The sequence below is a fragment of the Hyperoodon ampullatus genome (genome assembly GCF_949752795.1).
Source record: "Hyperoodon ampullatus genome assembly, chromosome: 18".
NCBI classification, from domain to species: domain Eukaryota; kingdom Metazoa; phylum Chordata; class Mammalia; order Artiodactyla; family Ziphiidae; genus Hyperoodon; species Hyperoodon ampullatus.
In genome coordinates, this window is record NC_136931.1 from 55,325,374 (window position 1) to 55,464,739 (window position 139,366).

The window sequence follows — 139,366 nt, forward strand, 5'->3', positions numbered from 1 at the left end:
GTAATCGGGAGTCAGAACCAATTCATTTCCTGCTTTTCTTTACTTATGCTCAGCAACCTCATCCTTTCGGGGCCTTTGATTTGTTCTAAACAATCTCAGCCAATAGCTTAATTAACTGCTTCACTCTACAAACCACTGGGTCAAGATTTATGACCCCAGATGGGGAATCCTCAATGTCCTGGACCTCCTATAATGATGTCGCAGGAGAATGTGGTGTGAGAGGATTGTCATGTCCCAGGTCTCGGGTGAGTCTCTGGGACGGGCCACCAAATGAGGGTCCTTGGCTTTGCACAGGAAAGAAATTAAGAGCAGCCCATAGTAAAGTGAAAGCAAGTTTATTTAGAGAGATACACAGTCCATAGGCAGAATGCAGACCATCTCAGAAGGTGAGAGTGGCCCCAAGATATGGGGTGGTTAGTTTTTATGGGCTGGGAAGTTTCACAGGCTAAGAAGTGGGAGGATTATTCCACCTATTTTGGAGAAGGGACAGAGATTTCCAGGAACTGGACCATCGCCCACTTTTGGGGCTTTTATGGTCAGCCTCGGAAGTCGTGGCCCCTGTGGGTGTGTCATTTAGCATATGCTAATGTATTACAATGAGCATAGAATGAGGCTCAGGGTCTACTGGAAGTCGAATCTTCCGCCATCTTGGACCTAACTGGTTCTAACCAGTTTTTTGTTTTTGGGTTTGTTTTTTTTTTTGCGGTACGCGGGCCTCTCACTGCTGGGGCCCCTCCCATGGCGGAGCACAGGCTCCGGATGCGGGCTCAGCGGCCACGGCCCACGGGCGCAGCCGCTCCGCGGCATGTGGGATCCTCCCGGACCGGGGCACGAACCCATGTCCCCTGCATCGGCAGGCGGACTCTCAAGCACTGCGCCACCAGGGAAGCCCCTAACGAGTTTTTGTCACACCCTGTTCTTCTCAATGGCTGTGTCATTCTTTAAGGGTGTGCCCTGCCCCCTTCCCTCCTGTCTCAATACCATAGTGAGTCCCATGTGTTTTCAGGAGTCCTGTTCTATGCAACCACCCTAACTCCTGGAACTAGCTTCTGTTGTAACCAGAGTTGAAAGGAACAGGTTGTACTTGTTTAAATAGAAGCAGATTTTCTGGGATTTCTTGATCAGTAGTTGAAGTTCCTTGGAGGTGTCTGCACATCTCTTCAGGTATCTCCTGGTTACTGGTTTCCTCTGCTTCAGCCTTCAACGTCCCAGCCACACCTACCCCTGCTCTCCCTTTCAAGATTACCTGCTGTGGTTCCATGGAATGATCTTTGGTCTTTGTCCCCAGTTCCTGGCACAGCACCTAATATCCTTGGCATTTTCTCATTGATAAGTGATAGGACTTGCTGAGGCAACTCTTGCCAGCCCTCTAGATGGCTTCAGGATGGAAGCTGGTCAGCAGAAAGACCAAGCCTTCATTAGAAGATTGGCACTTTTCAGCTCTGAGGAGGGGAGACGGACCAGAGATTGAGCAAATCACCAGTGGCCAAATGATTTAATCAATCGCACCTACATAATGATACCTCCATAAAACCCCTAAACAATGGGTTTCAGGAAGCCTCTGAGTTAGCAAACATGAGCTAGGAGGGTGGTCTACCCCAGCTCCAAGGGGACAGAAGCCCTGTGCTCAGACCCTTCTGGACCTCCTCCTGTGGACCTCTTCTTCTGACTACTCATTTGTCTCCCTTATAATTAACTAGTAAACATAAGTAAAGTGTCTTCCTGAGTTCTGTGAGCCATTCTAGCAAATTATCAAGCCTGGTAGTTTCCTGGTCATGGGAATCCCCGATCTATGACTGGTCAGTCAGAGTGTGAATGGTCCTGGACTTGAGATTGGTGTCTGAAGTTGGCGGCAGTCTTCTGGAGCTGAACCGTTTCACTTGTGGGATCCGATACTAAGTCCAGGAAGACAGTATCAGATTTGACTTGGATTGTTGGACACCCGAATGGCATCAGGAGGAAAAAACTCTCACCTACCAACTGCCTTCTGAGCCTTTTAATAAAAATACTCATAAGAGTGAATTGGCCAACTTGTCTTTTAGAGTCAGCCTACACTTGTCAAGACCTTAACCAAGGAAAGGAGAAGCCACTGTGGAGCCAGGCATCTATCTCAAGGTCAGTCATCTCTGGCCAGGAGGGTGGACAGGTCAAGCTCTTGATGGGCAGGGCAATTTCCCATCAAAGGGGATATAGATAGGCAGGGCATGCAGGCATGGACATCTCTAGAAACTGGATCCCGGGCTTCCCTGGTGGCGTGGTGGTGGAGAATCTGCCTGCCGATGCAGGGGACACGGGTTCGATTCCTGGTCTGGGAAGAGCCCACATGCCACAGAGCAACTAAGCCGGAGCGCCACGACTACTGAACCTGCGAGCCACAACTACTGAAGCCCGTGTGCCTAGAACCCGTGCTCCGCAACAAGAGAAGCCACTGCAGTGAGAAGCCTGCGCACCGCAATGAAGAGTAGCCCCCGCTCGCTGCAACTAGGGAAAGCCTGTGCACAGCAACGAAGACCCAACACAGCCAAAAAAATAAAAACAAATAATTAAATTTATTAAAAAAAAGAAACTGGATTCCCAGTAAATAGTAGGTTCGTACACTTGAACTCATTATATATAGACGGCCACACGTGTATACTTACAGTCTATAAACACCCACATTTCAACATACAATGTGTATACACGTAATGTATGCATAGCATCACATATACACACATGCTATTTGTTCACAGTCACCTGCACACCATATATGTAGTACACACCCCTATATGTACACAATACAAATATCACTCAGAGATATTTTGAGTTTGGTTTCAGACCACCACAATACAGCGAATATTACAACAAAGTCACACAATATTTTTTGGTTTCCCAGTGCATATAAAAGTTGTGTTTACCCTGTACTGTAGTCTATTAAATGTGCAATAGCTTTATATCTAAAAAATCCCAATGTACAGCGAATATTACAACAAAGTCACACAATATTTTTTGGTTTCCCAGTGCATATAAAAGTTGTGTTTACCCTGTACTGTAGTCTATTAAATGTGCAATAGCTTTATATCTAAAAAATCCCAATGTACATACCTTAATTAAAAACACCTGATTTTAAAAAAAAAGACCTGGTGAATGAAAAATGAATACTGTATTAGAGTTAAAAAAACAACAACAACAACAACAACAAAAAACCTGATTGCAGGACTTCCCTGGTGGTCCAGTGGTTAAGACTGTGCTGCCACTGCAGGGGGCACAGGTTCCATCCCTGGTGGGGGAAGTAAGATCCTACATGCCACGTGCTGTGGCTAAAAGATAAAAAAAAAAAAAAAAAAAAACTTCATCAGTCTAGACACTTAAGATCTGCATACTTTATGTGTGAAATAAAAATTTAAAAAAACGCCTGATTGCTAAAAAATGCTAACCATCATCTGAAAATGCAGGCTTGCCACAAACCTTCAATTTGTAAAAAATGCAATATCTGCGAAATGCAATAGAATCAGGTGTGCCTGTATATACACAACCGTACAATACAATGTACACATGTCCATTCACCTGCACACAATTCCACACTCACATATGTACACAACATATAAATACCATATATACTCATACAACGCACATACCATGGGTGTCTATATACATACAGTGCATATACACATGTAAAAAACATGCACATATGAGTCCAGTGGAGACACAGCCACATAACACACACTCCAGAGCTGTACCTGCATACATGTAACCCGAGTATTCACACTCATTTCCATGCACACGCAAAGTAGATCCACACGTACATACGTCCATGCAATGTCTGCCGGGACAACTGCGCCGCCAGCTTCATGCACTAGCCCAGGGCCTCCGTCCCCTGAGCTAACCGTGTCCTGCTCTTCCTCTCCTAACAGCCATGCTCAGCACACAGGCACCTTTCTTCTTCCCCACGGCCCCCTTCATCCTCTTTGTCTTCACGGCTTCCACCGTATTTCACCTTCAGCAGAGGCTAGCGAAGATTCAGCCCACGTGGGAGTTACAGGCGCTGGAGCCAGCAACCAAGGACTCTCCCTCGAGCCCCCAGCCGAGCCCCCAGCCGAAGGGCATCTGGACGATCAATGCCATAGGCCGCCTGGGGAACCAGATGGGGGAGTACGCCACCCTGTACGCCCTGGCCAAGATGAACGGGCGGCCGGCCTTCATCCCGCCCCAGATGCACAGCACGCTGGCCCCCATCTTCAGAATCACCCTCCCCGTCCTGCACGACAGCACGGCCAGCAGGATCCCCTGGCGGAACTACCCCCTGAACGACTGGATGGAGGAGCGGTACCGACACATCCCGGGCGAGTACGTGCGCCTCACCGGCTACCCCTGCTCTTGGACCTTCTACCACCACCTCCGCGCCGAGATCCTCCAGGAGTTCACCCTGCACGACCACGTGCGTGAGGAGGCCCAGAATTTTCTGCGGGGTCTGCAGGTGAATGGGAGCCGGCCGAGCACCTACGTAGGGGTCCACGTGCGCCGGGGGGACTACATCCACGTTATGCCCAACGTGTGGAAGGGCGTGGTGGCCGACCGGGGCTACCTGCAGCAGGCCCTGGACTGGTTCCGGGCTCGCTACCCCTCCCCCATCTTCGTGGTCACCAGCAACGGCATGGCCTGGTGCCGGGAAAACATTGAGTCCTCCCGCGGGGATGTGGTCTTTGCCGGCAACGGCATTGAGGGCTCACCCGCCAAGGATTTTGCATTGCTCACGCAATGTAATCACACCATTATGACCATTGGAACGTTTGGGATCTGGGCCTCCTACCTCGCAGGTGGAGAGACCATCTACCTGGCCAATTATACCCTCCCAGACTCTCCCTTCCTCAAACTCTTTAAGCCAGAGGCAGCCTTCCTGCCAGAGTGGACTGGGATCGCGGCAGACCTGTCCCCACTCCTCAAGCACTGATGTTAGCTGGTCCTCAGCACTCCATTCTCCTTTTCTGGCTCCCCCAAGATCTGTTCTAAGGTATGAGGCACACATTATTACATGTTCCAGAACACTACCCTCTTGTACCATAATGCTTCAGGCTGCAAGTAACAGAAGTCCCCACTAACTTGTTTAAATAACATGTTCATGTGTCTCACACAACAGGACCAGAGGTGGCACATCTCCAGGGTTAACTTAGCAGCTCAACAAGACCCCAGTTCTGGGACTTCCCTGGTGGCGCAGTGGTTAGGAGTCTGCCTACCAAGGCAGGGGACATGGGTTCGAGCCCTGGTCCAGGAAAATCCCACATGCTGCTGAAGCAGCTAAGCCAGTGCACTACAACTACTGAGCCTGCGCTCTAGAGCCTGCGAGCCACAACTACTGAGCCTATGTGCCACAACTACTGAAGCTTGTGCACCTAGGGCCCGTGCTCCGCAACAAGAGAAGCCACCACAATGAGAAGCCCACGCGTGACAGCAAAGAGTAACCTCTGCTCACTGCAACCAGAGAAAGCCTGTGCACAGCAACGAAGATGCAGACAAAAATAAATAAATAAAATAAATAATTTTTTTAAATAAAAATAAGTAAAAAAAAAAAAAAAGACCCCAGTTCTATGCATCATGTTGAGCTGCCATAATCTCTTAAATCAGCTCCCACATGCTCCCTGTGGTCCCAAGAAAGCTGCCACATACTCAGGTGTCAAACAGATATCCTTTTCCCAAGGCAGCAAAAAGAGGTTTGTTCTTATCTTAGGTCCCTTCTGAAGAGTGTGGGAAACCTTCCAAATCCTCCAGCAACTGGCCCCATGTCTCATTGACCAGAAGTGTGTCCCATGCCCCTGACCCCTTATAAGGCATGGTGAATGAGACCCTGGGATTGACTTAGCTTCAGATCAATAAATCTTTGCCCCCTGCAGCTGGAGAGTTGATCAGCTTCCTCTGAAGGACATGGTGGCTTGCAGTAAGAAAATTGGGGTGCTCTTACCAAGGAAGAAGGGAAGAATGTCTGTAGGGTGCAAAACAGGGAAGCCCTGGATTATTGTGCAAGTTAGTCACTACACAAAGGTCCCTGGACAAGGAGGCAAGTGGGGCTTAAATAGAACCTACAGTCTGCTCTCCAAGCCATGTGTCCCTGGGACTGTGTCCACCCAGAGGGCTCACTTTTTTCTAATGAGTCCACCCAGAGTGGGGACCTTTTGCCCAGTTTTCACAAGAGAACCATATTGGCTGGTAGTTGGTGTGAATCCAAGACCTTGTGCCCCACCTCTGCAACCCTGGCTTCTGGGGACTACGATGATTTTGGTTGAGAACTCAGAGACCAGCAGGGCTCAATGAACTCGACGAGAGTCTATTCATTCTTTTAGTAAATACCTGTAGTGATGAACCTAACAGGATCCCTGCTCTCAAGGACTGTGTTAACAAAACATAGTGGCTTCAAGTGACAGCAATTAATTATTTCCCACCAGTCTGTGGGTCAGCTGGGTGATTCTCTGCTCCAGTGCAACGTTGGCTGAGTGCTTTTATGCAGCTGCATTTAGTGGCGCTCATTTGGAATATCCTGCAAGACAGGGTAGCTTGGACTCCCTCACAACATGGCTTTCAAGTTGTTTGCTGAAACGCTTACTCTTGGAGTCCTCAGTCGTCATCATGTAAGAAGTCCAGCTATCTGAAGCAACCATGCTGTGAGGAGGCCCAAACTCAATGAGAGGCCACAGATTAACAGTCTTAGCTGAGGCCAGCCTCAAGTCATCCCAGCCCACACATCAGACATGTGAGTGTGGAAGCCTCCAGATGATTCCACAGTTGTTCCAGTCAACCTAGCGTTTAGAGTGATCCAGCTGAGGTTCCTGACAACATGTTGCAGAGACAAGCCATATCTGAGTTCCTGATTCACAGATTCTGTGAGCACAGCACTCTGATTGTTTTATGCCACTAAGTTTTGGGATAATCTGTTAGGCAGCCATAAATAACTGGATAACAAACTAAATAGATTAGTCTCTGCATTTGCAAAATCTTTCATGACTTTGGCATGAAGTAGGCCAACATGCATATCCTCACCTGACTTGAGATCCCACGTGCAAAGGTCCTGTGGCGGGGCGGGGGGTAGTCTAGTCATACATGAGAGTGAAATGAGACCAGTGTGACTGGAGCACATGGAGACAGATATAGGTGGAGAAGTTAGCAGAGTGGGACCATGAAATGCCTTGTCGACCATGATGAGGACTTTGGGTTTTATTCTAAGACCGATGGGAAGCCATCAGAGGGCTTTAATTTAATCAGGGGAGTGATATGATCTGATTTGCTGTGTGGACATATCTGGCTGCTATGTGGAGACAGGGCTGTAAGGGCAAGGATGGAGACAAAGAGACCAGTGAGAAGGCTACTGTAACATTTCCAGCATGCAGAGATGGTGGACCACGGAGGTGATGGTGAAATAGAAGTCTCATTTCAAGGGCCCAACAAACACTCCTAGTGTCTCTCTGCCACAGTTTGACATTCCTGAAAAAGATAATCTGATTGGCTCAATCGGATTGATATTTGAGTCAGGCATCCACCATGAGTCAATTACCTGAGGTCATGGGGAGCGGGGGGGTGTCACCTAATACAAACACGGCCACCATATTTGTAAGGGAGCTGATTCAAGAAAAGGTAATGAAAGAATACCCTAAGAATTGGGAAGATGCTGGGACTTCCCTGGTGGTCCAGTGGTTAAGACTCCACGCTTCCACTGCAGGGGGCATGGGTTCCATCCCTGGTGGGGGAACTAAGATCCCACATGACAAACGGTGTGGCAAAAAAAAAAATGGGAGGAAGCTCCAAAAATGGGTACAAAGGAAGAAAAGGTTTGCCACTCACATTTCAGTGACTGAAGAAAGTCATGTGGTCGTACCCAATTTCAAAGAGGTGTCGACGAAAAATTAATCAGTGGACCTAAGAAAGAAATGGAAAATTTTATTTGGGCCAAATTTGAGGATTATAACCAGGGAAGAGCATCTCAGAAAGCTCTGAGAACTGTTCCACTGGTTAGAAATCAAGGCACAGTTTTGTAAGTTCTTTTGAGACAGAGGGCTGTACATCAAATGATGTGTTATTAACAGTTTACATAATCCAGATCTAAGCATCATCCTGGTGGGTCATGTGACGCCTTACGAGATCAAGAAGGAATGTTATCTTTTAAGGAGTTGTCTTGTTAGTGCTCGGAGAATGTTGCTGTTTATGACTGAGCAGGGATTCCTGCCCATGGGGGACGGGGAGTGTGTCAATGGGTAATGCAGACACGCAATGCACAGTGCGGGGAGAGGAGAGGCCAAAGGGCAGAGAAGAATCTTCATGTTTAAATTTTTCTCATCTTGCCATAATACATGAATTTTATTTCACAGAGGGCAAGCAAGAGCAACCTGCCCACATGCCCCAGATTTATGCATGGCTCTAACGACTACCACACATCCCCCTTGCAGGCCTCTTCAGTCTCTCTGGGTGGTTCTCTTAGGGCCTCTTTCTTGTGGCTTGGTACCCATGGAATGGGATGCCACAGTACTTACTAGGCTAATAGGTTTCTCGGTAACTCTATTTAAGGATTCCCCTTTCAAATTTCCAGCCTTTTGTTTGTTTGTTTGTTTGTTTGTTTTTGTTTTTTTGTGGTACGCGGGCCTCTCACTGCTGTGGCCTCTCCCGTTGCGGAGCACAGGCTCCAGACGCGCAGGCTCAGCGGCCAAGGCTCACAGGCCCAGCCGCTCCGCGGCATGTGGGATCCTCCCGGACCGGGGCACGAACCCGCGTCCCCTGCATTGGCAGGCGGACTCTCAACCACTGAGCCACCAGGGAAGCCCGACTCTCACATTTTTATTTTGGGGCCAGAAACATCACTTTAGACCCCCCCCCAAAAAAGTTTAATAATAGAATAACTTTAAAACTTCCAAAAGTAGAGAGTGCTGAGCAGGGCAGGCTCTACCAGATGTTGAAAACTAATGTCACACCTCAACAAATAAAACAGTGTGATCCCAGTGCGTGGAAAACAGACGAAAGGAACTGCCTAGAAAGGTCAGAAATGGACAGCAATTAATTTGGGAATTTAATGTATGTTGAGGGTAACATTACAAATTAATGATTAAAAGATAAATTCTTACCATCTGGGGGATAAACTCTTGAGCCATCCAAAGGGAAAAAACCAAGCTTTTAAAAAGAAAACTAAAAGAAATTTAAAACTTAAAAACTTAAAAATTAAATTATAAAATGTAAAAAGATCATGTGTCATTTTTTGTTTACATATACAACCGTACAAATTTTGGAACTTGCTGTTCTTTTTATTTTTACTTATTTATCTATGTATGTATTTTTTGCGGTACGCGGGCCTCTCACTGTTGTGGCCTCTCCCGTTGCGGAGCACAGGCTCTGGACGCGCAGGCTCAGCGGCCATGGCTCACGGGCCCAGCCACTCCGCGGCATGTGGAATCTTCCCAGACCCGGGCACGAACCCGTGTCCCCTGCATCGGCAGGCGGACTCTCAACCACTGTGCTACCAGGGAAGCCCTTGCTGTTCTTTTTAATCTGCTTTGTGTAGTAAGCATCTTTCCAATCTCTTTTGGTAGTTGCAAAAGATTCTATTGTATTCATCAACTATGGCACATCCATACTCCACCTGAAGGTTTTTAGGGTGTTTGTTATTTTTTGCTATTACAAATAATGCTGGGGAGAATATCCTTGTCATTTGCCATTTTTGGCTATAGTGTGGGAAATCTTTATGCATGCATACTAATATTTCTTTTAAAGGATATATTATTAGAATTGAAATTTCTGGGTCATGAAGTGTGCATTTAAAATCAACTATGCTGTATAACTTGTGAAAAAATTTATATTCTGTCGTCTAAGCCCATTCTCCCACAGTCTTGCCAAAGTTGGATATTCCCATCTTTTAAAATTATCTCCGATTTCTTTGGGGGAAAATGGCACCATTTTCAATTACATTTCTCTTTGAATGAGGTCTCTTTTAGTATTTTTATCACTTCTCCTGAGCTTTGAAGTCAGTCTGCTAAGCGAGATTCTCGGATTCTAAAACTCAGTAGGCCAAAGTGAATTGAGTGATTCTTCACTTTGCTCTTCTTGAAGCTATTTCTCTTTTGCATGTTTTCTTAAAAGCCACAGCAAGCCTTCTGCAACAACCCAACCCTGAAACTTATTTTTAATTCTTCCCTTTTCTTTATTTGCCTCTGTTCATTAAGAAGTCCTGATTATTTTTTTAAATTCTAATATCATACATGTGAAACATTCATAAAATGCACAGTTTAAAGAATAACAGGGCTTCCCTGGTGGTGCAGTGGTTAAGAATCTGCCTGCCAATGCAGGGGACATGGGTTCAAGCCCTAGTCCAGGAAGATCCCACATGCCGCGGAGCAACTAAGCCCATGCACCACAACTACTGAGCCCGTGCTCTAGAGCCCACGAGCCACAAGTACTGAAGCCGGCACACCTGGAGCCCGTGCTCCGCAACAAGAGAAGCCACCGCAATGAGAAGCCCGCGCACCACAACAGAGAGTAGCCCCTGCTTGCCGCAACTAGAGAAAGGCCGTGCAACGAAGACCTAATGCAGCCAAAAATAAATAAATCAATAAATTTATTTTTTTTAAAAAAAGAATAACAGGGCAGGGACTTCCCTGGTAGTCCAGGACGTAACACTCCGTGCTGCCAATGCAGGGCACCTGGGTTCGATCCCTGGTTGGGGAACTAGATCCCACATGCATGCCGCAACTAAGAGTTCACATGCTGCAACGAATATCCTGCGTGCCACAACTAAGACCCGGTGCAGCCTAAATAAATAAATAAATAAATAAATAAATAAATAAATAAATAAATAAAAAGAATAACAGCAGGGCTTCCCTGGTGGCGCAGTGGTTGAGAGTCCGTCTGCCAATGCACGGGACACGGGTTCGTGCCCCGGTCCGGGAAAACCCCACATGCTGCGGAGCGGCTGGGCCCGTGAGCCATGGCCGCTGAGCCTGCGCGTCCGGAGCCTGTGCCCCGCAATGGGAGAGGCCACAACAGTGAGAGGCCCGCGTACCGGAAGAAAAAAAAAAAAAAAAAAAAAAAAGAATAACAGCAGAAACTCCTATCCAGATTAAGACCTGGTGTGTCGGTGGACCCCAAGACCGCTCTCGGATTCAATGATCTGCTGGAAGGACTCACAGGAAAGCCGTTATACTCATGTTTGTGTTTTAATAAAGTGAAAAGATACAGATTAAAATCAGCAAAGGCAAAATGTGCACAGGGTAGAGTTCAGGAGAGACCAGGTGGAAGCTTCCAGTTGTCTCGTATACCAGTGGAGTCATATGAACAGCACTTAAGTCTCCCGGCAACGATGTGTGACAACACATACCAAGTATTGCCAACCAGAGAAGCTCCCAAGAGCCTTGGTGCCCAGGATTTTTACTGTGGGTTGGTCATGTAGGAATGGCTGGATGCCCATGTGACTGACCTCAGCTACTCAGTCTCCAGTACCTCCAGAAGTTAAGCTGATACCATGTGGTCCAAGGCTCCAAGTAAACAAAGACACTCTTAGCAGGTAGGACAAGCCAAGAGCTTAGAGGTTATGTCCCAGGAGCTGATCATTGGTCAGTCCTCTCTTTGGAATGTGCAGGGTTTAAGCACCCCCAAGACTGTTGAGTTAACCCTTTACTGCACACCTGGGATGCTGTCAGGATACGGAAACACCCAGAAAGCCTCTCTCCCTCCACTGCAGTTAATGGTGATTCTCACTTTTGTTGGGATATTTCTATCTTTCTTTATCCTTTTACCAACTCTGGATGTGTCTGTAAACACAATCATTTTGTTCTGCTTGGTCTTTATTTCCCAGCTTTAGTGAATACAATTTATATACAATAATATCTACCCATTTGATAGCAGCATTAGTCATAATAGCCAAAAAGGGGAAACAACCCAAATGTCCATCACCTGCTGAAGGGATGAACAAAATATGGTGGATCCATAAAATGGCATATCATTCAGCCATAAAAATGAGTGAAATACGGTAACCGAAAGTGGGGGTCTGGCTGCTCACCGCTCAAAAGCTAATAAAGAGGCAAAGTTGGTGGAAAAGAAAGTTTGCCCTATTTTGGATGCTGGCAACTGGGGTGGGGGTGAGGGTGGAATTCTGTCCAAAGGCCAACTCGCCCCCCTTGACAATCAGTGGGAAAGAGCTTTTATAGACAGAGGGAGGGGGCTCCATGCAGAAATAGCAGTCAGCTCTGACAGTCGTCTTGAACTTGGTCATTGGTGGTCTGATTAGCATCATCTTGACTATTTTAAGTACAGTTAATCTTCAGTTCCAGGGTCAGTTTGTTCTCATTTCCTTGAGGCCAATTCTCAGAATTATGGCAGCTTATGTCATGGCTACACTCTGGTCATCATGTAGTTAACTTCTTCCACCTGGTGGGGATTTCAGTATCTACAAGATGGATCACAGGACATGACTCAGAATATTATCTAGAGCCCTTGAAGAGGAATTAAAGGTCCTTGACTTTGCTTAGTGACTAACCTATTATTGTTTTGTCCTGTTTGACTGCTTTTTTTGCTTCTGCAACTTCTCACTTCTCTGATTAAATTTATTCTTTGGCTAAAGGTTTTCCACAGACAAAAGGCAGGCAGAGGACATGGCAGGGAAGGACCATAGGGTCCTGTTCCATTTTAATACTGTACATGCTAAAACACGGGTGAAGCTTGGAAACATTATGCTGAGTGAAAGAAGCTGAACACAATGGACCACATATGATTCCATTCGTATGACATATCCAGAACAGGCAAATCCAGAGACAAAAAGTAGATTAGTGTTTGCCTAGTGGGAGGAGCAGAGGTTTGGGAGGAAATGGGCAGTGACTGCTAATGGGTATAGATGGGGTTTCTTTTTGTGGTGATGAAAATGCTCTGATATTGATTGTACTGCTGGATGGGCCATTCTGTGAATATACTGAAAGGAACCACTGAGCTGCTTCTGTTACTGAACCTAGCTTGGGTCTGCCTGCCCACATGGAGTAAAGACAATCTACTGACACCGGCTTGTGGTGAAGGAAAGTGCAGTGTTTATTGCAGGGCACCAAGCAAGGAGTCCAGGCAGCTAGTGCTTAAAAGACTCAATGGATTTCAGGGAAAGTTTGTTTTTTTGTTTTTTGTTTTTTGTTTTGTGGTACGCGGGCCTCTCACTGCTGTGTCCTCTCCCGTTGCGGAGCACAGGCTCTGGTCGCGTAGGCTCAGCAGCCATGGCTCACGGGCCCAGCCGCTCCGCAGCATGTGGGATCTTCCCAGACCAGGGCACGAACCCATGTCCCCTGCATCGGCAGGTGGACTCTCAACCACTGCGCCACCAGGGAAGCCCAGGGAAAGGCTTTTAAAGACAGGGTAAGGGAGAGGGGTTGTAGGGTGCGTGATCAGCTCTTGGACATTCTCCTGATTGGTTGGTAGTGAGGTAATTAGGAGTCAACATCATCAACCTTCTGGTTCCAATCAGTCTGGGGTCTACATTCTTGTGGGTAGCATATAATTAACTTCTTCCACCTGGTGGAGGTTTCAGTATCTGCAAAACAGCTCAAAGGATATGACTCAGAATATTATCTATAGCCCTTGAGGAGGAACTAAAGGTCCTTGACTTTGTTTAATGGCTAAACTATTATTATTTTGTCTTGCTAGACTGTTTTTCCTTTGCTTCTGCATATCTCACCTCTCTGATAAAATTTATCCTTTGTAACTCGGGGAAGGCCTAGGAGGCTAAAGTTTTTCTACAGACAAGAGGTATGTGGAGGACATGGGGGGACCTGTCCCGGGAAGGCCCCATAGGGTCCTGCTTGGTTACACCTCCTGGTCACTTTAGTTTTGCCTTTTCTAGAATCATAAAGAATCATTCCATGTTTAGTGTTTTGTGTTTGACTTCTTTCACTTAGCCTCATGTTTCTGAGATTCATTCATATCCTTGCAGGTATCAACCATTCGCCACCTTTTCACTGCTGAGTAGTATTGCACTGTGTGGGTGTCCCGAGGGGTGCTTATCTGTTCACCATCTGATGGACATTTGGGCTCTCCCCAGTTTAGAGCTATAATGAATGATGCTGTTATCAACATTTGTGTACAAGTCTTTATGCAAACATGTTTTCACTTCTCTTGGGAAAATACCTAGGAACCAGGTCATCTATGAGGTCAGAGAGGGGAAGTGACTTGTCTAGGATCCCCAGAGAGGGAGGGGCTGGGTTCAAAGTTTGAATGAAGGTTTGGCACTGAAGCAGTTTGCCCAAGGGAAGGAGAGAGGCTGTCTTCTAGAGAATAAATGTTCACAATTCCCATTTCCCTCTTTTCCTCCCAGTTCAGCCATCTAATCCCACCCCCACCTGCCCTGGCGCTGAGGTCTTCATCACCAGGCTGTCTGAGGTATGGGAGTCCCCATCATCCACCATCAGGGATAAACAAGATTTGAGAGAAACAAGAGGTAACAGTGGACAGACTGAAAATGAGAAAGCTGGACAACACCAAGGGCAGGGCAACCCTCGTGCACATGCGGTGGTCACGTGGGGGGACACAGCCATTTGGCAGAGGAGTGGGAATCAAATCAATCCTGTGGGGCGGTGACAGTCACTGACCCTTAATGAGCACTTACTATACGCCAGGCATTGTTCTAAGCACCTTACCCAGGTTAACTCATTTATTCCTCACACCACCCCCACAAAGTACTATTGCCCTTGTTCCCATTATAGGAATGAAGAAACTGAGGCACAGAGAGGTTAAATGGCTTGCCCTAGGCCAGGCAGCTAGTGGTAGAGAGATAAGTCCACACAGGTGAATCTGGCCCCAGAGATGACCCTCAACCACCATGGCGCCTGCTTCTGTGTCAAGCTCTCCTGGGTGTGTTTCCCAGAGAAATCCTCCCACAGGTCCCTAAGAGGCTGTGCTTGATGACGACGAGGATCTCAGGTGGTTGGTGGAGTTGGGAGCTGGGGGGTGGTCATCTCTGGTGAAGCAGGAAGAAAAAATAAGGTGGACGATGGGAATTCCCTGGCGGTCCAGTGGTTAGGACCCCATGCTTTCATTGCTGAGGGCCCAGGTTCGATCCCTGGTTGGGGAACTAAGATCCCACAAACTGCGAGGCCAAATAATAATGATAATAATAATAATAATAATACAATAGAGGTAAAAGGCAGAATAGAAATCAGTGATTGGAAGCAGCCAGTTAGCTATGTGGTAACAGAGAAAGGAGGGAGAAAGAGAGATACGAAGGGAGGGAGGGAGAAATGGGGATGGGGGCGAGAGAAGAAGAAGAAGAAGAGAAGGAGGGGGAGGGAGAAGGGGGAGAAAAGCAAAATATACTCTTCTCCCGTCTCCCCAGTGAATATGAATGCATCTTTCTGGGGAACGTCTCTATAAAATAAATGGGTAATTTGTCAAATATATTCTTGGTGTTTTTCATGCTTCCACTGAGATCGTGGGATGGCAGCATGGTAGGGGGAGGGGTCCCCATCTGACCTCATCCTCCCCCCAGCTCCCCCATAGGTCCAGCCCCATTTTTCCCCACCCCCTTGGGGGAGGCCCAGTCCTTGCCTCAGGGGCAGGAGGAAGTAGCTGACATGTCTGGAAAAGGGCTGAGGGACAGGCCATGGAGAATGCAGGACCCAAGCCCGTCCCTCAGACTCTGGACTCAAACCTGCACACTCCTCGCAATCCTGGGTCTGTCTTTCAAATCTCCACCTTCCAGAGAATTCCTTAGCCGCCCCTAGCCCTGACTCTCTTTGAGACTGCACACAGGGCCCACAGGCTCTCAGCTCAAGGCCGCCCTCCTCTGGACACAGGAGAGATGGGGAAAGAGTGAAGACACAGAGGCAGGCAGAGATGGGAACAGACTGATATAGGGGTATAGGCACAGGAGCGTCAGAAGGGAAATAGAGACAGAGGAAGACCTGCCAGACCCCTTCGGATCTTTCCAGGGCTGACTGTACCCTTTTCCCACCAATTTTCATCCTGATGTGAAGGGTCCTGCAGGACTCGGCCGCCACCCACCTCTTCAGCCCTGAATTCTGCCACAGCACCAACACCCACCTTTTATTCCAGGAACCCTGACCTCACAAGTTTCCCCAGGTGGCAGCGCCCTTCACACCTTCAAGCCTTTGCATGTTCTTCTCCCTCTACAAGGACGATGTCTTCCAAGAGGTTCCTCTGACCAGCTCCTGTTCACCCTTTGAGTCTTGGCAAAAATATTTTCTCTGACCTCCCTGTCCCATTCCCCTGCAGCTTCTGGTCACTTTCTAGGAGTCCTGCCCCTCCTATTCCTTGTACCATTGCCATGAAAATACCTATCACCCTGCCTTGGGACTCTCTTTGCAAATGTCTGAGCTTCACCAGAGCAGAGATTGAGGTTCTTTGATTTTTCAACCCTGAGGGCACAGGCTATAGACATATTAATCTGATTTAAAACCCTACTCCAGGGGCTTCCCTGGTGGCGCAGTGGTTGAGAGTCCGCCTGCCGATACAGGGGACACGGGTTCGTGCCCCGGTGCAGGAAGATCCCACATGCCGCGGAGTGGCTGGGCCCGTGAGCCATGGCCGCTGAGCCTGCGCGTCCGGAGCCTGTGCTCCGCAACGGGAGAGGCCACAACAGTGAGAGGCCCACGTGCCGCCAAAAAAAAAAAAAAAAACCCTACTCCAACACCTCCTGTCTGTGTGACACTGATCAGGTCGCTCCCCTTCTCTGATCTTTAATTAATTCTTCTGGAAAGTAAGGAGGACAAATTCTACCTGATTGGCTTGGAAGACATCAAAGATTCCCTCTGCCTCATGGTAACGAGCATTTGTTCCCTTCCATTTTTATCTTGGATCTTCAATGTTCACCAGAGTTTACACACTTCGAGGCACTAGAATTGTCGATCAGCAGCTAATAATGGTGATTAATGTTTATCATCACATGTCATATGCCAGGTCCAGTTCATGGACATTCTCAGTGAACTCTCTCAGCCACACTGGGCTGTAGGTACAAATAAGGAAACTGACATGACAGCAAGCCAGGGGAAGTCACTAGTTCTAGGTCCTGTAACACATAACTAATCCACTGTACATTCCCACCTGTAGTGGGCACTGTTGGCAGCCTGCCCAGGTCGCCTCAGATTCCTCTTACCAGTTCTGTGCACCCAACACCCGGCTTCTGTGTGCTTTATGCATTAACCATGGCTTTTTATTTCTGTATTTCTGGTGCTTTGACATCTGGGGCCTTGCTGACATTGGAGGGACTGCCCCTCCCAGGGCTAGCCAATTTCTAGAGGTAATAAAGGACTGACATGTAAGTATGCCTTTCATATGCAAAGCAACCAACCCAGAGCCCATACCCCCAACCACTTCCTTTATGGCATTCTATACTTCAGGCCACTATTCATCAGTAATCACCCCAGGGCCAAGTTCCAGGCAACTGGGGACAACCCTTATACCCCAGAGCCTGCTGAAATTATTCAAACTAGACAATCCTAAGCTTACTCTGCCTCATCGGTTCCTTCCCAAGGAAACCACAGTAAAGACTCTTGTCCAAGTTTCTCCTCTTCCCCTCTAACTCCTGACTGACCCTGGTGCCCTGCATAGCTTGGCATGCCCCCTTCCTTTGGGATCTGTGAAAATAACAAACTATCTTTTCAGTGGCAATTGTCTACAGATCTATTGGCCTTACCATACCTGAATGATAATAAACCTATATTTTAAAACAGTTTGCTGCTAAGGGCTTACCCTGCAACCTTGTTCCCAGGACTGCCCTTGAGCTTGAGGTGCCTGGAGTTTATATCCTGCCCCCTTCTTGTGACCTGTGGCCCATGACTGCCTAGAGGGATGTAGTGGCAGGGCTCCAAAGACAGTGCCCAATGACCATGCCCCCTGATATTCATACATTTGTGTAGTCTTCTCCCATATTCAGCCTGGGCTACTTTGACTTGCACTAACCAATAAAATGTGGTGGAAGTGACGTTGTGCCAGTTCCAAGCTTAGTCTTTAAGAGACTGGAAGTTTTTGCTTCCTCCCCTAGGAATGCTCACTTTGGGGGTCCCTGAGCTACCATGTGAGGGGTCCAGCTACCTGTTGGAGAAAGGAACCACATGGAGAGGGAGAGCACTGAGACCACACCCAGAATGAGAGAAGTCCAGATATCCCACAGCCCAGTAGGGTCAAGCCTACTAGCCATCCCTGCCAAGGTGCCAGATGCACCTGAGTGTGCCATCTTGGATGTTCCAGTCCAGTTGGGCCCTAAGATGACTGCAGCTTTAGTTGACATTATATGGTGCCTCACTGAGCCCAGTCAATCCATGGAATTGTGAACAATCACAGACAGTAATTAAGACTCTAAATTTTGGGGTGGTTTGTTATTCAGCAGTAATAAACCCAAACAGGGATCTCCCTTTGCCTCAAAGGCCCAGGTCCCTTTGCCTCAAGGTGGGAAAGACTCTACCACTTAATTTATCCTGCAGAGCTCCCCATGGGATCAGGCTGATGTTGGGACTTCACCTGAAATCACATTCCAGCTAGTCTTCTTCCCCATCGCTGTCCTGTTTCATCTATTCCTTCATTGGTTTCTCCTAGGAGCATTTCTTTCCTAAGTCATGGATACACAAATCTTGTCTCAGACTCTGCTTCCGAGAGAATCTGACCTCAGATGTGACACATCTGATTTTTCTCATCTCCAATCAGAAGCCAAGGGTCTGGCAGACTATTCTCTCTCCCTACTCTTCCCTGTCCCTCTCCTGCATCCAAAAAACACAGACCACCTTCCAGACGCCCCAGCAACAGGCATCCATCTAGTCAGTGGGATGGGGGGATGAAAGTGGGAACAAAAACATCCATGAGGTCTCTGAGGGAAGCAGCAAGCAGCTTGTTTTGCCCTGGTCAGCAGCAAATGAAACCCTTTGCCCCCAACCACACAACCATGGAGGGGATCATATGGAGGTCAGGCAGAAGCCAGGAGGTTGGCATGTCAGCAGCAGTGCAGGGGCCAGCTGGGCATGAGCGTTGTCTCTGATTTTGTGTCTGTGGTGGGAGGGATTCTGCTGGTTGCTCCAACCCCTCCCTCAGGGAGTCTATCTCTGTGGCCTCTCCATCCCCACCAGTTCACAGTCCCTGGAAACCCCACAGTCCATCACCATGGATCCTCCAGCAGGTCCCACAGCCTGGTGCCACTGGAATCAGATAAGTCAGCAGAGAAAATGCTGGGGGCTGGGGGGCCACAGCCCAGTGGGGGACCCCCACTCAGAGCCTCCAGCCAATCCAAGGAGTCGGTGGGGCCCCTGGGAGAGGGGGATGGGGAGTTCGTAGGGGATGGGAGCGAGGAAGAGAAGACAGATGAGAGGCCTTCAGAGTCCGGGGAGGGGGACAGCAAGTCGAAGGAGCCGGGGAAGTCCAGGGGGATGGGGGGCAGCATGTCTGTAGGGGGAGGAATGAAGTGTGAGCTTAGGAAGGCAGGGATCCGGACCCCAGCACCCTATTCGTCCTTTCCAGGAGTCTAGGTCCCCAGCGCACTCCTCCGTAGGACTCAGGAGTCCAGACACCAACCTATTCCTCCCGCGAACCCAGAAGCCCAGAACCTCGGCCCCCTTTCCCCGCAAATCTAGGACTTCGGCTCTTACCCTCAGGCTCCACCTGATCCTCCAGGATGTCATTGATGCCCCGGTTCGGAAGCAACTGTGGACGGGCAGAACTGGCGTGAACCTGGGACTCCAGCCTGATCCTGACTGAGACCCTAGGCCCGCTCCCTCTCACCTGCGCTCTGCGGATCGCTTCCTGCAGCTCCTCCTCCAGTGTCAGGGCTGTCGAGGCTGCTGCTGAAGAAGGGATCGGCACTGGAGCTGGAGCTGGAGCTGGAGCTGGAGCCTGAGCCGTCGATGCAGCCGGAGCCGGAGCAGGAGCCGGAGCCGGAGCAGGAGCCGGAGCCGTCACAAGGGTTTCCGCGGCACGTGGAGGGGGCAGCGAGTGAGATGTTGGACTCGGCTTCAACTAGAACGGCGAAGAGGGCGAGTTCCTATAAGCCGTGCCCGCTGGGAGCAACACCAACCACTCGCTACCTGTGGCTCCACCTCCTGGTCCCGGCCCGGGCCTTCACTCATCCATGCCTCCCTTCGGCCTCGCCCCCTATTCTTTCATTGGCTTCCCTTCCCTTAAGATCCTCCTCCTTTGCTCTTAACCGCGCCCCACACACTTTATTGGCTAATCTTTTCTCGACTTCCCGCCCCGTCCCGCTTTGTCTTCTCCTCATTGGTCCACGCGCGTAGTCCCGCTCTCACCGAGCTCGGCCTCCCAGCGGCTCCCAAAGCCTTGCGCCTGAAGCGAGGCCAGGGAGCACCCGCCGGACCGTCCTCGCGCCGCGGCTTCGGCCGCTCGCGGGGCGGGGCGCCGCCGCGCATGCGCTCCAGGAGCATCGACTTGGTCCCAGACACTGGCAGGCCCCGCAGGCGCAGCTGCTGCCGGAGCTCTGAGACCTAGGGAGGGAGGCGGAGAGAAGCCGTGCTAGGCGGGCTCCGGGGCGCAGGTTGGGGGGGGGGGGGGGTCGGAGCTGGACATTTGGAAACCGAGAGAGGAGGGACTGGGGACCGTAGGTCCTGGATCTCCAATGGAGCAGAGGCTGCAAGGTTAGACTTCTCGGTCCCCGCTGAGCGAGAGGGCCAGCCTGGGAAGCTACTCCCCAAACTCACCGTCAGCTCCTCCAGTTTGAGAGTCTGAAGTTCCAACTTGTGTGGAGAGGGCGAGGGGCTGGGGACTCCTGGCGGGGAGGGAGTGAGGGGACTGAGCTTCATCCTGGCGAGAGTTGTGAGGGGAAAACAGGTTAGAAGGAGCAGAGAGAAAAGGCATTCTGGAGTCCTCAAAGACAGGGGCTCCTGAAGATGCAGGGAAGCAAGGGACCTGAGTTCTGAAGCTCCGAGAGAACAGAGGAGGCTAATTCGGGTGCCTGAGAGAAGAGGGACCGCGGCAGGGGGCCGGGGTGGGGAGGAGGTGGCTCAGGCTCTCGGGGATGAGGTCAGGATTTCTGGGAACTGAAGGGAGAGGGGCCGGGGATTTGGACTCTTGTCCTGGGGGAGAAGGGAGCTGGGGGCCTGAACTTCCCAGAGAACAAAAACAGGGTCATGCCTAGGAGGTGGCTGCTGTGAGTTTGTCCATTCCCATGGAGGTGGTCCAGGGGGACCCAAGGCCGACCCTTCAGCCTGGGGGTCTGCCCTGGACCCTTGTCTCGGCTCTGGGGGCATGTACTGGTGGTATGTCAAGTTCTTCTTGGGCTTGGGCTCCCTCCAATGTTGGGAGATCTTGGGAGACTCCTGAAAAAGCAGGTGTGATGTCAAACGCTTCTGCTCCATTCCCACTTTCCTGCCCCAGAGCCCCGTGAAAAGTATGGGGTCGGCTTGTCCCCATCAGAGAGGTGCAAAATGGGCAGCAGTAAGGAGGACCAAGGCTAGACTCTCAGGGGGACTTTCCCTTCACTCTGGTCGAGACTCACCTTCTTCAGGGACCGCCAAGGGTAGTGTTTTGGCTCAGGGAGAAGGACCCCAGGGCTGAAGAGGAAAGGCGCTGGGCTCGAGGGTGAGGCTGGGGCCGGAGCCAGAGCCGGGTCTGCGGCTGAGATCCATGGATCTGGATCCGAGAATGGAGAGGCAGCAAAGGACCCTGAGAGGGCTGCAGGCAGCAAGCCAGGCAGGGAGAAACAAGGCCGCATGGGAAGGAGGACCCTGGAGGCCCCAGCCCCCGGGTGCAAGAGGACAGAGCCAGGGAGTGAAACCCAAGTGGCAGGAGCTGGTTGTCTGGACTCCTGGATCGAAGGGCAGAAGTGCTAGGGACCCAGACTTCTACATTCTCAAGAAAGGCAGGAGTCTCATCCTCAGTCACCAAGGGGTGTGGTAGCTGAGGATCACAGATTCCTGGGGTTTTGCTGGGACAGGGGTGGGACCAGCACTCCTGGTTCTTGGGGAGAGAGAGAAGCTGAAATCCACATCCTGAGATTTGTATGTGTGCCAAGTGTGGGGTGTGGGATGCCTGTCTTCTCCAAACAAACAGGATCTGGATTCATGCATTTCATTGGAGTGGGAAAAGCCCAAGAGCAGGAAGAAAAGCTCCTAGGGGTGGGGCAGCCAGGGATCTTTACTCCTGGGTCCTGGGGAAGGGCAGGATGGGATTGCAATGTACCCTGGGGCATAGGGACTGAGGCTGGGGAACCGAAGCAAGATGTGTGGCAGCTGCACTCCAGGGTGCCCCAAGGGAGTGGGGCCGCCATCCCCTCCCTTTCAGGGCCCACACTTACTCGTGTCCTGATAGCGTCTGTGGATCCGAAGCTGGAGGACTGTGGAGGGAGGTGGGAGGAGAAAGGCGGGAAGGGAGTGTCCAAGAGCCTGGCCTGGCAGGCGAGTGTGAGCTGCAGTTGTTGGCGGGACACGTGTGCCCAGCCCCCTTACACACCCCGTGCAGGCGGGTGGGCGGGCAGCCTGCTCCCTTCCCGGGCCTCCTGCTTGTTCCCTGCCAGCACAGCGCCGAAGGCCAGAGCCATTCTAGGGCCAGGAGCCAGACAGTGGTGCAGGCAGGAGGCAGCCCTGCCCCCAACTCCTCCACCTGCCCCCTTCGTCAGCCGGTGCCCACCCCATCCTCCGCCCAATCACCATCTTAGCGTTTGTACCTCGCCCCTTTCATCCCCGCACCCCGTTTTGCACACGCCCACTCCCTTCTGCACTACCTCTGGGCCTCCCCTCAGTCGCCCCCTTCGCACACCCACCTTCAAACACGCATTTCCCTGGGCTCTATTTTTGCATCTACAGCACTTTTGTGCACTGGTACCCTTTGCCACTCTTCATCCTAGGTTCACTGTCTCGGCACACACCCAGCCACGTTAATGCATTCAGAATTTGGCCCCCAGTTGTGGAGCAAGGATCTCTCTTTGCACATTTCTTTGTACACGTGCACTCTTTTGCACACTCCTTGCTCTTTGGTTACTGGTGTCTTCGCACCCACCCAACCACAGAAGCAGACTCATTTGCACACTCACGTATGCTCTGTCTACTCGGGACTTTACCCCCAGGTGTACCCACTTGCACACTTTTCACCTGCGCTGGGACCTGAAATGTGACCTTTGACGCTTTCAAGGCCTGAGAGCTCATTGTCCCCTTGCCCACAGTTCCACACTGGGCGCCCCTCCGATTGGCACAGGTGTCAATTTAAGCCCCTGTTCCTTGGCAGTACCTGGTCCTCTGCACGCCCACCCCTAGCCGCCCATTCCCCACTATTCACGTGAGCATTGCACCAGCCATTTGCACCCTCACTGTCAACCACAACTCCACCCCTTTGCTGGGGCCTCCTTTACATAAATAATCTCTTGCACAGAAAACACATGCCTTTGGCATGTGTCACCACCACCCCCCCATGTCACCCCGCCGTGCGGACTCCCAGACTTATATTCCCAGCATTGGGAGGGTCCCTTCCCTACGTGTACAGAGAGAAGACTCTCACCAGATCGGAACTTGGAGCGAATGATTTGGGAGCGCTGGGAGGAAGCCGCCAGGGTCATTGCCAAGGCTGGGATGGGGACCTGGACTGGCGGGGACAGCAGGGCCCCCACAGGAGGCAGGGTCAGAGTGGAGGTCAGGAGGCGTCCCTTGCATGTGAACGCAGCAGGGAAAGGGCCTGAGGAACTTAGAGATGGGAGCGGCCTTGGGCCATAACTTCTGGATCCTGGGGGAGGAGGGGGCTGGGAGCCCAGACTCCTGGGTGTGAGGGAGGACGCATTTAGGGCTCTGTCCTGAGATGCGTGGGAGGCCACAGTGCTCCTGAGATCTGGGGGAGGAAGGGCCTCAGATCTGGGACTCCTGAGTCCTAAGAAGGAGGGCACTGGTGGCCTGGACCCCGGGTCTATGAAAGGAGAGGGAGGAAAAGGGGGTGAAGGGAAGGAACTCAATACTCTAAGGGGCCTAGAATCCAACAGCCTTGATCAAGAGGGTAAAGGGGACCCGATAGGTCCCTGGGGAATGGAAGGGTCTCTGCCACCTGCATTTGAGAAGGGCGTGGGTGGGTGTCAGCCGCCACGGTCTGTGGGGAAGGGACTAGGATCAGAGAGGTGACAGAAGAGTTAAGGCGGGTTCCCCTCCCACCCCCCACCCCAGGGGCTTCTCACCAGGTGGGCTCGGCTCAGCTGTGCTCTGGAGCGGGTTGAGTCCCGCAGTCAAGGCCGGAGGCGGCAGGTTCCGCCCTACCAGCCTGGGACCGCCTCGTACCCCCCTTTGGGGGCGTGTCGGGAGCGATGGAGAGGGGCGGGGGGAGACAGGAGCCCCTCCTGGCATCCTGAGAAGGGGCGGGAGCACGGACTGGGAGGGCCTGGGGCGGGGCGGAAGTCGGGGTTCCCGGCTCGCTCCTCCTCCACGTCCTGGGGCTGCGGGGTCGAAAGGGGCAGCGGCGGGCGGACTGACAGAAGCAGGTGCCAGGAGAGGGGCTCAGGGTGAGCAGCAGCGGCAGGTGGTCGTGCCCCGTCCCTATAGGCAGGTGCCACCTGTCGCTTACTTTTTCCCTGACGCAGCAGCCAGAGTCGGATTCAGGGGAGGGAAAAGTTCAAACTGGAGCCCCGAACTCCTGGGTCTGAGGGAGGAGGGGGCTGTAGACCTGAATTCCTGCGTTTGAAGAAAAAGAGGCAGAGGCTTGGACTCCTGGGCCCGAGGGAGGAGTGGGTTGCGGGCCCATACTTTCGGGTGTGAGGGAAGAGGGATTCCAGAACAGGGACAAGAAACGTTGAGATCCGTCAGTGTGCCCGACAGGCAGAAAGGTCCAGAAGGGGCTTGGGAACCCAGACTCCTGGGTCTGAGGGAGGAGGCTGGAGTATGGGCTATGGGAGGTCGAAGGGAGCGCTGGCTATTTCCCACTGGCAGGACTGAGGGCCTGATCTTTGGCAGAACAAGTTTAGGGCTCTGTCCTGAGATGTGTGGGAGGCCACAGTGCTCCTGGATTGGATTACATGCAAGAGGGCAAGCTGAGGCCATGGCTATAAATATCACGGAGGATTCGGCAGGAGCCCAATGCTCCAGGCAAGGGCCCTGATGCCTTATTCCACAGAATATCATCACTACCGCCCCCGAGTCTTAACAATAGAGGCATTGCCAATACCACAGATACCTTTATTGTTCCTGGCACTCAAATTCCCAAACCCATCTTCCCACGGTCCCATCTACTACCCCAAAACTCAAACTCCCAGCATTCCACGCGGGGAAAAACTACAACTCCCAGAAAGCTCTGCGCTCAGACAGGCTCCAGCCTCTAGAGGACAGAAGCCGATGAATTTTCAAGGTTCGCGCGCTCGCTTGCTATTGGTTTTCAAGAAGAAGTGGCCACGGGAGGTCCGTGGCGGTGATTGGCCGGCAGTTCCTGCTGCTCAAGATCCCAGAGGAGGCGGCGGAGCCTGCGCAGTTCACGGTGCAGGGCGTCGTCCGTCACAGGACCGGTGAGGCTGAGGCGCGAGCTGCCCAAGGGCAGGATGAGGGGAGGATGGGAGGAGAAGCTTTCGAAGATGTCCCCTATGAGACCAAATAAGTTGGAGTTAAGTTCTGAAAATGGGCGTGAGGCAGCAGTGTCGGGGATAGCCGAGACTGCGTCACGCCCGAAGCAAGGAAAAAAACCCCGGCAACTCCTGGAGCGGGGTCCCCTCAGACGCGACTCTTGGGAGTCCCCAAGCATCATGGGAACTGTAGTTCAGACTATGAAAGGCCACCGTTGCCTGGGAAACGGGCGATGCAGTTGGGTTCTTGGGTCCATTAGGGAGGAAGGACTGGGAACTTCGTTGTACAGATTCCTTAGAGTGGAGGGGCCTGGAACTCGGCCTCCTAGGTGAGGAGGAAAGAGGGAAAGAGGGGGAAAGAGGCTGGGGACCTGAACCGCTGTGAAGAAAATAAGGAGCTGGGGGCTTGAACTCCTGTATCCTGGGGGAGAATCCTGTATCCTGGGATCCAGCACTTAGATCCCGGGGCAGGAGAGGGCTAGGGGTCCAGTATCTTGGACCAGGAGGAAGGAGCTGGGGCTATGGATTCCTAGGTCCTGAGGACAGAAGAAAGCTGACAGCCGCAATGCCTCTGTTCCTATTTCTCCTCACCTGTGTCCACAGCATCTCGCTCTGCAGGGGGAGGATCCCAGGCAGGTGGAGGCCCGCGGCCAGGACCCAGCTGGTAGTGGCTGAGCAGATGGTGGAGCTGAGCAGGGGTCAGTGTGGGGTGGTCAGTTCGTAGGCTGCTCCATGAAGCCTGGTGGGAAGATGAGGTGGAAAATCTACGATCATTATGGGGCAGCTGAGAAATCCTAAGTGGAAGGCCCTCCATAGAAGAGGGCATGGATGTAGTGGGTAGGCAGTGATGTCTGTGCAATGTCTTTCAGGTACTGTGAGACATAGTTGTCACCAAAGTGATAGTGGGAAAGGGCGTACTCTCAGCTTTAAAAAAGAAAAACGTGATTTTCTTCGGAATACATGAGGAGGTAGGAGTAGGCAGGAGTGGAGAAGAATCAAAACTGACCATTCGTTTATGTTACTGTGTGCATAGATGTTCATTATTCTACTGTGGCTACTTTTTGTAACTGTTTGAAAATTTCTGTACCTAACCTAGATCTAGGCAACAGAATCATCACTGTGGTTAAAACAAGAGACTCAACCCAGATTGCCTGGGTTCAGAAGTCCCAGGCTACTCATTACCTTCTTGCAAACCCTGTGCCTCAGTTTCCTCACCTGTAAATTGGGGGAGAACAGGAACTACCTAACAGCGTTGTTAGGACGATTTAATATGGCAAGATTGTAAAGTACACAGAACTCTGGTGCTTATTAAATGCTCTGTAAAAGTTTGATAAATAAAAGTAAATAAATGAAATCAAGTGACTTAGCCTGCCTGATTCTCAGTTTCTTTGTTTCAACAAAATTGTCAATTAATAACCTACTTCACGAGGCTTAGTCAGCATTCAGTGAGAAGGGCTAAACACAGTATCTAGCATGTAGTTTACGTTCAAGGAATGTTTTAAACGTCACATTCCTTGGTCCCATACCAGACTTCCTGAATCAGCATGTCTGAGGGAGGGGACCCTGGAAACTATTATTAATAAGTCCAACTGGGATTCAGATGCCGCCAGACTTGGACATTTATGTGGCTGGCTTCCTTCTAGCTGCTGATGCATCACCCGTGGTGTCTGAACTGGGACTGGGGATAACATGGAGTCCAAGGGGAGATGCAAGGGTAAGCTGAATACAGAAGATGGATGAGTGGGATTGGGGACTCAGAGGTCAGGGGTCAGGAGTCACCTTGAGCAGGGAGGTGCGAGGCACACAGAGCAGGTTCACAGCTATGGAGAGTTTCCGGAAGAACTCGGTGGCAATGTCACCCAGCCCAGCCCCCTGCAGCCAGTCCAAGACAAGGTCCAGGTTGGTTCGGATTTGGACGGCTCGGGACCATTGATAGAAAGGTCGGCCTTGACCTGTGGGGGAAGGGTGTGAGCAGCAATGGGTGCACGGACTCTGCCCTCCTGCCTCCCAGACCTTTCCTGTTCTTCAGCTTGGGATCTGGAGCTTGCTCTCCAGAGTCCCCAAAGATGAGGCCTGAGCCTCTGATGTGTCTTAACTGATGCAGGTCTCAGTGGCTCCTGTCTCTGCTTCCCGGCCCCTTTCCAGACCAACCCTCACCTCGTTCCATCAGCGAGTTGAGAAGGGATGCATTGGAGAAGAAGAACAAGTAGCCGAAAGTCTGAGACACAAGGTCCGGGTGCAGCTCACACTGGCTGGTCAGTTCCAGGGCTGCTTGAAACACACCCAGGGTAGGTCTCAACCCTGGAGGCATGGCCCCCAGCTCGGCTCCAGGCCCCGGCAGCTCTGCCCCAGCTGTGAAAGGGTTACTATCCAGGAGAGCAGGCAGCGTTGAATACAGAGTCTGAGGAGACACAGAGACGCAAACAAGGGATCGGACTACAACTCCCTGGAAGCTTCAGGGTAGTAGAGCATGAAGGTACTGGGGAGCTCCACCAAAGGCTTCTGGGAATTGTAGTCCATTCTACCTTCAACACCCTAAAGGTCTCCATGAGCAAAATCCTACTTTCCAGATAGGTTCCTAGCATTCACCAGGCCTGGGATACCTCAAGTTTAAGAGAGGCTTTCCAGAAGTGTCTTGGGTATTTTAAGACCACCTCTGATGTAGTTCTCAGAGACAGCTCAAGGAGGACAAAGGACATTGAAAAAAGAGGCTCCCTTCAATCAAAGAATTATTTATCCAGAATTCCCGAAGGAAAGGAAAAGAATGGAGAGTCAGGAAGTGGGAGTGGGGTGGCAGTTAGCCAGTGGAAAGTGAGATCAGGCCAAGGACAGGAAATGAGGTCAGAGCCAAAGAAGAAATAAAACCACACTTGGCAGGGATGTACAGGAAGTGAAGCCTGGGAGGAAAGGGCTTCACAAATCAAGGCTGCTCAAGGAACATAGAGACAACCTGTCCCAAAATATCCCCTTTCATTCTACAGATAAGGAATGAGGCCCAACGTAAGACAGAAACCCTGAGAATTCCAAGAAGCAATATTAAGTTCAAGAGTGGGGGCGGTGGGACTTCCCTGGTGGCACAGTGGATAAGACTCCATGCTCCCAATGCAGGGGGCCCGGGTTCAATCCCTGGTCAGGGAACTAGATGCCACATGAGTGCAGCAACTAAGAGTTCGCATGCCAAAACTAAGGAGCCCACCTGCCGCAACTAAGGCCCAGCACAACCAAATAAATAAATATAAAAAAAAAAGAGTGGTGGCAGGGGACTGGGGTAGGAAGCAGGCCCTACAGGATGGGCACTACAGGGAGAAAAAGGTTTGTGGCTCAGAAAAGGGAATGAATTCAAAGCTATAGGAAGTGAGGTCAGCAAACACAGAAAGTGAGGCCTGAATAAAGAGGTTTAATTTAAATGACAGTGCCTAGTATTATTTGATCTATATTTATCTATCTATCTATCTATCTATCTATCTATCTATCTATCTAACTTATCAGTGACTTAAGAGTGGACTTAGAAAACAAGAGCTTGAGAAAGTGGTAACAGTGATATAACCAGGCAGTGAAGTCAGCCTATCAGGAGGGGATAGTTGCAGAGACAGGAAGAGAAGTCAGGAAGGCAGGAAGTGATGTAAGCTCAAACAGGAAGTGGTACCAGAACAGCAAAGTGCGAGGTGGGGGAGGGGCTGGGACATGGGAAGTGACGTCAGAGAAGCAGGAAATGTTGCTAGGTCAAATAAGAAGTGACACCAGAGCAATGTGATGTAGTTCAAACAGGAAGTGATGCTATGCCAAACAGGAAGCAGGGGTCAAGGCCAACCTTGGTGAGGTAGTAGACAGACTGCTGGAAGGTACACATGATGACCTCATCCAGGAGGGCCATAGCTTCGTCACACAATTCCAAGTCATTGCAGAGCTGTGGGTCTGAGGACAGGCATAGGAGTGAGAGGGAGAACCAGAGGCTGCCAGGCAGAAGCCCAGGTCCCCAGGTGCAAGGAACGGCAGGAGGCTTGGACAAGCATGGGCCTGGGTTAGAGCTCACCCTCCTGGTCGGCCTCCTTCTCCATCTCTAGCACCTTCTCCTGCACAAAGCTCAGCAGCTCCGTGGTGTTGGCCATCCATAGCATGAGTGGCCGCAACTCCACAGACACAGCCTCAGGGGTCAAGGGCACCTCAGGAACCCCCTCAGGGTGGCTGGGAAAAGGGGAAGGGACTTGTAATCCTTGCCCAATCCCCCCCAAATATGTCCAAGCCCCGAGATCTGGGTCTAACTGGGGTCAGAGTCCAACCCTCATTTCACAACTAGAAAATTTGAGTCCCAAAGAAGCTTGCACTAAAACATGCATGGAAATGTGAACATAGAACTGGCTGCGAATCCTGAGCCCTACATCACTCTACACCCTTCTCCCCAGAGTTTCTCTTACTTTTCTGGCTGACGGTCTCCAATTTCCTTAATCTTTTCCTGTGGAACAGTAAGATCAGAATTAAGGTGAGGTGGACGAGGAAGAGAGGCCTATGAGCTAATGCCCTGAGTTTTCCTTTTTGACAAGAGACTCTCCCCAATTTTCAAATGGACTCTGATCCTCAAGCTTCAGAAGAGTCAATCCTCTTCTTACAGTTTAACACACACACACACCTATGATTAAGAGTGATCTGTCTCCCTTTAGGTCTACTTCTGCTCAAATGGAGTTTCCCCCTATTCAAAAAAAACCCTCCTAAACCTTTCCTCTAACTAGGCCCCAGCTCAATAGGATGGAACTTTCCCCGCCTCTCCCCCCAACTCTGAATGGCTTCTCCCTGGCAGATCCATCTGCTGGTCCAGTGGGTTTGTTCTCACTCGCCTCCAAGAATGGTCTCGCCCACTACGGCTCCAACCTTCAGGGATCTCTTCCCCTACCCCATCTCCCAGGATGGTTTCTTCCAATATCCCCCGGCTGCAAAGATAGGTACTACTGTACTGTCTTCTCTTTAAGCACTGTGGATTAATCCACAACTCCCAGCATCCCTTGGGGCCCCTTGCTTCATAGCCCAAGCTCCCTCCTGCGGTATCCTGGGAGATGTAGTTTTGTCCTGCCCAACTACGGAACTAAGGTTGGAGGTGGCTAGAGGAGGCTCGGGAAAGGACCGGGGGCGCAGATGGGACTGGACGCAGGTTGGCAGTGCTCACCCAGACAGCCTCCTTGATGAGACGGGCCAGGCGGCCCAGCAGGCGAGGCAGGTGGCCCAGCTCCAGCTCCCGAGCTGAGTGCTGCACACACAGCGCCAGCAGCGTGGCGGGCCCCAGGGGCGGCAGGTCCCCGGCGCCGGCGGCCGCGGCACGCACGATCTCACCCAGCAGCGCCTCTTCCTCGCGCGGCCGAAAGCGCAGCACGGGCTCGCGGCCGTCCAGGTAGGCCGCCAGTGCCTCACCACGCTCCTGCAGGCCACGGCCACACAGGCGGCAAGAGAAAGCCCAGCCGGGGCCCGGCGGTGTGGCCCCGGGGCGTGCGGGCAGCCACGGAGGCCTCGCCGGCCCCGCACCCCCAGCGCGGGGGTCCTTGTACATGAACAGGAAGTGCTCACCAAGCCCCAGCAGGTCACCCGGATGCAGCTCGGTCTCCCGCAGCAGGAGGCACCCATTGTGCGTGACCGGGGCTCCCCGGGATGGGCGCACCATCGCGGGGGGCTCAGGGCCTGCGCGCACTGTGCAGTGACGCGGCAGGATGTCCGGGGCGTTGAGAAAGGTGTCTACATACGGGGCTGGGGACCCACCGCGGGCCGAGGAGTTCCCACCCCGGCCGAACACGTGCTGCTCCCGAGTCATCACATACACCACGAAGTCCTGGAGGGAAAGTGAAGATGCACTAAAGGACACCACTCCACGAGGACTGGATGCTTCTGAGGAAATCCCTTACCCACGATTGACTAGATCCCTTGAATGAGCACTTCCAAGGAGATCTCCTGGGATCCCAAAGGACTCACCAGTTACCTCCGACCTCCCATGAGTGGACTCTTCAAAGGCACTTCCTATGGTGAACTGTCCCATAACATCCATCCTGAAGACTGGATACGAGGAAACCCCTTTCTTGACATGGGCTCTACCATTTCCCTCCCTCAAAGAATGGATGCTTCCCGGGAGATCTTTTTCCAATGGATTCTCCCATCTTCTCACCTCCTCTTGAATGGACTCCTTCAAGGCAATCCCTTCCTACAGTGGATTCTCCCATAACATCCAGCCCAAAGAATGGGTGCTTCCAAGGACACCACATCTCCATTACTAAAATGGACTGTCCCACTACCCTCACCCTCTTAAGAATGGACCTTTCCGAGGAAACCTTCTTTCTCCTAGGAACTCTCCCATTTCCCTACCCCAGTCCCCACTTGACCAGCATTCCACCTCTGTGATGGAGGCTTTCAAAGACATTTCCCCTTCCAATAATAGTTTCTCTCAATATTCCCAAAGCAAGGATACCTTTAAAGAGACTTCCCCTTTGAACAAAGTTTTCTTCCGTTATCTCTACCCCATGAATGTACACTTCCAAGGAGACCCACTTTCTATAATGGACTCTCATTTTTTCCCACCCCATGAATTTACTTCCAAGGAGCTGTAATTCTACAATGGACTCACCTATTCCCCCCACTCCCAGGATGGAGGATTCCAAAGACACTCTCCCTCCCATCAATGGATGCTCTCAATATTCCCATCCCCAAAAAGGACATCTCCAAGGAGATCTCCATACAGTGGCACTTCTAGTAACCCCATCTTATAAATAGATGTTTTCAAGGAGACCCTCTTCTTATAATGGAGTGTCCCATTTCATCCACCAGATGAAGAGGTGCATTCCAGAAGACCCCTTCCTAAAAATGACTCTCCCATCTGCATCCTATAAAAATGGAAGCACTTTGTCTGACCCCCTTCCTAAAGTAGGCACTTCTGTTCCCCATTCATGTCTGAGAAAACAGTCATCCTGATATCCATAAATCCCCTCCCTACACTGAACTCTCTCCCACTACCTCCACCCCATGAATGCACATTTCTAAATTTCCTTACTACAATGTATTGGTTCATTTGCCTCTTGAGAAACATGGATCTTTCCATATTTCTGATCGCCTTCTGAAGGTAGAATCTCCTATTTTTCATCCCTGTCTGGAGGAATGGAATGATCCATAATACCCCAACCCCCTTTTTACAATGGGCTCTCCTGTTCCTTAACCCAAGAAGGGATTCTTCCACTGCACCTCACATGAACTCTCACATTACACACACCCATGAATAGATGAATGCAGACAAATTCCCCTCTACAAGAGATTAAACTCTTACTCCCATTCCCAAGGAATGGACACTTTCAATGAAGCCTCTTACAAAGAAATTTCTCATGAATCCCATCTGAAAGAATGGATGTTTCCAATGTTTTCCTCTCTTCCCATAATGCACTTTCTTATATTCCCAGAATAGATCCTTCCAATTTGACCATCTTTCCAAAATAGAGCCTCCTATTCACCAAACCTGTCTGGAGGAATGGGCTGTTATAATATATACAAAGCCCTTCCTACAATGAACTTGCCCTGTCCTGTTGCCCCAACAAGGAAGAATGAATTCCTCCAATGCAAGTTCTTTGAATAGTTTTAACCTCTCACCCATATACACATCCAAGTGACCTAACCCAGTTGGATCCCTCTCTGAGAGTAAAAATGGAACAGTTCAGTAAACTCCACCACCTTCCAGAGTGGGCTTTCCCATTGATTCCAGTTGTACCTGTTGAGCTTGGCTGTACCACTGTTACCCAAAGGTGGACAAAACCATAAGAATGATTCTCCTAATTATCACACACACACACACACACGAATATTTCCAATAATACATTACATTTCTTTAATGAAATAACTTACCATTGGCCCCCAACCACTAATCCTTTCTTTCTCTTGTTCCCCAACACTCAAACAAGTTCTCCTATTGCCACTCATATATGTAAAATAGAAGTATCACTACCACCTGTCCCCATCAACAATGCTCACAATCGTTCCAAAGTAAACCATCAACTTCAGAAAATGATTTAGGGACTTCCCTGGTGGTCCAGTGGTAAAGAATCTGCCTTCCAATGCAGGGGACTCGGGTTCGATCCCTGGTCGGGGAACTAAGACCCCACATGCCGCGGGGCAACTAAGCCCGCGTGCTGCAAAGTACGGAGCTCATGCGACACAACTAGAGAGAAGCCCTTGCACTGCAACGAAGAGTCCGCGCCCACAACAAAAGATCCCACATGCCACAAAGACCCAAGGCTGCCAAAAATAAAAATTAATTAATTAATTAATTTTTAAAAAATGATTCAATCCACTCCTCCTAAGACAACATAGGCTTACCCCGAACAAGATTCTAGGCATCAATCAAATTATCTCCCTCCCCAGAAGATACTCTTCCATTACTCTCCCCCAAGAAAGAGAGGCCTCCAAGAAGATCCTTCTAAAATAGTCTCTCCCAGGAGTTACCTGGTGGACTAGTGGTTAGAATTCCGGGCTTTCACTGCTGTGGCCCGGGTTCAATCCCTGGTTGGGGAACTGAGATCCCGCAAGTTGCGCAGCGCGGGAAAATAAAATAAAATATAAGATAAAGTGGGCTCTCCCATTCTCCCTGGAGGAAGACACTGCTTTCTCCCAACTTTGAAAGAAATGAATCATCGCCTACTTGCCCCTCCAGTGAAATCCTTCTCCGACATCTATCTCCACCACTCCCATTCTCTTCTCTGATATTATCTCCTACTCTGGAACCTGGCTGGGACCATACCTTCCAACATACCTGAGACTAACGCGACCCACGGGGTTCTGGGAGTTGTAGTTTTGCCGTCCATTCAACCGAAGGGTGGGGCATAGGTCTCTCTCGTTAGGACAGGTTGCGCTTACCTGGGCGTCCTGGTAGCCCTGCAGCAGCAGGAAGTAGGGGCGGTTGCTGGGGGCCTGGATGAGGCACTGGGTCAGTTGATCGAAGTCGCCGGGGTCTACAGGTCCGATCTGGGCATCGGCTGCCCCTGGGGCCATGCTAAGTGCCTGCTGCCTGCGCTCCTGCTGCCGCCGCCTCCGACCCTGCAGACTGAGCTCCGATACGCTGCGCCGCAAGGACAGGTTTTCCGAGCGCTCCTTGCCCCCGGACCCAGCCGAGGGCCCTGACCCCGACCCCGGGCCAGGACTGGCCAACGCCGCCCCACCTGACGCCGCGCGGGAGCGGTTCTTCTGTGGCCGCCACGAGGGGGCGCCCGTGCCTGCCGAGAGAGATGGAGAAAGATGAGACGGAGACTGGAAAGAGCTAGAGTTTCTAAAGAGACAACTGGCTGCAAAGAGGTGAGGCTGCTTCCCACATTTAGGTTTTCGCATATGCTGTTCCCTGTGCCTGGAACATACTTCCTGCTTGACTCCTACCCATCTTGTAATTTCAGCTCATAAATTTATTCATTCTTTCAGTTAATATTTTTTGAGCCCCTACTATGTGCCAGGCACTGTTCTAGGCACTAGAACTGTTCACGAAGAACCGAGAGGATACTGCCCCAAGGAAAGGAGAAACCACCTCCTCTTGAAAACACCCTTCCCTGACATTCCAGGTCGAAGCAGAGAAGGGCACCACTGGCACTCCAAACTTTGTCACACACAGCCCTGGCATCTAGTAGGTGCCCAGTGGAAATGAGCTGAATGAGTGAACTGATGTTTTTCTCACTGGGCTGTGAAATCTAGAAGGGCGGGAACTTGTCAATGTCCCCACTGTATTCCCCCAGGGCCCTAAATAATGTGTGGCGCACAGAAGGTGTTCAGTGAATGCTTTTTGGAAAAAAAGAAAAAAGAAAAGAAAAAAAGACAATGATGGTTATAATTGCCATTCTTTATTTAGCAACTACTATGTGCCAAGCCCTGTGCTAAAACCCTTTATATGCATTATATCATTGAATCTTCGCCTAGGATTTTGCTGTGTTTAACCAGCGAAGAAAGCCCATGAGTGTAACTGCTACACCACTCTATCTCCCAAAGGGAGACTCGGGAACGGAAAAGCTGTGAGAAGGCTCCCTGAGCAGACACTATCTTTGTGAGCCCAGCCCCACCCCTGCCAGACTGTGCACCCCCTCTTTGTTATTTCATCACAGGCGCACCTCCTGTTCCAGGCCGGGCCTTCTCAAATACTAGGCCCCCAAGCAGCCTGGTCGTTGGCCAATACAAATACCGCTTCATTTCCCGTGCACCACCCTCAAGCCCCCACTCAGGCTTTGCAGCCAACCCAGCCTATGGTCACCTGGTCCAAGGCCCACCCTTCTGAAGCTCCGCCCTTTCTTAGGCCCTGATCTAATAGCCCATTTCCTCACCCTTCTAGCTTCCATCCACATAGGCCCTGCCCCTCACGAGCCAATTCAACCTACTACTTAGAGGCCATCTGCCATCAGGACCAACCACTCATCTGCCCCGCGCAATATCTCCGCCTTCCTATTACTCCATTCCGCGGCCCCGCCCCAGCATCGCAGGCCCCGCCCATCAACTGCACCTATCCCAGGGGCAAAGTCCTCGGGCCTAGGCCATCTGGCTGACCTAGGTCCTGCCCCACCTCCGCCTTCCCCTAGACCCAGTGCTATAGGTCCCGCGCAGTCCCCGTCCCGCGGACCCCTCCCCCGGCGCCCTCCGTCCTGTTCCAACAGTCCCCCAGGCCCGCCCACCCTGGCTCCGCCCCAAGTCCCACCCATCCCTCCGCAGGCCCCCGCCCCCAGAATCCGGCTTCCCCACCCCACCCACCCCCAGCTCACCGTCGCCGTCTGCCGCTCCGAAGGCTTCCTGCTCCAGGCGGCGCGCCTCCTCGCGGCCGCGCAGCTCGAAACGCCGCGCCCAGCCGGGCCGCGCCCGCCACAGCTCCTGCACCAGCAGTGGGCGCTCCGAGTCGCCCAGAACTCGCAGGTGCTCCGCCCGCCACTCGCCGCTGCCCATGGCGCCCGCCGCGGGCCGGCCCAGCGCGTCGCACAGCGCGAAGGCGTCCACGCAGCTGCTCTCGCCGGGGCCGCTGCCGGGGCTGCCGGCCAGACCGTAGCGCTCAAGCGCCTCGGCCACCAGCTCGCGCGCCGTGGAGCGCGCCGTGGCCAGCACGCTCTTGTAGTTGGCGCCCGAAGCCAACCCGGCGCCGAAGATCTTGAGGACCCCCGGGGGCGCCGTGGCGCGGGCGGCCAGTGGCGGCTCGGGGGCCACGCCCGCCGCCAGCTCCGGCAGCTTCTTCTCGCTGGCCCAGCGCTGCGCGGCCCCCGGAGTGCCGGGGGCTCCCGCGCCACCGGACCCCGTGGTCCCCGAGCCCCGAAAGAGCTGAGAGATGCGCTTGGCGCGGCTCCCTGAGGCTCCCCCGGCCGCCTTGACCGCGCCCACTCGCCGCAGCTCCACGTGCGGCGGCGGCGGGGGCAGTGGCTCGCTGCTGCGGCTCCCCGTGTCCGAAGACGAAGACCTGGGAGCCCACCGGCGAGCAGAGACACGGGAGAGAGAACCAGAAAGACATGCAGAGACGGGGGTAGGGGTTAGAAAAAGAGAGAGGTGGGCAGAGACCCACGGGGGGGGGGCAGGGAGGAACAGAGACCCAGAAAAGGAGGGACAGACACCCAGAGTTAGTGGGGGACAAACACCCACAGAAGGACGAGAGAAGCGGGGTGTATAGAGATGGGGGGTGGCGTGCGCAGAGGCCAGAGGCAAAGAGAGAGCGAGGGAGAGAAAATAAATAAATAAAGGCGAGTCCCACAGAAGGAAATTCCAAGAGGTGAGCAGGGAGAGGAGGAAGGTGGACCAAACCGCTACTCCTTCTGTGTCCCTATCCCCGTGTCCACCGGCCTAAGCCCATCTCCAGGCCCAGCACTTCCCTCACCGGACCCTATATCGCTGGGGCCCACTGTCCCCTACCGCCTGCCATCTCACTTGCCCATTCAGGACAGGAACTGGAGCCAACTCTTTCCGGTTCCCTGGCATTACCCAGTGCAGGGACTGGGTCATAAACAGGGACAGATGGGAGGCAGGTGGGGCAGGGGGCAGGAGCCGTGAGGAGGTGGGCACTCACTTGACAGAGACAGCGCTGGGCCAGCGTCGACCCAGCTTGGCCAGCTGCTTCCTGGGAGAATTGATCCACAGGCCCACCGGGAGATGGAGCTTCCCAAAACGGGGGCTTCCGCCCTCCTTCCGCTCACCAGATAGCATGGCCCTAAGGGAGGGTGGATAAAGCCCCAGCTCCTGAGGCCTTGAGAGGTAGGGATGGGTTGAAGCGGGGGACCTGGACTCCTGAGTCAGAGGGAGGAGGGGTCTGGGACCCACACTCCAGGATCTGGGTGGAGGAGGAGAGGATGGGAGCCCGGATTGCTGGTTGCTGGGATGGGGGGGTGGCTGGGGACTGACTCCTGGGTCTGAGGGAGGAGGGTGCTGGACTCCTGGGTCCCCAGCTCTTACCGTGCTTCGGGTCCCGGCAGCACCCGGGGGCCCTGGCTCCGCTTGCCCTGGTTGGTTCCTGACCCCGCTGCTCTTGTTCAGCCTTTGCCTCTGCCCCAGCTCCCAGCACTGGGTGGGGGACAGGAAAAGGCAAGAGGAAACCGGCAGGAAGAGCGGGGAGGGGGCGTCCTGTGAGGGGACCGGGCCTGGGGGAGGAGACCTGGGGAAGGCTGGCCCGGCCCCACTCCTTGATTCTGGAATTACATCGCAGCCCGTTGGCCCCTTCCAGGACCCACAGGACCAGGTTCCCAGCCCCTCCTCCCTCAGACAGAAGACCATCCCCAGGCTTCCCTAGGGGGACCAAAAGTTAGAATCAGGCCGGAGGAGTGAGTCAGATACTTAGACAACCAGATAAATATTTATTTTCTCCTTGATTCTTCGGCCTTTTCTTCTGAAACCCCAGAGTCCTGAGCAGCTCCACTGCCAGTGCTGAACCAGGAGGACTTTATGAAATCGATCACTTTCCCAGACCGAGAGAAAAGTATCCTTGTTGGGGTACAAATAGCAGAAACAGGTTAGGTCCTAATGAGGGAGGAACACCCCTCTCGGCCTCCCTATGTTTGGTCTGATTCTAGCAATTATCCAAGCTTCGCCCTCCCAGGTAAGCCCCGCTGCCAGAGGAAGTCCGGCTCTCAGCGTTCCTTGGCTGGAGACCCCCTTCTGTATTAGGTAGTTGGAAGCCCCCGCCCCTCGCTCCAAACCCTGCCTTCTTCAGTGGGCAGCTCACGAGGTGGCAACGCTGGCTATCAGCACGACAAAGAGCCAGATCAGCAGCCCGACCAGGCGGCTTCTCAGCACTTTCTCTGGCTTCGGAGACTGTGACTGGAGGGTTGTGGCCGTCTGGGGGCGATCCAAAGTCACCTCACCTGGGGCCTCCTCATCCTTGGTTTCAGTGTTTGGTGACGGTATCTCCTCCACGATTCTTTTGGGCAATACTGATAGAACAGGGGTAGGGAGTAGTCCTGGGAGGGCGCAAAGGTCCCGCCAAGGCCAAGGCAAGCTCTCCCCACAGTAGCTTGCCCCAGGACCCAGGACCCAGGCCCTCCGGGTCATAATCACACCTCCAACTGCGTGAAGCCCAAACACACCCACAAGGGAGCCCTGGCCCAGTGGCCAGAAGCCACACTCAGGACAGGAAGCCATACCCTCGTGGCCTGAAACCACACCCCGACGGGAAGTTATGCCCCATAAGCCACGCCCCTGAAGCAGGCCACTCCCCTGAAGCACACATACACCAGGACCCTGAATCCCACTTCTCTCAACTCCCCAGCACTGACCTGTGACATGAAAATACATGATCGTGGCTGGACTGGATTGCACGGAGCCCAGCTCGCAGCGGTACATGCCTGCATCCTTTGGACGCACCATGGTCTTGGTCAGGGTGGGCTCCTTCCCCTTGGACATCAAGGTCTCAGAATTGTTCCCCCAAACCTAGACCCAAGCTCAAAGTGTCACAGAGGCCTGGGGAATTCGGGGGTTGGGGAGTACAGGGGTGAGAAAATCATGGGGCTTCAGTGGGGAGATGGGAGTCCAGGGTGTACTGGTCAGGGCATGGGGTCCCAGGGGATCAGAAGAAGCCAAACTTGGTAGGTCATGGGTCATGGGCATTATGGGTGCAGGCCTGTGGAGACAGGGGCCAGGGGGCTCATGCAAGCCTGATGGAGTTCAAGGGTAACGGGAGTTGGAGGGCCCCACCCTGTAAAAGCTGTAGTCGGTCAGGCCTTGGGAGATTTTATGCCAGTTGAGCTCACAGTCCAGGATCATATCTTCCATTTGATGGACCTTGACTTTGCGCTCTGGGGATAGGGGGTTACTGTGGGGTGCTCTTTCACGGTTCTGGACCCTCTCCCAACCCCCTTCCACTTGGTCTCGCCCCGCCTTTTCTTGTTGGCTGTCTCCAGTCTCCGACCCCTTTAGACTCTAGATGTCTCCTCTGGCTCCGCCCCTCTTGCGCCAACCCCTCCGGCTGGGCCCAGCTCTCTCACCTCCGCAAATCGAGGACTTTCGACAAGAGTGAACCTGCTTCTGGCAGGTACTGCACCAGATCAGAGGCTGCAACATCAAACCTGAAGGGGCAGGATCGAGGCTGTGTTCTCCCACTAAGAGGCGGGGCTAAGAGGAGAGGGCAGGGCCAAGGGCTGGGGCGGGCTCAAGAGCCGAATCCTGAGGAGGTCAGCCTGCGGGGCTGGGCTAGAACACAGCCCTGTAGGAAGCCGGTCTAACCAAGCTCAGTAAAGAGTGCAAAAAGTATATGCCCGCTTCCCAAGAAGTCCGAGGTGCAAAAGGAATACGGGAGACCCAGGAACCTCTCCACGCGGAGAATGTAAAAACACACAGACCCAAAAGACGGAGGCTGGGTATTCACGGGGCAGGGATGAGGGATAGAGGACCAGTTCCCATAATCCGGACTCACCACATTTGTTGGGACAAAAAGCTGCCTCGGTAGAAAGAATTTAAAAAAAAAAAAAATCAGATTTCTGTGTTAAAGGGGATGAGAGAGGGGGTGAAGGAACAGGCTAGGGCTGGGGCTCTTGAGTTCCAGGAAGGAAAGACTTGGGTGTCTGGACCCCTGGTTCTGAGGGAGGAAGGGGTTGGGAGAGCTGATGGATGGGTCTCAGAGAAGCAGAAGGCTGGGGTCAGGGACTCTTGGACTGTGAAAAGAGAAGGCTGAGATGCCGGACTCCCATCTTCTCTCACCCTCTTTTTGAAACTGAGCAGCGTAGCTGGCAAAGTTATCCTTTGCCAGGTGCAACATCCAGAACAGCTCCTTCACGAAGAGCTCACCTGGGAAGAAGCAGGATGACGCAGAGTAGTCCCCACCCCCACCCTCCTGCTCCTCCCAGATGTGAGGTACAGGAAGTTGACCTCTGTCTGCAGAGCCTGGCTTTTGGGTCTTCTCAGGGAAAGACAATAAAATTTAATGACCACTTAACATAATGCTGGCCACTGGGCTAAGCAACAACTGGGATGAAGGCTCTGTTATGGTTTCCATTTTAGAGGTGACAAAGCGCTCAACGCCACACAGCTAGGAAACCGGCAGAGCCAGAATTTGAACCTAGGCAGTCTGGTTCCAGAGTCCAGTACCTGACCACCAGACCAGGTGTCACCAGCAATCACTTCCCTGAGAGTTTCTGGAAGCCCTCTCCTGCCCCCTCTGTGCATTTACCTTTTACATCACTGTCCATGATGCGTTTCAGATCCTTCAGCAAACTCCAAGCTGCCTTTTCCAGGGTGGCCTCATCTGTGGGGGGAGATAAACCCCAGATTCCAAGCATTGCTGTCTCGTTGGCTCACCTAGTCTTAGAAACTACAACACCCATGGGGCCAATGGGCAAGGATTGGCCTGGTAAAGGGATTAACCCACGCCGTTGCCTTCTGGGAGTTGTAGTCTTATTTATTACATACCGAATAAAATTGCAGGATAAAAGGTAGGGAGAACAGTATTTGCCAGCCCTTGGGGAACCCCAGAATCTGCATCCCAGCCTTCTCCATTCCCGAACCCAGGAGACTGTACCCCCAGCCCTTTCTCCCCAGCACCTCCCAGCAATCCTAGCCCCAGACCCCTCCTTTCCCAGGACCCAGGAGTCGCACTCCGCCCTCACCGACGACCCCCATATAGGAATCCTCGTCAATCGGCAGGTCCTTGAAAGCTTCCACTGTCTGCTTTACCCTTTTCATCACGGTTTTGTGATGCCTGGCCTCCAGGTGGCCAGGCAGGTAATCCGTCTCCAAGGAGTTTAGCGCCTCCACGACCTTTGGATCACACATCACACAGCCCCGGGCAGGAAGCAGGCAGCCGGCCAGAGCCGCCACCAGGAGGGGAAGCTGCCGCGGCCCCATTGCGGCCAGAGCGCGCAGTTCGCGCCGAACTGCGGGAAGGCTCCTCTTACGCCAAACCGAGAAGGTGAACGCTAAACGGAGAGAAACCCTTCCCCGAGACTAATGGAGCCCCAATTTGCAGGGCGCACACTTCTCATTAGAAAACCGAGGAGTCCCGAAGCACTCTCAACAGCCGCAGCCCGACCTTGACTCCTGACTGTTGTACCTTCCAACACTAGGGTTCGCTGAAGAGTCCAGGTTCTGAGGGCTTTCAGAGAGGACGAACACAGCCCTGTAGGAAGCCGGTCTAACTCTTTTCCACTCTTTTCCCCACGACTAAAATTAAGGATTTTGGCGGAGGGGGCTGGTGAGGGTGAGGTTGGTTGCGTGGTATAGACAGTTTTTAACTGGGGGTCACAGCCACGGTTCGCCCCTTACTAATAGGAGCTCCCAAGCCTCTGCCTTCCGGCTACCCACGCGGGACCCCAAATGCCCAAGAGATATTCCCTGAGGTTTCCTTGGCCTCGCCCAGAAGCCCAGCTCTTAGTCTGATTGGACCGCAACAAAGGGAGGCCCCGCCCATAGCTCCATGATGTCACAGCCCCCTTTTCAGACTAGAACTTTCCCAGCGTCTACCGAAGGGGACTTATCCTGTGGGCTCTGGTTTCCAAGCTAAGGAAGGGGCTTCTAGCCTTCAATCTCCGCCTCTCTCTGGGCCCCAGGACCCAGGCTTTTGGCTAGCTGACCACGGCCCTCGGGAAACACTGTCCTCTAGCCACGAAAACGTGGGACGTGGCCCTTTCTAGCCCTAGGACTACGACTCCCAGAAGGCCCTGGGGTCTCTCCATAGCAGATTACTGCAGACAACCCCATAGCTTTATGGGAAATGTAGTTCAAGAATTATAATATTGGGACTTCACTGGCGGTCCATCGGTTAAGACTCTGCGCTTCCACTGCAGGGGACTCGAGTTTGATCCCTGGTGGGGGAACTAAGATCCCGCATGCCAAGCAGCGCGGCCAAAAATTGTTTTTTAAAAAAATTATAATCTTTGCTCACTCCCCGATCCACCCCTCCACCTTCTTTCTCCAGCCTCGGGCTGGATGCTGAGGTCCCAGGGGAAAGAGAGGTCTGGAGGGCAGTGCTGAGAGTCCGGGAAAGGAATTGGGTCTCTGAGACCATAACTCACACAAGTGCAGTAACAAGGGGGGCAGGAACAGTATCCCAAGACAGGAGAAGTGAGAGTCCCCGGAAGCTCCACACCTTTACTCCTACTCACTTACACACAGCCTCATGCCTCAAAAAAACCTGCAGAGACGGGTTGGTGATGAGGATTTTTAATTCATACCTCCCTCTCTCCCACCTATGGCAGCTGAGTAGGGACTGGTCCCCCAAAACTCCCTGAGAAGACTAGGAAAGGGCTTAAATTCTCAGACAACTCTGTAATTAAAGTGTCTACCTTCGCTTCCTTCAAAAAGCCTCAAGGGAGTCCTGAAATCTGAGTCAAGGATCCCATCCTCTTTGGCCAGACCCTGTGCTCCTGCCTGGGTTGGAGACCAGTCTTGGGTCTGCATACCTTCTGATTCTTTCATCCCTGACTTACCCAAAGCCAGATTTAGAGGCTCTGTGAATTCAGGAGCAGGGAGTGGTTGGCAAGGGGCACAATACCCGCAGCTTTCTGCAAGCCCACAGGGCACCCTTACACCAACTGACTTTCAGTAAATCAACCCCATTGTTACCGAGTCCAAGCTCGCTGCATGACAGGCCAATAAATTGGGAGATGAGGTATTGAGGCAAGGAACAGTGACTTCATTCAGAAAGCCGGGTGTTTGAGAAGAGGGCAGACTAGTGTCCTAGAGTACCATCTTACGGGGCCTGGATGCTAGTTTCTTTTATAGAACAGAGAGGGGGAGGAGGTGAGGAAGTAAAGTAAAAGGCCATAAGTCTTGCAAAACATCTCCTGGCTTGGCAAGCATCGGGGAAGGGGGGTGTTAATTTCTTCTTTCTTGCAGTCCTTCATGGGTGGGCGGGCAGGATGTTTCCCTGTGAGCTGAACAAAGGCACTTTGGTTTAACATTCAGGCAGAGGGGCAGGGTTCCCCATGCAGACCATTATGTATGCTTATAGCTATAGATAGCATCCTTTTAGTGATTATAGTAACAAAAGCAAGGGAAAGCAAAAGTTAACATAAAAGAAACAGATCCAACATGGAGTGAGATTTTGTTCTTCCCTGTTACACCATCACTCTCCAGCAGCCCAGCTGCAGAGGAGGAAACTTCCTTAATTGGGTAAAGCAACATGAACTTGGAGCCAGGATGTGCATGTCTACCTTTGGCAGTTTTGAGCTTAAAAAAAAAAAAAAAAGGTGTCCCTAGATCTCTGCAGAGCCTTGCTCCTTAAGCGGCAGCATTCAGCAGCACCCCTTCCCCCACCCCTCCCACGTTTTAGCACATCTGTGGTTTTCCGGGGCTGAAATGTTGCGTAAAGTTCCACTTGTCACACAAACTGCCCCAGCTACAGAGAGTTTGTCGTCCATCAACCTTTCTAGCAGTGGTGAGGTGTTGGGCTGCTGGTTTTACCTTTGTTAGCTTCTTTGCCGAGGTAATCTGGAATTCCAGAATCCCAAGCCCTCTGGAAGGTCCCCACAGGGTTCTTTACAGGCATTAGAGCTGACCCTCTCTGGAAAAAATCCCTCCTCTGGAATCATTCCAGAAACACAGACGGGAAGATGGTGAGTGCTTGCTATAGCACATCCATGAGTTCCTTCTGTCCTGATGACCCAGGGAAGAGAAATAACTCTTCTCAAAAAGACCAGGATGGTCAATGCTGGAACAGGGAGTTCCCTGTTCCTGGTGGGGCAGTGATCTAGAAGTACTCTGGATATGGGCTGGGAAGAACAGGTGGGTACTGTGCATTCTAGAACTGCCATGAGCTTCTGCAGACATTGCCAGACATCATGAAAAGATCTTCCATTGATTCTAGAATGTTCTGGCAGTTGCAGAAAGCCAGCCCCCCTTTTTCTCCAAGTCTAACCAACTAGAATCACTCTAGAAATGGGTGTCCACCAGCTGCAGGACCACCAGCTTCTCCAGAAGCTGCTGGGCTTCCAGAGATACATGACACTGGCCCTAGGTTGATCAGACTATTTCAGAAAGTCTCCCTGCTGCTCAATGCTCAGCCAACATCTGGAGCGGAGTCAAGTCTGCATTAATGCCCACCCACTCAGGCAGGAAGGCGGCCTGGGGTTTAAAGATATTCAGGAAGCTGGAGTTAGGCAGGGTAAAGTTGGCCAGGTAGACGGTGTTTCCACCAGCCAGGTAGGCGGCCCAGAAGCCGAAGGTGCCAATGGTCATGATGGTGTGGTTGCACTGTGTGAGCAGCGCAAAGTCCTTGCTGGGGGCATGTTCTTGCCCATCGCCAGCGAAGATCACATCCCCCCAGGAGGTGTCGATGTTTTTCTGGCACCACTCCATGCCGTTGCTGGTGACCACAAAGATCGGGGCTTCATGCCGGGCCCGGAACCAGTCCATAGCCTGCTGGAGGTAAGCGCGATCACCCACTACACCCTTCCAGTGATAGGGCATCACCTGCAGGTAGTCCCCACGGCGCACGTGGACACCCACGAAGGTGCTCGGGCGGTCCCCCGTGCGGCTGAGCCGGAAATGACTCAGTAAACTCTGGGCCTCTCGCCGAAGGTGGTCGTGCAGGGTGAACTCACTGCGGATCTGTTCCCGGAGATGATGGAAGAAAGTCCAGGAGGAGGGGTAACCGCTGAGCTTCAGCCAGGGCTCCTTCAGCTGGGCATACTCCTCCGACATCCAGTCATGAAGCTCCATCTCCCGCCAAGGCGTATGGTTGTTCACCTCAGGTGCCAGCACGGGCAGGGTGATGCGGAAGATGGGGGCCAGGGTGGCATGCATGGCAGGCTGGATGAAGGCCTGGCGGCCGTTGAGCTGGGCCAGGGCCAGCAGCGTGGCGTACTGCCCCATCTGGTTCCCAAGCCGGCCATTTGGATAGATAGTCCAGGTTCCTGAGAGGGAAGCACGATGCTTGGGGCAGGAAAAAGAGGCATTGGGGTTTATGGGTGTGCCCGACAGGCAGATGATGGCCACAGGGGATATCACTGGGTTACGGTCTGGGCAGAGGGCAGACAGGCCTAAGCCATTGTGAAAGAGGTCTTGGTGGACGTGGAGGAAGACGATTGAGGCAAAAACACAGGCTAGCAGGAAGGTCAGACAGAGGTGACGGAGCCTGGGTGCCCACATGGCTGCAAGGGAAGAAAAGTGAATTACAAGATACTCAAAGCTTGAGAATGAATGTCAAGGAGGAGACGCCCGAGAGAATGAGGAAACTCTGGGTTTGGACACCTGGGTCTGAGGGAAAAGGGGATCAGGGCTCCTGGATCTGAATTAGGAGAAGCTAAGGGCTTGGAATTTCGGCAGATGGAAGATGGTGAAAATTAGTGGTTTCCAAAATAGCAATGGTCCAGGACCTTGTCCTCACATCTTGGAATTTCACTGTCCCAGGCAGTAAGGCCCACTGACGTTGGACACTGTTCCCCCAACTCCTTTCTCAGTGAACCTGTGTGTAAGGGGCGGAGTCCACCACGGAGGTGGCAGGAAGCAACAGGCCAAGTAGAACATGAGAGGCTGGAGGTCCAGGCCTGGATGGGGGATCTTGTTTCCTGGAGAAGCAGGAGTTGGGGGTCGGGGTAGAGGAGACTCCTGGGGGTCATAGGGGGTTAGAGGTTGGGGGAGCGCCTCCTGGGACTGAACGCCCGATTCCGGGGTCCGAGGCATCTGCATTTCTCACTTACCTGAGCTCCACAGTCAGCTTGGCGTGAAGGAGCGTACCGGCCCCAAGTGCAGCCCACATCCGGCGGCCCCCGGAACCCTGGACTCCAGGTTCCCAGGCCCGACAGGCCTCCCCCCTACACGCCGCCTCCCCCGACTGGCTGCGAGGGCTCGGGAAGGGGAAGTAGGAGAGGGGACGCGGTCCGGAACATCCCAGCCCCCACCTCTCCGGCCGGCAGGTAGCTCGGAAGAGGAGCCCCGCCCCTTCCCTGGCGCCAAGCCCCAGCTCCCCGGTCTAGGGCCGCAGCCCCCGCCCTCTGCCCTCCCCCGGACCAGGAGACCCGCGCCCCAGCCCCCCTCCTGCCTGACATCGGCCAGCCCGGGGCAGCCTACCTGGCCTCCTAGCAGCCCATCCTTCCGTGGACACCGAGATCCAGCGCCCAGCTGCAACGCTGGACCCAGCGCTTCGACCTCTCCCTCTTCCCTTCCAGTTTCTGGGTTCGCCATCCGCCCTGTGTACCTGGATGCGCCGAGTCAGGCCACGGCCCAGCGGCTTCCGCCCTCCCGTGCGGATGCAGAACCTGTTAACCTGGCTGCTCCATGGGCGGGTGCAAAGCCTCCGTCGGCTCTAAGTCCCGGCGTGAGAGCCTCTGGCGGGAACGTGTCCCCGCGCCCACCGGGGGCCGCCGATCCCCCCTCCGCCCCAACCACCCGCAAATTCGAGAGTCCCGGCTCCCAGTCTCTCCTTCTGAGGGAATCCTAGCGTCCGGCACCTGACTGCTGCTTTCTAGAAGGGAACGTCCCGCCTCTCCCGAGGACGGGAACGGAGAAAGCAGAAGTGGAAGAGAAACTCTCTTCCACAGAGGCCGAGGCAGACCCGGCTAGGAGCAAAAGCCTCCCTCTTCTGCAGACCTGAGGCGGTTTCCCTCCACCGAGGCTTTTCCCCACCAACCCCCAGCCTGGCCCGAGCGGCCTGACCATTACCATTCAAGAAAGCAAAGACCCAGGAATTGGACTTGACTCTCTAGAGATCTGATCATAATTTCTCCAGACCCAGGACTCCCAGCCCCCAGCCCCCTCCTCAGAATGAGAAGTCCGGGCCTCCAGTCACCCGCCGCCTTCAGACCTGGTGTTCAGACTCTTGCACGCTTAGGTTCCAGGAAATTGCCCAACCCCTCATTCCCTTTGGGATCTTGGGTCTAACTTCTCCCTCCTGAGCCTGCGTCAGTTGTCAACTCTGAGTCAAAGATTCTCACCCTCCTCCCACTTCCCCAGGCTATTTTGAGGGCACCGGTCTGATCTTGGTTAGCTTCTCTGGTGAAAGAAACATCAGGATTGCATCAGGGTCCGGGAGGAGGAGGCTGGGATGTTTGGTGTATGAGCGCCTGGGCTGGGATTTGTGAGTAGGTTGGTTTGAAGCTCCCACACCAGGACTCCTGTGTCCTTGAGGAGGACGCTTAGATCATGTGGCACTTGCTGCTTTCTTGATGACCAAGGAACCTCAGTGTCTGACCCCCAGAAACCCAGAAAGTCAGGTGAGACGCAGAAATGCCAGTTGTGGGACACAATCTGCATCAGTCAGGCAGAGAGGTGGATCCCAGCCCCCTTCCTGCTCAGACTCAGGAGTCCAGGCCCCCAGCCTCCTGCTTCTTCAGACCCACAAGTCTGAAACCCCAGCTTCCTCCTCCCTCAGACCAAACAGTCTGGGCCCCCAGCCCCTTTCACTCAGGTCCCACTTCATCACATTTCTATCCCCCTGATGTCTCAGACCCAGGAGCCCAGGGCCCCAGCTGGAAGGACCCCTGATTGCATCATCCGTTCAGGCTGACCTGGCCACCGTGGAATTCTAGCATCTGCCATGTGGGTCAAATATCAAGGGTCAAGCGTCGGGAAGGTGATTGGGCGGGTCTGTCTGGATATAAATTCTGGAGCATCTGCATTCTTCCCAAGAGATTTGGGTGTCCTGTCAGCTGTGAATCTACGTGCAAGAGGACCCAGGCATTTCAGCTACCAGAGAAGCCATCGTGAATCTGCTCTCCCCGACACCCAGGCTCTGAAACAGAATCTAGACCATTCAGGTCTTCAAAGCCCAGACCCCATACCTCACTTGAGGACGTGAACCATTGATGGGCTGGGACAGGGTCAAATTCGAGCACCTGGGACTGTGGGTCCCTGTGCTAGCTGTCCTGCTGGGAGCCTGCCAGGCACATCCCATTGCTGACTCCAGCCCCGTCCTCCAATTTGGGGGCCAAGTCCGCCAGCGATACCTCTACACGGATGACGCCCAGGAGACGGAGGCCCACCTGGAGATCAGGGCCGATGGCACAGTGGTGGGGACGGCCCACCAGAGCCCCGAAAGTGAGTGTAGGGGTAGGGCCTGGTCCTGAGGGAGGAGAGAATTGGGGCCTGGCCTCCTGGCTCTGAGGGAGGAGAGGGATGGGCAAAGGCCTTCTGAGTCCCTAATCACTTTCTCCTCTCAGGTCTTCTGGAGCTGAAAGCCCTAAAGCCAGGGGTCATTCAAATCTTGGGAGTTAAAACATCCAGGTTCCTGTGCCAGGGGCCAGAGGGGAGGCTGTATGGATCGGTGAGTTCCCAGGACCCCTGTCCGTGCGCTCCACCCTTCCTCTCCCCACCCTCACAGGCTGGGGGACCATGTTTTGCACCTTTGACCTTGGCCAGGCTTGGCTCGATGCTCTCTGAATGCCCCGACGTCGCCACAATCCCTGGAGGGGGCAGCTGTTGTCATCCATGTTCACAAGAAGAGGAAACTGAGGCTCAGGCAGGGCCACCACCAGCCCCAAGTCACAAAGCCTGTGAATGACAGAATGACCTGGGAGACCGAGTCTTGTGACTCGTAACCCGTGCTGACCACACAGGCTCCTACAGGCCTGACTCATGCTGGGTGCAGGTTCACTCTGGGAATCGATGGCCTGTAAAGTGAACATGACCTTGGGTGCTAGCCAGATGCCCCTGCCAGGACTTAGAGAGCCTCCACTGATCCCTGGGCTGGAATATTCTTCTCTGTGAAGTGAGGGCAAGGAGGTGAGCCTGGCGGGACTGCCTAGGGGTAAAGGAAGAGCCTGCTTCTGTGGTTTTGAGGAAGGGGCTGGGGACCTGGACTCTGCATCTGAGGAAGGAGTGGGTTCCCCCAGCTCCCCAGGAGTCCCGGGACTCCCACATCCTGTTGGAGGACAGGACTCTGTGGTCTGAAAGGAGAAAGAGCTGGGGGCCTGCACCCCTGAGTCTGGGAGAGGATGGAGCTGGGGTTCCTGCAGGAGGAAGGTGTACAGGAATCCCACGTCTCTGATCTTTGTTCTCATCCCCTCAGCTCCACTTCGACCCCCGGGCCTGCAGCTTCCGGGAGCTGCTTCTTGAGGATGGATACAACATTTACCAGTCTGAGGCTCTTGGCCTTCCACTCCGCCTGCCCCCGCACCGCTCCTCCAACTGGGACCTGGCCCCCCGGGGACCTGCTCGCTTCCTGCCACTGCCAGGCTTCCTCCCGGCACCCCTGGAGCCTCCAGGGATCTTGGCCCCCGAGCCTCCCGACGTGGGTTCCTCGGACCCCTTGAGCATGGTGGGACCTTCACATGGCCGAAGCCCCAGCTACACTTCCTGAAGCCACAGGCTGTTTATTACTGAGTCTCCTCTTTATTTATTGTATTATTTATCTTATTTATTTTCTTTTTTTTCTTACTTGAAATAATAAAGAGTCTGAGAGGAGGATCAGAGTGAGCACATGTGTTTGAGGGAGGAAATGGGGTCAGCTTCCTTGTCTCTCCTTGCCCCCCACATTGCCACAAGGCTGTGGGAAGGTCCCAGCCTTTCTGCCCCCTTCCCCTAGCCAGCCCTCAGATTTCTGCTCCACTAAGGTGTTCCCAGGGACTCTGGACTATCCCTGCCCTTTGACAGGACAGGACTTGTTATTCTCCCCCTACGCCTCCCCCTGTTCCCAACCTTGTGTTAGTGTTGTGGAACTATTTCTCTGAGATAACTCAATAACGGGGGACATTTAAAAAAATGACACAGCAGACCCACAGCCTCATGGGAAATGTAGTTTTCTGGGTTCATTGAGCACTAGGAATGGAAAGACATCTTGGTCCTCAGGGCTGGGGCAAGGACTGTTGGATTCTGGGGGTGTAGTTGGTTCTAGGAACACACTCTTGGGTCCTGAGGGATCAGTGGGCTGGACATCTGGACACCTGGATCCTGGAGAACAGGGGAATAAGAACCTGGGCACCCTGGTCTGAGAGAGGAGGGGCTGAAGATTGGGAGTCCTGGGTCTCAGGAAAAGGACCTGAGAATCTGAATGCTTCCATCCAGGTGCTTATGGACTTTGGAGTGTAATGACTGTCACAGAATCCAATCTCAGTGAGCACGTTGCCCATCTTCCTCCCTTTCCACAACTTAGATTTCCATATTGCTCTTCAAGTTATTTCCTGGTTAGGAAAGATTTGAAGTCAAAGATTTAGACTACATTTCACAGGGGTGGGTCAGCTTTGGCTGGACCCCAGGTGTCTGACTGACCACTGCAGCCTCACAGGAGGTGTGGTCTCAAGCCCTTGATCTAAATTCCAAGGTCCAAGTGAGAGGAACATCTCAGTCAAAAGGAAGATAAGTGTGGGTCCCAGAAGGTCATGGGAGGGATTCAATGCCTGGAGAAAATGAAGGTCTGTGTCTTGTAGAAAATACAGTTTCCCACTCTGATGGAACCAGACTGGCTCAGTCAGGGGAGAGTTCTCACTGGAAACAGAATCTGAAACGCCACAAGGGGGTGGGGACCCAGAGAGAGGGAATCAGACAGGGAACCTGCGAAATGTGTTCAAACGAGCACCTGTCACTCTGTCTGAGCACTTTGAGCTCCCGACGTGTAGAGCCTCCTTTCTGGTAGAAGCAGGTTAGTGTTCCCTTGTCCAAAGACCATCCTCTGAGGTTGCTGCCTGGCATAGGGCTGCTGACCTTCCTCAGGATCCACCTCCTCATCTCCAAATGCTTCTAGACTTGACTCCCGGCAGCCTCCACTGGGTGAGGTACAAAGTGTGATCACTGAGGAACTATGACACGCACCAAAAGAATTACAAGATCTTCCCCTTGAAATGGACAGCAAACTGGGCAGCCAGTCCGGGAAGGGGAGCTGGTAGATGAATTGATTGACAAAGATTCCAGATTCCAGAGTGAGCTCTAGGGGCTGGGGGGTGGCCCTCGTTGGCTCTTTCGTTGGCTGGAACCTGCACCCCAGTGGTCTAAACTTGAGATGCTGTAGAGTGGCAGTTCTCAAAGCGTGGCCCCAAACCAGCAGCATTAGCATCACCCGGGAACTTGTTAGAAATGCACGTTCTGGAGCCCAGGCCTATTGAATCCAAAATTCTGGGAGAAAGGCTAATTCATAGGGACAGAAATCAGATTAGTGGCTGCCACCAACTGGTGGGAGAATGGAATGAGGATTTATTAGTTTCCTAGGGCTGCGGTAAGAAAGTACCACAAACTACAGGGCTGAAAAATAACAGAAGTTTGTTCTCTCACAGTTCTGGAGGCTAGAAGTCTGAAATCAAGGTGTCAACAGGGCAATGCCTTCTCTAAAGGCTCTAGGGGAAGATCCTTCCTTGCTTCTTCCCAGCTTCTGGTGGTTGCCGACAATTCTTGGCATCTCTCGGCTTGTAGACACATCACTCCTATCTCTGCCTCCATCTTCACATGGCCTTCTCCCCGAGTGTCTGTTTCTTCTTACGAGGGTACCACTCTAACCCAGCATGACCTCATATTAACTTGATAAAGACCCTATTTCCAAATACGGCCACATTCACTGGTTCCAGGGGACGGGCATTTCCAGGGGATGCTATTTAACTCAGTACACATCTCTATATGCAGTTGCCACAATCCATCTTCTCTTGCTCACATGTAAGTAATTGAGGAATTTGTTTGGTAGGGAGTGGGGTGACCAGGATAGCTTTCCTAGCCTCATCATTCTCATAGTTCACTCTCTGCTGCTTCCATACAGTATGAAAAAATACAACCTCTCAGCATAGCCACATTGCCAATATTTCAGAGAGAGATCTACCTCCTCTGTTTACTTGCCCCCCAGTACCTGAACCTTTTCTCTCCTTTACCCCCAGAGTTCCTGCCAAAATCAATCTGCGTTTTGCTTCCATTCGTTTTCACAAGAATAGAGCTTTGTCCAACCACTAAAAAGAAAGGATAATTCTGTAACGTGATAGATGCTAATTATCACTACAATAGCAATCATAATACCATATATAAATGTATCAAATTAACATGCTGTATACCTTAAATTTATACAATGTTATCTGTCAATAGATTTCAATAATAATTTTTTTTAAGTATGGAGTTTTGTTCTTCCAAAAGAGAGATTCCGTTGAGTAATTCTGAGATCTCTGAGGAGGACCCAGACCACCCCAGCACACCCCAACTACTAATTGGAGCCTGTGAAGCTTCACACACACACAAACACACACACAATTTTTAAAATATTTATTTATTATTATGATGATTATGATTATTTTTGGCTGCTTTGGGTCTCAGTTGCGGCATGTGGGATCTTTCATTGCGGTGCGTGGGCTCTTTGTTGCACCGTGCAAGCTTCTCTCTCTAGTTGTGTCGCGCAGGCTCCAGAGTGCATGGGCTCAGTGGTTGCGCTGCCTGGGCTTAGTTGCCTCAAAGCATGTGGGATCTTAGTTCCCCAACCAGGGATCGAACCAGCGTGCCCTGTGTTGCAAGACAGATTCTTAACCACTGGGCCACAAGGGAAGTCCCACCCCCCCAATATACACACACACACACACACACACACACACACCATTTGCTGCTGTTGTTCTCAGATTATCTCACCAAGTCCTCAGCTATGAGGGCAACCTCTCCTCTAGAGGTGAGGACTGGTGGGAAGTTTCCAATCTTCATAGCACTTTTTTTTTTTTTTTTTTTGCGGTACACGGGCCTCTCGCTGTTGTGGTCTCTCCCGTTGCGGAGCACAGGCTCTGGACGCGCAGGCTCAGTGGCCATGGCCCACGGGCCCAGCTGCTCTGCGTCATGTGGGATCTTCCCGGACCGGGGCACGAACCCGTGTCCCCCGCATCAGCAGGCGGACCCTCAACCACTGCGCCACCAGGGAAGCCCCATAGCACTTTTGCTCGTTTCCTTTTCTTCCTGTACTGGCCCTGGTTTGGCCTCACCCACTCATATTTCAGGGTTCATGGGGCTCCACTGTCGGCTGGTTTTGTAAAGCATTGTTTGTGAGCTCCTACTATCCAACTGGGTCTCCGGGTGGGGAGGGGTGGAATTTGGGAAGATTAAGAAACTCTGCTGCCTAAACTGAATCTAATCACAAGGAAACATCAAACAAATTCCAGTGGACAACCGACAACCGTCTGCAAAACAACCGGCCTCGACTCTTGGAAAATGTCAAGGTCAAGCAAAAGATGGGGAAAATATGTATATAAACAGAGACCAGAGTCAGCACAAGGAAATGCAGTTCATTGAGTAATCCAGGTGATACCCTGGATATTAACAAGACACTTGATGAAATTTGAATGAGTTCTGAACTTTAGATAGTAGTCATTTATCTATGTTAAAATTTTCTGGGTTTGATCTCTGTACTGCGGTTATTAAATAGAATGTCCTTGTTCTTAGCAAATACATACTGAAGTATTTCGGGACAAAGGGGCATGGTATCTCCAATGCTTTCTCAAATATTTCTGGAAAGGTAAATACATGATAATATATAGACATAGAGGGTGAATGAGAAAGCAAAAGGGGGCGGGAATAGCGATAATCGGGGTGCCTAGTTAAGGATACATGGAGTTCTTTGTACAAATCTCTTTTTTAAAAAAATAAATTTATTTATTTATTTTTATTTTTGGCAGTGTTGGGTCTTGGTTGCTGTGCACGGGCTTTCTCTATTTGCGGCGAGCGGGGGCTACTCTTCGTTGTGGTGTGTGGGCTTCTCATGTGGTGGCTTCTCTTGTTGCGGAGCACGGGCTCTAGGCGCACGGGCTTCAGTAGTTGTGGCACACGGGCTTAGTGGCTCCGTGGCATGTGGGATCTTCCCGGACCAGGGATCGAATCCGTGTCCCCTGCATTGTCAGGCAGATTCTTAACCACTGCGCCACCAGGGAAATCCCTACAAGTCTTTTTTTTAATTGAGGTATAGTTGATGTACAATATTATATAAGTTGCTGGTGTACACCATAGTCATTTATCATTATAAAATATTAGCTGTATTCCCTGTGTTATACAATATATCTTTGTAGGTTATATATTGTATACATAGTAGTTTGTACCCCTTAATCCCCTGCACCTACCTTGCTCTTTGTATGAGTCTTGAAACTTTCCATAAATTCAAAATTATATCAGGCAAAAGTTACTCCTGCCCCAAAGAAATCCATGCTCCAGCCCCTACTGCTATCTTGCCTCTTTCCAAACATCCTTCAAAATGCATCAATGAGCTTCTAAGAAGAAAGGGAAAGCTCCAGGTCCTCTCCCCATCCCACCCATGAAAGAAAGAAAGAAAGATTGAAAGGAGGGAAGGAAGGAAGGGAGAAAGAGAAAAGAAAAAAGAAAGAAAGAAGGAAGGGAGAAAGAAAGAAAGAGAAAGAGAAAAGGAAGGAAGGAAGACAAAAAGGAAGGAAGGAAGAGAGAGGGAGAAAGAATTAGAAAAGAAAAAAGAAAGAAAGAAGGAAGAGAGAGAAATAAAGAAAGAAAGAGAGAAAAGAAAGAGAAAGAGGGCTTCCCTGGTGGCGCAGTGGTTGAGAGTCCACCTGCCGATGCAGGGGACACGGGTTCGTGCCCCGGTCCGGGAAGATCCCACATGCCGCGGAGCGGCTGAGCCCGTGAGCCATGGCCGCTGAGCCTGCATGTCCAGAGCCTGCGCTCCGCAACGGGAGAGACCCGCGTATGGCAAAGAAAAAAAAAAAGAAGAAAGAGAAAGAAAGAAAGGGAGAAAGAAAAGGAAGGAAGAGAGAAAGAAAGGAAAGGAAAGAAAGGAAGGAAGGAAGGAAGAAAGGGGGAGGGAGGGAGGAAGGAGGGAAGAAAAGGAAAGGAAAGACGGTGAAGGCAAAAGTGAGAGAAAAGGAAGAGACAGAAGGGGAAAAGAAACATAAGGAATAAGTGAAACTCCAAGTGGAAAGTGTGAATCACCACGCGGCTTCCTGGAATCTGCTGATTCTGTGATAGGGACACATTTTCAAGGCGAAGCTTAAAGGGCCACAACTTCAATGAAAGGCTGGTGTTTGAAATCCCACCAACCCACATACAGTGGAATGTTATTCAACCTTGAAAAGGAAGGAAATTCTGAAGCATGTTAACATGGATGTATCTTGAAAACATTTTGCTAAATGAAAGAAGCCAGACACACGAGGATAGATACTGTATGATTCCACTGATCAGAGGTACCTAGAATAGGCAAATTCATAGAAACAGGAAGTAGAATGGTGGTGGCCAGGGGAAGGGGGGAATGGGGAGTTGTTACTTCATGGGTACAGAGTTCCAGAGTGAGGTGATGAAAAAGTTCTGGAGATGGATGATGGGGGTGGTTGCATAACAATCTGCATGTACTTAATGCCACTTGTAAGTAGTTAAAATGGTCAGCTTTACATTATGTGTATGTCGTCACAATTTTTTTGTTTTGCCATACTGCACAGCTTGTGGGTTCTCAGTTCCCCAACCAGGGATTGAACCTGGGCCATGGCAGTGAAAGCCTGGAATCCTAACCACTAGGCCACCAGGGAACTCCCATCACATTTTTTTTTTTAAAAATCCACCAAACTACACTAAGAAAAGTTCAAGATTTTCCTGTTTCCATTTGGGGTCTCAATGGAAGAAACATGGTTCTCTATTGAAAACTGTGTCACCACCAGACCAGTCTCACATGGAAGGGGTATAAAATCAAACTCAGTGGTGGAGGCGCTCCCAAGATTAGAAATTAATAGTATCGATATTGGGCTAGTGATAGCTCTAGGGCTTCTGGCTAAAGCAAAGCAAAGCAAAGCAAAGCTTCTCTGGAGAGATGCTACTCAACTACATCATAGAGGAAGTCTTGAAAGAGCTCATAATCCAAAGTCACCAAATACACAAGGGAACTAGGCACATGGTAGATGCCATCAAATGTACTGAATGACAAGGCTAGAGAGGCTCGCCCCACCCCGTCTTGCAATAACTTTAAAGGGTAGAGCCATGAGAGGAAAATGACTGTTCAAGATCTTTTTTTATAAAATTATTATCTAATACGTACAAAATGCAATTTACCATCTGAACCATTTTCAAGTGTACAGTTCATTAGTATTGAGTATATTACCATTAGGATGCAAACAATCCCCAGAACTTTTACTTTTATTATTTATTTATTTATTTACTTATTTGCGGTACACAGGCCTCTCACTGTTGTGGCCTCTCCCATTGCGGAGCACAGGCTCCGGACGCCCAGGCTCAACAGCCATGGCTCACGGGCCTAGTCGCTCCGCGGCATGTGGGATCTTCCCGGACCGGGGCATGAACCCGCGTCCCCTGCATCGGCAGGCGGACTCTCAACCACTGCGCCACCAGGGAAGCCCCCCCAGAACTTTTTCATCTTGCAAAACTGAACCTCTGTACCCATTAATCAATGACTCCCCATTCCCCCCTCCTCCCAGCCCCTGGCCACCACCATTCTACTTCCTGCTTCTATGAATTTTGCTATTTTACATACCTAGTATAAGTGGAAACACACAGTACTTATTTTCTGAATGGCTTCTTTCACTTAGCAAGATGTTTTCATGGTTCACCGGTGTTGTAGCAGATGTCAGAATTTCCTTCCTTTTTGGCTGAATAATATGCCATTGTATGAATAGACCACATTTTGTTTATCCGTTCACCTATCAATGGACATTTAGGTTGCTTCCACATTTTGGCTATTGTGAAAAGTGCTGCTGTGAACATGAATGTACAAAGATCTCTTTTAAAAAACCCTGATATCCAGAATTGTATTGCTGGATCATATGGTAATTCAATTTTTAATCTTTCGAGGAATTGCCTGTGATGGTTAATTTTGTGGCTCAACCTGACTGGACTAAAGGATGCCCAGATAGCTGGTAAAACATTATTTCTGGGTGTGTCTGTGAGGGTATTTCTGGAAGGGATTAGCATTTGATTCAGTAGACTGAGTAAAGACATCCACCCTAATCAGTGTGAACGGGTGTCATCCAACCCATTGAGGGTCCAAATGGAACAAAAAGGCAAAGGAAGGGCAAATCCTCTCTAGCGCTTCTTGAACCAAAACATCCATCTTTTTGTACCCTTGGACATCAGAGCTCCTGGTTCTCAAGCCTTGAGATACCTAGCTCCCAGGTTTTCAGATCTTTGGCCTCAGAATGAGTTATACCACCTGCTTTCCTCCCCCCTCCAGCTTGTAGATAGGACACTGTGGGACTTAACCTCCACAGCTACGTGAGCCAATTCTTATAATAAAATCTCCATATACAGGGCTTCCCTGGTGGCGCAGTGGTTGAGAGTCCGCCTGCCAATGCAGGGGACACGGTTCGTGCCCCGGTCCAGGAAGATCCCACGTGCCGCGGAATGGCTAGGCCCGTGAGCCACGGCCGCTGAACTTGTGCGTCCGGAGCCTGTGCTCCGCAACGGGAGAGGCCACAACAGTGAGAGGCCTGCGTACCACAAAAAAAAAAAAAAAATCTCCATATACATATATATATATAGTATATATCATATATATACTATATGATACCTATATGGTATATATACTCTACACTGATGTATTTTAGCTGTGGAAGTAGTCAGCGAACATTTACAGGAAAGTTGGTTGTTTGAAAATTAACTAATTACCAAAAAAACCCAAATAGCTGTGAACATTTATGTAAGATGATAGTGTAGATTTGATTTGCATTTCCCTAATGATTAGTGATGTTGAGCATCTTTTCTTTTCTTTTTTCTTTTTTTTTTTAATGCAACGTGCTTTATTTATTTATTTATTTATTTATTTATGGCCATGCTACATGGCTTGCAGGATCTTAGTTCCCCAACTAGGTATCAAACCCGGGCCCCCTGAGTGAAAGTGCCAAGTCCTATCCACTGGACTGCCAGGGAATTCCCTTGAGCATCTTTTCACACATATATCTTATATATGTATATCATATAGATGTATATGTATATCTTATTTGGGGAAATGTCTATTCAAGTCCTTTGCCCATTTTTTAATTAGGTTGTTTGCTTTTTGTTGTTGAGTTGTAAAAGTTCATTCTGTATTCTGACTACTAACTCCTTATTAGATGTATGATTTGCAATGCCTATGCTTTTGCTGTCATAGTCAAGAAATTCTTGCTAAATCCATTGTCATGAAGATTTTCCCCTAAGAAAAGCTCTCTTCTAAGAGTTTTAGATTCTTGATTTAATTTTATTTATTTATTTATTGTTTGTTTGTTTTTGGCTGCATTGTGTCTTCGATGCTGCGCGTGGGCTTTCTCTAGTTGCAGCGAGCAGGGGGCTACTCTTGGTTGAGGTGTGCATGCTTCTCATTACAGTGGCTTCTCTTGTTGCAGAGCTGGGCTCTAGGGTGCATGGGCTTCAGTAGTTGTGGCATGCAGGCTCAGTAGTTGTGGCTGGCATGCTCTAGAGCGCAGGCTCAGTAGTTGTGGCGCCTGGGCTTCGTTGCTCCGCTGCATGTGGTATCTTCTCCACCCAGGGCTCGAACCGTGTCCCCTGAATTGGCAGGCGGATTCTTAACCACTGCGCCACCAAGGAAGTCCCTTGTGATGAGATCTTTTAACGTCAGAAGAGCTTTTGTGTTCAGGCACAAATATTCACAACTATTTAGTTTTTTGGTAATGATTAATTAATTTTCAAACAATCAACTTTCCTCTAAACATTCACTGACTACTTTGACAGCTAAAAATAGCAAGCCATGAGTTTCACGATTTCAGATTTCCCAAAACATTTGAACATAGATTGCAAATTTAATCAACAAACCACAAATCTGGGATCTCAGATTCCCTTAAATGAGTTAAGAACCTTGAAGAGAAGAAAAAGAGTAGGGACTTCCCTGGTGGTCCAGTGGCTGAGACTCCAGGCTCCCAATGCAGGGGGCTCAGGATCGACCCCTGGTCCGGGAACTAGATCCCACATGCATGCTGCAACTACGAGTTCACATGTTACACCAAAGATGCTGTGTGCCGGAACTAAGACCTGGTGCAACCTAAATAAATAAATATATTTTTTAAAAAGAGAGAGTTAGTGTAGCTTAAAATTTATTTTATAAAAGAAGAAAAAGAGTAATGCAGTCCTTTTTTTTTTTTTTTAATTAAAGCAAGTTTATTGAGAGAGATACGCATTCCATAGGCAGAATGCGGTCCCTCTCAGGAGGCAAGAGAGGCCCAGAGTAATACAGTCTGGATCATATTTTTTGCAAGTCTAATATAACAGATTCTCACAAATGCTTTAAATACCCTCAAAGACAGACAAGTAGGAGTACAATGATTATCACATGGATCGGTTTCCTTACAGTAAACTGGTTACAAATATATTTATATCATGGATATAAATTTGTCTCTTCAATACCTCGATTTTGATCAAAGATTTTGATTCAACAATCTTGATACTTACCTGTGATATTTCTTACCTACAAGAGAGTTAGCCTTTGCTCCTCTACCAGCTGAGTTAACAGTTTGACCATTTGATGGTTGAAGATTCAGGCCTGGGGTCCCTTCTAAATTGATTCTCATCAAGCTTGAGTTCCAGGACAATTAGACTTTGTTATGACCCCATGACTGCATGAGTTAGGAAATTGACTTGGGTGATCCTGATTTATTTCCCACGGCTGTTTGTTCAGAGTGTCATCGGTTTGTAGTACAGCCTGAAGAACATGTTTTAAGAGTCATATTATTTTATAAATTTATTTATTTTATTTTTGGCTGCGTTGGGTCTTCATTGCTACGGGCAGGCTTTCTCTAGTTGCGGAGAGCGGGGGCTACTCTTCGTTGCGGTGCGTGGGCTTCTCATTGCGGTGGTTTCTGTTGTTGCAGAGCACGGGCTCTAGGCGCATGGGCTTCAGTAGCTGTGGCTCGTGGGCTCAGTAGTTGTGGCACGCGGACTCAGTAGTTGTGGCACACGGGCTTAGTTGCCCCACGGCATGTGGGATCTTCCCGGACCAGGGCTCGAGCCCGAGTTACCTGCATTGGCAGGCGGATTCTTAACCACTGTGCCACCAGGGAAGTCCCAAGAATCATATCATTTTAATAGGCTATTATTTAGCACCTGTTTGTTCTGGAGCCTTCCCTGTTAAATGTGTGGAATATGTCCTCTTTATTTTGCTCACACGGTGAGCCTGTTTTCCCTCTGTTTGTTCTAGGGAGGCTGTGCTGCTGTCTCTGTAGTGTGAATCTCACCTTCCAACTCTGTGACCCCTTTTGACAACTAACCAGAGCGGCAGGGAGGACCTGGCAGGAGACAGGGAGCCAGGACGAGGGGCCAAGGAACTTCTTTTCCAGCTCCAGTCTGAATCTTGCCAGCAGCCACAGGCAACAAGGGCTCCTGCTGCTTTGGGCACTTCCAGCAACAGCCAGCTGCATGGCCTTGGCAGGGAGATTTCCAATTTCCTTGGACAGAGGTACCATCCCTCACAGGCCAGAGCACCTGCTGCCTGGACCCCCCTCCCCAGAGGTCTGAGTTCTACCCTGCAGAGAACACTCCGCCAAGCTCCTGCCTCCCCAGGGGTTTGAGCTGCTTCAGGTCACTCCTGACTCTACCTCAGAGGGCAAGTCTTGTTTACTCGTCCAGCCTCCCGACACGTGTGTAACCAATTCCCTTTAATGAACTCCCTGTATTTTAAATACCTGGAGTGGGGTTTCCCTGGTGGCACAGTGGTTAAGCATCCTCCTGCCAGTGCAGGGAACACGGGTTGGAGCCCTGGTCTGGGAAGATCCCGCATGCCGCAGAGCAACTAAGCCCGTGCACCACAACTACTGAGCCTCATGCCACAACTACTGAAGCCCACGTGCCTACTGCCTGTGCTCGGCAACAAGAGAAGCCACTGCAATGAGAAGCCCGTGCACCGCAATGAAAACCCAACGCAGCCAGAAGTAAAAAAATAAATTAAATGAATAAACAAATACCTGGGGTGGTTTCTGTTTTCCTCAGCAGACCAAGAAACTTGGTCTGGGTTTCAGTTCGATTGAAAGCCTTTGGTCAATTTTGAAATCACAGCTTATCTTTCTAATACAGCTTAAGACCTACAATATTAACTACTGTAAAATGAACATGCTCAAATGTCTAAAGACTTTTTTATTTTAAAGGGTTAGAAATGAAAAAAGCCAAGGCATTATTAAAAGACCAGGCAGGTGAGTTCCCTGATGGAGCAGTGGTTGGGAATCCACCTGCCAATGCAGGGGACACGGGTTCGAGCCCTGGTCCGGGAAGATCCCACATCCCGCAGAGAAACTAAGCCCGTGCGCCACAACTACTGAGTCCACGTGCCACAACTACTGAAGCCCACGCACCTAGAGCCTGTGCTCCACTACTAGAGAAGCCACCGCAATGAAGAGTAGTGCCCGTGCACCACATCCAAGAGTAGCTCCCGCTCGCCACAACTAGAGAAAACCTGTGCGCAGCAATGAAGACCAAACACAGTCAAAAATAAATAAATAAAATAGATAAATTTTTTTTTAAAGATGCATCCTTATTTCAGAGGTTAAAATGCGCCCCTTAGATCAGTGAAGCAGGGTATATCAGATATTCTGCCTGTTTGATTCATTTTGCCCTTTCATGGCATCCAAGCTAGCAGGTGGCTGCTTTACCTATGCAAGACTGAGTTGTAAATTAGAGCGTCAGTATTTTGAAATACTCAGCAGGAGAAAGTCCCACTGGGGTTAAAATCCATTTGCCTTTTCACAAGAACTGTCAACATTACTTTTGCCAATGAAAGAAAAGGGAAAGCTGTTAGGTTAATTTTTAAACTTTTTGTCCTGACATATAGCATAAATATTTACTACATAAATAAAACTGAAATGTATGGTAGATTAGTTTCCTAAAGTTGCTGGACCAAAGTATTATTAATTGGGTGCCTTAAAATAACAAGAAATTATTCTCTCACAGTTCTGGAGGCCGGAGGTCCAAAATCAGAATCCCCAGGTCGAAGTCAAGGTGTGGGGACTTCCCTGGCGGTCCAGTGGTTAAGACTCCGCGCTTCCACTGCAGGGGGAATGGGTTAAATCCCTGATGGGAGAACAAAGATCCCGCATGCCGCAGCACCATGCAGTGAGGCCAAAAAATTTTTTTAAAAAAAAGAAAGAAGGAAAGAAATCAAGGTGTGGGCAAGGCTATGCTCCCTCCAGAGGCTCTTAAGGGAGAATCTGTTCTTTACCTCCTCCAGCTTTTAATGGTTACCAGCAGTGCTTGGCTTGTGGCCACATGACTCCAATTTTCAAGGCCAGCATCTTCAAATCTCTCTCTGATCCATCTTTACATCACCTTCTCTTCTGTGTGTGTCAAATATTTCTCTGCCTCCCTCACATAAGGATACATGTAATCGCATTTAGGACCTGCCCAGATAACCTAAGATTATCACCCATCTCAAGATCACTAATTTAATCTGATTTGCAATAATCTTTTTTTGTTATATAAGGTAACATTTGCTGGTTCCAGGAATTAGGACTTGGATACCATTTACAAGGACATTTTTCAGCCTACCACATACAATTTAAGAAATAAGTATGAAGCAAACTCCTTAGCCACCACCACCCAGGTTAAGCAATAGAACATTGTCTCACCCAATTTCTTCCCACACACACTAGAGGAAAATTACTGTATAGTCTAATCATGAGAAAATATTAGACAGACTGAAACTGAAGGGCATTCCACAACATACCCAACCAATATCCTTCAAAACTGTCAAGGTCATGAAAGACAAGGGAAAACTGAAAACTCACAAATTGGAGGAAACTAAGGACATAGGACAATTATATTATATACAATGTAGCATCCTCAATGGGTCTTGGAACAGAAAAAGGACAATTGTAGAAAAATTGATGACATTCAAATAAAGCTTGTCATTTTGTTAATAGTATCATACTGTTAATTTCTGAGTTCTGATGAATACACCATTGTTATTAGTTTGTTTGCATTAAGGGAAGCTGGGTGAAGGGTATAGGAAGTTTCTGTACTAGCTCTGCAAATTTACTTAGTAAATATGAAGTTATTCCAAACTGAAAAGTTGATTTGTAAAAAAATCAGTACCCCACCAGAACGGAAAGAAAAAATGAAAAAAAAAAAAACACATACACAAAACCCTAAACTAAACTAAAAATATAAACTAAACTGAAAACACCAGATGTTTAGCCATTCATCTGTTGATGGACACTTAGTTTGTTTCCATATCTTGGCTATCGTACATAACGCTGCTATGAACTTCAGGGTGCATGTATCTTTTCAAATTAGTGTTTTTGTTTTTTGGGGATATATACCCAGGAGTGGAATTGCTGGGTCATAACATGGTTCTATTTTTAACTTTTTGAGAAGCCTCCATACCGTTTTCCAAAGTGGCTGCAACCTCCTGTGTACTTTAAATCCTCTCTAGATTACTTATAATACCTAATACAATGTAAATAGTTATAAATACCATGTAAATGCTGTGTTAATATTTGCCAGCACGCAGCAAATTCAAGTTTTCAATGAGCCCACTAATACAAAACAGCATGAAAAAAAATCTCACAAAACAGCGTTGAGTGAAAGAAGTCCTATTTTATTTCACTTTCGCCTCTCATACGTGGCTGGTAGGGGTGTGAATGAATACATCAGCAAATCCTGTTGGTCTGATCTTTGACCTGCACCCAGAATCCGATCACTTCCTGCCCCTGCCACAGTTACCAGCCTGGCTCTGCTGCCACCCCCGTCACCTGGACTCCTTCCATTTACAGAAGGTCAAGGTCCTTTTCTGCTCTGACCTCTTTCCTGGCTCTGGGCTCAGTCCTAGAAAAGCTTTCATGCTCACCGTGAGCTTACAAGACTCTGAAGAATCTGGCCCCATTCGTCTTCGCCCTCATATTCCACCCTCTCCTGGCTTGCTCACTCCGTTCCAGCCACACTAGCCTCCTCCAAGTTCCTGGGACACATATGGCACCCTCTAGACTTAGGGCCTTTGCACTGGCTGTTCTCTTGGCTTGGAATGTTCTTCCCCCCAAAAGTCCTCATGGCTCACCCCTCACCTGCTTCAGGTGGCCTCTCCAATGCCACTTTCTACAGGGAATGAGGTGATATTAGGGAATTATTAATTTCATTAGGTGTGGTAAAAGGATTTATAGCAGAGGAGAATGTCCTCATTGTTGGAAATACAAAGTGAAGCTGGAGGTGGAGGGAGTGAAAATGTGTGAAATGAATTCTAATCTGGTTCAACAAATATAGAAATATCAGACAGAAGAAGCAAATGTGGCAAATTGCTGAATGCTGGTGGTGGGTATAGGAGTGAACTGTACTATCTTTCTACTTTTCTGTACATTTGACATTTTTCGTAACAAAAAGGTTTTCTAAATGACACCTTAATGAGGCTTTTCCTGACCACAATATTTAAAATTATACTTCCAACACTCCATCATCTTTCCCTGCTTCATTTTTTTCCATAGCACTCATCTTTAACGTACATGCATATGAGTTGTATATACTTTATAATAAATATATACATTTAAATGTACAAACATATTATACTTCATGAAATATAAATGAACTTCATCATATAACACCTAAACATATTATACTTAATAGTATATAAGTATGTAAATGCTTACTAATATATAAATATAGACTTTATAATATACATATATATACTTTACAAGAAATATAAATATATAATATATAACTATACTTATATAAATATACAATAGAAAGTATATAATCTGTAATAGTAATTTTACCAACGTGTGGTATTTACTCTTGTCCCCTGCTGGATCTCCAATCCCAGCCTAAGGGCCTGGCACAGAGTAAGCTCTTAAACAACATTTGTGGCATGAATTAATTCCTCTTCCCGGGCCTCAGGAGCAGGATCAAAGTTCCCTGGGAGCAGGTGGTTGATCACCTGGGATCCTAGGGTGCCCGGAGGGCAAGGCCGCATTTCCTCTGCTCTGTGTGTGTCTAGCTGGGCCCCACCAACTTTTAGTGCCCTGGTGCTCCCGGTCGCTGCCTGGTCCCGGACAGTGTGACAGGCACAATTGTCCTATTTAATCTCCCAACAAGCCCATGAGCGAAGTGCTATTATTTTTCCCATTTTATAGATGGGGAAACTGAGGCTCAGAGAGGGGGTCACTTTGCCCAAATCCACACAGCTAGAAAACGGAAGAGTTCAGATTTTAACCCATAGTCTAGCCGCGAAGTCCACGTTCTTAACCACTAAACCTTACTTCCTGGGGAGGGCGCGCGGAGGGGTGTGGGTTAACTCTAACGTGCTTTGCACCCTCTTGCCTTTAATAAATTTAGTTTCTTGGAAGAAACATTTCCTGGCCCCTGGGATTTGAATGTGTGTGGAGAGGGATCCCATTAACCCTCCCTGGCTGCTTGGCCTGTCCACGTCCCAATAACGAAGGTCCAATGTCAGCATCCGCAGATTTCCACCGACCCAGAGCCGCGACCTGAGGCCTAAGCCTAGCGACCACTGACGTCATGAGATTTCAGCCACCCGATTGGCTACGCCTTCTGCCCGCATCAACTGAGAAATTGGCAGGGTGGACTGGAATAGGGATTCTTTTTTTTTTTTTTTTTTTTTGCGGTACGCGGGCCTCTCACTGTTGTGGCCTCTCCGCAACCCGCGGCATGTGGGATCTTCCCGGACAGGGGCACGAACCGGTGTGCCCTGCATCGGCAGGCGGACTCTCAACCACTGCGCCACCAGGGAAGCCCTGGAATAGGGATTCTTAATCAGGTGTTATGGATCGGGGCTGGACTCCTAAATCTTTTGAAATCACATGCAAATTGTGGGCATATAGCATAAACCTTGGTTTAAGATATAGGTGCGGGTTGGTGAGGGGCTGGGGGGAGAGACATCCTGAGTTACCCAGCCCCTTATCACTGAAGTAACACGGGCAGAGAACCTCTGAATCTTAGCATTCCCATCTGTAAATGGAGAGGAAAGAAATACTGTAGGGTAGGTGCCTAGTACCCGTTCAGAGAAAGCCTCGGTAAAATGCTAGCTATTATTTGACTATTATGGGCGGCCTTTAGCATTCTGTACATTTAACACATTGTGCGTGTGTATTAAAATTCATATAACATAAAATTCACCATTTTACCTATTTTAATGTATACAATTCTGGGAATTCCCTGGCCGTCCAGTCATTAAGACTCGGCGCTTTCACTGCGGAGGGCCCGGGTTCAATCCCTGGTCGGGGAAATAAGATCCCGCAAGCCGTGCGGCCAAAAAAATAAATAAATAAACAATAAAAAAATAAAGTATACAACTCAGTGGCATTTAGTCCATTCACAATGTTGTGCACCCGTCCTATTATCTATCTAATTCCAGAACATTTCATCATCCCAAAAGGAAAACTTGTCCCCATTAAGCAGTCACTCCGCTGTTCCTTCCCTCCCTCCTGCAAAACACTAGTCGGCTTCCTGTCTCTATAAATTAACCTATTCTGGAGATTTCATATAAATGGAATTATACAACGTGTGGCCTTCTGTGTCTGGCTTCTTTCACTTAGCTTGATGTTTTCAAAGTTCATCTGTGTTGTAGTGTGTGTATTTCATTCCTTTTTAAGGTTGAATAATATTCCACTTTTCCCCAGCAGCTGCACTATTTTGCAATTTCACATTCCCATTGGCAAAGCTTAAGAGTTCACATTTCTCCACATCCTCACCAACCTTGTTTTCCTTTTTTTGTTGTTGTTGTTATAGCCATCCTAGTGGTGGTGAAGTGTTATTTCATTGTGGTTTTGATGTTCATTTCCTTAATGATTTGTGTGTTGCGTATATTTTCATGTATGTTTTGGCCGTTTGTATTCTTCTTTGGAGAAATGTCTATTCAAGGCCTTTGCCTGTTTTTGATTTGGGTTGTCTCTCAAGTTGTAGGAATCTTGTGGGAGGAGCAGGGAGTTGTAGGAGCCTTTATAGATTCTGGATCTAGACCTTTATCAGATATATGATTTGCAAATATTTTTCTCATTGGTGGGTTGTCTTTTCACTCTCCTAATAGTGTCCTTTGATGCACAAAATTTTTAATTTTGATGAAGTCCAATTTATCTATTTTCTTCTGTTGTCTGTGCTTTTGGTGTCCTAAGAAACAATCGCCAAATCAAAAGTCGTGACGATTTATCCCTATTTTTTCTTCTAAGTATAGTGCAATAAAACTGGTTTTAGCCAATCACGTTGAAAACTGCTGAAATTTTTGGGGGTGCTCCCACTGTAGATCCCCTTCCTGCTCTTTCCGCCTTTGAGGCTTTAGCCCAACATTGGCCGCCAGGTGGCGGTGGAGGCATATCGCAGCAGAGCCTGAGACCGGAGCTCGCAGTGATTGCTACTATAGCTGAGATTTCTTTACCATTTATATTTTAAGTTTATTTTTGGCTGCGTTGGGTCTTCGTTGCTGCGTGCGGGCTTTCTCTAGTTGCGGCGAGTGGGGGCTACTCTTCGTTGTGGTGCGCGGGCTTCTCATTGCGGTGGCTTCTCTTGTTGCGGAGCACGGGCTCCAGGTGCGTGGGCTTCAGTAGTTGTGGCACACAGGCTCAGTAGTTGTGGCTTGCAGGCTCTAGAGCACAGGCTCAGTAGTTGTGGCGCACGGGCTTAGTTGCTCCGCGGCATGTGGGATCTTCCCGGACCAGGGTTCGTACCTGTGTCCCCTGAATTGGCAGGCGGATTCTTAACCACTGCACCACCAGGGAAGTCCCCTCAATTTAATTTTATTCTTCATTATTTTGTCTTATAACAAGGAAGAATTATTTGTTTATTTATTTATTTGCTTATTTATTTATTGAATATTCACATCATCATTTTTATATATTACTGGATGTTCCTGCATAGAACATAAGTGATTTTTATAAATTTCTTTGATTGTTTCATCACTTAGAATTGGTGTTTAGTGTTCACAGTTAGACTAAATCTTATTTTCTGGACTTATTAATTATTGTTTGCTTTTTAGAAACCAGTAGCAATGTTTGTATCCAAAAGCATGATTGTCGAACACGATTAGTGAAGTTGAGGCATTTACAGCTTCAGATAAACAAATTTACAAAATGGTTTTATTATATATGAATCCAAGGACTTTTTGGTGACCTTTTCAGAATTCTGATTAAACTAAATGAAGTTTCCCATTTTGGTTCTTTCCATTTAGTGTATATTTATTATTTTCTAATGAAGAACATCCTTAAGCATGAAGATGACATGATATTTTGAACAAAATCAATTTTCTAAAGCCATTAAGATCTACAGTCCCGTAAGTATTAAGCTGTATTAAATACCTTAATCTATACAAATCTGTTCATTTTTCCACAGAATTCAACAACTTTTTCAATAAAGCTGAAAAGTCAGAATCACAAGGCAAATTCAGTTGTCAAAAATAATAAAAGCAGGGCTTCCCTGGTGGCGCAGTGGTTGAGAGTCCGCCTGCCGATTCAGGGGACACGGGTTCGTGCCCCGGTCCGGGAAGATCCCACATGCCGCGGAGCGGCTGGGCCCGTGAGCCATGGCCGCTGAGCCTGCGCGTCCGGAGCCTGTGCTCCGCAACGGGAGAGGCCACAGCAGTGAGAGGCCCGCGTACCACAAAAATAATAATAATAATAATAAGAGCAATTTTATAGTGCTTTCTACATGCCAGGCCCTGTTCTAAGCACTTTACATTTAATCACTCATTTAATCCTCAGTATAGCCTTAATGGGTGGGTACTATGACCTTCATTTTATTTATTTATTTATTTATTTATGCGGTACGTGGGCCTCTCACCGTTGTGGCCTCTCCCCTTGCGGAGCACAGGCTCCGGACGCGCAGGCTCAGCGGCCACGGCTCACGGGCCCAGCCGCTCCGTGGCATGTGGGATCTTCCCGGACCGGGGCACGAACCCATGTCCCCTGCATCGGCAGGCGGACTCCCCAATCACTGCGCCACCAGGGAAGCCCGATCTTCATTTTAGAAACGAGAAAACTGAGGTTCAGAGAGGTGCACTCACTTCCCCAACATCACACAGCTGTTAGGGGATTAAAAAAAAAAGTTGATCTTTAATTAGGCAACATATGAGGGTAATCTGCAATGTGAATGTGTGTACCCCAATAATTCTCATCTGCAACCTAAGTGTCTTATTCACATTGAAAAGTGATCAAATGAAGCAATAATGCCAACTAAGCCTGCTGGAATCTTCCTACGGAATGTCTGTCTCAAATAGAAAAAGCTTGGACCCTTTAAAGTGTCTACGAATGCAAAACAAGAAACAAAGTTCTTTTATGTGATAAATTGCAACCATATCAGATTTGTTGCTTATTTTGTTATTTAACCAACACTGACATCTGTTTGCTAAGTGCCAGGCATTGTCCGTGGACAGCAGTTCTTAAACTTTTTGGTCCTGAGACCAAAAATCGCTTTACACTCTTAAAAATCACTGAGAACATTTAAGAGCTTTAGTTTATGTGGGTTACATCTATCCATATTTATAGAATTAGAAATTATGACAGAAAATTAACAAAATATTCATTCATTCACTTAAGAATAACAATAGTTAACCTATTGCATGTCAACATATGTCTCTGTTTACTCTCAGGTGCTTCTGCCTCAAGTGACTTTTTTTTTTTTTTTTTTTTTTTTTTTTTTTGCGGTACGCGGGCCTCTCACTGTTGTGGCCTCTCCCATTGCGGAGCACAGGCTCCGGACGCGCAGGCTCAGCGGCCATGGCTCACGGGCCCAGCCACTCCGCGGCATGTGGGATCTTCCCAGATCGGGGCACGAACCCACGTCCCCTGCATCGGCAGGCGGACTCTCAACCACTGCGCCACCAGGGAAGCCCTCAAGTGACTTTTAAAAACTATGCTTAGGGACTTCCCTGGTGGTCCAGTGGTAAAGAATCCGCCTTCCAATGCAGGGGACGCGGGTTGCATCCCTGGTCGGGGAACTACGATCCCACATGCACAGGGCAACTCAGTCCGCGCACCACAACTACTGAACTCGCATGCCTCAATGAGAGAGGCTGTGTGCTGCAAACTACAGAGCCCACATGCTCTGGAGCCCGCGCGCTGCAACAAAAGATCCCATGTGCCTCAACGAAGATCCCGCTTGCAGCAACTAAGACCCGACACAGCTAAAAAAAAAGTAAGTTTATACTGTATAGCACAGATAACTGTATTCGATATCCTATGAGAAACCATAATGGAAAAGAATATTTTACAAAAAGAATATATATATGTATAACTGAATCACTTTGCTGTATAGCAGTAATTAACACAACATTGTAAATCAACTATACTTCAATAAATATATACATATAAACAAAATTTTTAAAAAGAAATAAAAAGTGAGTTTACCTCTCTGAGCTTGTCTCCTCAGGAGGGCCTCTGCCTTTTTTATCTCATAACAATGGCTATGTCAGTAAAAAAAATGTTGCCTGCCGTATCGATAAATAAAGGATGCTGCAGCCATCAAGCCGTTACATTACTGCCGCCCTAATGGTGAGCCCTGAGGGAACTCAAGATAGAAACAGGATGCCAGCCATCAAGCAGTCAACTGCTGCCGACACCCCAAGCCCCACCCCCCGACGGTGCACCCAGAGGAGACTCAGGATGAGAAAGCACAGGATACTGGCCCCAGATAGCTGAGGTGCGTATCAAAGGAATGATTTCAGTGAGCCCAGACTCTGGCATCTTCCCAGACAGAGAAAAGTTGGGGAGTTCCCTGGTGGCCTAATGGTTAGGATTCTGGGCTTTTACTGCCATGGGCCAGGTTCAATCCCTGGTTGGGGATCTGAGATCCTGCAAGCCAGCATGGCTGGGCAAAACAAAAACAAAAACAAGGCACTAAATTCCTTAACTTGAGGTATCCGGTTTTCTTTCTTTTCTTTTTTTTTAAGATTTTTTTTGATGTGGACCATTTTTAAAGTCTTTATTGAATTTGTTACAATATTGCTTCAGCTTTATGTTTTGGTTTTTTGGCCACAAGGCATGTGGGGTCTTAGCTCTCTGACCAGGGATCGAACCCGCACCTCCTGCATTGGAAGGCAAAGTTGTTACCGAGTCCAAGCTCGCTCTGCTCGCCGCACGACAGGCCAATAACTCGGAGACGAAGTGTTGAGGTAAAGAATAACGCCTTTATTCAGAAAGCTGGCAGACTGAGAAGATGGCAGACTAGTGTCTCAAAATAACCATCTTATTGGGGTCTGAATGCCAGTTTCTTTTATGGAACAGAGACGGGGACGAGGTGAGGAAGTAAAGTAAAAAGGCCATTCATTTGGCCTGGCTCAGCCAGCATGGGGAGGGGATGTATTAATTTCTTTCCTGCAGCCATTCACAGGTGGGCAGGGTCAGGTTGTCTCCCTGTGAGCTGAACAAAGGCGCTTTAGTCTAACATTCAGGCAGAGGGGCAGGGTTCCCTGAGGCAGGCCATTATGTATGATTATAATAACAAAAGCAACGAAAGGCAAAGGTCAAATCCAAAGAAACAGATCCAATGTGGAGTCAAAATTGACTCTTCCCTGTTACAAAGTCTTAACCACTGGACTGCCAGGGAAGTCCCTGGTTTTCTTTAACTAACTGTAATCTTTTGACGTTCTGACTACTTGGTCTTCGTTGCAAAAACTCCTATATATCCTGGCTCCCCCCACCCCCTTGTCTCTTCAGAGCAGTATCTTAGAGCAATCTAAGTTGCTGTGTCTCTGGCTTAAGTCCCCAGTTTTGTCTGCCAAATAAAACATAATTCTCAACTTTCAGTTTGCATATTTTTTTCCCAGGCAACAGCTACTTACCCCTTCGTGATCATTCCCTTAGGATTCAAATCTAAGATAAAAATCTGGCCTAGGTCTTCATCTGGGACCAAGTCACTGGCCAGCAACCGAACTGGCTACAAGAATCAGGGATTCTCCCTGGATGCAGTCAGCTCTAGCCATCTGGAGGTGCACGGAAGCAAAGAAGCTTTTGACTGCAAGTCACACACACACACACACACGAATACAACTGCAAATAACAAAAGATAAAGGACCTGACAAAAGTGACTTAAATGGGTTTTTGTTTTGGCTTTTTTTTTTTTTAACAAAACAATCCAGAAATAAGACATTTCCCAGTTGGAGGAGCTGGGTCTTTCAGTGTGCGGGCCTTGGCACTCTTGGCCAAGAAATGGCTGCAGCAGCTCCAAGCACCACACTTGCAGGTAATCCCAGACAAAGCAGGTAGAGAAGAAAAGAAGAGGTAGCTCTTCTGGAGTGTTTCATCGAGGGAAGACAGCTTTCCCAGAGGCCTCCAGGCAAATTTCCCCGTGTCCCCTTGGCCTGTGGCCTTCCCTTGAGCAACGATTGACAAAAGGGAATGAGGGGGTGTGGCACTGGTTGGCTGCTGCCCTCAAAATCAGAATTCTAGTCCCAAAGTTGATGGCTGCTGGACAGGCCACAGATGGAGTCTGCCCTGTCCCACAGGGTCTCCCTCCAACAAACTGGATCAGAGGTCAGGTGGCAGACCTCAGGTTACACACCAAGCAGATAACAGAGGCAGGTTTGAAGCCAGATCTGCAACCAGTTATACCTGGTCTTGCAGGGGCAGCTCTGGGTGTAGAAAGACCCCTTCTGGGTCAAACTGGATGCCAGGAGAAGGGTCCTGGCAGGAGACAAGCTCTGAGCTGAAACCAAGAAGAAGAGACAGACAGGGCAGAGTCTGGGGAAGGACAGGGCTGGGGACTCATGGGCTTTGGGGGAAGGGGTACAGAGCTGAGGGGTCTGGTCTAGTGACTGGAATATACCAGGCGGCTGTCCCCAAGATGCGGCAGTGGGGGAGGCACAGCTTAGTGGGGGAAGATGCTAAGCTCAATTTGTGAGGAAGTGGAAAAATCTCTCCCGTCAGAGAAACCACCAGGACACTGGGGGCTTGGATTTCTGGGCCCTTGAAAATGAAATGGGCTGAACGCGGGGATTCCTGGTTAAGACCCTAGAGTCCCTGAGTTGCATCATTGGAGATGACACCTAATGGCTTGTTCTTTGGCATTTTATTTCAAAATTGCAGCTAGGAAAAAAAATCAACAGCAGCACCGGTTGATCCGGCCTGAAAATGGAGATGCAGAGTCTGAGTCAAGGTGTATCCTTGACCCCACAACATGGAGCAGCAGGGAGTCCAGGTCCCCAAGGCCTGAGTGGCGGGGCTAGGGGCCAAGATGCCTGGGTCGGGCCCTTATGGCTTTGGGAGTGTAACGTGGGGGCACCGGAAACCCAGGCGTCCCGGCCCGCCGCCTTTTATTTCATATTGCACTTCAGGTGAATCACTGGTATGGAGGCGAAGGTCCAACAGGGACTGGATGCTACAGGTCGGTGGATCCGTGGAGTGGTCCGGCACAGCCCGCAGCATCACACAGGTAGCATCCACTCGTGGGCTTTTGTTCCATACTGCGGGATAACACAGGCGGAGGTGAGGGGAAGCCACAATACAACTCCCAGCAGGCCCTGCGGCGGCGTCCCAGGCTGAGTGCTGGCGAAGTTGAGCCCCAGGACCTCATGGGAAGTGTATTCCACTTCCTAGAAGCCCACCAACAATCACGGGGAGGGGGAGTCGTGGCAAGGATGGCGCAGAGGCTCACGGGAGATGTAGTTCTGCAAGGAGGAGTTCTTGTAAGACCCTGAAGGCTCTGGGAAAAGGTCGTTTTCAGCTGAGTCATGAGGTGTAGTTCTAGGTCCGGATGCACAGGAGTTTACAGACGCTCACACGAGTGCCAGGAAAGGCAAGATACCTCGGTCCAGACGAATGAAGATACCTCCAGAGGCTTATGAGAGGAAACATTCCTAGGCCACAGAGGGGGCCACGGTCCAGAGGCTTGTAGGAGCGAGATTTCTCAGGCCAGAGGAATAGCCCAGGGCTCCTGGGGATCCTTGGGGATCGGACCTCAGTGGCCAGAAGTCTGGCTTAAGGTCCCAGAAGCTCACGGGATGGGGATTTCTCAAGCCAGGGCTCCAGAGGCACACAGAAAAGGATCATTTAGCCCCAAGAAGTGTGCTAGGCCACAGAGGCTCAAGGAAAGGAAACTCAATCCCGGGCCCAGAGGCTGATGGGAGGAGCCATTATAAGCCTGGGGGACTATGGGGGAGGGGGAGGGGAGCCTCAGTCCAGAGGCTCACGGGATGTGAATTTCTCTGCAGAACAGAACAAGCATCCAGACCATTTCCCAGCAAGTGCACCTCACCTGGATCGCCTTCAGCTCCTTGTGGAAGCGGAGGATAAGCTCAGGCCCGTTTTCCATGGTGGGAATGTGGAGGTGCTGGGAAAGAAAGGGCCGTGAGGAGGCGCCCCTCCCCCTTCTTCTCTCTCATGGCCAAGGGCAGCCCTTCCTCACCTTGCCTTGGTACAGGATTCGGTGCACAGGGCAGACCTGGCAAGCGGTGCCTGAACCGAAGACTTCTCGAACCCGGCCGTCCTCCAGCGCCTGCAGGAACTCCTTCATGGTGATCTTACGCTCTGCCACCCGGAACTCACCCTGCGAGGCAAGACATAGATACGTCTGAGCCCGGTGGGCTGCCCTGCTGCAGAGCCCTGTTGCTCCCTCTGTAAGGACAGCGCCTGGGGGGTGGGGGAGGGAAGACGTGCCATTGTGCCCCAGCCCCCACCCCGACCGCCCCTCCCATACTCTGGCCCCACAACCTAGCAGTACCCCAGCACTCCGGCCACCCAAAGACACCGTGCCCTCACCCAGGTCCGAGCCAGGTCCAGCAGACTCTGTCGAACTACTCCAGGCAGGATGACACCGTCCAGTGGGGGGGTCACCAGTTCCAGTGCTGGGTCAGGTGTACAAGATGGGAGCGTTACCTGACACCCTGGGGCACACCCTCCCATCCTCTTAGGGGCCACCCTACGTGCCCCTAACCCCTGAGACCTGCAATCCACTAAGCATTCTGCTCCCACCCACTTCTGCCAGGGCTTGGCTTGGGTCATGGGTGGGCTCACCCCCATCCTCGTGGGTCCAGAAGATGAAGATGTTCATGGTGCCCACCTCAGTGAGCTGGTGGTCAGGCCCGTACAGCCACAGGACCTGTTCACACCCCTTCTTTAGGGCCTCCTGCTGCACAAGCACGGTGGGCCCGTAATTCCTGGTGGACAGCAACACCGTGGACCAGGGTAAGGCACTCCCATCCTCCCCCAGCGTGGCCCGACATGGGTCTTTCCCGACCAGGGCTGACCCTGCTCCTCCCCCACTCACAGCCCTTCCATGGCTCCCTAGTGGCCCCAGGACAGAATCCCTGGCCAGTAGCCTGGGGTCAAGGCTCTCAATCACCCCCCCTCCATCTCTCCCCTCTCCAGATCACAAATGCACCACTGTTTCCTCTGCAGATCACCCTCCTCACCCAGTTCCTCAACTGACCAAATCCTCCAATGTCCCTCAAAACCACCTGTGATGTCACCTCCTCTGAGAGGCGTTACTGAACCTCCAGGATGGGTTTCAGGCCTTCTCTGGGCTCTCCCAGTAAACTGGGCCACCTCTATGTTTTCCCAGATCGCCCTGTTTTAACACTCACTGTCTCTTACCCAGAGCGGACCTCACCCCTTCCCTGCTCACAAGCCTCCCATGGCTCCCCACTGCCTCTGGGACAAGATCCAAGCCCTTCAGTCCAGTGTTCAGGGCTGGGCCTGGTCCGGGACTACCTGTTAAGCCTTTTTCAAAAACCAGACTCTTTTCCTTCCCTGACTCTCCCCCTCGTCCCTGCCCCTACACATGTGTTCCGAGGATTAGAAATTGTTTACCATTTTTGTATCCAGGAAACCATCTCCTCTCTACCCATCAGACCTCCTCTGTGAAGACTTTCACAATGTCCCGGTCACCTCCATCAGGGCACATGCTGCCCCAGATACTGGGGCTCCCACCAGCCTGGGAGCCCCTGGAGGGCAGGGCCTGGATCTGATTCATCTGTGTTCCCCAGCTTCACCCAGTATAGGGCCTGGCCCTCAGGAGACCTCACAAGATGTACTTTGAAAGGACCCAAATGAACTCCCAGCTGGGGCCACACTTGCTGTTCCAACACACCCTTACCCCGCCCTCTGCCTTATCCCCATCCTAACCCTCCTTGCCCTGCTGAGCCAAGGACCCTGGAAAGACAGATGTACACAGAAAGTCCACACACAGGGTGATGGGCGCTGGAGCCCCAGGGAACTATGGGAGCTGGCGGAGCCTGGGTTTTCAGGGGAGGCCACCTGGAGGAGAGACCAGTGAGCTAAGTGTAAACATCATTTCTGGAGGCTTCCCTGAGGGCCAGTCCGAGTTTCTCCACTTACCTCCACCCAACCCCTTCCAGTCTCTGGGCCGATTTGTCCACAGCACTTAGCACACACCCTGGTACCCGCCCCTCCATCCCCGTACCACGGTGCCAATGACAGTACATCCCAACATGCAAGCACAGCTGTCCCCAACCACGTGAAACAGGAGGAGAAGGCCAGTGGACATCCAAAGACACACCTTGTGTCTCTGACACCCAGTGCACCAGACCCGCGGGCGGGGGGCGAGGGACTACTTACCCCCCCAGCTTGTAGTCACCGACCCCACCCACCCAGGCCCGGATGAATGATGGGTCGGCCAGGAGAGAGACAGGGCTCAAGGCATCTCCAGGGAAGTACGCGCCCACCGGGCAGAGAATGACGAACAGGAGGGCTCGCGTGGGTTTGCCGACACCTAGCGAGGGCTGAGATGGGCAGAAGCAGGCATCAGGGATCCGGGAATCCAGGCCCCCGGCCGCTCCCCTGATCCATGTCTGGGTCCCCACCCCTCCCCCAAGCGTGGCTCCCCACCCCACCCCCAGCCCTGGGAGCCAGCCCACCTCATTCCCAATTAACACAGGCCGCACATAGAGGCTGGTGCCGGAGCTGTCGGGAACCCAGTCCTTGTCCACTTCCACCAGCCGGCGGATGCACTGGAGCAACTCGACCTTGTCAAAACTCTGGGCGGGATGAAGATGAGTCAGGGGGCTCTCGCGACCCTGGACCCAGCCCGCCACTCTCCCTCCCACCCGCTCACCGGCAGGCAGAGGCGCAGGGCCGAGCGCAGCATCCGGTCCATGTTGAGCCAAGGTCGGAAGAGGCGCACGCACTGGTCCCTGCCTTTGAACGCCTTCATGCCTTCAAAGAGCTGCAGGGACAGGCAGGCGGGCGATCAGGGCTCGGGGACCAGCTCAGTCAGCCAGGGACAGAGGCCGATACACAGGGATACAGACACAGAAAAAGGCAGAGAGCGGCGGAAGAGACTAACCTACTAGCACAGAGAGGGGGAGAAAAAGAGAGAGAAAGGAACCAGAAAGACCAAGAGAGGAGAGAGCAAAGGGCAGAGGCCAGAGAAAGCAGAACAGAGAGACCCAGAGCAGGGAGAATGCTTTGCTTAAACCCTTCCCATGTTATTAGGACTATTTCTCAGGAATGAGGATGATGTGGAAGTTACTTTTTTTTTTTTTTTTTTTTTTTTTTTGCGGTACACGGGCCTCTCACTGTTTTGGCCTCTCCAGCAGCGGAGCACAGGCTCTGGACGCGCAGGCTCAGCGGCCATGGCTCACGGGTCCAGCCGCTCCGCGGCATGTGGGATCTTGCCGGACCGGGGCACGAACCCGTGTCCCCTGCATTGGCAGGCGGACTCTCAACCACTGCGCCACCAGGGAAGCCCTCTTTTTAAAATTAATTAATTAATTATTATTATTATTATTTTGGCCGCACCACAGGGCTTGTGGGAATCTTAGTTCCCCCACCAGGGATTGAACCCGGCCCTTCAACAGTGATACCATGGAGTCTTTTTTTTTTTTTTAATATTTATTTATTTGGCTGCAGAGGGTCTTAGTTGTGGCACACAGGATATTTGTTGCAGCGTGCGGGATCTTTAGTTGCGGCATGCGGGATCTAGTTTGCTGACCAGGGATCGAACCCGTGCCCTCTGCATTGGGAGCGGGGAGTCTTAACCACTGGACCACCAGGGAAATCCCAGAAATTACATTTTTTTTTTTTAATATTTATTTATTTATTTATTTATAGCTGTGTTGGGTCTTCGTTTCTGTGCGAGGGCTTTCTCCAGTTGCGGCAAGTGAGGGCCACTCTTCATCGCGGTGCGCGGGGCCTCTCACTATCGTGGCCTCTCTTGTTGCGGAGCACAGGCTCCAGACACGCAGGCTCAGTAATTGTGGCTCACGGGCCTACTTGCTCCGCGGCATGTGGGGTCTTCCCAGACCAGGGCTCGAACCCATGTCCCCTGCATTGGCAGGCAGATTCTCAACCACTGCGCCACCCGAAGGGAAGCCCCAGAAATTACATTTTTAAAGAGGCTTTGTGGGGATTCAACATCACTAGTGACGCTCAACATCACTAATTATTAGAGAAATGCAAATCAAAACTACAATGAGGTACCACCTCACACGGGTCAGAATGGCCATCATTAAAAAGTCTACAAATAACCAGTGCCAGAGAGGGCGTGGAGAAAAGGGAACCCTCCTACACTGTTGGTGGGAATGTAAATTGGTGCAGCCACTATGGAGAACAGTATGGTAGTTCCTCAAAAAACTAAAAATAGAGTTACCATATCATCCAGCTATCCAGACAAAACTCTAATTCGAAAAGATACATGCACCCCTATGTCCATAGCAGCACTGTTTACAATAGTCAAGACATGGAAGCAACCTAAATGTCTATCAACAAATGAATGGATAAAGAAGATGTGGTTTATGTATATATATATATATATATATATATATATATATATATATATATATATATATATAATGGAATATTACTCAGCCATAAAAAAGAATGAAATAATGCCATTTGCAGCAACATGGATAGACCTAGATATTATCATACTAAGTTAAGTAAGCCAGAAAGAGGAAGACAAATACGGTATCATTTACATGTGGAATCTAAAATACGACACAAATGAACTTATCTACAAAACAGAAACAGACTCACAGACATAGAGAACAGACTTGTGATTGCTAGGGGGAGGGGGAGTGGGGGAGGGATGGATTGGGAGTTTGGGATTAGCAGATGCAAATATTATATATAAGAATGGATAAACAACAAGGTCCTACTGTATAGCACAGGGAACCATATTCAATATCCTGTAATAAACCATAATGGAAAAGAATATGGAAAAAATATATATATATACATTAATATATAACCGAATCACTTTGCTGTACACAAGAAACTAACACAGCACTGTAAACCAGCTAGACTTCAATAAAATTTAAAAAAATACCATGTCCAGGAATTCCCTGGTGGTCCAGTGGTTAGGACTTGGCACCTTCATTGCTGGGGCCCCGGGTTCGATCCCTGGTCAGGGAACTAAGATCCTGCAAGCCGCATGGCCAAATAAATAAATAGATAGATAAATAGATAAATAAATAAAAATACGGGGAGATAAGGACAGAAAGCAGATTTATTGTTGGCAGGTGCTGGGGTCAGGGGCTTGGGGAGTGACTCCTTAATGGGTGTGGGGTTTCTGTTTGGGATGATGAAAAAGTTCTAGAATTAGAGAGTGGAAATGCTCTCTGCCCAACATGGGGAATGTACTCAATGCCACTGAACTGTAGACTTTAAAATGGTTAACATGGTACATTTTCTGTTATCTGTATTATTATGTATGTGCATTATTACCACGATAATAAAAAATAACAACACAAGTGGTTGGGTGTTAGTCCACGCTGCCCCCAGAGTCAGGATGACCCGAGGATGTAATTCCCGTGGCCTCAGCTGGCCTCAGGCCCCCAGGCGTCCTGCGGGAGAGGCATCACAAAGAACCTTATGTTTTGGATGCCAGGGCCTTAGTCCACCCCTTCATCTGCACTCACTCAACTGAAGTAAAAGTACTGGGTCCCCAGCCGGAGAACATCCTGGCGTGTTGGGCTGCAAAGGGAGGTAAACAAATGGTGGTCTCCAAAAGCCACCTTCCTGGGGGGATCTGTGGACGCGTCCTGACTGTCCGTCCTTCGCACCTAACTGCTCCCCAAGCTGGGTCTCCTCTGCACAGAACTGATCAGTTCTAGTCAAATGGCCCGAGTAGGTGGGAAGAAGAAAACTGTCAAAATTATGAAAAGAAAAGAAAAAAAAGGAAAACATCCCTAATGTCACAGAACCAAATGCCCTAAGAGACAAAAACTGCAAACCAGCTACTAGAACTGCAATGTGTTCATTCAAATTTTGTCACAATTAAAGCTTCCACAGAAAGACTTTGCTTTCAGCCATAGCATGAAGTCTGAAACCAAACGCCTCTGGGTCTCTTCTCACGGGTCCCTCATCAAGTCCTGCAAAGTCATCCTCCTCCTGTGTCCCCGTATGGGGACAGTCTCGTGGTCTACATGGTCACCTGACTAAACCTCAGGGTACTGTTCTCGGCCCTCCCTGCTCTTCTCTCGCCCAACCGGCCAAATCCCTCGTGTCCCTGAATCTCTCCACCCCTGAATCTCTTTGCCTCCTGGCCATCCCCCCAGCTCTGGACCGAGTGCATCCTCCACATGGCCTAAGAGGGGTCTTTCTCTACCTGCTCTATGCCTGTTCAGAGCCCTCCAGGGCTTCCAATACCCTTGACAAGATCCCAGCTCCTCTGTGGTCCTGATGACAGCTTCAGCCACCCCTACCAGGCTCCAACCCCATGCTTCCCCCCAAACATGCTGGGCTCTTCTTTGTACTATGTCTGTACTGATGTCTCTTCTCCCTCTAAGAGCCTAAGCTCCCCTCTTTGCAGGAAAGACTCCACTTCCTGTCAAATTAGAGGTAGGGTGGGCATTCCTCCCCTGGTCTCTCACAATGCCTCAGCTGCCTCCATCTGAGCACAGATCCCACTGGGTGGGGTTTTCAAGCGAAGAAGCTGGGTCTGCTTATCACGGGGAACCCTGCATCACCCAACACGGGGCCTGGAACATGATAAGCCTCAGAAAACGGATGAGGAGTGCACGGAAATGAGAAACACACAACAAGCAAACCCAGGGAGGTAAACCCAGCAAGACACACAGCAAGAGGGCAGAGATGCGGAGAGAGATGGGGATGGAGGGCGGGATGCCGCCCTGTCACCTGCAGGGAATAGTGGAGAGCGGAGCAGGCCGGGTGCACTGTGAGGTTCTGGAAGGGCTGGATGCGGGGCTGGCCCCAGCCCTTCTCCCTGTTCCATTCCACCATCAGCATGTGGTCGGTGAATGTCTTCCCAAACAGCAGGGGCTTGCTGGGGTCAGGCTTCTTATGAGGCTCCCGGGTCATCTCCAGCTGCAGGTCTGCAGCCTGAGAAAAGACAGGTGTCCTGGAATCTAACCACAGCCTCCAATCTAAAAAAATTAAAAACTTAGCCCCACAAATCCCTGGGGCTAAGACCCAGTGAGAAGAGGGAACTGTAGCCCCAGAGGCTTCTGGGACATGTGGTTTCTTCTCTTTCCCATGGCCTGATGGCGGGCAATTAGGCTACCCCATTGCCACCCACCTTCACCTTTGGACCTTGGACCTTTTGGAGATGCCCAAATCCAGCCCCCAGCCCTTGCCTCCCTCAGACCCAGTGGTCCAGGCTCCCAGCCCCTCTTCCTTGAGATACAAAAGTAGAGTCCCCTCCTGTCACCTTGAAGCTGGATGAGTCATATCTTCTGGGACCACACAGAAGCCAAGAGACAGGGAGAAATTTTCGGGTCCAAATCTGGGGGTGGGGACAGAAGTAAGAAAGGTGGTGAGGCCAGAAGACAGAGCGAGCGGGGCCCCCGGCGCCATCTCTGCCACCTCCTGCACTTGGCAGGTCTCTCCGGCTGGCTCTGTCCCAGGCCCAGTACATTCTAGAAAGGGCACGTGGCCCTGGTCAAGTCCCTTTCCTTATCCTGATCAGCATGTAGCAAGAGGAAATCCCAAAGGAGGCCAAGTCCTCTCCCTGCCCTCACGAGGGCCATCCAATAAAGAGCTGAATCAGCTCCCATCCCTTCCTCCATGCTGGGGCAAAGTCAAACACAGGCACCTCCTACCCCAGGGAACTTTGGCCCAGCCCTGAGACCAGATCAGACAGAGCACGACACAGGAAGGTGTGCAGGTAAGTGAAGGCCTCCCGGAGGGGACCCAAATCCTGAAAAGAGTTAGAAAAGTGATGGGCCTATAGGTCATGCTTCCCCAGGACCCAGGAGCAGGGCCCACAGGCCCCTCCCCCCTCAGACCCAGGATCCAGACCCCCCGCCCCTCCCCCCTCAGACCCAGGATCCAGACCCCCGGGCACCTCCTCCCTTCAGACCCAGGATCCAGACCCCCCGCCCCTCCCCCCTCACACCCAGGATCCAGACCCCCCGGCCCCTCCTCCCTCAGACCCAGGATCCAGACCCCCCGCCCCTCCTCCCTCAGACCCAGGATCCAGGCCCCCGGCCCCTCCCCCCTCAGACCCAGGATCCAGACCCCCCGCCCCTCCCCCCTCAGACCCAGGATCCAGACCCCCGGGCACCTCCTCCCTCAGACCCAGGATCCAGACCCCCCGCCCCTCCCCCCTCACACCCAGGATCCAGACCCCCCGGCCCCTCCTCCCTCAGACCCAGGATCCAGACCCCCCGCCCCTCCCCCCTCACACCCAGGATCCAGGCCCCCGGCCCCTCCCCCCTCACACCCAGGATCCAGACCCCCGGCCCCTCCCCCCTCAGACCCAGGATCCAGACCCCCCGGCCCCTCCTCCCTCAGACCCAGGATCCAGACCCCCCGCCCCTCCCCCCTCACACCCAGGATCCAGACCCCCGGCCCCTCCCCCCTCAGACCCAGGATCCAGACCCCCCGCCCCTCCCCCCTCAGACCCAGGATCCAGACCCCGGGCACCTCCTCCCTCAGACCCAGGATCCAGGCCCCCGGCCCCTCCCCCCTCAGACCCAGGATCCAGGCCCCCGGCCCCTCCCCCCTCAGACCCAGGATCCAGACCCCCGGGCCCCTCCCCCCTCAGACCCAGGATCCAGACCCCCGGCCCCTCCTCCCTCAGACCCAGGATCCAGGCTCCCGGCCCCTCCCCCCTCAGACCCAGGATCCAGGCCCCGGCCCCTCCCCCCTCAGACCCAGGATCCAGACCCCCGGGCCCCTCCCCCCTCAGACCCAGGATCCAGACCCCCAGCCCCTCCTCCCTCAGACCCAGGATCCAGACCCCCGGCCCCTCCCCCCTCAGACCCAGGATCCAGGCCCCGGCCCCTCCCCCCTCAGACCCAGGATCCAGGCCCCCGGCCCCTCCCCCCTCAGACCCAGGATCCAGGCCCCAGTCCCTCCTCCCTCAGACCTAGGATCCAGACCCCCGGCCCCTCCCCCCTCAGACCCAGGAGTCCAAGTCCTTCTCTTTCAGGGTATTAGATCAACTGGGCTCAGCTTACCTGAAGTCCCAATCCCACCCCTTGGACACCAGCAGTTCCAATTCCCTTCAGTTCCCAGGGCTGAGGGCCAGCCACATGGACCTGAGGACCACCCCGGTCATCAAGAGACACTGCTCAGATGAAAACTTCCCTTGTGGTCCTGCCCGAGGCCAGCATGGGACAGCAGGTCTGGCTGTGTCCAGTAGGATGGCTTCTCCCCAGTGGTCTCTGACTTCACAATACCCCTTTCCCCAGCCTGGTGGGAAGGCAGCTGTGTCATGAGGTTTGGGAGAGACAGAACAGCCTAGCCTGCTCCTGCCCTGTGAGCTGGGGGAACTGAGAACGGATGTGAATGGCAGAAGTCACTGGTCAGTAGGTGAGTCATGAGGAGAGGGGGCTGCGGAGTTGTAATGTCTTAAAGTCTAGGCCATGAAGTCTGAGGAGTGGTCCTGAATGGTATGGGGCCCAAGAGCTTCTGGGATGATCCGAGTGTGGGTGTGGGTCCTAGGCATGGCCTCTAGGTGGCGCTGTGTAGCCTGCCCAAGCCACTGGCCAGCTTCTGTCCAAAAGGGGACGGGACACCCATGGAATGGAGAAAATTGGGATACGCAGGGCGGAGGCAGCCAGCATGTGGGCAGGAAAGCAGCTCTCAGACTCAGAGGGAGGCCGAATGGGTAAAAACAGGGAAGCGTAAGAATGAGAAAGAGAGACATGGAAAGAGAAAACTTTAAAGAACAGAAATCAAGGCCAAGAGATGCCAAAATAGATATGATCATAAAGAGAGATCAAAACTGAGACAAGAGACAAGAGGGAGAGAAGTTCAGACAAGGTAAAGCCCGGAGAAATCAAGAAAAAATAATGAAGGCAGGATAAACAGAAACCATGAGAGAGGGAACAGGAAAAAGGAGAGAAACAGACCAAGACCCAACTTCAGGTGACAGCACAAAGTGAAAGGGAGACCTAGGGAAATGAGGAAACACTGGGAGACACAGAGCAATGCCAACAGCTGGAGAGAAACTGTCTCAGTGATACTTGGAGACAGAGATATCCAGGAGAGACAGAGAGGAGAGGCAGAAAAACACACCCACAAGGCAGAGAGAAGGTGCCAGGCACTGTTTCCAGATTATAAATCTGTACTGGCCATAGAGACCCTGTCACACTGGGAGAATCTGCCTTCATCCTCCCAGGACATTTTTCTTGGGGCAGGGGTCTCACTTCAGCTCAGGGAAGGTGCTCCACCGTCTGATACCCCAAACCATGGGGGTAGGGGGGGCAATTGGGCCCAAAGGAGATCTCAGATAATAGATGAGCCTTTAGGACAAAGAGTGTAAAAGGATTGGGGCTGAATCAGGAAATGAGAAATGGTTTGGAATGTGGTGGGGTATGCACAGGACAGGGCTCTGTAATATGATGGAACCTCCATTGACCCGGTCACAGCCCAGGGTTGACCTACCAACACAGCCCAGGAGTGTCATCATCAAAGCCTAGATTGTCCCAATCACAGCCCAGGCCTGTCTCAGTCATTGAGACTCAGATAGTAAACATCTGTCCTGCTATCCATCAGGCTGGGAGAAAAGTCCCAGATAAAGTCAGGTGCAAAGTTAACAGGAACCACTTCTCCCAACGTTATGCTGCAGCTGTCAAGGGTTGTAAAGATCCCCTTCTTTGAGTTGTCATTGTTTCCTTCCTCACTGAGAAGCCCCGTTCTCTAGAATCACAGACTCTTGGAAGCTCTGCCTGTTGACATCCTATCAGTAAGAATGGAGGGGTCCCACTCTGGCCCGGAGGATCTCTGTCACTGACAATGAGATGCTGCCTCGATTTCCAACCCAGGTGCAGAGTTTCAGATAAGGGGTTTCGGGGACACAACATTCTACTTCTATCTTTAGTTCCAAGAAAATAGGGCCCTGGGTCCAATTCCCAGTCCAGACCTGAGACTGAACTCTGTGCCTTCATCCTACTCCCACTCCAGAAGTCCTGGGCGTCTTATCCCGGCGCTCCCAAAGGCTGACTATTCCCTCCTAATCCATCCCGCCACCCCAGCCCCGTGCTTCTCCCATTACCGTCTCCTCCTCCATGTATCCTTACTTATATGTCCCATCTGGGTCCCCTTCCCACCGATTACCTCTCTCCCTTCACCCCCCTTAAAGCCTAGTGCTCCTTCCAAGAGGCCCCCTCCTCCTCGGCCCAGCAACGGAACCCGAGTGCGGGAGGAGCGGCGCCGCGCCGGACTGGCCACCGGAGAGGGGTCCGCCCGGAAGTGCGCCGCACCGCAGGGTTCCCTAGCCCCCGGCACTGGGCCGCGAACCCACCTGCCTCAACGCCGCTGCAGCCATGGTCTGTGAGGCAGGTATCTGTGCCCGCCCAGGGCGCGGCCAGGGAGAAAGACGTTCCTGCCCCGCCCCGCTCACGCCTCCTCCCGTGGGATGGCTGCCAGCCTACTACCCAAGGCCGGCCTGGCCTTCCCAGTTACAGGGCGCCCGCGGGGAGCTGGGCCCTGCTGCAGAGCGCATGCGCTGGAACCCGCGAGGCGAAGGGAGTACGTGGAAATACACCCTCCTCCCAGCCCCCACGCTAGAGCGTGCATTCAAAGGTTTTCAGAAATGCATTTCAGTAGGTACAGTATTGTTGTGGAGCGCTGAAGAGGATAAGCAACCCGAGGGGGAAAGGCGGGAGCAGAAACCTTCACATACCACGATTCTTGGTGAAAAGAAAAAGCACACTATAAATGTCGGTGGGCGCAGATATTATGTAAAAATGCACCGTTAAACGGAAAGGACTCTGAAGAGGGTGGCAGGTAGGGATGAAGGGGGAGCTTCACTCTGTCCAGATACTTCCCTGTTTGAATATAGGTTTTCTTTCCAACGAGAAGATATATGTGTATTCTTTGTAACTTCTTAAGGTATAAACATACACTCGGTTCCCCATGCCTGCTTCCAGCTCCCTTCATCAGTGACACCCGAAAATTTTCAATCCCCCAGTTCATCAATGAGCTTCAATGAGCAGCCCGTAGAGCAAGATTTCCTGGTTACTCCCCTTCAAGAATGTCTCCCCAACTTCATGACCCCCAGAGGCAGAGTTAGACGATTACAGCCCCTCAGGATCCCTCTAATCGCTAGCAATTCAAACCTGCACCAGTGTCCCCTACATCGTGCTCCGTGGTCACTGTGCCCCCCAAACCTTCCGTGGTCAGAGTTGCCCCAACTCCTGCATCCAGGTTACTGTGACACCAAAATATTGTTCCTCCTCTATCCTCAAACTCCGTTCCCTAGGTCACTGAGTCTGCGTAATTCTACCCTGGGACATTTTGCTCCCAAATTCTGTTCCCCAGTCCTAAAAGCCACAGGCCCAGCCAGTCAAATTCTGACCCCTCCCCCGCAGGGTGTCTCCCTGTTTTCCTTCCCTCCTCCCCAGTCCTCCCCCACCTCCTCGGCTGGAAGCAGTCAGGGCGCGGCGCCGAGACAGCGCCCGCCTCCGCCGCGGCCAATCAGCGATTGCCTCACGCCCCGCCCCCCACCGCCGCGGCCAATCCGCAGCAGCGATGCAGCTCCACCTCCACACCTGGGGGACTTACCCCCAACTGGGCCCCTCTCCCCACCTCGGGGAACCGAATCCGCTTCCTCCCAGCCCAGGAGTCCACGCCCCTTAGTTTCCTCCTCCCTCCTCCTCCCCAAACCCAGGAGTCCGGCCCCCAAGCCTTTCCTCACTCTGACCCGGGAGTTTCAACCCCGGCTTTCTCGTACATCAGGACTTTTGGCGCTGGCCACCCGCGGGCAGCAAGGTCAAAACTCCCTTTCCCTAAGGGCCAAGAATAAAGCGCAGATCTTTTTGCTTTACCTCCTCCAGCTTAATTTACTCTCCCCTACGGGCCTTCTTAATTAACGTGCTGGTGAAGCCGACCTGCAATACTTTTCCCAGGAGACCCTGGCTACAGGCTCCTGCTGCAAAGCCTGCCGGGAGTTTTAGTCCCTCAGGTCCAGGCCACGCGTGGGAATGCGTGGGGCTGGGTGGGGCGGGGGGACGGGGTCCTGGTGTGATAGGACTCATAAAGGGCCGAAAATAAATGTAACAATACCTTCCTCCTTCTGGCTGCAGAGCGCTTTTATGGGAACCTGTGCGGTGGTTTGGCACATTGGTAAGTGGTCTTGATGTCTAGAGTTGGGGGGCGAAACTGGAATTTGGGAGACTGAGTTTTGGGTGGGAGAGCCCTAGTCAGGGAAGCCCAAGTGGAAATGTGGGAGATCACGAAGGGATGGTGGGGGCCTCCACGGGGTCGCCCCGACCTGCCTTGCACCCATACCCCAGCTCCGCACCCCCAGTCACTAGCAGCTCAATCCCAGTGCAGAAGCTGGCTTCGGAGGCCAGGAACACAGCGGCAGCCCCCACCTCCGCTGGCTGGCCCATACGGCCCAGGGGCTGGGGAGAGACAAGGGGAAAAGGAGGGTCAAGAGGAGCCACCACCTGACCGCCACCCCCATGCCACCTGGCCCCGGCTCCCACTCCTACCTGGGCCAGCGTGCCCTCTCGGATTGTGACTGTGGGGTCAGGCGTTGAGGCTGCCAGCTCTTCCCACAGTGGGGTCCAGATGTTCCCTGGGGAGATGCTGGGGTGAGGTAGGAGGGGGGTCAGGGAAGTCTGCCGCAAACACTGCCTCTTGGGCTCACTCCCAGTCTTCCCAGCTCCCCCAGGAGGCTCTCAGCCCACGTGGAGCTGCTCACCAGTTGGCACGGACACCATATTGACTCTCATCCAGGGCCAAGGCTTTGGTCATGGCTGTTACTGCCCCCTGCAGAAGACGGGGCATGGAGAAAGTTCAGACCAGAGAAGATGAGGTTCCTTTTGTCCTCTCCTCCCAACCAGGGGGCATCAAGCAGGGGCATCAGAAGAGGGAAGTCACGCTCTCCCTGCAGGTTTCATTGGGCTGCACCAGGCTCTGTCTCTTGGGAGAGCCTTGATGTGTAACAACATGTCACAGGTGGCCATGCCTCAGGGCTGAGGTTCCTGAAGGAAGGGGCAGGGTACTTCCATGGTGTACCTTGGTGGCCACATAGGGAACCGCCTGGGACTGGCCAATTGCCCCGACCAGGCTGGAGATGTTGATGACATTCCCCCGGCTCTTGCGCAGGTGTGGGAGGGCGAGCTGGGGAGACAGCAGAGTAAGCCACCCAAGCCCCTGGATCTCCCCCTGCCCTGTTGAAATGCATCCTGATGACCATCTCCTGGGTATGCTCACTAGTTGATCTGGGTACCTGTAGGGACAGCAGCCAGGGTTTTGGGTGCACCTTCTCTGGTTTGCCCCAGGGTCTCTGGGTCTCATCCCTTAAGGAGTCTCTCCTTGTCTGGAAGGGATTTTTCTGACTCTTCTACTGCCTGCCTCTCTCTGTCTCTGCCTCCCCTGTGCCCTTGTCCCCCTCTCTCAGGGTCCCTGTGTCTCTCTCTAGGCCTTTGTATATTACTCAAAACTCCTGTCCATAACAAGATAGGAAAATGCAAGAGAGACCAAGATGGCTGCATATTTTACAAAAATGGGAGGAATCTCTTTTATCCGTGGAGGGGAAGATGGTTTCTCTGAGTTTTAGGGAAAGCTCTGTGGTCAGAATGTGACATGGGAAGACTTCATGAAATGTACTCCCTATTCTGCCAACAGAATTGGCAACCCCTGGCTATCCGGAAGTCCCTAAACTAACTCTCAACTCTCTCTCTCTCTCCCTTTCCTTCTCTCTCCCTCCCAGTCGGTCTCTCTGTTCTTCCATTACACATGACCTTGAATAAACTCAAATTCTATCCCTCCCCTTGCTTGCCTTGGGCAAGGACTGTTCCTGCCATGAAAGATTAATGGGCACAAGCTGGGTCACCCAAGGGATACTCAGAATGGGAAGCTAAATTAGCTCTCTCTCTCCGGTTCACCCCACCAGCTCTTTCTAACCTCCATTCCCTCAAAAACGGCCTCCACCCTGTCCTCAGTGCTGTATCTTCAAACACTCCCCGAGTTCCAACCTCAGGGCCTTTGCATTTGCTGTTCCCTCTGCCCAGAATGTTTCTCCTGACACAGCATGTGACTCACTCCTAGGGTGACCAACTTTCCCCAGTTTGCCCAGGACCGAAGGTTTTCTGGGGACATGGGACATTCATTCCACAGTTTCAGGGCTAAAGTGGAACAATACTATCCCCTCAGCAACTTCAAATCCTGTTCAAATGTCATCTTCTCAGTGAGGATTCCCTGACTGTTCTATTTAAAACTGCAACCTGCCTACCCCTGGGTCCCCAGCCCTCTTCCTGATTCCTTTTCCCTGTGTCACACACCTCCTTCTGACATGCCATATTTTTTTTTTACTTGCTTATTTGCTTATTCTGTGTCTCTCCCACCAGAATGCAAAAACCTACGAGGGACGATTGAAATTTCTTATTTTGATTCATCCCCCATACTAAGGTGTCTGGCACATAGTAGGTGTTCAATAAATATCTTTGTCATCAATGAATGAATTTATTGAGGATCTATTATGCACCTGCCCCTGTTCTCAGCTTTGTTTTTTTTTAAAATAAATTTATTTATTTATTTATTTCTGGCAGCGCTGGGTCTTCGTTGCTGCGCGTGGGCTTTCTCTAGTCACGGTGAGCGGGCGCTACTTTGCATTGCAGTACTCGGGCTTTTCATTGCGGTGGCTTCTCTTGTTGCTGAGCACGGGCTCTAGGCGCACGAGCTTCAGTAGTGTAGCACGTGGGCTCAGTAGTTGTGGCTCACGGGCTCTAGAGCGCAGGCTCAGTAGTTGGGGTGCACGGGCTTAGTTGCTCTGCGGCATGTGGGATCTTCCCGGACCAGGGCTCCAACCTGTGTCGCCTGCATTGGCAGGCGGATTCTTAACCACTGCTCCAGCAGGGAAGTCCTGTTCTCAGCTCTTTACACAGATTAGCTCATTTAATCCTCACGACAACCCTAAAATGAGGTCTAGTCGACAGCGCCTTCCTCCAGGTGAGGAGACTGAGGAGCGAAAGGGTGACTGATGCTCAGAGGGTCACGTGATTGGTCACGAGCCAGTATTTATGGCTTGGCTATCTGAGACCAAAACCCATAAGCAAATAAAAACTTCTGACAACTTGGGACTTCCCTGGCAGTCCAGTGGTTAAGACTCCACTATGCAGGGGGTACAAGTTCGATCCCTGCTCGGGGAGCTAAAATGCCACGTGCCTGGCAGCCAAAAAACCAAAACATAAAACAGAAGCAATATTGTAACAAATTCAATAAAGACTTTAAAAATGGTCCACATAAAAAAAAAAATCTTAAAAAAAAAAAAAAAAGAGGGCCTCCCTGGTGGCGCAGCGGTTGAGAGTCCGCCTGCCGATGCAGGGGACACGGGTTCATGCCCCGATCCGGGAAGATCCCACATGCCGCGGAGCAGCTGGGCCTGTGAGCCATGGCCGCTGAGCCTGCGCATCCGGAGCCAACGGGAGAGGCCACAACAGTGAGAGGCCCGCGTACCACAAAAAAAACAAAAGAAAAAAAAGAAACTTCTGACAACTCTAAATGTTCTCCCTGTCTCCCCTCACTCTCACCAGCCTTGAAACCCTGCCTCCCCAGGCCCTGCCCTGGCCATATTTCTCTCCTTAATCCTCATCCCTCCCTGCCCAGCTGTTTAATTCCCTCCCCTCCCCCAACCTGCAAAGGTGAGGTCCATGGGGGCTGAGACGGGTTTATTCACCACCCTTATCTCAGCACTGGGCACACAGCTAGCATTCAATAAATATTTGTCCCACGCTCCCTTCGGCCCCTTTCCAACCCTAACCCAGGCATTCCTTGGCAGGCATCCTCCCCCACTCCTCCTGCCAAGGTCGCCTGTACCTCTGTGTAGCTGCATCAAGGACCTGCTGGTAAGAGACCTGCTGACTCTCCCTGTCCCTCCTTCCCTTCCTCCCTTCAGGCGCCCAATTTGAAACAGCCTGGCTTGCTCAGAGAACTCCTGCAGGCTCTCCCTGGCCTGACTCCAGGTCTCCTAAATGTTCAGGTTCCTGCGTCTGCTTCTCGCTCTCTGCGCCCTGCCGTGGAAACCCCCCACTTTGCTGGGTTTCCACCAGCATCTCCTAAATCTCCCTTGGAGCCCCCTTCTGGAGCTCCTGACCTGGCCCCCTCGGGCATTTTCATCTCCGTGTCTTGAGTGCAAAACTTACCCCATTGTCCCCCCCTAAAATCTGCCCCTCTTCCTGGTTCCCAGCCTCTGACATGGGGCTCGCTCCCACCCAGTTTCTCAAGCCGGAGACCCGGGAGATCTGGGGGTCTTCCGGAGCCTCCCTCACCCTCAGTTCCTCATCAGACCCATCACCAAGGAGCTCTTGAATCTCTACAATTCCCTCCGCCTCGTTAATTCATTTCACAAACATTTCGTGAGGACCTATTATGTGCCAGGTACTGGGGTAAATGCAGGAAACAAGACCGGGAGAGATTTCTGCCCTCATGGAGCCCAAGTTCCATGGGGAGGCAGCAAGAAACAGATCCAAGTGCACTATGGAATGTTCTAGAGTGTAATTAGGGATATGAAACAAGAAGGAGAGCAGGAGGAGGGGGAATGGGAGTGTTGGGCTGGGTGCAGTTTCAAACAGGGTGCCCAAAGGAGGGCTTTGGGAAGGTGAGATTTGAGCTTCTTTTTTTCATTCTTTTTTTTGGGGCCTCTCCTCACAGTTTGCGGGATCTTATTTCCTGGACCAGGGATTGAACCTGTCCATGCCCCCTGCAGTGGAAGCGTGGAGTCTTAACCACTGGACTGCCAGGGAAGTCCCAGAATTGAGCATTTTGAGTCCAGATGTGAGCTGTAGGCATTTCTTAGAGAAAACCATGCTGGGCAGAGGGAACAGCGAGTGCAAAGGTCCTGAGGCAGAACCAGGCTGGGTGTGTTTGGCAGCCAGGAGGCCACTGCGGTGGGAAGTGAGATCAGAGGAGCAACAGGGGCCAGAGTGTGTGAGGCCTTGAAGGCCATCTCTTCTCACGTGCACAAGTACGATCATCTCCTGATACGAATTCTCACCCCACTTTGCCCACAGATTTGTTCCTCATACAAGAGACAGAATGACCTGTTACTACTAATGATCTGTTATCTGTTAGTATTAATGGGCTCACATCACTTCCTTGCTCAGGTATCTTCTATGGCTTCCTATTGCTCTTGAGGTCAAGACCAGATGCCTCAGCATGGCCATCCAAGCCTGATATATCTGCCCCCCAACGCCTTCCTGTACCACCCCCTTCACTCACTGCACTCAGCACCTTGAGAGCTCCTAACTCTCTCCCACGGCCAGGCCTCTGCACAGGCTGTTCTCTGCCAGGAACACCTGCATCTCCGTGTAGCTCCATCAAGGACCCACTGGACTCTTAATGGCCTGACTCCCTCCCTTTGCCCCACCTCTCCCCTAGTTAATGTCATTCATGTTTCACTTCCTCCAAAAAGCCTACCCTGACCCCCAGAACAAACCAGCACCAGAACACACTCACCCATATAAACTCACCTCTTGTTTATTTAGTAACACTCGGCTGCCCCATGACTATAAACTCCACAAGGGCAAAGACCACGTGGTGTATCCCCAGCACCTACGAATGCTTGGTCAGTCTTTGATGACTAAATAGATGAACGAATGGATAGGTTTCTAAGAACCAATCCAGCTCTGAGAGTCTACAATGGACACTCCTGTGCTCAAACATCTTCTGTGATCCCTACTGACAAGATCTCATTTCCTTAACTATATAAATATCCCTAATTCCTCTCTTGTTTTCTCTAGCCTAGGGAATGGCTAACTTTAGCTTGTGTCAGAATCCACCAGGGAGGCCAAAGACCCAGAGATTCTGATTCAGGAGGCCTGGGGTCCCAGAATCAACACTTAAAGAGCTTTCAAGGGAGACTGGTGGTGGTGATGATGATGGTGATGAAGGTAATGATGATAATGATGGGGGGATGATGGCAATGATGGTGAAGATGGTAATATGATGATTTAATAATGATGACAAAGATGGCAGTGATGGTTATAATGATGATGATGGTGATGATGGCAATGATGGTGAAGATGGTAATGATGGTGGTAAATGATGACAATGATGATGATGGCAGTCATGGTGGTGATGGGAATGATGGTGATGATGGTTATAATGATGATGATGGTGATGATGGTGGTAATGGCAATTATGGTAAAGATGGTCATGATGATGGTGGTAAATAATGATGATGATAATGGTGATGGTAGTGATGGTGGTGATGGTTACAATGATGATGACGGCAATGATGGTGAAGATGGTAATGATGATGGTTTAATAATGATGACAGTGATGGTGATGGGAATCATGGTGGTGATGATTATAATGATGAGGGTGGTGATGGCAATGATGATGATGGTAATCATGGTGATGATGATGATGGTGATGATGGCAATGATGGGAATGATGGTGATGATGATGATGGTGGTGATGGTTATAATGATGACAATGGCGATAATGGCAGCAACTTACACATGTTGACAAATTTCTTTACAACAGGCACTGGGATAGAGGCAGGAAGAAGTAGACAAAAGTCTCTGCCCTCTGGAAAACCAAATGCAATCGGCAGACTTTGGAGCTTGGTGTGAACAAACCAACTATAATAAGACATTTGGGAACAAGTAGGTGAATTTAAATAGGGCTTGGGTATTAAGAAATTACTGTTAATTTTCTTAGGAGATCTAATAGTAATTTGGTCATGTAAAAAAGTCTTAATTTTAATTATTAACATGAAGTTAAATGGTTTTTTTTTTTGGTCACCCCACACTGCTTGCAGGATCTTAGTCCCCAGAGCAGGGATTGAACCCAGGCCCTTGGCAGTGAACGCACAGAGCCCTAACCACTGGACCACCAGGGAAGACCCCCAAATGTTTTCTTTTTTCTTTTTTTTTTTTTTTCCGGTACGCAGGCCTCTCACTGTTGTGGCCTCTCCTGTTGCGGAGCACAGGCTCCGGATGCGCAGGCTCAGCGGCCATGGCTCACGGGCCCAGCCGCTCTGCGGCATGTGGGATCTTCCCAGACCGGGGCACGAACCCGTGTCCCCTGCATCGGCAGGCAGACTCTCAACCACTGCGCCACCAGGGAAGCCCCCAAATGTATTTTTAAGTTAAAACAATATTTGGCTCTCCCTTGCCTCTTAGATGGAGGGATAACTGAGGTGCATGTTTCTCGCTGAATCCCAGAGTGCCCCCAGGGGATGGTGACCCACCTGGTGGCAACTTGCTTGGTGACGCCCTTCATCAGCTGCCTGGCAACTACTCCCCAGGCTGAAGGAAGCGATTCCTGGGATCGCCTTCCATCCATCCTGCCTTTCAATCCCTACCTGGACTCTGCTTCTGGGGGAACCCCGACTAACACAGGTGTGGCCACGGTACCATGATAAGAATTCTAATAATCTGAATAAGAAAGTCTCTAGATTAGCTAAGATCATGATATCAATGTTAATGTTACTATCATGGTGTAAGAGAATGTTCTAGTTTTTAGGAAATACCCTCCAAAGCACTGAAGGGTAAATAGACATCATGCTTGCAACTTACTCTCAAATAGAGAGATAGAATAAAGCAAATTTGGTAAAATGTTAACAACGGAGTCTGCATATACAGGACTCCTCTGTATTATCCGGGCAATAAGTCTTAAATTATGTCAAAATAAAAATAAATAAACGTTCTAATCCATTGGTAGTATTTATGAAGTTCTTACTAATGAAATTATATGATGTCCGGGTAGGGGATGGCAGGAGGCAATGGATAGAACAAGCTTAACAAAATGCTTATAATTGCTAAAGGGAGATGGAGATGGAGGTTCTCCTGTTCTTAAAATACACCCAGGTGGTTTCTGCCCCAGCGCCTTTGCACACTCTTTTGGCAAGTGAAACACCCTGTGTCCTACTTCTCTACTTCCTTCCCTCCCATTCAAGGTTCAGCTCAAACTTCACCTTTTCCCTTCTACTTCTCCCAGGATTCATTTGCCCAATATGTATCTCAGAGACTGCAAACTGAGTGAGGTAGATTGGCCGCAAGAAACAGAGTGGGGCAAGGTTTGCGATAAACAATAATACCTTGCAGACAGTAACCTCTGTGCCAGGTATGTTCTAAGGGCTTTGTGGGTATTTAATTTAATCTCATTCAATTCTCAGGACAACGCCGTGAATTACTACCACTATTAGCCTCCTTCTACAGATGAGAAAACCTAGGTGCAGAGAGACTGAGAATCTTGCCTGATGTTACAAGTAGGAAGTGACAGAGAACCCAGGCAGGTGGACCCCAGATCTAGACCCTCACGTGAGGCTTCTGCACCAGCCACTCACAGGTAACAGAGTCGGGAGGCCAAGGAGGGAGAGCTGGGGAATGGGGTACAGTGGGGAGCCAGGCCACATTTAGCAGACTGTTGCCCTTGCCATGGGTCCAGTTGGCCAACTTTTCAAGAGAAACCAGAAATCCAGTTGTTTGTGAGAAATTTCTCTCTTTTTAAAAATGCTGGCAATTAATGAGGGAAGGAGAGAAAGAAAAAAAAAACCACACACACGGGAAGCCCCTGGTGGTCCAGTGGTTAAGGATCCGTGCTTCCAATGCAAGGAGCTCAGGTTCGGTCCGTGGTGGGGCAGCTAAGATCTCACATGCTGCCGGCACAGCCAAGGAAGGGAAAAACAAATACACACACGCACATACGCTTTACGGGCTGTGGTGTGTGCGTGCCTTATTGTACAGAGGTGCCAATATTATTATTATTATATTATTATTATTATTATTATTTTGGCCGCGTACCACTGACTTGCGGGATCTTAGTTCCCAGACCAGGGATTGAACCCGTGCCCTCCGCAGTGAAAGCGCGCAGTCCTAACCACTGGACCGCCAGGGAATTCCCAGGAGGTGCCAATCTTAGAAGGTGAACAGAAACTGGGGACAGGAGCCAGGGTTGATTGGTTGAGAGACAGATTATCCAACTGCCTGGGGATATTTCACCTGGATCTCGGATGAGATCTGGGGAAGCACCTGAGCTTCTCCACACAGGTGACCCCTGACCCACTCCGTGCCCCCTCCCCTCTGTTCACATTCGCTTTCCTGAGCTCCTCTAGCCTCAAGCTGGTGCGCTCCAAACTGATGTCTCCAGGCCTCAACCTTTGCCCTAGACCCATGGCCCACACGCAGATGTCTGGTGGGCATCTCTCACTCGACAGCCCCCCACCCCGCCTGCTCCTCCCCAGGCTTCCCCAGGGCAGCAGATGGCAACGCCTTCCTGCCCATTGCTGGGGATTGGGGTTGGGGGAAACAAACAAACAAACAAAAACCCCACCCACTCCTTTCTTTCTCAAGTCTGCCGCCGCATCTAGTCTATAAGGAAATCTTAACAAGTCTACCTTTAAAATGCATCCAGGGATTTCCCTGGTGGTCCAGTGGTTAAGAATCCGCCTTCCAATGCAGGGAACTCGAGTTCGATCCCTGATCAGGGAACTAAGATCCCACATGCCACAGGGCAACTAAGCCCACGTGCCACAACTAGAGAGCCCTAACACCGCAACTACTGAGACTGTGCGCTCTGGAGTCCCAGCATCACAACTAGAGAGAAGCCTGCAAGCAGCAATGAAGAGCCCTCTCGCTGCAACGAAGATCCCGTGAGCCGCAACTAAGGCCCGAGGCAGCCAAATAAAAATAAATAAATAAATAAATAAACAGAAAAACTTATGGAAAAAAATGTATGCAGAATCAGACCACTTCTCACCAAATCCATAGCCACCAGCCTGGTGGGATCCAACATCACCTCCTCTGGCCTGGACCATCCCATCGTCACCTCCTCACTGGCTTCCTGGCCTCTGCCCTTGCCCCCCACTTTGTTCCCCACCCGGCCACCAGAGGGCACCAGATCCCACTACGGCAGTTCGAGTTCCTCTGCTCCGAACACTCTATGGCTCCCAGCTCAGGCAGTGTCAAAGCCAAGTCCTCTCCGCGGTTTACAAGACCCAGCACGATCTGCCCTCAACTTCCAGCCTCTCCCTGCTTCGTCTGCTTCAGTCACGCTGCCTTCCTCGCTGTCCCTCCTACACGCCAAGCACTCCCACCCCAGGACCTTTGCACTGGCTGTTCCTCTGCTGGACCACAATTGCCCACATACCTCCTTGGGGTCTTGACTCAAATGTCACCTCTTAGAGAAGCCTTCTGACCACCCACCCTGTCTAAAAGAGCACACAGATACACACTTAAAAAACAAAAAAAAAACCTTATCTAGTAAAGATCATACTGAATTATTTTATTTATGGGTGAAATAATGATATCTCAGATTTGCTTTCAAATAATCCAGAAAAGGTAAAGAAAAGAAAAAGTGAGGAGTCAACATGAAGCAAGAATGACAGAATGGGGGCTTCCCTGGTGGCGCAGTGGTTAAGAATCCGCCTGCCAATGCAGGGGACACAAGTTTGATCCCTGGTCCGGGAAGATCCCACATGCCGCGGAGCAACTAAGCCCGTGTGCCACAACTACTGAGCCCGCACGCTCTAGGGCCCGTGCTCCGCAACAAAGAGAAGCCACCGCAATGAGGAGCCCACATACTGCAACAAAGAGTAGCCCCCGCTCGCCACAACTGGAGAAAGCCGGCGCGCGGCAATGAAGACCCAACGCAGCCAAAAATAAATAAATAAATAAACTATTTAAAAAAAGTATTCTAATGGGGAATTCCCTGGCGTTCTAGTGGTTAGGAGTCTGTGCTTCCACTGCAGGAAGCACGGGTTTGATCCCTGGTCAGGGAACAAAGATCCTACAAGTCCCACGGCACAGCAAAAAAAAAAGTATTATGATGATAAATTAAATAAATAAATAAAAAGTACTTTGATGAAAATAAGTTATCATAGAGAACGAATATGTACATGTACATGTAGGTGCCATATGAGCAAGAGTAGTCAGGAAAGGCCTTTCTGAAGAGATGGTATTTGAACTGAGATAGTAAGTAGGAGGCGATTTGGGGAAGATTCAGAGGAAAGGCGCAGAGGTAGAAGGAGATACTCTTTTTTTTTTTTTTTTTTTTTGCAGTACGCGGGCCCCTCACTGCTGTGGCCTCTCCCATTGCGGAGCACAGGCTCCAGACGCGCAGGCTCAGCGGCCATGGCTCACGGGCCCAGCCGCTCCGGGGCACGAACCCGTGTCCCCTGCATCGGCAGGTGGACTCTCAACCACTGCGCCACCAGGGAAGCCTGAAGGAGATACTCTTTGCTCCTAATAGCTATTCACTGGGTAGCAAAGCTGTGACTGTCTATTACTGATTCCTTGTCCTAACTCCTTTCTTCAGATCCTTAACATCCCCCACCACTACCACCACACCACTTTGGAAGGTTCTGGAAGGTTCCTAAGAAGACTGGGCTATGTAGCAACACAGGTAGCTTTGGCCAGATGTAGGGATCTGCATGCATTTCTTTTCTACAAAAATGTAGTCCTTCTGGAATAAGATCAAAGCAAGGCACAGAAAACATTTGGCTCTGAGACCAAGTGGGTCTGACACTCTCACTGTCAGGCGGCTGCTCACCTTGGTCACGGTGTACGTCCCCAGCAGGTTCAGCTCCAACAGCTGCCGGAAGCCCTGGGCAGAGGTCTCCTCGGGCCACTGCGGAGGTGGATCTAAGGGTGGGGGTGGAAGAGAGGGAGAGGAGAGGATGAGGGAACCATGAAGACAGGAGAGCAGGGAAGGGAAATAGGCATGCGGGGTGCAGGGCGGGAGGAGTGGCAGACAAGAGGGTCAAGGGTCCCAAAAAGGAAAGGAGGCTGCATAGTGGTTACTAAAAAGTCTCAAAACTGGATTAAGAAGATGTGGTTTGTATGTACACTTGGAATATTAGCCTTAAAAGAAAGAATGGGGGCTTCCCTGGTCGCGCAGTGGTTGAGAGTCCGCCTGCCGATGCAGAGGACACGGGTTCGTGCCCCGGTGCGGGAGGATCCCACATGCCACGGAGCGACTGGGCCCGTGAGCCATGGCCGCTTAGCCTGTGAGTCCGCAGCCTGTGCTCCGCAATGGGAGAGGCCACAGCAGTGAGAGGCCCACGTACCACAAAAAAAAAAAAAAAAAAGAGTCAAAGTGGATGAAGGGACGGAGAGATGGGAAACAAGACCATGGAAAGTTAATGAAATATTGGATTATTCCTCCTGGAGACCCAGGGCTTATGGCCTTGCTTCCTTCAGAGAACGGTTCAAACATCTTCAGAGACTCCACCCCAGATCCTCTGTACAAAACAGCCCCTGCCATTCTCTAAGCCCTCAATCAGATTTATTTTTCTTCATAGCCTTTATCACTACCAGACATGCTAATATATACAATCAATTATCCTTATTCGAGGCAGCTATAGTCCACAAAGTCACAGCGAACACTGAATTAGTGACTATTGACCCACTGCTCCTAGGGGAAATACATATATATAATATTACATTATAACATATACATGCTATTAACTGAAAGTTTGTGTCCCTCCCCCAAATTCCATATGTTAAAATCCTAACCTCCAATGTGATGGTATTTGTAGGTGGGGTTCTGTGGGAGTTAAGTCATGAGGATGGCTCCCTCTTTTTTTTTTTTTTGCGGTACGCAGGCCTCTCACTGCTGTGGCCTCTCCCATTGCGGAGCACAGGCTCCGGACGCGCAGGCTCAGTGGCCATGGCTCACAGGCCCAGCCGCTCCGTGGCATGTGGGATTTTCCCGGACCGGGGCACGAACCCATGTCCCCTGCATCGGCAGGCGGACTCTCAACCACTGCGCCACCAGGGAAGCCTGATGGCTCCCTCTTGAATGGGATTAGTGCCCTTATAAAAGAGACCCCCGTGAGGTCCTTCCTTCCTTCCACCATGTGAGGCCCCAGCAAGCAGGCCCTCACCAGACACCAAATCTGCTTCTGACTTGATCTTGGACTTTCCAGCCTCTAGAACTGTGAGAAATAAATGTTTGTCGTTTAAACCACCCAGTCCATGGTATTTCTGTTATAGCAGCATGAACAGACTAAGACAGGACATATATGTGTATGTATATATGTACATATGTATATAGTTATATGGCTATCTAACATAAATATTATAATCTTAAATCCTAAAAACAACCCATACTGGCAGACTCTATTTTATTTATTTTGCAAATACAGAAGTGTTAAGTGACTTGCCCGAGGCTGCCCTACTCACAGATGCCAGAGCGGGGATTCAAACCCATCCAGCTGGCCTCAGAGGGAGCTCCTTACAGACACTGCCCTCTCCCGTCTCCACCTCTGGGCATCTCTCTGTTTGAAAGCTAAACCCAGAGGGCAGAGCATCACCATGTTTGACCTTAGCTGGGAACATGTGCTACAGGCAACTCAAATTTTTGCCTCTCTGCGCATGTCCGTGAATACCGGGAAAGCACAGTGAGTACTGATTCTGGGGTTACAACCCACCCTGCAAGGAGGTGAGTTCGCAAATAGGAATCCGCAAATAATGAGGATTAACTGTATCTGTCTTTTCTGATCTATTTTCTTACTCTACAATGTGAATCCCATGAGGACAGGAATGCTTGGTCAGTTTTGTTCACTGCTAAATCCCCAGTCCCTAGGACAGAATGTGGGGCATAGTAGATGCTCAATAAATATCTGTTGAAAGGCTCAAGGACACAGAGAGAAAGGATGCACTAGTATCTGCCGTCTCTAAATTCTTACAACAGAGAAGGGAAGTGCAGCCCAGAGAGGGTAAGTCAATTGCTCTAAGTTGCCCAGCCAATAAGAGAGGCTTCTTTCTACCATGGCCTTGCTGTGTGACCCCAGTCCAATCAGTTCACCTTTCTGAGCCTCGGTTTACCAATGTGAGGCATTCTTATGAATGGTAAGCATGAAGCTGATGGCAATTTCCCTTCAAAGCCTCCACACCAAGCCCTATAGACCATGTGTAGAGAGTACATCATCTCAGTCATCAGTCTCACTTCATAAGTAAGAAACTGAGGCTACAAGATGGCAGCTATTTGCCCAAGACAGTTCCGGTAATTATGAGGCTGAGCAGTTACACTATTCAATACCCACAACAACCCTATAATGATGACAAGGGTGGTGATTTTCATTTTAGAGATCTAGAAACGGATGCTCAAAAGGGCTAAGGGCACAGGCCTGGGGGCACACAGCAGGGATGGAACAGAGCCAGCATTGGGGTGGGAAGCCAGGAGGTGGGTTGACACCAGTGGAGAACAGCCCTCAGGACTCATGACTCACGGTAGCCAGCGCTGTTGACTACACAATCCAGGCGGCCGAAATGGTGGATGGTCTCAGAAATGAGGGTCTGGAGAGAAAGATATCTTGTGAGTGAGCAGTGACCAGGCCTTTTGGAGCCGAGGGTCCAAAAGCGAGGTGGGGACAGGAGTCACAGCTGAGGGGCCAGAGACCAGAGGGCTGGTGACATTCACACTGTGGTCACTACTCCAGAGACCTGGGGCTGGGGTGCGGGGGCAGATGTCAGAGATACTGGCTAAAGAGAAGGACTAGAAACCCCGAGGAAAGAGAAAAACTCTTACAGAAAGAGACCCACTGTGGGGAATTTATTTGTCCCAATCCACATGACAGGTGTGACAAGAGCCTTGAAGGAGTGGGAGATAAAGGAGAATCTTCCTAGGAGACACAGGACCTGGCCAGCAGAGTTAGGGAAAACCTTGAAATGATACTGAGCTGAAACCTCTGGGGCGGGTACAAGTTAGCCAGAAGGGGGAAAAGCAGAGGGAACAGCATGTGCAAAAGCCTGGGGCGGGGTGGAGAAACAATTGGAGATACCGGGGGTAGGGACAGAAAATACGCTCACCCTCACATCTTCTCCCTGAGTCACATCACAGAGCAGAAAGACAGTGCCAGGAAGCTCCCGCTCCAGCGCCCGACCCCCGGACTCTGCAGGAAGAGAAGGGCTGGGGGTCTGGACTCTTGGGTCTGAGGGAGGAAGGGTCTGGGGGCCTGGACTCCTCCTGGAGGGGTGGGGGTGAGGACTGAGGGACCCTCACTCACCATCTTTGTCACAGATAACCACTTGGGCACCGCTTTCCACTGGGGATGGGAAGAGAACTGGTTACCCCAGCACAGGCCTTTGCGAAGCCCTCTGCTGCCCTCTAGTGGCCACCTGAAGTGGGGCCGTCTCCCACTATGCTCCCCTCGTGACCCCAAAGTCTCATGATAATCCCCTAGGACAAAGGGCAGAAGTTTTGACACATATTCTCCTTGGCTGCTCCAGGTGCTTGCTGGAGCTCCTGAGCCTCCATCCCTGGGTTCCAGAGTAAACCCTAAATCTGTAAGAGGCATGTTCCCCCAAACCACCCGTTTTGTAGCTATTACTGAGACCCGCCGAAAGGGAGTCAATGGCGTTTGGAAATCCGCCGAAATCTCAGGCCCCAGGCTACCACTGCCTATCTTTTCATTAACTTTGCAAATAGGATTTTATAAGATAAGAATCTAGATTCCAGTACAGAAGACACTTCTTTCCACACCCATTAATTAGCCCCCCAGGGTCCCTCCTCTCCCAGACTCCCAATATTCAGAGCCAGCCAGACCCCACTCACCGAAGGCTCGAACGATCCCGGCTCCGATGCCGCGCCCGCCCCCGGTCACGACGACCACCTTCCCAGCATAGCGCGTTCCCGTTGCCATTCTGCGTGAAACTCTCTCCCTCTGTTACTCACTCCAGGCTTCTATCCACCTCAAAGTCCGGTGAGGTCGTGGGGTCGAACGGTAAATAGGGGCTGGATCCTGGAAGCCCGGCCCTGGGGGGCGTTGCCAGGAAAGCCAGAAGCCTGGAAGGTTTCTCCCAGCCCCGTCCTCCCTCAGACCCAGAGGTCCGGATCCCCAAACCCCTCCTCCCTCAAACCCAGGATTTCTGGCGTCTGGCCCCCTCTGCCCTCGGACCCAAAACTCCAGGTCCCTAGTCTTCTCTTCTTTCAGATCCAGGAATCCGGGTCCCCAACCCCCTCCTCCCTCAGAACCAGTAATCTGGACCCCGAACTTCCTCCTTCTTCAGACCTACAAGTCCGAGGTCCTTGTCCCCTCCTCCCTCGGGGCCCAGAAGCCCATTTCTCCGGCTCTACCCTTCAGAGACACCAGTGTAACAACCTCAAACAGACAGAAAGTTCTTGACTAAAAGTTCAAAGTTTTAATCCAAATCTGGACAAGTGTTGGGAAAACCAAACTTTGGCCATAGAAACCCCTCCCCTTCTAGGCCACCTGAGGGGACCAGATCACGCCCCCAGGTTCCCGGAGAGGCTCCAGATCTCCGGGAGGTACCTCCAGACCACGCCCTCACTCTCTGATTGGTTGCTACTTTTAGGCGGGTCAGAAGCTGGACTGCAGCAGAGTGACTCGAAGAGGCCACGCCCCCTCGTCTTGGATTAGGGCGGGAGGGGCGATCCCGGAATCCCACGTCGCCTCCCAGGAGGCGGGGCCTGCGCCGCGCCCACTACCTCTGCGGGAGAACCCCGAGGAGCGGGAATTGGCAGCTGGAGGAGATCTTGGGGGGGAAGACACCTGGGGCGGGGGATCTGACGGAGGCGGCGGGGCAGGGGGAAGAGGGTCTCCTCGAGACTCCAAATTTCCACCTGGAGAGGACGAATGGGGTATGAGAATGGCAAACTCTGGGACCCAGAAGTCCAGACTCCCCCAGGCCATTCCTCTTAGACCTAGGAGTCCGACCTCCCAGCTCCCTCCTCTCCCAGACCCAGAATTCCTGGATCCTGGGCCCCTCCTTCCTGGGATCTAGAACTCCCAAGCCCTGTCCAGTTCTCTCCTCATAAAGATAAAGGATTCCTCAGACCCCTACCCATCAGCACCTACGATTCCAGGCCTCCGACTCCCTCTTCCCTAAAACCCAGTAGCCCAAAGTCCCCAGCCCATTCTCACCTGTCATCATTCGGTGCCACTGCGACGCCTCAGTGGCCAGGGCTTGAGAGAGGCTGAGAACTCGCTCCCGGTGCCCTTCGGATGTCGGCAAATAAGGGGTGGTGTTCCTTGGACTAGAAAGAAAGAGATTTGGGGAACTTGTATAATTAGCCAGTACAGTAAGGACCACAGTGCCCCGCGTGGCCTTCTGGGAGTTGTAGTCCCTAGCACGTGTCTCTAAAGGATTTTAAACTGGGCGCGACCCTCTTTTTAAAAGCCCGCGTGCGTTGTGGGATTTGTAGTCCGGTTGCCGGAAATTTTCTCAGATTTCCTGACGGAGGGGCGGAGTTTGATATCGACCAAGGAACTGCAGTTCTCACTGCGAACTAGAGCTTTCTGATTCCTCAGGAACTCAAGCGTCTCTAAAAGATTCTGCGATCTGTACTTTAGTACTCACGAGTACTCAGGAGACATTAATAGCAATGCTACTCTCCTCCCCTTTGCTGATTTCCCTGCTCCTTGCCCCGATCTCCAATTCCTTACCTGCTCCAGGACCCCGAGCTTCTAAGCCATTTCTGGGCTCCTGAGTGTCCCAAGACAGGCTGCAAAGGAATTGGGGCATTAGAATTCCTCATCTGGAAGTCCTCATGATCTCATTTTGAGGGTGAAGGGGCTCAGAAAGGGGATAAAACTGCCCCAAAGACACTGCCAACTTTTAACTTTACCTGAGCTCCTGGAAAACAAGGAGAGTTCGGAAAATCACTGCCTGCCTCCCCCCCACCACCACCACCAGCCCTTTTGCATTCTGGTAAAAGGCTTACTGCAAAGAACCCCTCTTCTCCATATGACTTAGATAAGACTAATGAAGTAAAATTGCTACTTTAAGGCAGGACAAGAAAAATTAAACATAAAATTCTCTCTGTGTGCTTGAGTCTCCTCCCTCCCTCCCTAATGTGCAGTGTGCATCTGCATTACACATTAACCAGAGCTCCTCAGAGAGGGCAGTGCCTGCTCTATCGTAAAGATCATTTTTTTCCCCCTTTCTTCCGACACTACTAATGTAACTTTTTAAAAGAACAGTATTCTTTCCCAAATCTGTAGGAGATCATGGTGACTTGCTGCTGGCTTTGTATGTTCTTCCCTAGACTATGTATCCTTGGTGAACTTTTTATGTGAAAATATCAGTATGTCATTTTTTAAAGTTATTATTATTTTTTACATTTATTTATTTTATTTATCTTATTATTTTTTTTTTTTGGCTGCATTGGGTCTTCACTGCTGCGCTGGGCTTTTCTCCAGTTGGGGTGAGCAGGGGCCACTCCTGTTATGGTGCGCGGGCCTCTCACTGCTATGCCCTCTCCTGCTGTGGAGCATGGGTTCTAGGTGTGTGGGCTTCAGTAGCCGTGGCACGCGGGCTCAGTAGCTGTGGCACGTGGGCTCTAGAGCGCAGGCTCAGTAGCTGTGGCGCACAGGCCTAGTTGCTCCGCGGCATGCGGGATCCTCCCAGACCAGGGCTTGAACCTGTGTCCCCTGCATTGGCAGGTGGATTCCCAACCACTGCGCCACCAGGGAAGCCCATCAGTATGTCATTTTGATGTACGATCCTTTGTCTGGAAAATGGATGTGAGTGTGCCTTTTGACTTCTAACACATGGAACAGTTCCCAGAGCTTTCTGAGAGTCTGTCTCCCAGGTTATAATCCTGTTTGGCTCAAATAAAATTCTCTTTTTTTCTTGTTAACTTGTTTTTAATAGAATTTTCGTCGACAAGATTCACAGATGACCCCCCGCCCCACCCCGTTTACCTGTGACAAGGCCAGAAACAGACCCTCCAAATTCACATTCCTTTTGTCATAAATGATTAGCTGAACTCTTTGTCCCCCCCAAACTAGCTAGACATAGAGATAAATGTTTGGTGTTCAGCTGACTTGAGATGCTCCCTGTTTACAAAAACAATCCCAACTGTAAAATCACCCCACTTGTCTAATTCCTTCCTAGAAAAGTCTAAGATGAAACCATCCATGGGGAACTCCCTGGCGGTCCAGTGGTTAGGACTCCGCACTCTCACTGCAGAGGGCCTGGGTTCAATCCCTGGCAGGGAAACTAAAATCCCACAAGCCACTGCGCAATGGCATGGCCAAAAAAAAACCCAAAAAACAAAACAAAAAAAAAACCCAAAACAACCAACCAAACAAACAAACAAAAAATACCATCCTGCCCGGACCACTCTGATCTTTGGATCTGGAGTCCTCTCCCCAACACCATAACATGAATAAAATCTATTTCCTTACTTGATCAATTTTTCTTCTTTTCTTTTTTTGCCTTTGACAACACATAGTAACTGAAAAGGAAAATTGGGCTTCCAATCCAGACCCATGACCCCCACCCCCTCCCTGAGGAGGGAGAACGCTGGTGAGGTGGAGGTGTTGTCTCTGGCCCACCCTGTCTTCCACCGATAAGGGAGCCAGGATGCTGATTTCAGCACAGGTACAGCGGGGTAAAATCTGGAAACCTGTTCTGGGTATGGAGGAAGGAAACATCCCCATTTTACAGAGAGGAAAACTGAGGCTCCAACTAGGAACTAAGAACCCACTGCTGCTTCACCGCCCCACCCGTTTCCCTCACTTTTTGTTCTGCGTCAGGCTGGCGTCCGGCTGGGGACAGTGTCCTCCCCAGAGTGAGGAGCCGGGGGGAGGCTGGGCGAGGGAGAGGCCGTCCATACTCCCGGTGTCTGCGCATTCTCTCCAATTGCTCCTGAGCACTCATCCGGGGCCGCGCCAGGGGGACCTGGGGAGATGAGAAACACCGCGATACTCCAATCTTGGCCTCCGTTTTCTCTCTCCCCTGAAACTCTCAGCCCCCTGCCTTGCCCTTCCCAATAAGTTCACCCCCGATCTCGAGGGCTACTTCTACACTCAGAGCACAGGCTGTCCCTCTGCTGCTCAAGTGCTTCCATGGCCCCCAAGTGCTTTCAGGACAAAGGCACTGGAGGCCCCTTGTGGCCTGGTCCCTACCCACCTCTCCAGCCTCAACTCCATCAGCTGCCCTGTTCAAACCCGAAGCCCCAGACTGACAAACACCCACACTTCCCTGGACAGATCAAGTGTCTTTGCAGTGGTAGTCAGGACTCCGGGTTGCTTGTGATTAAAAAAAAAAACAAGAAAAACTTCTGAATCAGCTTTGAAAACATTAAAAGGAAGAATGAGATTTATTGTGTAACTAGATCGTCAGGAGGATCATTTTGGGTTCGTCTGAGGGAGGACTTTACAAGCTCTCTCTCGCCCTCAAAACCAGAGGGAAGAGACACACAGGGAGACTGTCATGTGCCAATTGCAGTTATGCTGCCACAAGCCAAGGAACTTTACCAGAAGCTACCAGAAATATGGTTCTGATGACACTTTGATCATGATCACTTACTTACAGCCTTAAGAACTTAAAATGCAACAGGACGGAGATAAATCAAAGGGGAACTTGAACTTGAACATTTGGAACACTCGCAGCCTATGTGTATTGCAAGGAAGTTTGTTCTGAAGAGAACACCAAGGGTGTGTCCGGAAAACCATTTGCTGAGACATTAGGCATGTGATGATATTTGGATCCAGTAAGCCAACTCAGCAGAAAAGCTGCCAAGGCAAACTGAAGGGGACAGAGATGGGACAAAGTGAAGGAAGGCTGTCAGACACCTGGGATGCTACAGGCAGGAAAGTGGCCAATAGAGCTGCAAACGTGTTACCCTTCCAGAAAGGGGGAAATTTGGACACAGACATGCACCTAGGGAAAACTCCACGTGACAACTGAAGTTATGATGCCACAAGCCAAGGAACGGATCCGTTCCTAGCTCCTTCAGAAGGAGCATGGCCCAGGACTTCCCTGATGGCCCAATGGTTAAGGCTCCAAGCTTCCACTGCAGGGGGCGCGGGTTGGATCCCTGGTCGGAGAACTAAGATCCCACGTGCCGTGCAGCGCGGCCAAATAAATAAATTAATTAAATTTTTTAAAAAAAGGAGCATGGCCCTGACAACACCTTGATTTCAGACTTCTAGCCTACAGAACTGTAAGACAGTAAATTTATTGTTTAAGCAAAAAACGAAGGGGATGGGAGTGGGGAGAGAACTCTCCACTGCCGTCTCCAACTAGAACATTCTAGGCTGACAGCTTAGATCTGTTGCTATTGTCGGACCAATCACTGTAATTTACTCTACGTGACTCTGATTTGGTCGATCCTGAGTCACATGCCCACCTGTTAGATACATCATGGTCCCTGTAAATTGACCCTATGTCATTTATTTCTTCATGGCAGGCCAAACCACTGACCCGAAAGCCTGCTAGGGCCAAACTGAAACTTTTACACGTCGCTTGTTTCAAAGATAGCTCAAGTAGACGGATATTTTTAGCCATTTAGAGCCTGCCTGCTTTGAATATTCCGTGAATTTGTACCCAGCATCTGCTAGCCATAGGTAAGATCAACCTGTAGCTATAAAAGCCCCCCGATACCGGGCTTCCCTGGTGGCGCAGTGGTTGAGAGTCCGCCTGCCGATGCAGGGGACACGGGTTCGTGCCCTGGTCCGCGAAGATCCCACATGCCGCGGAGCGGCTGGGCCCGTGAGCCATGGCCGCTGAGCCTGCGCGTTCGGAGCCTGTGCTCCGCAACGGGAGAGGCCACGACAGTGAGAGGCCCGCGTACCGCAAAAAAAAAAAAAAAAAAAAAAAAAAAGCCCCCAACAAGGGAATTCCCTGGCGGTTCAGTGGTTTTAAGGGCTCCGCGCTTCCACTGCAGGGGGCAGGGGGTTTCATCCCTGGTCGGGGAGCTAAGATCCCGCATGCCTCGCGGCGGGGCCAAAACAAACAAACAAAAAAAGCCCCCAACAGGCTGCTGCCCTTAGGAGCTCTCTGACCCAGAGATTTCCCCTCTGTGCGGCTAAGCACATCACCTAGACCCTTAAGTCCCTTCTCTAATCTCCTTCTCTCCAGGGAGTTCCCTTGTCCTGCCCACCTCTTCCTGGGCAGTGGCCCCCAAGCAGTAACCGCTGGAGGGTCTCATGCTGTGAGGGACTTTTCCCACAGGCAAATCTGTCAGTGTGGACCAACTAAAGCTCTGTGTGCTACTGCCACCTAGTGGTCATATTTTCCTTGATCGGCTCTGAAATACCTAGAACCTTATACACCACACCTGGATGCTGGCCGCGGTACGGCTGAGGGAGGAGCCATTCCCAAGATCAAGTGTTATTCGGCGCAGCTCCAACAATCCATGTCCTTTATACACACCACTAAGAATAAAGTTCCTCTCCTCCTAAGAAAGGACAGATTGATTACTTGGTTTCCACGGATAATAAGGAAGCACCAAAAATGCTTCTAAACCTATTCGAGGGGATGTCCCTGGCTGTCCGTCGGTTAATACTCCGCGCTTCCACTGCAGGGGGCACAGGTTTCGTCCCCGGTCGGGGAGCTAAGATCCCGCATGCCGCGTGGCACTGCCAAGGAGGGGCGAAAAAACACCACCACCTATTCGAACAAGCAATCGTAACTGGCATCCCAGGAACCGCGCTCCTGAAAGCCAACCAATCAACGATGGCCCCGCGTTTCTGAAAATCAGCCAATCAACAACAGACACAAAGCTTCCGCATCTTAAGGTCGAACAACTCCTAAACCCGAAAGTCCACCGGTTTCCGAGCTCTACGCCATATGACATCTGCTCTCCGCTTTGCTCAGAGCGACTGTATCTTACAAGAGGTCTGTCTTGCTTAAGCAAGTAATAAATTCAGCTTTGTTTCCGATACAGAGCTGCAGCTTCTTTATCCCCTCCGTACCTTTGCGTACATAGCCTGTTCCCTGTTTGGAGTACTGTTTCCTGCATGGCCAAACTTTTTTCATTCATCCAGACTCACCTTACCTAACCTTTAAAAGGCTTCCCAATGCTCTGAGTCCCCCTATGAAATGGCTCAGCTCTGTCGGATGTGTATAAGGATTGCATTCATGCCTCTCCCCCATCAGACTCCAGCATCAGGACTAATTCATGGCAGGGTGCCCCCAACACCTTCCACAGGGGCTGGTCCCTAGAAGACCAGTATGATGAGCAAATAAGGGAATTCGTGATTTCTTCCTGCACTGGCCAAAGTTTAGGGAGAAGGGGAGATAGCAACTGCTCTTGACACTCTACTTGGATTGGTCATCTGCTGATGGCTTAGTGGGCATCGGAGTGGTCCTGCCAAGTCCATCAGCCATACTTTTCCTGCAGGACCCCTTTGCCAGTTTCAGGATGGGGGAAGCCACAGAAAAATAGGGGTTGTGATGCAGAGATTCACTACATGGCAAACTCAGAAGAGTAGGTCCTTGAAAACAGAGACTGGTCTGGGGACCTCGCCTTGTAGAGCCTGGCAGTCAAGAAGGGTCTGAGGAATTCGTGGACCTGAACTGAACAACCCTGCAGTTGGCAGATGGCATTCCAGAGGTCAGAGCTCTGTGCTCCCAAGTGACCATGTGCGGTTGTATGGGTTGCTCACTGCCCAAGGGCTAAGCCCTCCATTGACCATGCCAGGTTCCATCCACGCAGAAGGGGGAGCCTGACTCTAATTCACAAAAAGGCATTCTGTAGGTTAGCAGAAGCCCTGGCTTCCTAAATCCCCACCTCAGTCTGGACATTTGCACTAGCTGCTTCCCTGCTTTGCCAGGGATAAATTCTAATTCAATCTTCAAGGTCTGTCTGCCTCCAGGAAGCCATCCTCAACATGCCCAGGCTGCCTGGGAGCTGTTCTAATTCAATCTTCAAGGTCTGTCTGCCTCCAGGAAGCCATCCTCAACATGCCCAGGCTGCCTGGGAGCTGTCCCCTGAAGGCCCCCAACCCCTCGTGCTTTCCCTATCTCAGCACACGCCTCCGCCTGTTCTGATAGTGCTTGTGTCTGCGGTTCCTGATGCCTGGGATCTGGCCTGATTCAGTTCAGGAACCCCAGTGGCTGGACAAACCCCAGTCTACAAGAGGCCAAGGACCACCCCAGCACCAATGAGAATGGCAAACTTGTTGGCTCCACCTTCAAAGTCAGTTCCCCAAATTTCTTATCTGTCATTTCCAAAAACAATCTGAAACTGACATTTGTTTTTCTAAATCGGTGCCAATATGCACCCAGTGTTCGTGCTGTGAGGCATCGCCTCAGTCACGCCCATCGGGCTTCTGCCGTCAACTGCAATTTTCTTGCTTTGTGTTTTGTTTTGTTACTTATGACTTCTAGTTTAATTGCTCTCTGAAGGCGTCAAAAAGAGCCAAAGATCGCCCCAAAGAGAGTGAAAAGAAACAGAAGCATCTGTCACTTCCAAGAGCTCAGAAAGTAGAATCACGTCAGGAACAGGACTGTGGAGCCTCTACAGGGACATCTCACTAAATAGGACCCTCAAGGTGTGATGTGACATAAACAGAAAGACACGTTGCAGAAGTTTTACTGGGACAGTGACACCAGGAACTGATGACAAGTAGAGAAACTCTGCAGAGGGCAAAACCTGAAGACCTGGACCCTGTGTTCATGAGGAAGTAACTGGATGCCCCTGAATGACCTTTGATCATGAAGCAAGCTAGAACATTCCACGAAGACCAGAACATTGATCATGAGCATCAGCTGGCAACACTAAAGAAGTATATGATATAAAATATTTTAATACCTGGGTGGCAGAGCATCTGCAGTTCAGAAATTACAATTGATGAGTTTCCTAAGGTAACAGCTGATGAAAACGGAGTTCTGAAAAAAACGTATATGGTGGATCAAAGAGCTCCATAATGTCTCTGTGCTCCTGTAAAAATGTCACCGAGGGGGCTTCCCTGGTGGCGCAGTGGTTGGGAGTCCGCCTGCCGATGCAGGGGACACGGGTTCATGCCCTGGTCCGGGAGGATCCCACATGCCACGGAGCAGCTGGGCCCGTGAGCCATGGCCGCTGAGCCTGCGCGTCTGGAGCCTGTGCTCCGCAACGGGAGAGGCCACAACAGTGAGAGGCCCGCGTACCGCAAAAAAAAAAAATAATAATAATAATAATAATAATTAATTAATTTAAAAAAATAAAAGTGCTATTTTTAAAAAAAGAATGAAATAAAGCCATTTGCAGCAACATGGATGGAACTAGAGATTATCATACTAAGTGAAGTAAGAGAAACCATGTGATATCACTTATATGTGGAATCTGAAAAATGATACAAATGAACTTATTTACAAAATAGAAACAGACTCATGGACATAGAAAACAAAATTATGGTTACCAAAGGGGAAAAGGGAGGGAGGGATAAATTAGGAATTGGGGATTAAGATACACGCTGCTGTATATAAAATAGATAAACAACAAGGACCTACTGTATACCACAAGGAACTGTATTCAATATCTTGTAATAACCTATAATGGAAAAGAATCACTTTGCTGTACACCTGAAACTAACACAACATTGTAAATCAATTATACTTCAATAGAAAACATTTTTTTAATTTAGAAAAGAAATTGTGGCATCTCTACATACAGCTTGTAACAACAGAATTTCACACTCCGTGAAGAGCAAGGATAAACCACCCACCGCCTTAAAAAAATCAAAAAACAAAAACTGCATACTGGTCGCAGGCATCAGGAACCCAGGACATTTTCCTCAGAAATAAAAAGCGCCTGGGGAAGAAATTGAGACACAGATGTAGAGAACAAACGTCTGGACACCAAGGGGGAAAAGTGGCATGGGTGCGTAGTGGTGGTGGTGTGATGAATTGGGAGATTGGGATTGACACATATACACTAATATGTATAAAATGGATAACTAATAAGAACCTGCTGTATAAAAAAATAAATAAAATAAAATTCAAAAAAGATAAATAACTCTCCAAAAAATAAAAAGCGCCTGATATTTATAAGCTATTTTTATTCCCCTGACTCCATTTAAGTAATTCACTGCTATTTTTTTAACTTGACATTTAAATGGTGATGTTATTTATAGCTTTTATCCCATTTCGTATGCATATTCATACATTTTATTGGAGAAATGGTAATGTGTTTGCTTAAGTGTGCTGCTCCAGACATGGCAGGCGGTGTTATAGAACGCACAGTACACAGTATATGCACCGAATTACTAGAATCTGCAAAACTTTGCATTTTAAACAACATCTGGTCCCAAGGGTTTTGAACAAGGTTTGAAAACCAGTATATCTAGAATCCGACTCTGTCTCGACATCTCCACTTTTTCTAACCTAGTGCAAACAACTGTTCTCTCCCCGCTGGACTAGCCCAGTCACCTTCTCCCTGGTTCCCTGCCTCAGCCCTTGTTCACTGTCTGTGCCCCCATGTGGCCGCCAGAGAGCGCCAGTGCCCATTTACAGCATCTCAGTGCCTGCTCAGATACTCCATGGCTCTGGGCTCACCCAGTGTCAAAGCTAAGCCCTCACCTTGGACCACAAGGCCCGGCACGATCTGCCCCTATTACCCCTCTGTCCTCATCAGCACCCCTCTCCCTCTTGCTCGGTTACTTGGTTACGGCCACACTGGCTTTCTAGCTGCTCCTCCAACACGCCAGAGTCTTCTGCCTCGGAACCTCTGCAAACACTGTTCCCTTTGCCTCTAATGCTCTTCCACCAGACATCCCCAAGGCTTGCTCCCTTACCTCCTCCGGGTATCTGCACAAGCATCACCTCTCCAGAAGCCTCCCCAGACCAAGCCATTGACAACTGCACCTCTTTTCCAAGTATCCCAAATCCCCTCACCGTGCTGTTTTTATTTATTTAGCACTTAGAACATATAAAGTAATTTATAGTAAATTATTTATTACCTGCCTCTTCCCACTAGAATGTCAGATTCATGAGAGAAGGATTTTTTTTCTCATCTTGTTCACGTTTGGGTCCTGAGCACCTAAACAGCTCTCTGTCATAGAACTTTCCTGAATGATGGAAATGTTCTATATTTTCACTGTCCAACAGGGTAGCCACTGGCCACTTATGTCTCCTGAACACTTGAAATTTAGCGAGTGAGAGTGAATTTTTTATTTTATTTCATTTAAATTTAAATAGCCCCATGTGACTACTGGCTACCTTATTAGACAGTGAAGAGGGTATTTAATAAGTATATATTGAATGAATGATTGATAAATGAATGAATGAATGAAGTGCTTGCTCTAAGGCACTACTTTCAAGCTTTATGGGCATTCATCTACTTTGACTCTTCACATCAGCCCTAGGTGGTAGACACCACTATTAGCTCCATTTTGCAGATGAGAAAATGGAGGCAGAGAAATTTCATAACTGACCCAAAGTCACACAGCTTAGAAGTGGCAGAGACAAAATTCAGTCCCAACACTCTTAATAAATCTCGCTGTCTCTGCTCTAGGGTGTGGCCTTAAAAGTCTTCTCTCCCAGATGTTTCCCCAAGAGTGGGGACAGGGGGTCCTTCCTGTGGTGGTCAAAGGGTTACAGTGGACCTGAGGAGGCCAGATGGACTGCCTACCTTGGTTCCTGGCTGTGGGGAAGGGGGGCGGCGACCCTCAGGGCTGGAAGCCCGGGAGACCCTTGGAGATCCAAGACCTGGAGGAGTAGAATGGGACTGGTGAGGCCCAGGAATGCCGAGCAAGTCCCTCCCCACTCCAGACACTCACCTGAGCGAGGGCTGGCAAGCTCTCTGTCGCCCCCTGGGGGCCGACCCCAGTCAGCCTCAGGGGACCGGGGTAGGCTCAGTTCCAAGGACTCAGGCAGGCTCTGGAGAGGTCAGGAAAGGGGAATAATAATTATCATTACCACTATTATTACCATTTTCAAGCACTTAGCAATTGAGACACTGCATAAGTAGGATTAAGATTGAAAACCAGGAGCCAGATCTGGTTTCCAAACCTCAGCTCTGCCATTTTTTTTGCTGTGTGACCTTGAGCAAGTTACTTTACCTCTCTGTGTCATATTTCACCTTTTGATATGAGGATTTTAACCTACAGCTTTTTTTTTTTTTTTTTTTTTGGGCTGCATCAGGTCTTAGTTGCAGCACACAGGATCTTCTTTGAGGCATGTGGGATATTTCCTTGTGGCACGTGGGCTCTTCATTGCAGCGCGCAGGCTACTCTCTAGCTGTGGTGCACAGGCTCCAGGGCACATGGGCTCCAGGGCACATGGGTGCGAGGGCTTAGCTGCACCATGGCATGCAGGATCTTAGTTCCCTGACCAGGGATCAAACCTGCGTCCCCTGCATTGTAAGGCGGATTCTTTACCACTGGACCACCAGGGGAGTACCTGATATAAGGACTGAATCAATACATGTAAGGTACTTAGAACAGTGCCTGGCACATGGCAGGGCATTATACATGTGATGTTTTATAATGATTATGCCTCTGGCACGGTGCTAAGTACTTTACCAGCATTATCTCATTGAATCCCCTCGGTAAATCTACGAGACAGCTATTATTATCCCTATTTGATATATGGGGAAACTGAGGCTCAGAGAATGAGGTCAATGACTGATGTCACAAAGATAGCAAAGCTGAGATCTAAACCCAGGTTTCCCGGATACATGATCTGATGATCACCTACAACCATTGTGGCTCCTGATTCCTGACAGCTTACTCTATGTCAGGCACATTCTAGTCACAGTTTCTCCTTCTCACAGTACCCTGCAAGGTAGGGGTTAAGATCAGCGGTGTCTGGTAAATGTTTAACAAATGCCCTCTGGGAGAAAAGAGCCCTGGTTTGTAGCATTTGCCAGTTTCCACGGTGTAACTACTCCCACCATGGTCAATTTCAAGCTACCAATATGACATCACTGAATGTGGAGTTGAGAAGAGATGCAGGCAGTTGGACCTTGGGAGGTGTTGGGAACTGGGTCCAGCACACCACTGGACAATGATCATAGTATAACGAATAAGAAAACAAAGGCTTCCAGAGCTTAGGATACATGCCTGAGGTTGGTTAGCTGATCAAGGGAGAGAGAAAGAGGTGAGTAGGTAATGAGTTGGGCCAGGGGCAGATGGAACAGGAAGCTGGGGGTGGGGAAAAAAGTGAGTCTCACCTCCCTCTCTGAGGACTCCTCGCCTTGGAGTGCAGGGGATGGGGAGTCAGGATCAGTGTGGGGGGGTGGTTTCTGCGGGCCCCCCAGACCTGCCAGTGTGTCTTCCACCATCCACAGTTGCTGTTGAGCAGATGCTCTGTCCTGGGGAAAGGAAAGGAATTTGTTACTCAAAGGTGGGAAAAAACAGTCAGACTTGATTGATATCCAGTTGTGTTAGTCCTCCAGCTTTGTTTTTGCAGGTTGCCTTGTCTACATTTGGCCTTTTGCACTTCCAGATAGAATTTAGAGTCAGCTTGTCAAACTCCACATAAAAGCCTTCTGGATTTGTCTTGGGATCGAATATCCCCACTGGGGAAATCAATTTGGGGAGACCATATCTTTACATTAGTGTCTTTCCTATCCACGAACATGGTACATCTCTCCATTTATATCGGTCTTCATTCTCTCAATGACATTTTGTGGCGTTCACAGTAGATGTCGTGCATATCTTTCATTATATTTCTCCCTAGATATTTAATCTGTTTATGTTAATTGTAAACACTACTGTTTATGAATATTTATTTTCTAATTGTTTGTTATTAGCATACAGGAAGACAACTGATTTTTGCATGTTATCCTTGCATTCAGTTACCTTGCTGGATTGGCTTATTCTACCAATCTTTCTGGAGATTATTTTGGATTTTCTACATACACAGTTTTGTCATCTTTAAATAAAAACAGCTTTACGTCTTCCTCTTTGGTCCTTATACCTTTGATTTATGTCTCAGACTCCCTTGTACTGCCTAGGATCCCTGGGACAATACTGATTAGAACTGGCCATAGCAGACATCGTCTTATTCCAAATATTGGGGAAAAGTTTTCAACATTTCACCGCCAACAATAATGTTTGCTATAAGTTTAAGTTTCTTATAGATGCCTTATCAGATTAAGGAAGTTGATTTATATTCCTACTTTGCTGAGAGATTTTATCATGAATGGATTAAATTTTTTAAATGTTTTTCCTGCATTTATTGAGATGACCATGTGGGTTTTTTTCTTTATTTTATTAAATGTAGTGAACTACATGAACTTATTTTCAAGTGTTAAATTAACCTTGCATTCCTGTAATAAGCCTAATTTGGTTGTGATGTATTGTTCTTTTCATATATTGCTGGTGCTGAGGAATATCTAACACCAGTAGGTGGGGGATTAGCGTTGAGGGGTGGATTTTAGGAGGAAGTGGGAGGGGGTTAGTATGAAGAGGGTGGGGCTTAAACCTGTGAGTACGCATTTAATACTAAAAGCCAGAATTTTTAGTTGAAGGTATATGATTTAGAAACTCTATTGCTAGGCTTAGAATGAAGACATGGGTCTGAGGCCAAGCAATGGGGCTTCAGGAGTGGGGCTTGAACTAAGGGATTGGATTTAGAACTGGAGCCTCCAGAGGATAAATTTAAAAGTGCAAGTCAGGATGCAGAATGCAAGAGATGAACTTGCAGGATGGGACAGGGCTGAGGGGCAGAGTTTTGACCCCAAGGGTAGGGCTTCAAAGTAAGAGGAGAGATTTAGAACCAGATGGGGCGGTAGTTCCGAATCTGAAGATAGGTCTTGAAATTAAGGGCACTGTCTTAATTATTGGGTTTTAAATGAAAGGAAAAGGCAGAGGGGGAGGGGCTAAAGATAACATGGGAGGGGCTTTGATTCTGTGGGAGGGGCTTAAATGCCAAAAGGATTTCCAAGTGATCTTGGAGTGCAGGGTGGGGCTTGCGGGCTTGGGGCAGGGGTGTACCTGGGGGGACCCGAGGTGCAGCAAGTACTCAAGGGTCTCTCTCAAGGTGCTCAGCTCCTGTTCCAGGCTGTTGTACGTGTCCCAAACCCGCTCTCGCTCCTCAGGTCCCAGAAAGGGGGAGACAGAGAGTTAACATGCCCTCCCACCAGATCTTCCCCAATCCATCTTTTCCTAGATTAGCAGAAGGAAGGGTGGCCTGGCCCCAGGTGCCCTGGGGGGTATATGGACTGCAAGTCCCAAGGGCCTCTTTGCTCAGACTACTGGGAACCCCAGAGTCTGTACTGAACCTGCCATTCCAATGAACTGCTAGTGTAGACAAATAACAGCTTTCCCTGAATCTTCAGGATTACCTCTGCACTCCTCTAGGGCGGCAGAGTCTACAGATCTAATGAATTCTTGAAACAGACAAGACCACGAGACCTATACACCCCTGGGCAGCAGAAACTTCCTTGCCAATACAAATAACAAGAGCAGCTAACATTTATTTGGCACTTACTATGTGCCAGGCACTGTTCTTAGCTCTCATTTAATTCTTTTGAGGTAGGCACTATTAATGTCTCCATTTTACAGATAGTAGTAATTACAGCTAACACAAGTATTGCTTACCATATACTAGGTACAAAAGTGTTAAACATTCCTTCATTTACATATATTTATGAAAACTTCACAATAGCCCTATGAAGTAAATATTATTTTTATTATCTCAAGTTTATATGAGAGGCATCTAAGGCCCAGAGGGATTAAGTAAATTCTCTAAGGTCACACAGCAACTATGAGTGGAAACTGAGATTCAAAGCCAGGAAGTCCATATCAAAATCGCCCCCTTGGGACTTCCCTGGTGGCACAGTGGTTAAGAATCCACCTGCCAATGGAGGGAACACGGGTTCGAGCCCTGGTCCGGGAAGATCCCACATGCCGTGGAGCAACTAAGCCCGTGTGCCACAACTACTGAGCCTGCGTGCCACAACTACTGAAGCCCGTGAGCCTACAGCCCGTGTTCTGCAACAAGAGAAGCCACCGCAACGAGAAGCCCGTGCACCACAACGAAGAGTAGCCCCCGCTCGCCACAACTAGAGAAAGCCCTCGCGCAACAATGAAGACCCAATGCAGCCAAAGATAAATAAATAAAAAAGAACTTACTAGACTGGAAACTAAATCTATCTCAAAAAAAACACAGAAACCTCCCCCTTAAATGGCTAAATTAAATACTACTGTTTCCTGGCTGCTTGCCCCTCACTCTCTAGGAATGTCAAGATCATTGGCTTAAAATTGGGGGGATTCGCAAGAACCACCTTCCCAAGAGCCTTTGGGGGCAAGTTCCCTTTAGTAACAACCTGTAGAATCCTGGGGTCTCCTTGGAGGTATGCCCCTTCCCAGATGCTCACCTGGGTCAGGTGACAAAGAGCGGCCCTCACACTGACTAGTCGGTCCTGCAGGAGGCGCTGGCGCCCCCAAGCCCTCCCAGGAGCTGCAGCCTCCCTGGTTGTTTGGCCCAGCTGCTGTCGAGTCAATTCCAGGGCTGCTTCTAGCTGCTCCTGCAGCGAAAGGGAAGATGGTTAGACTTCTGAAACCACCCCCAGCCTCAGGAAGAGAGAAAAGGTGTCTTCCCATATCCTTGGGTATGCTGGGGATCAGGATGGGCTAAAGGCAGGTCGAGAGGCCAGATGCCCCTCCCCTGTCCCAGAGCCCTGTACCTTCTCCTCCTGCCTCTGATCTATCTCCTCCTGCAGCCTCCTCAGGAGCCGGTCCTGCCCACACAACTTGGTCAACAGAGTCTGGAGAAAGGAGGACAGGAGCTATTTATGGACCAGATCTGGCTCTTCCCCCTGACCCACAATTTAAACATTCTCTCCCCAGCTCTGGGAACTCAGTAAGGGTTCGATCAGGAGAACTTACATCTGTCTCCAAGCTTTGGTGGAAGGTTGAGTCTAGAGGGGGACCTGGCTGAGGAGAAAGAGAAAAGTTGGAGGTCACATGCCCAAACAGGTCCTTATTGTAGCTCAGCACTGAGCTGAGCCTTGTTGCTACTAACAGACATCCCTGTCCTTATTAGCTTTGTTCCAAGCTTTAGCAAACCTCAATAGACCAATTGCCAGACTTTTGGCTTTAGGAAGTGGTCTTTGCTACCAAATAGCTATAGCAAATAAGTAAGGAATGGAGAAGACTTAGAGAGTTCCTTTATGACTGAGAATAAAATAAGGATGCTCACTACCACTGTTACAGTTTTACACACTATTAGAGATCTTGACCAATGCTATAAGATAAGAAAAAGAATAAAAGTGTAAGGATAGGAAGGGGAATGATAAAAACATCATTATTTATAGATGATGTGCTCATCTACCCTCCAAAGAACAATAGCATAAAAATATTATTAGAATAAATAAGAGAATTCGGCAAGGATGCCAGGTGTAAAATGAAGTTACAAACATTAATAGCATATCTTTACACCATCAATAACTAGAAAATATTTTTTAAAAAAGAAGAATATACCATTCAGATAACTATAAAAACTATCAGTAGGGAATTCCCTGGTGGTCCAGTGGTTAGGACTCGGTGCTCTCACTGCCAGTGGCCTGGGTTCAAATCCTGGTCAGGAAACTAAGATCCCTCAAGCCACACAGCGTGGCCAAAAAAACCCAAAAAACTATCAGGAATTTAGGAATTACCTTAATTACCTTAACTAATAGCACACAAAATCTCTATGGAAAAACTCAAATGACACACCTAGAAAATTACATGAATGAATGGAGAGATATTCTATACATATATGCCACCCAGTTTTCAGCAGCCCTAGGAAACTAATATATATCCAGGCACCTTGAAATACCCAGTTTTCTCTAGGCACACTAGTCCAGGAGATGACATTCACCATAGCAAAGAAAGCAAGGGAGGGGGCTCTGGCAGATTCAAGGTGCCCCAGGATACCTACCAATAAAACCATGGAAGCCCGGGTCCCAGGAGGCCTCGGAGGGAGCTGGAGATATGTGGAGGAGCCAGAGGGGGCCTGGGAGGAATACTGATATAGAGGTGTTTAGAAATTGGCATGTCTTAGTAACAAACATTAGAATGGATGTGTCCGGAATTGCAGTGCCTTAGGAGACTCTTTGAGGTTCAGAACTGGGCCCCCAGAACTTCCTCAACTATCTGCTCTCCAGCTGTGTGCCACTGTGGGGACACTGCGAATGATAATAAATGGAAAGCCTGGCAAAACTGTCCCAGGGACCAATGGAAGTTGCAGTCTACTCTCACTCTCACATTCGTGGTTAGCTGTGGATTTTCTGGACTACAGTCCCATGATGCTCAGAGGAAATAGTAGGTGACCAACTTGGAAAGATAAACTGGAGACACAAGGCAGATGCAATCCACGCTACCTCTCACAGCATTGTCCTAGAGGAGAGTATTCTGGACTACAATCTCCATAATGCTTAAGGAGTAATGGCCAAAGACCAGCCTGAGGAGAGCCCTGAGAATTCATGGGAGTTAAAGTTCACTCTCCCTTTCACACCTGAACCCAGCTGTGATTATGCTGAACTACAATCCCCATGATACCCGGGGCCAGTGGCCTAGAGAACAGCCTGGAAAGACAGCCCCATGGCCAAATGGGAGATTTAGTCCCTCTCCCCATCACCTCTGCTCACCGGTGTTCTGGCCTCCTGACTCCAGTGCTGGGGACTCCTGGGGTCCCTTCCTCCCCCAGCCTCGGAGGAGGGTCCTCGTCGGGGAGTGGGGGGCCTGGAGAGTGTCTGGCGCTGGGGGCCCCAATCCAGGGGAGGCCGGACATCGATGCGACTCAAGGGGGTATGGGGTCTGGCAGAAGGTGCTGTGTCTCCAGAGGAGGGAGGGGGTCTGCGTGCAGGAGCAGAACGGGGCCGGGGGAGGCTCAGAGGGGAGGGAGGGCGAGAGAAGGGTGTGAACAGGCTGTAGGGAAGAGAGAATAATAGGCGAGCTGCGTCAACTAGAGCCCCCTCATCCCACTACCCATCGAGCCAGCCTCAAAGATGTGTCTCCCTTCAGGGTGTCTCACTGTCCCTCTGGAGTAGAACCCTCCTCTAGTAGCCAGATCCTGAGTAATTTCCCTCTTTGTGGTATCCCCTCCTTAAGACTTCTCCCCGACAGGCACTGACCCCACAAGAACCCAGCAAGTCACACACATTAGTGAGAAAGCACTAAGTCACTCCCCTAATCAGTCCCAGCCCCGCCCTTCGGCCACGCCCACAGCATTTCCTCTGAAGCTCAGCCCCATAGAAACTTCTCGTCCCAGACTCCCTCGTCCAACTCACTCTGGGCTCCTTGTCCTCCGAATTCGGGGTCCAGATTGGAGGTCAGCCATGGGGCTGGGAGTGAGCAGCCGGCCACGACCTCTGGAGAGACGAGCCACCTCCGGTGATTCTGAGCCGCGCCCCTCTTCCCCTCTGCTCACCTCTGGGGGACCACCGGGGCCGCCAGGGCCCTCCCCAGTCTGGGGACGTGCAGATGACCTGGGTTGCCCACTAACGAGTGGACACAGAAAAAGACATCACTCCTTTGAACTTTATAACAGCCCTTATTCCCATTTTACAGATAAGGACACAGGAACCTACAAAGAAAAAAGGGGAGGTAGTGCACTGTAAATTGTTTTCCCCATTTTGCAGATGGGGAGACTGAGGCCCGAGTTGGAAGTGACTTGTGCAGGGCCACAAGGTCCATCCAGGTCGCTGGGCCCAATGCCCTAGACTATGCGTCTCCAGCCTGAAAATTGGGGCAGGCAGACAGAGCCTGGAGCCTTCCTTTTTTTTTTTAATCTGACATTTTTTAGGTGGCAGCCTCAGGGGGTGGAGACTTCTGCGGGAGCCAGTTAGAGAGCGAGCAATATTGATGGACAAAACGGTGGGCGGAGCTTACAAGAGAGAGACTCTTTGCTGATTGGAGATGAAGTCCCCTGGACGTGGGGCCTGAAGGGCGGAGTTTCCATAGCTAGAAGAATAGTGATTGGACACTGAAGAGAGCAGGGCCTTAAGGGGAGGGGTTAGCCGGATAATTTGCAGGACCCAGACTGGAGGTAGAGTGTCAGGGGCGTGGCCTGTACTTATACTCACCAATCGTCCCCCTCCGCGCGGGAGGCCCGCCCCAGTGCCCGTAGCCAGCCCCTCAGGTCCTCTAGCGTGTCAGCCGCCAGAACGTAGGTCCTCATGCCCGGGTGCTCCGCCTGCGGGAAGAGAAAGCTGGAGGACCCGGCCGCCGGGCCCTCTAAAAAGAAGGATGCCATGGACCCTGGTCTTTATCTCCAGTAATGGATGCTCCATGCCTGCCCCCATCGCCTAGTGCCTTAGTGCCCATGGGGGTTGGATGGACTCACGGTGAAGGTGAAGCGCCGGCCTCGGGGGGCTCCTGGACCATCTGGCCTGATACTGTAGCTGGGGAGCAGGACGCTTCCCAGGACGCTCTCCTCGCGGCTGTCTGCAAAAGACAGGCTGGGGTCAAGTGTCACACAGGGATCTAGAGGTCAAGAGGCTAGAGGAAAGGGAGGGTGGGTGGGAGGGGGGCCCGCCCACCCCCATGCCAGCTGGGGCACTGACCCTTGTAATAGAAGAGGCAATGGCCAGAGAGGACGAACCAGCGGCGTTTCCAGAGCCGGAGCCCGGAGCTGTCCTGGAGAGACAGAGTGGCAATAGAGGGGGGAGGGAAAAAAGGAGATGGAGACAGTGACACTTGGGGCCAAAGACCCAAAGAAAGGAGAGGCGCAGAGACACATGTTTGGTGCAATAGATTCAGATGGAGAACTGGAAACCAGTGGGCTGCAGTTGAGAGGACATCAATTCTGGACACAGGTGGACCTGAGTTTGACTCTTAGCTCCACCACTTTCAAACTGTGCCCTTAAGCAAGTCATTTCCCCACTAGAAACCTCATTTTTTCCTCACGGGTCAATTGGGGATTGAGAAGTTACAGGAAGATTAGGACAGATACTGTACCACACACGGGCAGCGGCTTTATATAGGAAGACTTGGCCCGATCACTATGGAGTGTGAGACACAGAGAGGCCAGGAAGGTGATGCTGAGCCATACCCTGAATCCTGCATCTCCCCATCGCCTCTTCCAGAACTGCTCCATCTCTAACCTTGTGCCCCTCTTCTCTTCTTGAATCCATTCCCACAGAAGCAGCATGATCTTTTAAAATTATAAATCAGACCATGTGAGTCCCCTGCTCAAAACAGAGCTTCCCGTCCCACTTAGAATAAATCTCAAGTTCCTTACCCTAATTTGCTGGTTTACAGGGAATCTAAAACTTGGGTGCACATAAGAATCACCAGGAGGGCTCATGAAAACACAGATTCCTGGGTCCCATCCCCAGAGTTCTCCAGTCAGTAGAGCTGAGGTGGGAGCTGACACTTTGCATTTCTAGAAAGTTCCCGGGTGCTGCTGGTGCTGCTGGTCTGGGACCCCACTTAGAGAAACTCGCCCTGCCACCCCGCCGCCCCTCCTCTCTCTCACCTTGGCTTGCTCCAGACACCAAACTTTGGCCCGCTGCAGGGCCCTTTGCTTTCAGATTCCCTCTGCCCCCCAGATCTTAATACAATGGGCTTCTTCTTGATTTATAATTCTCAGCTCAAATGTCATCTCAGAGACGCCTTCCCCGACCAACAGTCAAAAGTAGCTCTCATCCCTCAGCCACTTTCCAGCACATTCTCCTGCGTTATTTCTTCACAGTGCTTCATTTCCCACCATCCGAAATCATTTAGTCCACTTGTTATATACTAATTTATTATCCATCCCTGTCCCACCCCCATTTTGAATGTAGGTAGATACTTATTTGTCTTATTTGCATGGTATGTGACCCAGGGCTTGGCACATTGTAAATGTTCAAGAAGTGGTCATTGGACTTCCTTGGTGGCACAGTGGTTAAGAATCCGCCTGCCAATGCAGGGGACACGGGTTCGAGCCCTGGTCCGGGAAGATCCCACATGCCGCAGAGCAACTAAGCCCGTGCGCCACAACTACTGAGCCCGCGAGCCACAACTACTGAAGCCCGCGTGCCTAGAGCCCGTGCTCCTCAACAAGAGAAGCCACTGCAGTGAGAAGCCCGCGCACCGCAACGAAGAGTAGCCCCCGCTCGCCGCAACTAGAGAAAGCCCGCGCGCAGCAACGAAGACCCAATGCAGCCCAAAATAAAATAAAGCAGAAATAAATTTATGGGAAAAAAAGTGGTCATTGAATGAATGAATGAATGAATGAAAGAAACGACAGAATAAGGGAGGAAGCAATGATCAAAAAAATATATTTGGAGAAGACTTGGAAGGAGAGAAACAGTGGACAGCCAGGGGCACAGCCTCTAACATCACTTGGAGTGTCCTTTCCCTTCTTGCGCTCACTCTACCTGCTTATGAAGCCAGCCTCGGATGTGCACGGGGAGGTTAGGGTCCCTCCTGAGCGCATTGCCCCTCTTCCCGAAGGCATGCACCTTGCTTACCGCCCGGGTGGACTTCTGAAGAGACAAGGAGGACAGAAGTGAACATGGCCCTGGGATGGACTTGGGGAGGCGGCGCAGTGGGACTCAGGCAACCCGAGGCCCTCCTCGGCTGCCTTTAGAAACTGGGTCAAGGAGGGAGCTGAGGGAGTTCCCTGGCTGCCTAATGGTTAGGACTCGGCGCTTTCACTGCTGTGGTCTGGGTTCAATCCCTGGTCGGGGAACTGAGATTAAAAAATAAATAAATAAAGAGGGAGCTGAGTTTGGGGGTGAGAATTGCATGTGCATAGTGCAGAGTTGACAGACACTTTACATGTGTGGAGGGAGGTGTCTGGAGGCAAGGAAGAGGCTACTGGCCACTGTGGAGGGAATTTGGGAATCAAGGATCCACTGCCAAGGAGAGGATGCTCTTGGCCACCAGAGCCAGAGATGTAGTAGAGCCTCTGGGACCCGAGATGGCAATACTGCCTAGGAGGTCCCCACAATCAGGAAGGACCTCTGTGCTGAGTCCCTAGTGATGGGTCAGCTGGAATCAAAGGATACCTCAGTGCCAAGGAAAGACATTCCTTAGCGATCACGTCCAGGGTGGTGGTGGGGGCTCCAAATCCCTTCATCCCAGTAGATGGGCCTCCCTCTCCTGTCCACAGGCACCCATATGGCCAGATTCCCACAAGATGCCCCTCCTTGGTGATGATGCTGATCCAGGTCAGGTTCAAATCTACAGAATCTGAACTTGGGAAGCTAGAAATGAGTCAGGGGAATGCCTGGAGGACAAGGAAATGAATGTCACGACTGAACTTTGGGCTGGGGTGATGATTTGGGATGCAAGAATCTCAGGCCACATGGGGCATATTTATTGTTGGAGAAGGGTCTTTCCTTTATCAGATTTCAGAACTGGGTAGATGGGATGGCAAGAGACAGGACACGGATTTCTCAGTCCTAATAAGAGTAGCCACTGAGTTCCTGGCTGGGGAGAGGGGCGGTCATGGCTGGGGAGTGGCCTTATCTTAGCAACCAGAGTTAAGCAGGGTTGTTACTCTGGCTTCGAATTAGGAAAATACAAGGGGTGGGGACAGCTGGGAGTGCCTCTGAATTCCTAGCTGTGGCGGGTGGGAAATTTCGGACCTTGCTAGGCTCGGCACACCCCATTGCTAAAGATCCTTGCTTTTGACAATCAGAGTCCCTCGGGTGGCACCGAAACCAGGGTTCGGAAACAGGAGGATGGGGCAGCCCAGAGCACCCCCTCCCCTCACCAGCCCCACCAAGAAGCTCGAACCTTGGTGCTCAGGCTGCTGAGCGAGGAAATGGTAGAGGCGCTGCTGGCCAGGCTGAGGCTGCTCCGAGGTCTGCCTTCCTCCATCAAGGGCTTGGGGAGAGAAAAAAAAGGGGCTGTGTGTGCCTCTCTGCAGATGACCCGGCTGGGGACAGAGACAGGGTCAGGGGCTTGCAGGTCGGAGGAGGCTGAGGAGAAAGAGCCTGTTGTTTGGGGCCTGGGGGAACTGGGGGAGGCCCTGGCCCGGGACCGCATACCAATAGTGATGCCAAGAGAGGTGGGCGGCACTGGCAGCTGCGGGGAGGGGGCAGCTGTCTGCAGCCAGAGACAGAGAATAGGAGCCCCTTTATTCTTGCCCCCCCCCCGCACACTGGCCAGGAATTTGACCCTCTCTGTGCTCAAGAGCCCCCATTCCCTGTCTCTTTCCAGCTGCCCCCCAGCTACCTGTCTCCTGCCCTCCCACGTGCACCCCCAGAACATCCCCACTGAGACCCGGGCACCAGGAAAGTGCACCCAGGCAGCTCCTCCCTCCCAGCCCAGCCAGGGAACTTACCAGCTCTGGGGTCCCAAGGACAGAGAGCACAAGAGGGCAGCGTGGAAGCTGGGACACCCAGGCACAGTCCCCCTCCTCCTCTGCCCCTTAGGGGATGCCTCTCCCAGCCCTCAGTTCTCACCTGCTCATCCACACCCTTTTGTCTCTTTGTCTCTGATAGTGAGTCTTCCTCTCACGCTCTACCTTCCTCTTATACTGTCTCTCTCTCCAGTCTCACCTTCTGTCTCTCTCACTCTCTAATCTCTGTCTCTTCCAGTCTCTCTTTTATGCATTCCTCCTCGGCAGCATCCCCACCCCCATATCACTTTCTCTCCAATCTTTCTGGTTCTGTCCAAATCTTTTTCTGGGACTCATGGAGTCCCTTCTTTAACTCTCCATCCCGTTCTCTCTCTCTCTCTCCCCTCCCTCCCTCTCTCTCCCTCTCGCTCTCGCTCGCTCTCGCTCTCGCTCGCTCTCGCTCTCGCTCTCTCCCTCTCTGTTCCCCCTTGTCTCTCTCTCTCCCGTACACTCAATCTCTTTCTCTTTCTACGTGGCCCTCCACGTCTACTGTTTCCTTCTCGCTCAGATTTCCCTTCTGACTTTCTCTCTTCCCCACTCTCCCAGTTTCTCTTTCCTCTCTGTGGGTCCTTCCCTCCGTCTGCCAGCCGCCCACGCGGCTGCCTCCCCTCCCAATCCCGGCTGACCCCGCCCCTCTTGGCCTCCCCACCACAGCCTGACCTCTGGCTCAGCTGACCCCATGCTGAGGGGCCACACACACCCCCCTCCCGGATTCCTAGGTCCCTGTTGGACTGGAGCCTGGGGAACCAGGGTCCCATAAAGGCTGAAGCTGGGATTCCTAAATGTTTGGAGAGTAGGAGCTGGGCCTGGACTCCGGGGCCTCTGTGGGCTGGTGGTAGTCAGGGGCCTAAGTCATGGGCACCACGCCCCTCCCCCGAAAGGAGATGGCTAGGATCTTGGAAGGGGTGGGGGCTGAGACTCCAGGGTACCTGGGAAGGTGTGAGCTAGGAGTCAGGACTCCGGAGCTGGGAATAGAGCTGGGGGTCTGGAAGTGTGGCTTTAAGTGGATGGACCTCCAGTGAGGAGGGAGTGGCCCCCGATCCCTGGGTGCTGGCGAGAGAATGGTCAAATGGCCAGTGTCAATCTCCACCTCAGATTCAGATGAAAATTCTCTTCTAGACTGAGGTTGACCCCCTCAGGAGGGAGACATGGGTTCTGGGTGTATTTTGAGGGAAAACATTACAGACCAGGTCAGGGGTGGGTGGTGCGGCGGGACTGGGATTGTGTCCCTGGGCCTGGAATTTGTGGCAGAAGACCCCACTCTCCCATGAGGTTCCGTTGGTGTTCCCCAGCCAGAATTTCACTTTGTGTAAGCAGAGGTTTTGTACAAATTTGAAGCAGGTGAAACCTAAGAGTGGAACCTTGTGCCTGAGACAGGGAAGGGGTCCGAGTTTTTGGTTTAGTATCCCCTCACCACAGATTTGTTGAGCACCTACTATGTGCCAGGCAGTGAGCAATGCAAGGTGCCCGCCTTCAGGGGGCTTACACATTTTGTCTCTTTTGCAATGAATCTAGACACTGCTGTGACCACCTTGAGCAAGTGACTTCATTCCCAAGCCTCAGTTTTCCCATCTGTGAAATGGAAACAATAATACTCTCCCACACCGGGTAGGAAGCCGACCGGATGGGAAAGTGGGACACTCTAGACTGGGGCCTGCTGGTTAAATAGCGGGGGAGGCATCTGCCTGGAACAGGGGCTACGCGAGCTCCCTCACTGCTTAAGCAGTTCACGCGTTTGAGTGACAGCTCTCTTGCTTGGGGCGCGGCCACGCTTGGAAACGCCGCCGCCGCCGCCGCCGCCGTGACGTCAAAAAGCCCGGAATCTCCGCGAGAAGTCCAACCTTGTTTTCCGCTCAGATCCTCACGTTTACGTTTCGAAACCCCGCCTCCTCTCTTGGCGTTAGCACGTCCGGCAGCGTTGGCCTATAAAAGCCCTGCGGGTAGCGTCAGCGCACACCATTTTAGTTTCCTACTTGTTTGTCTGTTAGCGTCTCCCGGCACGATCCCGCGCCCCTTTGTCGCGACAGCACTTGCAGCAGCCGGTGACAACTTGAGTTCCCGAGCCCAACGCCGGAGGGCGAGATGAACGCGCTGGCCTCCCGAACCGTCCGAACCTGTGATCGCTTGTGGCAGCCCCAGCCGGCGCTCCTGCCCCCAGGGTGACGCACGGTCCCGAGCCAGTGAGTTGGGGTATCGGAACACCTAGGTCCCCAGGGGTTTGGGGGCTGGGATCAGACTGCTGGTCAGTCATGAGGAGGGAGCTCGGACTTCTGGGTTCCGAAATAGGAGGGTTCGGGGCCCGGACTCCTGGGTCCTAAGGAGGGCCTGTGAACCTGAACTCTTGTGTATGGAGGAGTGGGACGGACCCCAGGGCTCGGACTTAGGAAGCAGAAGGAATTGGGAACTTGGAGTCCTGAGCCAGACGGAGGAGGGGTCTGGGAGCCAGGCTCTTGGGTCCCCAGTGAAGGAACCACCTGGGGATCGGAATTTTTGAGTCTCCGAGGGAGGAGGGTGATGGGGGTCTGATTTGTCGATCCACAGGAGGGTGCGAGAAGCAGGAACCAGGACTTTGTCCCCAAGAGAAGCAAGTAGAGGACCTGTGTTCTCTCTTCTTGGGACTAGGACTTACGGGTGAGAGCAGATGGGGCTAGGGGCTTGTTGAGCTAAGGACAGAGAGAATGGGGACCCAGACTCTTGGGTACTGAGAGAAGAGGTGGCGAAACAAGGGACAGAGATGGGAGTGGCTGGGATCAGAAAGGAATGCGGGGCAGGGACTCTCCTGTTGCTATTTGTGTTACTATTTCCGTTGCTATGACTCAGGGTCATCCTCTGATACTATCCCCTAGGCTTCTAAACTTGATTCCTTTTTTTTCTCCCTTTTTCCCAGTCCAGACAGATGGCCCCAGGCCAAGTGCCCCATCAGCCTGCCCCCTGGAGGGGTACCCACCCCTTCTATCTCGTGTCCCCGCTGGTGGGCCTTCTCAGCTGGGCCTGGAGACACCTGAGAGGCCCAGGATCTCCAGAGCCCTGGTTGGTGGAAGCAGTAACCGGAACAGATCAGGGAGAAGCTGTCCCGGAGGGAGAAGCTAAGGCTTCTCTGGCCACTCACCATGCCCCCAAGGGCAGGCACCCTCAAGAGGAGACTGGAGACAGTGGGGCAGCTGAGGAGGATGGAGAAGCATCCCGGGGGGCCTGCCCTGACCTGGAAACCAAGTGTTCTCTTCTTGAAGCCTGGGGACTTGCAGATGATGATGACGAAGAGTATGGCAGGGAAGAAGCAACCAGTATCCCTAGAGAGCAGGGAAGTGAATTTATGGATGGCCAGCCTGTTCCCCTGTCCCCCAGCCTTCTGATAACATCCCTGCAAGACCTTCCTGGGGAGGAGGAATCTAAGGACGAAGGGGTTACTGAAGATACAGAAGTGATCACGTTCTCTTTTCCTCCATCACACTGGGAGCGTTGTCCCGGGGTGGAGGAAGAGGAAGAAGAGGAGGAGGAAGAGGAAGAAGAGGAGGAGGAAGAGGAAGAAGAGGAGGAGGAGGAGGATGAAGAAGCTGTAAATAAAGAAGCTCCTAGAACGTCTGCGTCTCCCTTAGCTCTGGGATCCAAGCCCAGAGCTTGGGTGTGCTGCCCCGTGGATGGAGCCACAGAGGAAGAAAGAACAGAGAATAAAGCAGCCACGGAGACCTCCATTTGCCCCTCATCTGCAGGCTCCCACCTCAGGGCCTGGGAATGTTGTTCAGGAGGGGAGCCTGAGGAGGAGAAGCCCAAAAAAGCGGAGAAAGGAGAAGCTGACCCAGAGCCACACTCCCCAGTTCCAGCCCAGAGGCCCCCGCTCAGGACCTGGCAGCATCAATCCAGTGAGATCACAGAAGAAGAAGAGGAGGAGGAGGACAGTGATTCAGGAGAAGCTGAGGCTTCCTCTTCCATCCCACCCACAAGTGCCTTCCTGAGGGCCTGGGTGTACCGGCCAGGAGAGGACACAGAGGAGGAAACTGAGTGTGAGGGTGAGAATGAGGATGAAGACGATGAATCAGAAGCAGCTGACTTGGAACCAAGTCCCTCCCTTCAGGCCCAGAGTGCCCTCTTCAGGGACCGGATATATCAGCCTGGAGAGGAAACAGAGGGAGGGGAAGCTGCCACAGAATGGGGAGAGGCTGAGCCCTGCCCCTTGCGAGTGGCCATCTATTTACCTGGAGAGAAGGCCCCACCTCCTTGGGCACCTCCTCCGCTGCCCCTCCGTCTGCAAGCGCGCCTCAAGTCTGCAAAACCCCCCACCAGGCATCGGGACCCTGAGCCTCCCCTAAAGACCAGAAAGGTGGGTGCTGAGGGCTCAGATTCTTGAGGTTAGCGAGGAGAGGGCTGGGAGCTGGAACTCCTGGGCCTGGGGGCTAAAGGGCTGGAGGCCCCGATTCCTGGGTCCCCCATGTTGCAGAGGGTTGCATGTGAGCTCCGCTGGGACAGCTGTGTTCACTGTAATGCAATCCTTTGCAAGAGGCTGCACCTTTGTGGGATGAAGGAACAGCTGTGCTGATGTCAACCCCAGGGAACTACCTCCACCTTCTGTGAGTCAGATGGAGGATCCGCTGGTGGGTGAATGACTAACCAGATAACAAGCGTTGTTGTGCCACTAATTTTTGTTTGGTTCTCTCTCTCTGTCTCCCTCCCTCTCCCCACACCCCCCAACCTGTGGCCATTTGTATCTTGTGTCTGTATCTCTCTGTCTCCCCATGTCTGTGACGGTCCATCTCCAGGTGCGCTTCTCTGAGAAGGTCTCCGTCCATCTCCTGGCTGTCTGGGCGGGACCCGCCCAGGCCGCCCGCAGAGGCCCCTGGGAGCAGTTTGCCCGGGATCGCAGCCGCTTTGCCCGACGCATCGCTCAAGCCCAAGAGGAGCTGGGTCCCTACCTCACCCCTGCCGCCCGGGCCAGGGCCTGGGCACGCCTCGGGAACCCTCCCACTTCTCTGGCCACCATACCTGCCCCTACCCCGACCTTACCCATGTCCCCATGCAGACCACACCTTTGAGCCACATTCTGGCCTCTCCATCTCCTCCCTGTGTGTCTCCTTGCCTGGACCTCAGTGGGAGGCATGGCTAAGATGAAGTAGTTTTCGTGTTATTAACTATTTATTTTTAAGTGTTGGTTTATATAAGGAATAAATCTTTTCATAGTGAGCAGCGTCTCCGTGTGTGTCTGAACTGACACCATCCACTATTCCTGGGTCCCCAAAACAGTTGCGGGGGAACAGCATAAAGGCGAGCCTCTCAATAGAGGATAAACTACATTTCCCATCATCCCTTGAATTTGCCTCTTCCCATTCCGAGGCTGCTTTTGAACTAAAGACTGGTGGGTTTTGTCGTTTTTCTTTGGCTTCCACCTAAATTTGATTAAACCCCAGACAGTTATCTCCCCAAGGCAGCTGGGAACTGGACTCACCAAAAAAGGGTTAAGCTCCAGTTTTCTGTGTGTCCCTGGAATACAAAGACTCATCTTCCTACTGGCAGATGTGAGTTCCTCAAGGCTTTCACATTTATGAGTGGGCCTGATTTCACATTTATAAATCATGTGTCCACAGACTCAGTTTCCTTATCTGTAAAATGCGGCTAACAATTGCACATACCTTATGAGTTTGTAAGGCCCCAAAGGAAGTCATAATTAAAACAATGTTTGTCAAATAGCATAAGTGTTGGCTAGTATTTATTCTCACTCTAATGGATGTCTTCCAATTACCCATCCTACTGTACCTCACCAGCTTAGAACTCTTCACAGCAGTTCAAACAAAAGTGGCCCGGGGGGCTTCCCTGGTGACTCAGTGGTTAAAGATCCACCTGCCAATGCAGGGCACACGGGTTCGGGTTCAAGCCCTGGTCTGGGAAGATCCCACATGCTGCGGAGCAATTAAGCCCATGCGCCACAACTACTGAGCCAGCACCCTAGAGCCTGCATGCCACAACTACTGAAGCCCGCGCGCCTAGAGCCCGTGCTCCGCAACAAGAGAAGCCACTGCAATGAGCAGCCCGCACACTGCAACAAAGAGTAGCTCCCACTCACCACAACTAGAGAAAGCCCGTGTGCAGCAACAAAGACCCAACACAGCCAAAAAATAAATAATAATAAAAAAATATTAAGAGGAACTAAAGAGTAAAAAAAAAAAAAAAAAAGAGAACAGAGGCTTGGAAGAAAAAAAAAAAGGCCCAGGCTTCCCTGGTGGCGCAGTGGTTAAGAATCCGCCTGCCAGTGCAGGAGACACAGGTTCGAGCCCTGGTCCAGGAAGATCCCACATGCCATGGAGCAACTAAGCCCGTGCACCACAACTACTGAGCCTGCACTCTAGAGCCTGCGTGCCACAACTACTGAGCCTGCATGCCACAACTACTGAAGCCCACGCACCTAGAGCCCTTGCTCCACAACAAGAGAAGCCACCAGGATGAGAAGCCCACGCACCGCAATGAAGAGTAGCCCCTGCTTGCCACAACTAGAGAAAGCCGGCGCACAGCAACGAAGACCCAACACAGCCAAAAATAAAAAATAAAATTAATAAATAAATAAAATTAATAAATTAATTAGTTAATTAAAAAAAAAAAAAGAGTGGCCCAAACGTCATGCACCCTATCCAGCCTCATACCTTGTCCCTCCCCATTGGTTCCCCAGGCTCCTGCTACACTATCCTTTCATTCCCAAACCGACCAAGCCCCCTTCCACCTTAAGACCTCTGTATGAGCTGTGGCTACTGTCTGTTCCCGTCCCTGACCCCTCTGGCTCAGCTAGTTCCTTGTGATTCTTAAGATGTAGATGAAAAAAAATTTTTAAGAGATATCTTGCTCTGACCCAGCCAACTTGTGTGCATTCCTCGTTCACAGCAGATGAGCATTTTGATTTTTTTGTTGTTTAAGACCCATCCCCCATGATCGGACTGTGATTTCGGGAAGGCAAGTGCTGCCGAACAGCCCACTGCCTAGCGCACAGGACGGGGCACTCAGGCGGCGTCTAATAAGTGTTGGTTATTAGTAAACTGGTGCAAAAGAAGGCACGCTGGGTCCCTTTCTCCAAACGAGCAGGCACACAAGCTGATGAGAGTATTTCATTGAATTACTCACATGCCAGCTTCCCATCGAAAATGGACAAGCAGATGGCGAAGGCTTGGAGCGGACAAAGTGGGAAGCGGAAGTCCATGGTGAACGTGTCTGGGGCTACGCGACCGAACTGGAGCACCAGGTAGTCCGCTGAGAAGGAAGTCAGGAATTAAGAGGAGCGGGTGTCATTTCCCTGCCGCGGGCCTCTGAGCCGCGAGAACTACGACTCCCGAGAGGCTGTGCGGCGCCCTCACTATGCGCGGAATCCTCCGGAAGTGCAGTTTACATGGCAGAGGGCCTTGTAAACTACACTTCCCAATAGGCTTTGCAATAGCGTGGAGTCGGCTCTGCCTAGAAAAACGCTCAAGTGCTAATGGGAGAAGTAGTTCTTGTCCTGCTCCCTTGCCCAGGTAAAACAGTTCCTAGGAGCTCACGGTCATCCGGATGCACGATCTGGAAGTTCTTGACCGAGGTCCTAGTGACGCGACCATGAAAATTGAGCACGTAGGCGCCGCTCTCGTCGCCCCACGATGGGGCTTTATTTTGCAGCAGGACCAGCCCCTGGCTGGCCTCCCGTTGGAGACGACTCAATAGCGACTCCTGTTCCTAGAGGGTAAAGTAGGGGACGTGGTTAACCAACTACCAACCAGCTTTTTTCCTCCAGACGCAGAATTTTGAGTCCCTAGGCTCTCCTTCCTGAAAAACATAAGTCTGACAAAGTCCTCCCGTCTTCATATATGACCTTATGCAATCCATCGGCTCCCTCTCCCCTTAGGACCTATGGCCGGTCCCCCAGCCCTTCCTCCCCATTGACCCAGAGACACTCAACCTTGGCGGACTCACATTTTGTGGCTGGACACTGATTCTCTGGTTCTTGGCGTCGATTCCTGGAATGATCACAGTCATTTTCCGGGGCCCTCGGAATCCCAAGACGTTGGTCTCCTGAGGGTAGTATGCTCCATTTGGCCTGCTTCTTTCTCCCTCTCCACCGTCCTGCTTCACTCTTTCTCGTCTCCCGGACACTCACATAACACACAGCCCCCAGCTCCTCCCTGATCCGAGCAGTCTCTGGGACAAAATTCTTCCTTTCTGGATTCACCCCATTGTCGAAGATGGTGAATTTGGTGCCCAAGACATTAGATCTGCTCCAGGAGCGAAGTGGTCAGAATAAAAATAATAATTATTCCTGTTTTACATTAACTGCTTTCCCATGTCATCTCATGAACTCTTCCGATCAATCCTCTACAAAAGACTCATGTTCCATGTTCCATGTATCCTGTCCCAGCCCCCTCTCTTTCTTTGGTGAGCCATGATTTCCTGCCTTGGCCCTTTAGGAACGCTCTTCCAAGACAAAAGAACTCACATATCCCAGCCCTCTTCTCCCACAGAAACTTAGGAATGCCAGCCACGTGTCTCTCAAGAAGTCAAATGTCTTAAATGCCAGCCTCTGCTCCAAAGCCTTCAGTTCTATTCCCAACTACCCTGGGGTTGCAACTTGAAGAACTACAAAACCCATCAGCCCCCAAGAGAAAAAGTTGTAGGGCAGGTGGAACTTGTACTCTAAAGCCCGCTGGGAAATGTAGTTCAATTGTCCCCTTACCCCCCCCACCCCAACCCCCGGCCCTCTACCACCTGTTTATCACACACATCAGGACTCTGCCCACCTGACTTTGCCCACAAAGTTTTCCCCATCCCGAGATAGGTCTGTGGGGTCCAGGGAGACGAGGTAATTAGAGGTTTTGCTCCTTTTTCTCTTGCGCCCAGCCAGAAGGAAGTGCTGTGGATGTGAGAAACAGCCCATTAGAATCGATTTCTGGTATTTGGCTAGGGCGAGGGGTCCAAAGACAAGGAAACACCATGTCCCCAAGACAGAGGAAAGGGTAATGGAGCAATAAGCGTCCCAAGGCTTGCTGGGAGATGCGGTTCTCACTGAAGGAAGTCATCAGCTGGGTCCTGAATGGGGAGCTTCATTTCACATCTTTTTTTTTTTTTTTTTTTGCGGTACGCGGGCCTCTCACTGTTGTGGTCTCTCCCGTTGCGGAGCACAAGCTCAGTGGCCATGGCTCACGGGCCTAGCCGCTCCGCGGCATGTGGGATCTTCCCAGACCGGGGCACGAACCCGTGTCCCCCGCATCGGCAGACGGACTCTCAACCACTGCACCACCAGGGAAGCCCCATTTCACATCTTAATATCTCCCCCTTATTCCTTCGGCCATTGAGTTCAGGGTTGGGGCTGAGCCCAGGGAGGGGTGAGCCTGACTGGCAGGAAGGGCCTGGCTTTGGAGAATAGGGAAGAGCCTCACTTGGAACATCGCAGCAGGACTTCAGTACGTGTTTCATCGGGAAAAAACAGGTCTGGCACTGAGTAGAAGAAAAGCCTCTTTCTGGGAGAGAATGAGTAATTGAGGAGAAGCGGCCACACTTGAGAGAGGAATGGCCAGACTGAGAGGGGAGTCGCTTGGCTATGGGTGGAAAATCCACGAAGCAAGGGGCTTGGCTCCTGAGAGGCGGGGCCTGTCTCAGCATTGGGTGGGGCCTGATAATACAGAAGGCTCACTGAGGGGCCAGACTTGGATCGAAAAAGATGGGGCCCGTACCTCACGAGGGTCTGTAAGGGGTGGGGCTTGGGACCTCCCGACGGGGCGCGGCCTAGCTTTGAGAAAGGCGGGCCCAACTCCAGAGTGGACAGGGCTGGATTATGGGATGGGGAGGGCCTATCGGGCTCTGAGAGGAAAGAAGCCTAGTGCTGTGAAGGGCAGGACTTGGCGCTGGAGCTGACCAGTCCTAGTTCAATGACGAGCAAGGCCTGGATTCGCCTAAGTCTTTACCTCTCTCAGAAAGGGGCGGGACTTGCCCTTGGGAGGTGGGACTTGCTTCCGAGGCTGCCAGACCGCACCTTTCGGCCGTCGGCCGCCTCCAGGTAGAGATAGTAGAAAGGGAACATGCCCTTGTCTACCCCGCGCTTGTCGCGGCTGATGCGACACTGCACCGTGCGACCGCGCAGCGCTGGCCGCAGCACATACGCTTCCATGTCCTCGCCCAGCCGAGGGCCTGGGGTGCGGGGAGGCGAGCGGAGCGAGCTCCCCACATCGCTGTTGCCCGCGCCGCCCGCGCCTTCCGGAGCCTCGGACACCTCTTCGTCGGCCGCCCATTGGGAGTTCCTCACTGTAGATTCCGACTCCTCTTTCTTCTCTTCCAGATCTTCGCCCTAGCCCACGCGCCAAATTCAAGTTGAGGGACAGCCAAGACCCGCCCTCCCCCCGCCTTGCCAACTAGCGATTGGCCATCCCAGCTCAGGGTTACGCCCTCTCTCGACCAAGTTTTCTGTCTATTGGTCAAACATCTAAGCCACCTGCTGATTGGCCATTACGTTCAAGGGGCCCACCCCGCCAAGCCCTCTTCAAGTGTTGATTGGTCAGCACCATTAGCCTCCCTCTGCAGCCACACCCATTCCACCTACCGATTGGAGAATCCCTTTGAAAGCATTGCCCATTCCTCTAATACCAATGTTCATTGGGTCTAGATAACATATAGTACCGCCCAGATCTACTCAACTGAAACTCTCACTTTCATCAGTAGCAAAGTGAGTGCCAGTTGGCCATTTCTCACCCTTTCCAAAGCTCGCTGCCTTTCGAGGGGCTGGGTTTTAATGTATATGCTCACATCAATTCAAATCCTCTAGATTGATTCAATAAATGGTGCGCCTCTGCTAGCCCAAACATAACAGGTTCCACTCACCAGTAAAAAGGGCCCTTGACTGGGCTGCAGAATTTTAGAGTCCCGTCCCCGCTAGAGTCCGAAACTAGCCCTCCTCCTCCTATGTCCTCATTGCCTGTGCCACCTCCCACCTTGTTGGAGGCTAAGTCTCCATGGCCCCCGTCACCATTCATCCCAGGGTTTGGTCTCGGACTGGGCACCTCGTATTCATCTCCAACATCCTGGGATTCGCTCTCGTCCTCAGCACTGCCCCCTAAGGGGTGGAAGAAGCCCGAAGAAGACTGAGCTCAGGACACCTGGGTCCCAGGAGCTCGGGACAAGGTCATCAGTGCTAGCTGGAGAAGGCCAGAACCCCTGGGTTTCCGACCCCTACTCTCTCTGACTGCTCTGGATCTAAGGACAGAGAGTGGTTAGAGTCCTCTCTTTCCCTTATCCCAGAGGGAGCATCCGGGAGACTGGGGAACTAAAATGGGAGGAGGGAGCGGAGTTTGGGGTGATAACCCAGAGTCCTGTTATTGAAATCGTTGGTCATGTCATGAGAATGAAAGGAAATGTCACCACAGTGGAATATTAAGAAATAAAAAGGAATGAAATACTGATAATGCTACAACATAGCTGAACATTGAAAGCATGCTAAACAAAAGAAGCAAATCACAAACGATTATATACTATATTATTCTATATATGAATATAGAAATATCCAAAATAGGCAAATCTAAAGAGACAGAAATTAGATTAGT

At 51.0% G+C, this 139,366-nt stretch overlaps 11 protein-coding genes across 15 annotated transcripts in view; 3 read left to right on the forward strand and 8 right to left on the reverse strand.

Moving 5' to 3' along the window:
• Nucleotides 1-3,890: 3,890 nt before the first annotated feature.
• On the forward strand, nt 3,891-5,877 carry FUT2 (fucosyltransferase 2 (H blood group)). The gene is made up of 2 exons (XM_079723216.1): nt 3,891-4,987; nt 5,114-5,877. Exon 1 carries the CDS (start codon nt 3,893-3,895, stop codon nt 4,925-4,927), a length of 1,035 nt encoding a protein of 344 aa, XP_079579342.1. The 5' UTR covers nt 3,891-3,892; the 3' UTR covers nt 4,928-4,987; nt 5,114-5,877.
• A 12,919-nt stretch (nt 5,878-18,796) lies between these two features.
• On the reverse strand, nt 18,797-23,473 carry MAMSTR (MEF2 activating motif and SAP domain containing transcriptional regulator; the record flags this gene model as incomplete). Of its 3 annotated transcripts, none has more annotated exons than XM_079723215.1 (9): nt 18,797-19,359; nt 19,563-19,617; nt 19,696-19,929; nt 20,217-20,411; nt 20,625-20,727; nt 21,058-21,242; nt 21,422-21,555; nt 22,220-22,258; nt 23,416-23,473. In XM_079723215.1, 9 exons carry the CDS (start codon nt 23,471-23,473, stop codon nt 19,076-19,078), a joined length of 1,287 nt encoding a protein of 428 aa, XP_079579341.1. In that variant the 3' UTR covers nt 18,797-19,075. The 3 variants fall into 3 exon arrangements, with proteins under 3 accessions (XP_079579341.1, XP_079579340.1, XP_079579339.1); XM_079723214.1 differs by having other exon boundaries at nt 21,422-21,588; XM_079723213.1 differs by having other exon boundaries at nt 21,422-21,597.
• Nucleotides 23,474-25,056: 1,583 nt separating this feature from the next.
• RASIP1 (Ras interacting protein 1) lies at nt 25,057-37,603 on the reverse strand (the record flags this gene model as incomplete). 2 transcript variants are annotated; one of them, XM_079723461.1, is made up of 11 exons in its annotated part: nt 25,057-25,463; nt 26,036-26,183; nt 27,224-27,396; nt 27,602-27,845; nt 29,256-29,359; nt 29,478-29,629; nt 29,860-29,897; nt 30,603-31,256; nt 34,313-34,668; nt 36,187-36,866; nt 37,467-37,603. In XM_079723461.1, the coding sequence occupies 11 exons, from the start codon at nt 37,601-37,603 to the stop codon at nt 25,264-25,266; spliced, it is 2,886 nt and encodes a 961-aa protein (XP_079579587.1). In that variant the 3' UTR covers nt 25,057-25,263. The 2 variants fall into 2 exon arrangements, with proteins under 2 accessions (XP_079579587.1, XP_079579586.1); XM_079723460.1 differs by having other exon boundaries at nt 29,256-29,371.
• Nucleotides 37,604-38,247: 644 nt separating this feature from the next.
• On the reverse strand, nt 38,248-41,728 carry IZUMO1 (izumo sperm-oocyte fusion 1; the record flags this gene model as incomplete). Its single annotated transcript, XM_079723619.1, has 9 exons — nt 38,248-38,374; nt 38,616-38,823; nt 39,166-39,319; nt 39,584-39,684; nt 39,874-39,954; nt 40,302-40,322; nt 40,586-40,672; nt 41,055-41,129; nt 41,491-41,728. The coding sequence occupies 9 exons, from the start codon at nt 41,726-41,728 to the stop codon at nt 38,248-38,250; spliced, it is 1,092 nt and encodes a 363-aa protein (XP_079579745.1).
• A 3,144-nt stretch (nt 41,729-44,872) lies between these two features.
• On the reverse strand, nt 44,873-45,970 carry FUT1 (fucosyltransferase 1 (H blood group); the record flags this gene model as incomplete). Its single annotated transcript, XM_079723687.1, has 1 exon — nt 44,873-45,970. One exon carries the CDS (start codon nt 45,968-45,970, stop codon nt 44,873-44,875), a length of 1,098 nt encoding a protein of 365 aa, XP_079579813.1.
• A 2,654-nt stretch (nt 45,971-48,624) lies between these two features.
• Nucleotides 48,625-50,117, forward strand: FGF21 (fibroblast growth factor 21; the record flags this gene model as incomplete). Its single annotated transcript, XM_079723853.1, has 3 exons — nt 48,625-48,856; nt 48,979-49,082; nt 49,827-50,117. 3 exons carry the CDS (start codon nt 48,625-48,627, stop codon nt 50,115-50,117), a joined length of 627 nt encoding a protein of 208 aa, XP_079579979.1.
• Nucleotides 50,118-73,613: 23,496 nt separating this feature from the next.
• Nucleotides 73,614-86,257, reverse strand: BCAT2 (branched chain amino acid transaminase 2; the record flags this gene model as incomplete). 2 transcript variants are annotated; one of them, XM_079724240.1, is made up of 11 exons in its annotated part: nt 73,614-74,024; nt 74,816-74,890; nt 74,966-75,106; nt 75,319-75,404; nt 75,574-75,716; nt 77,137-77,300; nt 77,436-77,555; nt 77,633-77,743; nt 81,658-81,861; nt 82,190-82,264; nt 86,234-86,257. In XM_079724240.1, the coding sequence occupies 11 exons, from the start codon at nt 86,255-86,257 to the stop codon at nt 73,986-73,988; spliced, it is 1,182 nt and encodes a 393-aa protein (XP_079580366.1). In that variant the 3' UTR covers nt 73,614-73,985. The 2 variants fall into 2 exon arrangements, with proteins under 2 accessions (XP_079580366.1, XP_079580367.1); XM_079724241.1 differs by lacking the exons at nt 81,658-81,861; nt 82,190-82,264.
• A 1,906-nt stretch (nt 86,258-88,163) lies between these two features.
• On the reverse strand, nt 88,164-103,534 carry HSD17B14 (hydroxysteroid 17-beta dehydrogenase 14; the record flags this gene model as incomplete). Its single annotated transcript, XM_079723933.1, has 9 exons — nt 88,164-88,337; nt 88,428-88,524; nt 88,640-88,707; nt 88,957-89,061; nt 99,439-99,530; nt 102,122-102,188; nt 102,702-102,784; nt 102,899-102,937; nt 103,447-103,534. 9 exons carry the CDS (start codon nt 103,532-103,534, stop codon nt 88,164-88,166), a joined length of 813 nt encoding a protein of 270 aa, XP_079580059.1.
• A 484-nt stretch (nt 103,535-104,018) lies between these two features.
• On the reverse strand, nt 104,019-127,913 carry PLEKHA4 (pleckstrin homology domain containing A4). Its single transcript, XM_079723462.1, has 20 exons — nt 127,900-127,913; nt 127,229-127,318; nt 125,863-125,970; nt 124,062-124,138; nt 123,846-123,942; nt 123,586-123,695; nt 122,791-123,000; nt 122,149-122,428; nt 121,440-121,514; nt 120,407-120,454; nt 120,205-120,285; nt 119,896-120,045; nt 118,511-118,609; nt 116,743-116,883; nt 115,349-115,448; nt 115,201-115,277; nt 107,379-107,540; nt 105,299-105,357; nt 104,777-104,889; nt 104,019-104,475 (listed from the first exon to the last, which is right to left on the reverse strand). Exons 2-20 carry the CDS (start codon nt 127,310-127,312, stop codon nt 104,213-104,215), a joined length of 2,334 nt encoding a protein of 777 aa, XP_079579588.1. The 5' UTR covers nt 127,313-127,318; nt 127,900-127,913; the 3' UTR covers nt 104,019-104,212.
• Nucleotides 127,914-129,875: 1,962 nt separating this feature from the next.
• On the forward strand, nt 129,876-133,010 carry PPP1R15A (protein phosphatase 1 regulatory subunit 15A). The gene is made up of 3 exons (XM_079723294.1): nt 129,876-130,015; nt 130,723-132,153; nt 132,590-133,010. The coding sequence occupies exons 2-3, from the start codon at nt 130,732-130,734 to the stop codon at nt 132,860-132,862; spliced, it is 1,695 nt and encodes a 564-aa protein (XP_079579420.1). The 5' UTR covers nt 129,876-130,015; nt 130,723-130,731; the 3' UTR covers nt 132,863-133,010.
• Nucleotides 133,011-134,916: 1,906 nt separating this feature from the next.
• Nucleotides 134,917-139,366, reverse strand: part of TULP2 (TUB like protein 2) — a gene marked incomplete at its 5' end in the record, with an annotated part of 7,010 nt that continues 2,560 nt past the window's right edge. The window contains 7 exons of the mRNA XM_079723463.1: nt 134,917-135,059; nt 135,344-135,515; nt 135,753-135,851; nt 135,937-136,051; nt 136,574-136,686; nt 137,806-138,117; nt 138,758-138,879. Of these exons, the coding sequence (XP_079579589.1) occupies nt 134,926-135,059; nt 135,344-135,515; nt 135,753-135,851; nt 135,937-136,051; nt 136,574-136,686; nt 137,806-138,117; nt 138,758-138,879 (1,067 nt within the window). The 3' untranslated portion in view covers nt 134,917-134,925. The remainder of the gene's footprint in view (nt 135,060-135,343; nt 135,516-135,752; nt 135,852-135,936; nt 136,052-136,573; nt 136,687-137,805; nt 138,118-138,757; nt 138,880-139,366) is intronic.

Excerpts from the sequence above, each read along its gene's own strand:
- FUT2 (XM_079723216.1), top strand. The coding sequence starts at position 3,893 with ATGCTCAGCACACAGGCACCTTTCTTCTTCCCCACGGCCCCCTTCATC.
- PLEKHA4 (XM_079723462.1), bottom strand. The coding sequence starts at position 127,312 with ATGGAGGAAGGCAGACCTCGGAGCAGCCTCAGCCTGGCCAGCAGCGCC. Across the intron at positions 125,971-127,228 it reads TCAGCAGCCTGAGCACCAAG|AAGTCCACCCGGGCGGTAAG; the intron begins GTTCGAGCTTCT and ends TTGTCTCTTCAG. Across the intron at positions 115,278-115,348 it reads GCTTGCCAGCCCTCGCTCAG|GTCTTGGATCTCCAAGGGTC; the intron begins GTGAGTGTCTGG and ends CTACTCCTCCAG.
- PPP1R15A (XM_079723294.1), top strand. The coding sequence starts at position 130,732 with ATGGCCCCAGGCCAAGTGCCCCATCAGCCTGCCCCCTGGAGGGGTACC. Across the intron at positions 132,154-132,589 it reads CTCCCCTAAAGACCAGAAAG|GTGCGCTTCTCTGAGAAGGT; the intron begins GTGGGTGCTGAG and ends GTCCATCTCCAG.